This window comes from Podarcis muralis, chromosome 5 (genome assembly GCF_964188315.1).
Source record: "Podarcis muralis chromosome 5, rPodMur119.hap1.1, whole genome shotgun sequence".
NCBI classification, from domain to species: Eukaryota; Metazoa; Chordata; class Lepidosauria; order Squamata; family Lacertidae; genus Podarcis; species Podarcis muralis.
The window spans coordinates 99536435-99678782 of record NC_135659.1 but is presented as its reverse complement, the minus strand read 5'-3'; the positions used below and the strand labels follow the sequence as shown (position 1 = coordinate 99678782).

Genomic DNA, 142348 nt, shown 5'->3' with positions numbered 1-142348 from the left:
GTCACCGTGAGCTTCCCGTTTTGCAAAGACACTCCCGGAAGGTCGCTGATCCGGATCTTGACCACCAGGGGCAGGCTTGTTGGCAGCAGCCGGGACAGCTGTAAAAAATGGGACAGGGAGAATGATTCGCACTCAGGGCGCAGGGGCAAATCACTTCACATACACACACCAAAAGCGATATGCCCAATAGGGCATCCTTACCTGAGGTAGCACAGATTGAAGTGCAGACGTTGTCAGTGGGACGGCTCCACGGAGCTGGGGGAAAGCAAGATGGATGCAAAGAATTTTAAAAGGGGAATGTCTTCTAAATGCCACCCTAACCTTTTCCCCTTCAGCCTGACGTGGTGATTTCCTTCATGTTCATCCTCTCAGAACAAAGAAAGATGGGGAGAGGGGTTGTTCTCACTTTACAGGTGCAAAACTGAGGCTGAGAATTAATGGGTATATATGTTTGTGTCACGAAATTAAAAGACGCCTGCTTCTTGGGAGAAAAGCAATGACAAACCTAGACAGCATCTTAAAAAGCAGAGACATCACCTTGCCAACAAAGGTCCGTCTAGTTAAAGCTATGGTTTTCCCAGTAGTGATGTATGGAAGTGAGAGCTGGACCATAAAGAAGGCTGCCCGCCGAATAATTGATGCTTTTGAATTATGGTGCTGGGGGAGACTCTTGAGAGTCCCATGGACTGCCAGAAGATCAAACCTTCTAGGACCAATCAGACTGCTGCCTTTTGGATCCTATTCAACTCAGTACATAACAGGGCCTTCTTGGTGGTGGCGCCCTCCCACCAGATGTCAAAGAGAAGAACAACCACCAGACTTTTAGAAGACATCTGAAGGCAGCCCTGTTTAGTGAAGCTCTTAATGTTTGATGTATTACGGTATTTTAGTATTTTGTTGGGAGACGCCCAGAGTGGCTGGGGAAGCCCAGCCAGATGGGCGGGGTATAAATAAATTATTATTATTATTATTATTATTATTATTATTATTATTATTATTATCCTTTGCAGACTCTTCAAGGACTATCATTTCTGGGGCAGGCGACTCACCGCTTGGTCAGTGATGTCTACGTTGAGTTGCCCGTTCTTCATTACCAGCTGCAGCAAGGAGGAAATGAGGTCACCAGAGAGAAGCAACTGGGAAGTCTGGTCCCCAGCTGGAGGAAGGGAGGGCAGCTTGCTTGGGGGAAGCTTGATGGAGTTGCCTTCATTATCAAGCACTAAGACCTGGAAGAAACATAAAAGGAAAAATCAGAAGATCAGAGACATTTGGGTGTCCACAGTCCTGGACGTCTGTTAAGTATAATTCAGGCATAGGCAAACTCGGCCCTCCAGATGTTTTTGTTTTTTAAAAAAACTATTTTCAATGCAAAATTACAACAAAAATTACAAACATTGAATCCAAAATAAAACAGTACAAAGAAGAAAACAAAACAAAACAGAAAAAAGAACACAAAAACACAAAAAACAAAAACACACATCTACAAATAAAACCATATCATCATTCTAATCTAATCTAAACATAGATTACCTCTATCTTTATACTTTTTTACACAATTTTTCTCTTTCTTTAACCCTGCAAAGCATCATATCGGTATGTAATGAAAGAGGCTCGGCCCTCCAGATGTTTTGGGACTACAAATCCCATCAACCCTAGCTAAGAGGACCAGTGGTCAGGGATGATGGGAGTTGTAGTCCCAAAACATCTGGAGGGCCGAGTTTGCCTATGCCTGGAATTGTTTAATTGACACCGAAATGGGGAATGGCTTAATGTGAAGGCTTTCACATCAGGATTTTCCCTGGGGCTGAGCTGCTAGATGGGTTGATAACTAGCTGTTGTTATTCTCTGCTTCTCTCTCTCTCAGCCTAGCCTTCCTCACAGGGTTGTTGTTCTGAGACTCAAATGGGGAGGAGGAGAAGCATGTAGGCCACCTTGAGCGGCTTGGAGGAAGAGGTGGGATATAAAGGCAATTAATCGATCAATTGATCAATAAAGGTGCCTTACATTCAGATTCAGCACGATTTGTTGTTCATCGCTGAACCACGGCAGGCCAGCCAGGGTGTAATGTAGTTTTCCCAGCGTACCGAATGGGCAGATGCCTGTGGAGGAAATAAAAAAGAGTAAGGAGTAAGTAACCAAACAAACCCCTGTGTTGCAAAGAGAACGTCGGCAATGTCTAGGCAACACGATGACCATGTACATATGCAATAGACAATCTTTGTAGAATTCCTTCAAACCATAACAAGTACAAAATGAAATCTTTAGTTCCAAAGTCTCTGAAAATCTTTAAATGAAGCAAGGTACTAGACTTTGTAGAAAAGCAATGACAAACCTAGACATCATCTTAAAAAGCAGAGACATCACCTTGCCAACAAGTATAGTTAAAGCTCTGGTTTTCCCAGTAGTGATGTATGGAAATGAGAGCTGGACCATAAAGAAGGCTGATGCTTTTGAATTATGGTGCTGGAGGAGACTCTTGAGAGTCCCATGGACTGCAAGAAGATCAAAGCTCTCCATTCTTAAGGAAATCAGCCCTGAGTGCTCAAGGGAAGGACAGATCCTGAAGCTGAGGCTCCAATACTCTGGCCACCTCATGAGAAGAGAAGACTCCCTGGAAAAGACCCTGATGTTGGGAAAGATGGAGGGCACAAGGAGAAGGGGACAACAGAGGATGAGATGGTTGGATAGTGTTCTTGAAGCTACCAGCATGAGTTTGACCAAACTGGGGGAGGCAGTGGAAGGCAGGAGTGCCTATCGTGCTCTGGTCCAGGGGGTCACAAAGAGTCCAACACGACTAAACGACTAAACAACAACAACAACAACAACAACAACAAAACGAGGTGGGACTTTACACAACACATAGCTAAGCATTTCACTTGTGCTTTTAGACGGCTCAAACCCTTTCGCAAGCAATGTCTCAGCCAACAATGCAACAACCCTGTACATTAAGGGATCATCATCCTGTCTTGTTTTGTGCCTCATTTCTAAGCACAGGTCTTCGCTTTAAAGCTCTGCATCCAAGCGTTCGTTTTGTTTGTTTTTTTGCCATGGCACTTGCCCTGCGAAAACCTGCTTTATGGCGCTGAATAAGAGCAAACCCAAATTGCAGAAAACCCCAACTGCCGTTTGTTCCTGGGGGAAGCAGCAGTGGTGGTGGGGCGCTCTGACAGTTCAAAGTGGGGAGACAGCAAGTTGTGCAACATTATATATGCTAGTTGATGATCCAAAGGAGATGGGGAAGGTGGAAGTCATGGAAAACTTACTGTTGACGGTGCCAAGAAGGGTGTTCACAATATTCAGCACAAGATCTACAACCGGACACAGCTGCAAGAAAGGGAAAGGAGCAGGAGTGAAGCCACAGAACTGAATGGTCCCCACATCCTTTGTTGTGTTATCTGAAAAATAAATCTCCCTGTGCAGCCTGCCGGCCGCTTGCAAGAAAGAAATTCTCATCTGCTTAATCTGGTGGCATCCCAGAGATGCAATGGCAGACAAGGACAACAAGGGGTGAAGAGTCCTCTTTTACTTGCAGCAGCTATTGGTCATCCTGATTGCCAGAAGGGTAAAACTCTAACTCAGAGGTAGGGAACCTTTGGCCCTCCAGCTTCTACTGAACTACAGCTCCCATCAGCCCTAGAAATATGGGCAATGGTCGAGGATGATGGGAGTTGTGGTTCAGGAACAGCTGGAGAGCCAAAGGTTCCCCCTATTGGCAGTCTCCACTTCAAGTGTGGAGCCAGTGTGAGCCAGTGTGGTGTAGTGGTTAGAGAGTTGGACTAGGACCTAAGAGACCAGGGTTCGAATTCCTGCTCAACCATGAAGCTCACTGGGTGCGACCTTGGGCCAGTCACTGCCTCTCAGCCTAGCCTACCTCACAGGCTTGTTGGGATTCAACGAAGAAGAGGAGAACCCCGTGAGCCACCTTGAGCTTCTTGCAGAAGAAGGTGGGGCATAATTGCAATAATAAATAAACAAATAAAATTCCTAGGGTATCCTTTTGCCTTGTATCAGTATTTACAGCCGCCTTAACTATGTCTGTTGCTCCATCTCATCCTGTGCAGTCTACTCTGAATAGCAATGCCTCTCCTAAATTCAGCAAAACTATGATGCAAAGAAAGTGATCGACAACTGAGCTGGCAAATTCTCGGAAGACTCACCACTCCTGGGAGGACATTGCTCAGGAGGTTAGTCAAGACCCTGTCCAAGTTGAGCGGAAGGAACCTAAGGAAGAAAATAATTGGGGACCGTGAGTCCTTATGGTGTTTCAGTGTCTAGTCGCCACAGTGGCTGTGTTCCTCAGGACCTCTGGTCACTCACCCAGACAGGATCTGAATGTTACCCAGGTTGGTCTTGCAGTTTTCCACAACTAGGATGGGAGTGCCTGACTTGTCCTGGACCAGACGTGCGTTTGCTGTGATGTTCACTTCCACCAGAAGATTCAGCAGCCCACCCAAAAGCCTGGAAGACAGAGAAGAGGTGGAGATGAGATCGATCACCGAACCAGGTCCAGTTTCAAAATGTATTCTGCAGGTACTCAGATTGCAATGGCTTCTTTGTCAGGCATTGCTTGGGGCACAAATATCAAAAATGCCCTGCAGGTCCCACGACTCCTATCCTGGGTATGGTTTTGTTTCCCCCAGCATGTTTTGAAATCTATTATTTTGACAAAGATGGATAATGGAAGTTATCTCCCATTACACTGTGTAACTGCGGTCTCAGTTCTCCCAAGTATTGGTCTTTAAGTACCCGAAATGGCACCAGCCATGAATGCTTGGTGAACCCAAATACACAAATGGTTTAGAGAGAGAGATACAAAATGAAGCTAGGGGAGACCTGCTCCCAACAGCCCAATAAGAAGGAATGACTGTGCTCAGTGGCCATAGAATGATGACTGACAGCTGGGGGAAGGGTTGGGGAACTGAGGGAAGGGGGATGGAGTATCCTGGAAAGGGCATGGCTGGCTGGCTGGAACTACAATATTGTGTTGCAGATCCCTCTTGTACACTATCTGTGAGTACTGCACAGATGCTACTCTCTACAAATTTTACTTTTCACGTGGAAAAGGTTTCTCCCCTTGTGGAAATCAAGAAGCGACCTCTTGTGATTCCTACATTGCAGGAGGCAGGACTACATGACCCTGTGCGTCCCTCCTGATGCCACACGTCTATGAGTCTATGTCCCTGTGCACATGGGCACTTAAGTAGAATTGAAGTTGGATCCAGAGATATGTGTGTGCATAGATGTCTCATGGAATCGCTCGTAGATATAATGATCCACATTCAGTGATGGGGACCCAATCCACGAACGAGCAGGTACCGTACATTGGCTTATTCCATAGAAGTGAATGAGGGAGCTGCTTTGAGTGAAGGATCGCCACCTGTACATGGAAACCTATCCCCCAACCCAAGCAACCCAACCATGTATTTGAAGCAGGAGATTGTGTCCCAAATAAATCTTCAGGATACTTCAATGCTGTTTAAGGTTTTTTTTATAATCATCATCATCATCAAAGACTCTATCCTGAACTGGCTAGGATAAGAGAACACCTGGGAAATTCCTGATGAAATTAAAATCATCATACACTTTTGGAGGATGAATCAGAGGAGAAAATTCTTGGGACTTCTCAACAGGAACATGGAAGGCTGCCTTATGCAGAGTCATGACCATTGGTCCATTTAGCTCAGCTTTGCCTACACTGACTGGCAGTGGCTCTCCAGGGTTTCTCAGCCCAACCTGGAGATGCTGCTAGAGATTGAACTTGGATTCTTCTGCCTACATAGCAGGTGCTCAGCCACTGAGCCATCGCTCTCCCCGCTTGCTACGTCCCATGGAAGTCAACTCACGTATCTCCCTTGAGAGCAACTTTGGTATAGATGTTCAGTCCGACCCCAACGCCTTTCAAGAATTTCAGTGAGACTTTAGGAAGGACGACGTCCACCAACTTCAAGCTGGAAGGTGAAGGAGAGACAGTCAGGAGCAGAAGCTAAATCCACAAAGCAACATCTACATCTTGCCATAGGGAAGTGTTGAGTTCTGCCCCCTGTGTTTTTCTCAGTAAAAGAGCTAACTCACCCAAGGAGACCTTCACGTCCAAGGACACCACCGAGGAGACCTCCTTTGCCTCCCAGGGCACCGCCAACAATCCCAAGAGGTCCTCCGCCTTGGCCTCCAAGAACTCCTCCAGCCAAGCCTCCGACCAAGCCGAGAGGACCTCCTCCTTGGCCTCCAAGGGCACCACCAGCCAAGCCTCCTACCAAGCCGAGAGGACCTCCTCCTTGGCCTCCAAGGGCACCTCCAGCCAAGCCTCCGACCAAGCCGAGAGGACCTCCTCCTTGGCCTCCAAGGGCACCACCAGCCAAGCCTCCTACCAAGCCGAGAGGACCTCCTCCTTGGCCTCCAAGGGCACCTCCAGCCAAGCCTCCGACCAAGCCGAGAGGACCTCCTCCTTGGCCTCCAAGGGCACCTCCAGCCAAGCCTCCGACCAAGCCGAGAGGACCTCCTTGGCCTCCAAGGATCCCTCCTAGAAGGTCTCCACCAAGCACTTGCCCCAAGAGTCCCTGGAGCAGGTTGCCTTTGGCCAGCGTATCTGAGATGCCTGGAAGGAAGAGACAGCATTGAGCACAGGGGACAGAAGTCAAGGAAATAAAAGTCAGCGTTGACATTGTCCTCATCAGCTCTACGCAAGGACACAAAACAACTATCTCATTAGCATGCTTTTCCACCAGAGGTTGGGTGGACTGAACCTGGTTTATTAAGCCTGCCTCTTTCCACGTCCCAGGCAATAAACTGCCTGGATCCTTCGACTGTATGAGTCCAGGCAAGGACATTTCATAGAGTTGCAAGAGACCCTCAAGCGGACTTCTGCTTCAGCCCCCTGCAATGCAGGAGTCATAGCGAACAAATCCCTGACCCATGGCTACCCAGCCTCTGCTTAAAACCTCCAAAGAAACAGAGTCCATCACCTCCCAAGGGAGCCTGTTCCACTGTCTAACAGCTCTTACCATTAGAAAGTTCTTCCAGATGTTGACTCAGAATCTCCTTTCATATTGCAATTACCATTCACATACAGTGGTACCTCGGGTTACATACGCTTCAGGTTACAAATGCTGCTAACCCAGAAATAGTACCTCGGGTTAAGAACTTTGCTTCAGGATGAGAACAGAAATCGTGCTGCAGCAGTGTGGCAGCAGCAGGAGGCCCCATTAACTAAAGTGGTGCTTCAGGTTAAGAACAGCTTCAGGTTAAGAACGGACCTCCGGAACGAATTAAGTACTTAACCCGAGGTATCAGGAACTGACAATAGGGAGTGATTTCTGATTTTAATATTTGTATGGTTTTATGCACTGGTGTTGTAAACCACCCTGATTTTTTATTTATTTTTTTACTGAAGAAAGGTAAAGGGACCCCTGACCATTAGGTCCAGTCGTGGCGGACTCTGGGGTTGCGGCGCTCATCTCGCTTTATTGGCCGAGGGAGCCAGCGTACAGCTGACCAGCATGACTAAGCCGCTTCTGGCTCACCAGAGCAGCGCACGGAAACGCCATTTACCTTCCCGCCGGAGCGGTACCTATTGATCTACTTGCACTTTGAGGTGCTTTCAAACTGCTAGGTTGGCAGGAGCAGGGACCGAGCAACGGGAGCTCACCCCATTGCGGGGATTTGAACCGCCAACCTTCTGATCGGCAAGCCCTAGGCTCAGTGGTTTAACCCACAGCGCCACCCGCTTAGTGGTATATAAATATTTTAATTGCTGAATAAATAAACTGCTGGGAGGGGGCAATGCAATTGTCTGGATTGAGACGGCCCCCCTATTTTTAGAAATGGAGGCTGTGTAAACCTGAATGGCAGCCTGGGAAAGCGCACATCACATCCACTGTGCATGCGTTATCCTGTTCGCTTTTGATTTCTGCATGGCAGGGGGGTTGGACTAGATGGCCCTTGGTGTCCCTTCCAGCTCTACAATCCTATGAAACACCTGTGCAGATCTGAGGGTCTCAGTGGCTGTGCTGGCCCACGAGGGGACGAAGCCCGTAGCAGAGGCACACCTGGGCACACAAACGCCAAGACCACTGTACCCACTCCTGTTTTGAAGAGGAGGCTGCCAGTTCCTGCTTCTCTGCAAATGCTCATTCAAGAGTCGGGTGGTTCCCTTGGCCATTTCTCTGAATTTTCATATTTTAGAAAAATCAGAAAGTTCCAGAGCTCACCATTCTCCAGGACATCCTTATGCAGCCGGGCCATCGAAAGGACATCGTCAGTGAGAGCTTGGGTGGAGGGCAGGAGGCCGCAAAGGAGGAGAACAGTCCAAGCCTTTAGCATCTTGATCTGGTACCTGAGAAAATATTACCGGTTGTCAAAGGCGAAAGATTTATACGATCTGAAGAGAAACCAGAGTATTATGTGGTTTCTAGCGGTAATGGTTAAGTAAAGAAAAGAAAGGTTAAAAATGTAAATGAAAAATAAGGGTGAGGATTTGCTGAATTAATAATTGGAAATTGGTATACAGAAAGGGGAGGTATGAGGAAGTCGGGGAAGCAAGTTACAAGAAAATAAGGGATTGAAACTATACTTGTTATTGTTTGTTTGTTTTATTGTTCTGTTTTGTCGTTATATAATCTTTGAAATTTTAATAAAAATCTTTTTTTAAAAAAAAAAAAAGAGAAAATATTACCGGTTGTCAAAAGGAAGGAAGGAAGGAAGGAAGGAAGGAAGGAAGGAAGGAAGGAAGGAAGGAAGGAAGATTTGTCCGTGCATTTTTAAGAAAACCATTTTATGCATTGACTTGCTAAGTGCAGCCAATTATATCTTGTAATCTTTTTCTAAGCCCTGAAACCAGCTATTTCTAGAATTGAGAATATTTGAATTTAAAACCCTGGCCTGGGGGCTGTCCCCACACAAATTTATCATAGCTTCTAGCTGTTGTTGTTGTGTACAAACCTGCCTTATGCTGAGCCGGACCTTTGGGCCATCTTTGCTAGGGATGCCTAATTCTGACACACAGCACATCTCCATCCTCACCCCACTCCCGAGGTCTGCCCCAGTCCTGATGGCTGGAGACCCCAAGGGTTGAATCCTGCATGCAAAGCAGCCACAGGTATTCTGCTGCTCAGTTACAGCCTCTCGACTGGAGCAGGACTAATGGATCCAGTGTTTTCCCCATCGGAAAAGCTTTCCCCACAAAAGCCAAACTCTGTTTGGTTAACAATTCAACAACGTATTAAGCCCAACCTTCATGAAATGAATTTGACAGACCACCTTCCATAAATGTCTCCCAGAAGCGAGTCCCATTGAGTTAAACGAGACATATTCCATGTAAGAGTAAGGACTGACAAATCGGTCAGTTTAGGAGTCTCTCAGTTTCTCTCTTCTTCTTTTTCAGTCTTAAGTTGGCACATTCCTACATCATTTTGCCATTTTTTGAAGAAGAAGAAGAAGAAGAAGAAGAGTTTGGATTTGATATGCCGCCTTTCACTCCCTTGAAGGAGTCTCAAAGCGGCTAACATTCTCCTTTCCCTTCCTCCCCCACAACAAACACTCTGTGAGGTGAGTGGGGCTGAGAGACTTCAGAGAAGTGTGACTAGCCCAAGGTCACCCAGCAGCTGCATGTGGAGGAGCGGAGACGCGAACCCGGTTCACCAGATTACAAGACTACCGCTCTTAACCACTGCACCACACTGGCTCTCTTTTGCCCAAGAGACACATTTTTGCAAGCAATTTCCCTTGCCTTAATGCATTTTGTATGTTTTTCTTCACTAATATAGGTATCCTTCTGCACCCTGTTCCCTAATTTTTGCACTGTGTCGCAAAAGTGGCCATCTCTGTTTCAGTTCCCATATCATTTTGAGATGTGTGAATGGGTTGGGTTCGCATCCAAATGTGAACGGAACTGAACTGATCACAGCCTGAGATCACCAGCGCCTGCAAGATCCTTTCCGAGCTGTGAAATCAAACTCGGCGGTTACTTTGGGAGAAGCAAACCTTGGCGTCTCATCTCTTACCTTACTCAGCTTGAGGCGACCCAAGATGCTCCTCACCTGTTGCCGCCTGAGGAAGATGCTTCAGACCCATGGCGTGTGGTCCTTATATATCTAATATCTGTGTCAGGAATGAGGAAAACCGGCTTGTTTGTGGACAACTCATGATATTTGCTCGGGTGTAAAATAGCAAGTGGTTTGCGATTTATGTCCAATGCAAACATTTCCTTAGAAATCTGAAAAGCTGTGCAAATCGTTGAGCAATGTGTATTGAACATCTAAGGAGGTGTATTTGCTTCAACGTTAATCTGGGGTGCCAATTCCCGAGGGGCCAAGTCAATCATTCCTGCCTACCGAGGGGAGAGCCAGGATTGTGTGTTCCATGCTAGGCGTTGGTGAAGCAAGAGTTAGCATCAGACGTTGACCACAATACTTAAGGGATTATGGCCTTGTTTGCACCAGGGCTTATGCAGGATGGGGTCAAGCATTGATTTCATGCTTTCTGCGCAACAGCCCTCGGAGATCCATAATGCACCGTGGCCTTAAGCAAAAGGAATTATCAGTAGCTGCGAGCCAGGATGGCTATGCTCTGCCTCAACAGCTGGAGGCAGTAGCCCTTCCAAATGAGAGTTGCTGGAAACCGCAGGAGGGGAGAGCTACCTTGTGGTCGAATCCTGTTTGCGGGTTTCCGACAGGGATCTGGTTGACCACTGGGAAAACAGGAGGCTGCACTCCATGGGCTATTGCCCTGATCCAAATATACCATATTTTTCACTCCATAAGACACACTTTTTTCGTCCTAAAGTAAGGGGAAATGTCTGTGCATCTTATGGAGTGAATGCGTGGTCCCTGGAGCTGAATTGCCTAGGTGCAAAAAGCAGATCATGCTTTTTTTTCTTTTTTTTGAAAGAGGGAAGTGGGTGTTGAAACAAAGCCGCTGACTGCAAGCGATCGGAAGCGAGATAAGGGATGCTAGCAATAAAGGAGGCTGCCTGGGAGCGGGAAGGTAAAGACAGCAAACTTGCAAGGAGAGGAGACAAGAAGACTAAATCAATGAGGAGAGAAATTAGAAGAAAAGGAGGAGCAAAAAACTGCTCCAGCTAAGGAAAAGACACTAAGGCAAACAAGAAGGAAGGGAGTGTTGAAAGGAAGCAGCTGATCGGTGGGATCGGAAGCGAGATAAGGGATGCTAGCAATAAAGGAGGCTGCCTGGGAGGGGGGAAGTAAAAGCCCATGGATCCTCAGGATTTTTGCATTGGGTCACCCCAAATTCACCATCAGATCACATAGCATGTCCATGGCTACAGCCTTCCCCCAAAAAATCACACACCCCCACTGTTTTGTGGGGCCGCAATGGCACAAAAATGTGGTTACAAAGCACGGATCCACATGGATCCTCAGGATTTTTGCATTGGGCTACCCCAAACTCACCATCAGATCACATGTCTGTGGCCACAGCATGAACCACAAAAATCATACATCCACTGTTTCATTCAGAATATTATTTTTTCTTGTTTTCCTCCTCTAAAAACTAGGTGTGTCTTATGGTCAGGTGCGTCTTATGGTTTGCCAAACAACCTCGCTTGTCCAGGGAAAAAGAAATCGAGTGAAGTGAAAAATGACAAGTGAAGGAAGAAAGGGGCAACGGTGGAGGGGACAGGAACCCTCTATAGTACAGTGGACAGATTGAAATAATAATAAAAAATCACCATTTGCATTGTCATTCAAAAATGTGGAAACAAAACATGCCTCTCAATAAACCTGCTTTATTGCTTACACCTCTTAACCTTTTAAAGGGAGCTCTGCTCCTGCACCTTTGAGAGCAACCAGCCATGCAGAAACTAAGCAGAAGCTTTTCCTGGTGGGGAGATGAATCTGCAAGGCAGGGAGCAGCTTTGCCACTCTTTTTTCTGCATTCCAGGAAAATCAGGGCCAGTAAAAGGAGCAGGGGGCAACTCCAGAGGCAGGTCTGTTGGTGGAAGTTCCTCTGCTTGGAACAGGACTGGGCTCACTGAGCTACTGCAATTCTGTCTCTTTGCTGAGCCAAAGAAGGCTCTCAGAGCAACTGACAAAAATAAGTAATAAGGCAATCCCTGCCCTTGGGCAGACAACCTACATTTATGAATTTAGAAAACCAAGAAATGGAGAGAAACCAAAATCGTCAGGTTGGCCAACTCCGCCTCCTTCTCCTCCTGGCACACAGTTCCTTCCCCTTGGAGCTCTCGCTTTGCTTCCTCCCCTTTTGCCACGCAGCCTCATGCAGAAATGGGACATGGGTGGCACTGTGGGTTAACCACAGAGCCTAGGGCTTGCCAATCAGAAGGTCGGCAGTTCGAATCCCCACGACGGGGTGAGCTCCCATTGCTCAGTCCCTGCTCCTGCCAACCTAGCAGTTCGAAAGCACCTCAAAGTGCAAGTAGATAAATAGGTACCACTCCAGCGGGAAGGTAAACGGCGTTTCCGTGCGCTGCTCTGGTTCGCCAGAAGCAGCTTAGTCATGCTGGCCACATGACCCGGAAGCTGTACGCCGGCTCCCTCGGCCAATAAAGCGAGATGAGCGCCGCAACCCCAGAGTCGGCCACGACTGGACCTAATGCTCAGGGGTCCCTTTACCTTTACCTCATGCAGAAGGGCTGGCATTGGCCTTCTCTTGGGCAGCGCAGAGCCCTTGGGAACCTGCCTGGGTGCATCACTGACACATCCTCAGATAGAAATTTGGGGGCAGGTGGGTCGGTGCCCTGCTGGAAGTTTTGCATCTGCCAAGCAAACGACACAAACTAGGGAGCTGTTCTTTTCTTGCCCCGGGACAGTCTGAAGGCCTGTGGAATGATGGAATTGTAGAGTTGGAAGGGGGCTCTCCGAGGCTCATCTAGCCCATACCCCAGCAATCTTTTGCACAACATGGGACTTGAATCCACAAGATTAAGAGTCTCGTGCTCTTCCGACTGAACTATCCTGAGTTCTAACAGGGGGGCCTTTTTTAAAAGAAGTTATAGATACACACATACTGGATAGCTCAGTCAGTAGAGCACGAGACTCTTAAGGTTGTGGGTTCGAGTCCCATGTTGCGCAAAAGATTCCTGCACTGCAAGGGGTTGGACTAGATGATCCTCATGTTCCCTTCCAACTCTGCAATTCTATGGATATATATACATACATAGATGTTTCACATGTTTTTTCTCTAGTTTTTGTTTATAATAATAGGTAAAGATAGGAATATAATATATACCTATATACCTATAGTATAATAGGTAAAGATAGGAAGTTATTATTCTACTCCTTGCACAAAACTGGAAAGGGAAGTATATACCCACAAAGGATGACTGGATAAATAAACTAATTGAATTTATAGAATCGGCAAGATTAACTGCCGGAATAAGGTACTGATCAAACCAGAAAATAAAAATACAATGGAAATGGTTTGAAGATTATATGTCCAAGTACTGCTCAAAAACTAACATGTTGATATGTTTGGATCAATGTTTGTAAAGCTGGTTTAAAAAAAATAGTTAAAAGAGAAGAAATATAAATTTAGATAAAAATTGCAATGTGAAATATTATAATATAATATATAGGAGGGTGAGGGACAGTGGAGGGAAGTCACAAGGGTGTTTTAATGTCTGTGATTTAGGGTGGTAGGGTAATATGAAATTTGTTTTGTGTCTATGTGTTTGTTTGTTTGTTTGTTTGTTTGTTTGTTTGTTTGTAAATAAAATTTACAAACGTGGGGACACGGGTGGCGCTGTGGGTAAAACCTCAGCGCCTAGGGCTTGCCGATCGCATGGTCGGCGGTTCGAATCCCCACGGCGGGGTGAGCTCCCATCTTTCGGTCCCAGCTCCTGCCCACCTAGCAGTTCGAAAGCACCCCCGGGTGCAAGTAGATAAATGGGTACAGCTTTATAGCGGGAAGGTAAACGGCGTTTCCGTGTGCTGCGCTGGTGCCGGCTTGCCAGAGCAGCTTCATCACGCTGGCCACATGACCTGGAAGTGTCTCCGGACAGCGCCTGCCCCCGGCCTCTTAAGTGAGATGGGCACACAACCCTAGAGTCAGGCACGACTGGCCCGTACGGGCAGGGGTACCTTTACCTTTACCTTAAATAAAATTATCTAATAAAATATAAGATTAATTTAGGGTGGTAGGGTAATATGAAATTGGTTTCGTGTCTATGTGTTTGTTTGTTTGTTTGTTTGTTTGTTTGTTTGTTTGTTTGTAAAAAAAATCTAATAAAAAATTAGATTTTTTTTAAAAAAAAGATGTCTCACATGTTTACTGGAATTTCAGCAGCCGGCATTGCTTTGCATTTTTCATTTGAGATATGTGATTTTTAGATTGCATTTCTCTGTGGTTCGTCGCTCTGCACTCTGACGGGAGGAAGGGGATCAATCATTCATTCATTCAATCAATCCTTTCTCCGGCTCCCCTTTAGAATTACTCTTTCCCAATCCCTATACCCCGGAGATTGCAGGGCCTTGTTCTGCTTCTGATGGGCAGCAGGGCTGATACGCAAAAGCGTTGGCTTGTCCCCAACCGCTTTCTGGCTCAAAGGAACAGCTGATCTTCCGGGCAAACAAGCCTCGCCGCTGCTGCTGCCACAAGGTTCTGCTCAGGTGACAAGGAGCTTATTAAGGCGGCCATTGTCCCAGCTGAGACATTGCAAGCTCCATGAGTTTCGGTGCCAGAGGAGGAGGAGAGAGAGAGAGGCACACAATGGTTTGCTGACAAGGGCCGTATCATGTTATCGAGGCCTTTGATCCCCATCAGGATTGGAACCAGATCCACGTAAGAAGGGGGAGGCCACTGTCAGCGGTCCTGCAATAAAGGTCACCGGGTTGCTTACAAGCTCTGGCATGGCGTGTGTGATGATGGAGGCGATGACGCCTGGTTGCAAAAGCGGAATGTCCTGTCCCTCCCCGGCGGTGACCTTTCCAAGGTCTTCCTGGGAAGCAGCTCCTGTTTGGAAAAGCCGCTTTGAAGAGTCAGAGGCCTGGACAAAGGCTTCGCAAAGGGGGAACTCTGTGCGAAGGAGCTGGGCTGAAAAAGATCCACAGCACTGGGACCACATAACACTGGTCCTAAAGGATCTACATTGGCTCCCAGTACGACTGGACCTAATGGTCAGGGGTCCCTTTACCTTTACCTATGTTTCCGAGCACAATTCAAAGAGTTGGTGTTGATTTTTAAAACCCTAAATGGACTTGGCCCTGTATACCTGAAGGAGCATCTCCACCCCCATCATTCAGCCTGGACCCCCCCCCCGAGTCTTCTGCTGGTTCCCTCACTGTGAGAAGAGATGTTACAGGGCCTTCTTGGTGGTGTCACCCTCCCTGTGGAACACCCTCCCGTCAGATGTCAAGGAAATAAAGAACTACACAAGTTTTGGAAGGCACCTGAAGGCAGCCCTGTGTGGGGAGGTTTTTAATGTTTGATGTTTTCTTATGTTTTTATACGTGTTGGAAGCTGCCCAGAGAGGCGGGGGCAACCCAGACAGATGGGTGAGGTAGAAATAATAAAAATTATTGTTATTATTACGAACACTATGCTTAACTGTGGGACGTAGGTGGCACTGTGGATAAACCACAGAGCCTAGGACTTGCCGATCAGAAGGTCGGCGGTTCGAATCCCCACGACGGGGTGAGCTCCCGTTGCTCAGTCCCTGCTCCTGCCAACCTAGCAGTTCGAAAGCACGTCAAAGTGCAAGTAGATAAATAGGTACCGCTCCAGCGGGAAGGTAAAGGGCGTTTCTGTGCGCTGCTCTGGGTCGCCAGAAGCGGCTTAGTCACACTGGCCACGTGACCGGAAGCTGTACGCCGGCTCCCTCAGCCAATAAAGCGAGATGAGCACCGCAACCCCAGAGTCGGCCACGGCTGGACGTAATGGTCAGGGGTCTCTTTACCCTTTACCTTTTTATGCTTAACTGCAAAGGATAAGTTCATTTTCTCCTTACAGCCACTGGACTCATAATTGCACAGCCAAGGAACTCCGAATGATCCTTTGACACCCGAATAAACATATATATGGGACACTGTCCTGTCTGGGTGCCTTGCAAGAATGTAGGCGGCTTGTGAGGGGTGCAGGCAGGAAGCAGGACTTTGGTGACATCCAGTTTCCTTTTGTCATTTATGTTATTTCTGGTGGTGAAGCCCTTACTCTTCCCTCCAATGAGTGGAGGGGTCCTGTTGCACCTTGACGACCATAAATGAGCAATAACTGGAGAAAGAGCCAAGAGTCCATCTCTGCTCCCTTGAGCCTGGCCTTGTGCCCTAGAAGAGTTATTACTTGGTCTTTGTCTTTGCTTTATTATGTATTTTGTGTTCTCCTTTTGTATTTTTATGTTGTGAACAGCCCTGTGATCTTAGGATGAAGGGCGGTATACAACTTTTAAAAAAATAAATAATAATAAATATACAGGCGGGAAGGCTTAAGGGTGGTTCCTCTGGATTTTTCAGGCACTGCTTCCCTATATTCCCAAGGGCAAAAAACTTTTCAATGTCATATATATATATATATATATATATATATATATATATATATATATATAGTCTTTATTAATTTTCAAGAATACAGCTGCACAAATCAGTCAAAGAAAAGAAAGAACTGTGACAGTAACCGTAACTGTGCCTGGATGAGTTGCAGAAGTTGTCTCTCGCACGTTCCTCCTCTGAAAACGTAGTTGCGTGATTTTCAAAGAAGGCTTCTCCAGGACACAGAAGAAACGAGATAGTTCTCTGTGTTATGCTGTGAGAGCTTTCTGGCGAAACGTATGCAAAGACCTTTTCAGAGAGAGGAAGCCTTCAAGGGCACCAGCTAAGGGCCAGCTCAACAGCAGAATGGGAAGGAGCGGGGCAGATTTGGATCGCGGTCCTAGCTCACTGTCCACAGAAAGCCACCCAGGAGGTGGGTGTATGCTTCAATCTGTTTTCAGTTTATTGTTGATTTGATGTGGTGATAGAATAGAATATAATTTATTATTTATACCCCGCCCATCTGGCTGGGTTTCCCCAGCCACTCTGGGTGGCTTCCAACAAAGTATTAAAATACAGTGGTCTGTTAAACATTAAAAGCTTCCCTAAACAGGGCTGCCTTCAGATGTCTTCTAAAAGTCTGGTAGTTGTTCTTCTTTTTGACATCTGACGGGAGGGCGTTCCACAGGGCGGGTGCCACTACCGAGAAGGCCCTCTGCCTGCTTCCCTGTAACTTGGCTTCTCGCAGGGAGAGAACCACCAGAAGGCCCTCGGATCTGGACCTCAGCCCAGCGGCTGCATGTAGATGTTGAAAAGCATGGAGAAGAGGACAGAACCCTGAGGGCCCCCACAAGTGAGAGCCAGGGGGTCTGAACACTCATCCCCCCTCCACTTTCTGAACACGGCCCAGGAGGAAGGAGCGGAATCACTGTATAACAGTGTCCCCAGCTCCCAGACACTCTAGACGGTCCAGAAGGATGATATGGTTGATGGTGTCAAAAGCCGCTGAGAGAACTAGGAAACAGCTCTCACCTTTGTCCCTAGCCCACCAGAGATCATCGACCAGTGCGACCAAGGCAGTTTCAGTCCCATGATGAGGCCTGAATCCCGACTGGAAGGGATGCAAATGGTGTTGATTTTATGCATCGTTAAGCTTTGGAACTCCCTCCCCCAGTGATGGCTACAAATCTGGATGGCTTTAAAAGAGGATGAGACAAAGTTATGGAGGAGGAGAGGACAATTGATGGATACTAGCCAAGGTGGCTCTGCTCTGCTTCCACAGTTGGAGGCAGAAATGCTTCTGGATCCCAGTTCCTGGAAACCACAGTAGGGGAGAGTTGGTCTTGTGTTTGAATCCCATTTAGGGGTTCCCCACACTCATCTGGTTGGCCACTGTGAGAAGAGGATGCTGAACTAGATGGACCATTAACCTGATTCAGCAGATGTTCTTCTGATGTTTCTGAGTATGTTTCTCAGTACATTTCCAAGCACAATTCAAAGTGTTGGTGCTGACCTTGAAAGCCCTAAACGGCCTCGGTCCAGTATACCCGAAGGAGCGTCTCCACCCCCATTGTTCTGCCTGGACACCGAGGTCCAGCGCCGAGGGCCTTCTGGCGGTTCCCTCACTGTGAGAAGCTCAGTTACAGGGAACCAAGCAGAGGGCCTTCTCGGCAGTGGCACCCATCCTGTGGAATGCCCTCCCACCAGATGTCAAAGAGATAAACAACTACCAGACTTTTAGAAGACATTTGATGGCAGCCCTCTTTAGGGAAGCTTTTAATGTTTAACTGACTACTGTATTTTAATGCTTTGTTGGAAGCCGCCCAGAGTAGCTGCGGAAACCCAGCCAGATGGGCGGGGTATAAATAATAAACCATCATCATCATCATCATCATCATGTTCTTATGCTCTTGTTTTTTAACGTTCTTCTTTTCAAGACTACCTGATCCCTTATATACCATCCCAATAACTGAGACCTTTGGGTCTGTCTCTGTGGCACCCATGGCCCAGATGCATGTGTCGCAATTCTGCCATACATCCAGGTTTTCCTGGACATTACTGGGATTTCAAAGGCGGAATTGACATCTGGGTGGATTTCCGAAAGGTGGCGCTTTAACCTGGATCTTAGGCAAGTCAATCAATTGTGTGTGTTTTTGGTGTATCCTATAAAAAAAAATCAACAATTTTGGGGCATCCTGGTCCTTTACTTTTTGAAATATGTCTTGTAACTGCTAGAGGCCATCTGTTCAGTGTTGTGGACCAAAGCCTGTGGCTCTTGTTCCATCAGGCATTTTAAGGTAGTGTTTCAGTTTACGATACAGTTTTTTCACTTCGTTTCATGCATGATTTGTCTTTCTGTCCACAGCGTAGAAGTGTGAGGGATTAAGCAGTATATGAATGTCTTTTAAAAAATAAATAAGAGAGTAAAATCTCACAGGAAGCAGACAATAGTGAACCGCTGGAAAAGATTTGCCTGCTTCTGTCTGCAGAATTGCGTGGACACTGAGCCCAACTCATTGACACGACGTTCATGTTTCTGAACATCCACAGATTCCTGGCAGGCTTCTGGCCAAAGGAAAACAAAAGAAATGCAGGAGAGGAAACATGGGTTATTTTATTGAAGGAACCCGCAAAATATCATTCCAAGCCTCCGGACAGAGAGTTACAGCCTAGAGAACTGGGAATGGGGGGTGAGCGTTTATCAGGCAGGCGAGGAAGAAGAGTTCTCCAATCGCTGCCCACTCCAGATCGAATTGTCGAGTTGGAAGGGACCCATTCTAGGTGGATGTGCTGTTTTCGTTTTGGATCAAGTGGCTGGGTGAAAACCTCTTGGATGCAGGTGCAGGTTTCTAGCCTGTTTTTAAACAGACATGTTTTTAAACTTCTCCAAGTGCACCATGGTATCGTCCTCAACGTTGCTGTGGTCCACTTCAATGATCACGACACCCTGCAAAGGTGGTGGGGGAAAGCCATTAGTATTGCCATTTTTTTAAAAAAAACCACAAGGGCTCTGTGTGTCCTTTCAACCACAACTCAATCTGCCCCATGGCCTCAATCTGCCCCTCACCCAAAAAATCAGGCCAACCCACCCTGGACCAACTCAGATCCTCTCTGGATCTTGTCCTGAATTCGTTTGGGGGGGGGCACAGCTAATATCATACCTCCAACATTCCTCAGATGGAAATAGGAACATTTCTCACTCTCTGACCCTCCTTGTGTTAGGATATAGTTCCGTTCCACCTTAAGAGGAACAGGCATGACTGTTGTGTGTCACATGCCTATTTACTTCCAGCACAAGTCTGCTGGGAACTTTCGCTGTACAGTGGTGCCTCGCAAGACGAAATTAATTCGTTCCGCAAGTTTTTTCTTCTTGCGAGTTTTTCGTCTTGCGAAGCACGGTTTCCCATAGGAATGCATTGAAAATCAATTAATGCGTTCCTAGGGAAACCGCTTGCCAGGCTGGCGGTGCGGAGAAGGGCTTTTCTCCCCACCGCAAGCCTTCAGCACAGGTACGGGAACAGAGGGGAAGGCGCGCAGCGCTTTCCCTCTGTTCCCGGGGCTTGCGTGGGAGGAGGGTTTTTCCTCCCCACCGCCAACATTCAGAACAGCATTCTGAATGTTGGCGGTGGGAAGGAAAACCCTTCTCCCACCCCAAGTCTTCAGGACAGCCATCCGAAGGCTGGCGCGGGGAGAAGGTCTCTCCGCCCCCCCCCCACGCCAGGCTTCGGTGCATCCTTCAGAGGCTGCTGCCATAGTCACGCGTCACTTCTCCAGCTGGGAGAGGGTCGCGGGGCTATGGCTTCTTTAGCCCCGCGCGCGCTCTCCCGGCTGGAGAGGTGACGCTCGGCTATGGAGGCTCCTGCCATAGGCGCACGTCACCTGGGAGAGGGTCGCGGGGGGCTGCTTTAGCCCCGCGCGCGCTCTCCCGGCTGGAGAGGTGACGCTCGGCTATGGAGGCTCCTGCCATAGGCGCGCGTCACCTCTCCAGCCGGGAGAGGGTCGCGGCAGGCTGCTTTAGCTTCTTTAGCTTCGGAGCATCCTTCCGAAGCCTGGCGGCAGGAAGAGGTCTCTCCGCCCCGCTGCCAGGCTTCGGAGGAGGTCCGAGGACAGTGGGGAAGGCGAGCTGCGCTTCCCCGCTGTCCCGGAGATTTCCCTATGGGCTTTCGTCTTGCGAAGCAAGCCCATAGGGAAATTCGTTTTGCGAAGCGCCTCCAAAACGGAAAACCCTTTCGTCTAGCGGGTTTTCCGTCTTGCGAGGCGTTCGTCTTGCGGGGTACCACTGTATGTTGCTTTTGCTATTGCTGTTTGCTGGAGACGAAGGGAAGCAGACATGTTTTGCCTTTGTTCCTGAACTGTGCTGAATAAACGCCTGTCAATAACACGCACACATGTCTCTGTGCGCCACTTCTGTTGTGAGGATTTATTCACTCTGCTGATAAGAGCGTGCCGAATCTCTAAACGTATCTGAGGCTCGTGTCGCTGATTGATGCTGTACTAGGAACTGGAGATTGCCCGGCTGCCGGCCAGTGGCTGGAGCCAGCTGGGGGCCTGCCAAATGCCCCGTCTCCCCGGCAGTATCCCAAAACCTTGACCCTCTATTTTTTTGCCCCCCTCACCTCTGCAGAGTATTTTTATCAGAAAGGGGACACAAGTGCCACAACCATGACACCAACGAAACACAGCACACAAAGTTCAGGCTATTTCTAAGTGGTTGGAGTACAGGGGTCATGGAATCGTAGGACTGTTGAGTTGGAAGGGACCCTGGGGGTCATCTAGGCCAACCCCCTGCAATGCAGGGATCTCATAGCTCAAGCTAAAACCAGCCTGCTTGTTCATCAGACAACCACGCAGGAAGGAAAAGCCAACGCAAGGCTGGCAAGCGCATTGCCCCACACTGACCTCCACCATCTTGAATGCAGCATGATTATAGTCAGCCCCCATCAGGTTGGGCATTTTCATCTGGTTCTTTTCCAGGGCATCTGGAAAGTGCAAAGAAGAAAGTCGCGTTGGCTTTAGAGAGAGTGGCAGGAAGTCTTGCTCATAGCTGTCAACCGTCCCTTATTTGGCGGGAAACTCCCTTATCCCAGCGCTGTGTCCCGCTGCTGTCCCTTAGTGATGATGTCCCTTAAATTTCCCGGGTTTCAAAGGAAGCAGCTCCTCTCCCTCCCTCCCTGCCGGCCAGGGAGGAGGGAGGCTCCAACTGTGTTGCTTGGCTGCGTTGCTCACCCAATAAGGAGTCTGAGAACGACTGGGGGGTGGAGCTTGCATGCCTTGTGCCGATCAAATCGGCCGCCTTGCCTGGGGACTCGCCTTTGCTCAGCGCTTCCCAGCGGAGAGGTGACAGTGGTTTTCCTTGCTGCATCCCCTTTGCCGGGTTGCTGCGCTGTGGGAACCACCGCTTGAGGCTTCGTTTGGCTGCTGGCTGGGCTTTCTGCCTTTGGCTTGGAGGGGCTCAGAAGTTGAACATATCTGTGCTTGGAAAATCCCTTATTTTGGCTGCTGATCCCTTATTTTTAAGGTCTTACTTCTGAAGGCTGAAGTCATTGTACTGCCTCCTGCCTATGCAGCACCTTCAGGCGGAAAACCCAAGTTGCCATTTGTTCTGATTCAGAGTTAAAGAGCAGGTTTTTCTAGGGAGATTGGAGGGGCGAGGAGCACTCAGACACAGACTGGGGGAAACGTGGACCTGGGCCTGGAAAGCATGGAGCAAAACGTACGTAGGAATGAGCCCTTCCGGACATATCCAGAATACTGCAGTCAGAAGCAGCGTCTGGGTGGGAATCGAAAAAATGTCTGGGGAAATCCGTACGCATGGCAACCCATGTCAGCAGTGTAGTTTTTTGCGATTTCCCTCAAAAACAGGGGATTTGCCAACACAGCTCAACAACTTTGTGCAAAACTAAAAAAAGAAGAAGAAAAAAGATCTACAACTTTTCTGTCCAGATTTTCACTGTTTGAAATATGGCAACCAGCCTAAGCAAACATCACATCTGAAGGCAGCCCTGTTTTGGGAAGCTTTTAATATCTGAAGGACTGTTGTATTTTAATATTTTGTTGGAAGTCGCCCAGAGTTGCTGGAAACCCAGCCAGATGGGCGGGGTATAAATAAATAAATTATTATTTGTCAGAGCTGGCTCCGGGTCCCAGCTCACAGAGGACCAATGCTAGCCGGTAGTAATATACAAAAGTCTTTATTGAAGTACAGTTTCCATTTCCAAACCGGAGCGCCCCAGCTCTACGTCTTAGGGGCTAGACCGGCGAAGCTCCATCTGAGTCTCCACCCCCTGTACACCAACTTAAGGCTCTAATCTTACTCCACCTTTTCTGTCTCTCCTTTCTCCTCTGGGTCCTTCTGCCCCCCGGGGTCTCCTCCTTTCTGGACTCTTCTGACGCTGACGCTGACCCCCCTGACTCCTCCCCCTCCTTTCGGCGGGCTTTGGGACCTGGCTCCCTATCCGGGCTGCCAACTGCGCCGCCCTCCTGTACATTTGAACTTGGCGCGTGCGCCCAGCTTTCGACCTTCCTCTTGACCGTTTCCTCGCTCCCCGATGGAGGCGTGGACAATCCTGACTCATGTCCTCCCACTGGCGGTGAGCCGCCTGCTCCCGATACCTGGGACTCCTCCCCCCTACTGCGCTCTGGTGGGGAAGCTGGTCCTGATTTCCAACTGCTGCTCTCTGAGTCCCCTCTGGCCCCCTTTTCCTGGGGTGTCCCCCTCGGCACCCCCCTTGCTCTGACCATGGGAGCCCCTTTCTGTGAATCCTCCGATTCGCTGGAAAGACTCAGAGACCTCGGACCGCTGTCATCGCTAACATTTCCTTCGGATTCCTCCCCCTCGCTCTCTATTTCTTCCCTTTCCTATGCCTCTGCTCCTGAGCCCCTGACATTATTAATTATTATTATTATCATCATCTTACCATTCATCCCTGGGACGCAATTGCTGGCTATGGTATTCTGCATAAATTCCTTTAGTTGGTCTTCCTAAAACAAGAGGAAGAGGAAGTCTTCATTATGGGTGATACACAAACTGCATATGAAATCAGTGTTAGTCCTCCACACTCAAGTAAGGGGACGATAACAACAACTACAACTACAACAACAACAACAACAACAACAACAACAACAACAACAACAACAACAACAACAACATTTCTATCTATCCTGCCCTTTTCTTAAACCAGGAATCAAGATGGCTCACAGAAAATAAAACAACATGGATAAAATATGAAAACATATAAAGGCTCATTGTTGAAAAGCAATTAAACTCTAATAGAATTATTATTATTATTATTATTATTATTATTATTATTATTATTATTTGAGTATGCATTTTATTTCTTTGTTAACATTCTTATATTACATTGGTAAATGTTGTCATATTACATTACAGGACTTTCTATAATATAATTTCCAACATGTATACAAAAATTGTATAAAATTTTATATACCTAGAAAGAAAATGAAACAACAAAAAAGAAAAAACAAAGAGAAAAAACAAAAACAAATCCCCCCCAAAAAATATCATATACATACCAACACACTAGACTTCCTGTCTATCCTGTTGTATATTCCTTTTTTACAAACGAATGTACTCTTATTATTGTATATTACTTTACATTTTATCTAATACATTCCTATATCAATATGTGCTCTTTAGAATTAAAACAATATTTACAAAACCTACTCTATTGAAATACTGTTCTGAGTTTGGGGTGTTTCCATTGGTGAAGGAGCCAGGCAAGTTTCTTGGTGAGTTGATGGCCCCTAAGTATGGATCCCTAAGTATGGGACGCGGGTGGCACTGTGGGTTAAACCACAGAGCCTAGGGCTTGCTGATCAGAAGGTCGGTGGTTCGAATCCCCACAACGGGGTGAGCTCCCGTTGCTGGGTCCCTGCTCCTGCCAACCTAGCAGTTTGAAAGCACCTCAAAGTGCAAGTAGATAAATAGGTACACACAGGCAAGGCAGGTGTTCGGATCACTGATCAGGACGGAGCAAACGTTAGATGGCAAAAAGCTCCCAATGTGGGAATTCTCTAGAAAGCCTCTTGAGATGTTGAGGCACAACCTCCTGGGACCTGCCATCTTGAAGAATTCCTGTTCTGGCTGCATGCCATTGTATACCAGAGAATCTCTCACAGGGCTAAAGCCACTATTTCATGAAGAATTTCTATCTCAAGGAGGGTGTGGAGAAGAGCAGAGGTGGGGTGGTCTAGGCGATGTTTCTGAAAGGTCATATTTGATTCCAGGATCTGAAGTTCCCCACCATGCCTTAAATCCTTCAAGAGATGAGACAGCAATTCCGTGTGTCCTCTTGAGTAGCCCAAGACAACCTCACACTTACATTTATGTCGCCGACTGAGGGAGAAGTCACAGATATTGCTGTTGTCCTGCAAAACGAAAGAAAGGCAGCATGTGAGGACATGCCAGTGTCTCCATCGCTTCCTCCTTGGCTGCTTTCTTGTGCTTAGTGATATTTCATTATTTGTCATATTGAAGGTTTCCACTACTGCTTTCCTCCTCTCATCTCCCTTCAAATCCTTCCTCAATGCCCCGTACTTCTTCCACAAAAGGGCTGTAGATTCAAGACGGACAAAAGAAAGGCCCTCTCCCCTTCACACGATGCAGGGGAAGTTGCAGGGAGCTTGAGAGAGGAAGGAATTCATTTCCTTCCATTTTTGGAGAGGACCAACCTGATCCAATACAGTGGTGCCCCGCAAGATGAATGCCTTGCAAGACGAAAAACTCGCTAGACGAAAGGGTTTTCCGTTTTTTGAGTCGTTCTGCAAGACAAATTTCCCTATGGGCTTGCTTCGCAAGACGTTTCGTCTTGCGAGTTCTTGCGAGTTTGTTTCCTTTTTCTTAAAGCCGCTAAGCCGCTAATAGCCGCTAAGCCGCTAAGCCGCTAATAGCCGTGCTTCGCAAGACGAAAAAACCGCAAGACGAAGAGACTCGTGGAACGGATTAATTTCGTCTTGTGAGGCACCACTGTATTCCCAAACTAGCTTTCGGATTGGACTAGAACTCCCAGTCGGACAGCACACATTTTGCTTTGGGTTTTTGGTGTACAAGAAGTACATGTGAAAATACATGTAGAGTGGTACCTCTGGATGCGAACGGGATCCGTTACTTCTGGGTCGCCGTGGAGCGCAACCCGAAAATGCTTAACCCGAAGCTACTTCAACCCGAGGTATGACTGTACTTCATAAAAGATTCACCCATAAATTGTGTCACCCTAGTGAAGGCACCAAACAGAATTGAAAAGTGTCTATTTGGTGTAAAGGAGGCATGGCCAAACTTTGCCCTCCAGATGTTTTGGGACTACAACTCCCATCACCCCTAGCTAACAGGATCAGTGATGCTGGGAATTGTAGTCCCAAAACAGCCGGAGGGCCAAGTTTGGCCATGCCTGGTGTAAAGAGTATGTATCTTGTACTGTATACAGAAAATGCAAACGACAGGGTGCAATGGAACAGATCACTGATTGGATGCCAGCAAAACTGAAACAGGGTGGAAATACCTGCTCAGCTCATTCTGAGCTTAAATATGGATCTGGAAGGGATGCCTTGTGGGGGAAAAGCCCAGCCTCATGTATGCCACCCAAATGGGGGGGGCGGTCTTCATGAGTGTGAGAAGAAAATGCCATGAACTGTGCCCTCTCTGCTACTGAAAGGAAGCAGCAATTGTGATTCTAATGAGCAGATGAGCAGAATGACTAATCAAGGTTTTAAGTGCACATGTTCAGACCCGCCACTGAAATTTCACATAACAAGAAATGTGATAAAAGAAATGGAACAAATGAAACGAGAATGTTTAAGGGGTTTGAATGGGCCCAGGGTTGCTTCTTACATCCCTAGAAAAAACAATGTTTTAAACCTCATGTAAAAAAACAGCCATAGACTTGGAAAAGGCCCGCAGACCATCTTCTTCAACTGAGGATTTGTTGAAGGACGGGAAGAATACTCAGCTCAGTACCTGCCCGTTTCCGGTTGCAAGAAGACTTTCATGGTATCGTTGAGCTGCTCATAGCCAGCATCCCATTTGTGCTCCTGCAATGGAACAACAGAAGGAAGCCCAAGTGAGCACATTGCCCTCCAAAGTGACACAAGTCTGGAGCAGAGGGAGAAAATGACAAAGGCTCCACCCTTTGCAAATGTTTTAAAGGTGTGTGTGTGTGTGTGTGTGTGCGAGGGAGGGAGGGAGAAATGTCCAGCTGTTGATGTGCAAACTAGCAATGAGGCCAGAAATCCTAGTGACTTGTTTTTAACTTTATCAGCCAGTTTCTAAAATGTGGCACCAGGCGTCTGGAAAACCTGGGGTGAAATACCTGCTCAGTTCATTCAAATCCTGAATATGTTTTGGGGAGGGGGCAGGGGGGCTTGTGGGGGGAAAGCCCAGCAGGGGAGGCAGCGCAAGGAAAACATGTCAGGAACTGCTGGCCCCTGGGAGTGAGACATAAATTCTGCCTACCATGTCTATGGTGCAGACGGGTTTGTTGTCTGGGTCTGTTTTGACGTCTATTGTCGAATGGATTGCCATGACACTTTTGCCGTCTTCGATGCGAACCTTGGGTGTTTCTACAGATCTGATTTCCAACTTCACTTTCTTTGAGGGGTCCATATCTGGAAGCTGCAGGAAGTCAGAATGCAATTAAAAGCAGCAGTGTAAGGGAGGAGAGAACCAAAAGCTCTTGCAGGTATTCTTATTCCAAGTCTAGTCCTCCTCCTCCTTCTCCTCCTCTGTCGACTCAGGTATTGCCACCCATTCAATATTTCCCAAAGGACTTTTTAAAATATAGTCATACCTCGGGATATATGTGCTTCAAGTTAAGTATTTTCAGGTTGCGTTCTGCGGCGACCCAGAAGCAACGGAGTGCGTTACTTCCCGGTTTTGCCGCTCGCGCATGCGCAGACGGTCTAAATGATGTCACACGCATGTGCGGAAGCGGCGAAACGCGAGCCGCACACGTGCAGACGCGAGTTGCTTTCGCTTCAGGATGCGAACGGGGCTCCGGAACGGATCCCGTTTGCATCCGGAGGTACCACTGTAGTGGGGGATATCAAATGTTATCAAAGACCAAAGAAAAGGACAGGGTGTCATGATCTCAGCCCTGAACAACTTTCAACTGCCGCATTACATTTATATTTAAGATGCTGGTCATTCTTGAGCTAAGAAGGGCCAGTGTTCTGGCACTTTCTGTTTGGGGGGGGGAAATATTGAGCGCATTCTGAGAACATGCGCCACGTTTGTTCTTGGGAACCTATCATTAAGCTTGCATTGTCTGAAGATGCTTCTCTAAGGCTCTGATATGGTTTGCTTGGCTGCTGTCCCTGACCCCGGTTTCTGCAGACGTTATGTTCCGATTCCGGGAGGGAAGCGGTGGGGCAAGTGGAAGAGTTTCCAGGTTTTCCATAATGGGCTGGCCCCTGTGAAAACAGGATGCTGGACCAAATGGGCCATTGGACTGATCAGCAGATGCTCTTCTTATACTGAGTTCTTCGGATCATTTGTTAATTGGTAGAGAAGATGTGAGGCTTTCACAATGAATCTGCAGCAGAACGTCAAGGGAATAATTTTTTCACCCAATCATAGGAGCCAGTGCCTAGGGGTCATGGGGTATTCAGCCCCACTAAAATATTTGAGGGGTGGGTGGGTGGGTGTCAGTGTCAGAGCACTTTCCCCAACCCGCTTGTGAGAGTCCGTCAAATCAAATCAGTCGAATCAAAAATTTTAAAAGGAGCGGAAATGTTTTGATGAATATATGGCAAAATATTGCTCAAAAAAAGATACTGCCTAGATTAAAATGTGAAGTACTGGATGGAAGAAAAATTAGCAAGGAAAGATAATAAGAATATATAGATGATTTGAGAAGATTGTAGAATGCAAAGATTATTGTGAATTGTATTGGAGGAAATCAAGTGGGGACGGAGGGAAGTGAGAGGAAGGATAAAAGAATAATATGATGGGTTGAGAAAATATAAATGTAAATGTATGGGGGGATGGGGAGAAAATGGTGTTGGCTTTGGTACATCTGTATTGTAATGTAATATGTGAAAACCAAGAAAAAAGAAAAGGGAAAAAATATTTGAGGGGGCTGAGTCACCCCAAAGTTGATGGGCATGGCCACTCTAATGGTGTGTGAACACTACATCATGTGATTGATTGTGTGGGGTGGGGCTTACCTGCCCCCCTAATATTTTGGTCAGGTTGGCACCCCTGTTGTGGCTGCAAATCAAAGGGTTGTTTCACAGGGGTTTCTGCCCCCTCAGAATTCAACCTTCCTGAAGAACGACCAGATGCAGCCTTTCTTCCCCCAGATCTCTCAATGGCAGTTGTCAGGTGGTGGTGTGGTTGCTCGAGAGCAAACAGGCAAGACTCCAACCTGTCTTTTCCAGGCTTTATTATTAGCACAACCTATTTACAGTGAAGGGATGTGGGTGGCGCTGTGGGTTAAACCACAGAGCCTAGGACTTGCCGATCAGAAGGTCGGCGGTTCGAATCCCCGCGACGGGGTGAGCTCCCATTGCTCAGTCCCTGCTCCTGCCAACCTAGCAGTTCGGAAGCACGTCAAAGTGCAAGTAGATAAATAGGTACTGCTCAGGCGGGAAGGTAAATGGCATTTCCATGCGCTGCTCTGGTTCGCCAGAAGCGGCTTAGTCTTGCTGGCCACATGACCGGAAGCTGTACGCTGGCTCCCTCGGCCAGTAAAGCGAGATGAGCTCCGCAACCCCAGAGTCGGCCACAACTGGACCTAATGGTCAGGGGTCCCTTTACCTTTAACTATTTACAGTGAAGAGCGTCACAAGTTCATGTCTGGCTCAGTCGCTAGCAGAATCTGGGAGTGGGCGGTCCTTGTACCTCCCCCAGCATAACAGTCTTGTGACCCCCATCCTTCTCCTCCCCTCCTTGCGCCGAAACCTACTGCGCAGACTGGGCGCTGGCAAAGGGGTACTTCCCTCTTCTCCGGCTTGCTCAGCCTCAGTGCTGGGGCTCTCCGTAGCATCCCCTGGCCCCACCACCTCCTCTCCACTGGAGGTGGGTCTTTCCTCCTCGCCAGAGGAGGAGCTGCTTCGCAAGACCTTCAGAGGTTCCCCATAACACAACTGCCCTTCCCCCTCTCGCCTCTGACCTGATGGCAGTTCCCTGACAGAAGTGTTGCGATAAGCAGTGAGAACTCACCCCTGGTATCATTTCTTTCATCTTGCCCACTGTTAGATCAGAAATCTGCCAAAAGAGTGAGGAAAAACCACATGAATGGACAGCTTTAAACGCAGCAGTGGCTCCATCCAAAAGTAGGAACAGCTTGTTCCAAAGGCAGAGCCCAGGGGAGCAATGTGAAGAGATGCGACAAAAGCAGGGAATTCTGCTTTCAGTAGTGGTGGAGCCTAGGCTTGGTCAATGGAAATCATTATTTGCAAATGCAAGTGGAAATGTTTCTTTTTCAAAGGTACAAACTCATCATCCAATGGCAAATTCCGGAAAGCTTGCAAGCAGCCAGATGGCTCCAGTAACAAAAGGGAACCTAAAACCAGCAGTTCTAGTTGTGAACGCTTTCAAATGATCCACTCTTGCTTGCCTCAAAGTGCCACTCAGCAAATCTCCACCTACTTCCTACCTCTTGATATCCCTGATCTCTGGCTGTGTCTGAAGACTGAAGACCAGAAATATGAGAACCTACAAGAAACTGAAATTGACTCCCATCCCTAGGCGGGGCAGCGGCAAAGTCGGAACCAACAGAGCCAATTCCACTGGTACATCCATATAGCCTTGACCTCACCACTGGTGAGCTGCAGAAACGCCATATAGCCTTGACCTCACCAGGTGAGCTGCAGAAACGCCACTGTCAGGAGGATAGGAGGACCTCTGCTCTGACAGCAGCCACCACTGACGTTCTCCAGTCAGAATTAATGGTGCATCACCTTTAGAGGAAATTCTGTCACAGGCACAGAAGTGGACATGCCAACAGATTCAAGGAATCAAATATCTGCTCACTCACCGAGTCACTAGTAGCGTCGCAGTCCATGTCTTTCTTGAATAGTTCCAGCACAGTGTTCAGGATACCCGTTGGTATGATGACTTGAGTAATGCCATCAGGTCTTGCGGAAGAATCTTCAGAACCTGGTGCTTCACAGACATTTGGAATTTCATTTCCATCTCTGTCACGGACCACCGGCTAAAGGAGAAGGTAAGAATAATGGTTGCATCATTTGAAAACAACCCAAAAACATAATCCACATTTACATTCGATGGGACCTTGGCCACCTTCTTTTTTCTTTGTTCTTTTGGTCATTTCCAAGTATGTGGGTGAATTACATCCTCCTTGACAGGGCCTTCTCTGTGGCAGCCCCTGAGTTGTGGCATTCCCTCCCCACAGAGGTGGACCTGGCTCCTTCATTATCTAGTTTCCATTGCATGCTGAACATGAACCTCTTTGCCCTGGCCTTTGACACTTCAGATACATCTTTTCAGGAACCAAACTATTCTTACGGTGAAGGCTGGGTAAGAAATTTGGGGGGCCACCGAGAAGTGTGACTAGCCCAAGGTCACCCAGCAGCTGCATGGGGAGGAGCAAGGAAGTGAACCTGGTTCCCCAGATTACGAGTCTACCTCTCTTAACCACTACACCACGCTGGCTCTCATCATAAGGAATGGTGGAGGGGGTTGGGAATGTTTAGCCTGGAAAAGAGGAGACTGAGAGATGGTACGAGAGCCATCTTCAAATATCTATGGGGTTGTCCCATGGAAGATGGAGCAAGCTTGTTTTCTCCTGCTCTATGGGTAGCACTCATGTTACAAGGAAGGAGATTCTGACTGAAGTCAGGAAGAACTTTCTGACAGTGGAATGGTCTCCCTTGGAAGGTGATGGACTCTCCTTCCTTGGAGGTTTTTCAGCAGTGGTTGGATGGCCATCTGTCATGGATTCTTTAGCTGTTATTCCCACATTGCAGGCGGTTGGGCTGAATGACCCTCAGGGTCCCTTCCAACTCTATTATTATTATTATTAATAATAATAATAATAATAATAATAATAATAATAATAATTTATACCCCGCCCATCTGGCTGGGCTTCCCCAGCCACTCTGGGCGGCTTCCAACAAAATATTAAAATACATCAAACATTAAAAACTTCCCTAAAAAGGGCTGCCTTCAGATGTCTTCTAAAATTCTGGTAGCTGTTGTTCTCTTTGACATCTGGTGGGAGGGCGTTCCACAGGGCAGATGCTGCCACCAAGAAGGCCCTCTGCCTGGTTCCCTGTAACTTCACTTCTCACAGTGAGGGAACCACCAGAAGGCTCTTGGCGTTGGACCTCAGTGTCCGGGTACAACAATGGGGGTGGAGACGCTCTTTCAGATATACTGAACTCTACAATTCTATGACTCCACGGTTCCAAATAAAACTGGCTAACAAGATGTTGGACTAGACGGGCCTTTGGTATGATCCAGCAGGGCTTTTCACGTGTTCCTATAACCTTCTGCCTCTGCTTCACAGCTGAGCAGATCCCCTGCTTTTGTCAAAGTCAAGGGGTACAGGCTGCAGAATGGGAACACCTCTTGGTTCGCTCCTTTAAGAGCCTTCACTGGGCAATTTCAATTCATAGAAAGGGGGGAAGCTCTGAAAGATCATGAAAAGAGATACTAAGTGCAAGAAGATATAACTGGCACACAGCAGAGCTATCCACACTTACCTTGAACTTCATGTTCAAGGAGCCATCATATACTTCTGGCAGGCCGTCCATTGTATACTGCATTGTTCCCCGCTCACCAATAGGGCATTCCTCTGGGGAAATGACATGGAAAATGATTTGCAGCATCTGACAGGGCAAATAACCATGGGCGATGTAACTATTGCCTTCGCACCTTGCCTGAGGCTTCCCGGAAGCCTGTCCACTCTTGCAAAGCAATTCCTAAGTCCTTAAGCTACTGCCCTGGCAGAATAATGTCTTCCTCCACGAATAAATCTGACTCGGGGCTTATCTGCACTCACCTTTTGCCCTGCCCTTTCCAGGCACAGGTCCATGCTTGAAAGCTCCAAGTCCAAACATCATCATCATCATCATCACCCTGAGCTTTCCCTGCAAAAATCTGCTCTTTAGCGCTCAATTGGAGCAAACGTCTTTGGGTTTCCCTCAGATTGCTGTTTGCTCCGATTGAGTTTTAAAGAGCAGGTTTTCATGGGGAAAGCCCAGAGCAAAAACAAGGGTACGTGGACCCTGAGCTTTAAACCACAGGCTGTGCCTGGAAAGAACGGAGGAAAGGTAAGTGTCGTCTCCCTTGGGAGGTTGTGGAGGTTTTTAAGCAGGAGGTTGGAAGACCATGGATGCTATGGATGCTTTAGTTGAGATTCCTTCATTTTGCTGTATTTTTAATCTTTGTTGGAAGCTGCCCAGAGTGGCTGGGCAAACCCAGCCAGATGGGCAGGGTACAAATAATAAATTATTATTATTATTATTATTATTATTATTATTATTATTATTACTACTACTACTACAGGGGAGGGGGTTGACTGAATGACTCTTGGGGTCCCTTCCAACTCTGTCATAGATTCTATGATAAGCCAGAACAGGTTGCTAAGAAAGAAGGATGCCAGAGGCCGTAGCTTTGGTGCCTGAGCTCTTTTCCAAAGCTACGGCTCCGTCTGACTTTAGTCTGAGAAAAATGAACGTGCACATTCTCTGCCGAATGCCCACTTGCAAGATTCCCATTGCAATGCGCAGGATTTCCTTGGCAAGTAAGTCAAAGTGGAAAGAACTGCGGACAGGTTGAGGACCACTGTTTGTTTAAATCCATATTCCGATAACCACCTGGGTTATATATAGCGGAATGAACGGGGTCCTTCATTCATAAAGCTTGTGGTCATCTTGGTCCTAGTTCGCCACATACCTGGGGCACTGACCTGAACCGAGCCACCAGTTTTTAAGAGTTAAAAGGAGCAGTATAGAACAAACAGCCTTGGTCAACCTGGTGCCCTCCAGCATTTTGGACTACACTGGCTGGGAGCTGAAGACCAACACTCCCAGAGGGCACAGGTTGACCAAGGCTGGCGTAGAAGGTGCCAGCTGAGCTTACCAAATGCTTTCTTCATTTTCTCTTCTATGTGTAGAAGCACTTTGTCTGCTGCTGGACACATCTAGAAGGGAGAGAAACCCGAAGGGCATTGAAGCGGACTCGGCTGCTATTAACATGTTTTCATGTGAGCTGTGCACCAAGCATATTTCTGCACAGCCTCAACAGACCACCCCCGTAAGTTCTCTTTCAGGTCCATCAGACTCACCATGCCGGGGAGGACTTTAGTGAGGGTAGAATTAAGAAATTTGTTCACAATCTTCGGAAGCATGCTGTGGGGAGGTAAAGGGACTTCGTGAACACGAGGTGTTGGGAGATCTGAGCTGAGAACAAGAGCCATCGCTTCTTTCCTGACACCAAAACCTATGAATGCGGCTGCTTTTAATAAGAGTTGCCATTGATACACAGCCATCCTCATAGGTTTTGAGACCAGCAATGCCCAGGGAACTTCTGTTCACCAATGAATTGAAGTTTTTGGGGGGTCTTTTTCCTCCAGAGGGTATCTAACAGCTTGTCCACACTTCCACTTGTCCTGTGCCAACACCCCAACCCCAGTCTCCAGGGAAGCTACTTTTATCCCTGCTGGGGAGCAAATACAAATACCGTATTTTTCGCTCCATAAGGCGCACCGGACCATAGGGCACACCTAATTTTTTTGGGGGGGGGGGAATCAAGGGGGGGGGAATCTTTTGGATCCCGCTCGCTGTCTTGGCTTCGTTTTCAGCCACAGGGCTGGGGCGGGGGAAGCCCGAGCTTCCCCGACCCCAACACCCAGAACAGGCAGCTATCCGCAAGCCTTCCAAGTGCAGCGGGAACTCCTGCTGCGCTCGGAAGGCTTGCGGATAGCTGCCTGAAGCCCCCAGAGCGCAGCGGGAGTTTGCGCTGTGCTCGGAGGGCTTCAGGCGGCTATCCGCAAGCCTTCCGAGCGCAGCGGGAACTCCTGCTGCGCTCGGAAGGCTTGCGGATAGCTGCCTGAAGCCCCCAGAGCGCAGCGGGAGTTTGCGCTGTGCTCGGAGGGCTTCAGGCGGCTATCCGCAAGCCTTCTGAGCGCAGCGGGAACTCCTGCTGTGCTCGGAAGGCTTGCGGATAGCTGCCTGGAGCCCCCAGAGCGCAGCCTTTGAAGCCTCCGCAGAGCAGCGGGGTTCTGGCTTTGGGCTTAGCCGCGCAGCCTGCATTCCCTCTATAGGACGCACACACATTTCCCCCTAATTTTTGGAAGGGAAAAAGTGCGTCCTATAGAGCGAAAAATACGGTACCTCCTGCGAATCATGACTTGTTTTCTACCCTCTGGTTGAAAGCATGCTAAGGAGGTTCACATGGTGTCTTCATCGCATGTCTTTAAACACCAGGCAAAAACATCCCTCTTCTCACAGGCCTTTGGCTAATGAAACCATCTATGGCAGGAGTTGACAACCTAAGGCCCTTGGGCTTCCATGCACCGCACTAAACCAGCGTGGAGCAGAGCGGGGACCGCCTTTGGCGACGCTGGCCGGCTTCCCATTGGCTGCAGGAAGCTCAAATGTCTGGGGACCCTGTGTGATCGCCACAATGACGAACACAATTTCCTTCTCTGCCCCTTCTGATAGCAGTTGGCAGGGGGAGTCTGGGTCCTAAGACGGGGCAACTGGCAACACAGAGCAGCTTTGCCTGCTCAGGGAATGCCTTGCAGACCAATAGCGATGGGAAACCTTTCGACTGGATGCTGCCATCAAAAAACACAGGACGAAAACACCCCTATTCTGCGTACTCAGAGAATATGGACTGCAGAGAACTGGACTGCTGGCCAGAGCAGAACTCAAAGCTCTTCCTTGGAATCTTGCTGGGACTCACCTGCTGGGAAGGTTGGTTTTGCAGCTCATCAGATCCACCGCACAACTCTTTGCTTTCAACCTGAGTTCTTTATTCTCATCGTATTCCATGCAGCTGACTGTTGTCATTTTTGATTTCACCGTGATCTCCATGGTGCCACCAATGAAGCTGCACAAAATGAAATCTGGTTCTTAGGGACAGCAGTTCCTGACATACTTGGCCCTCCCTCACACTTCACAGGGACCAAACCGTTGTCTAAATTCAGAATCTACTGGCAGGGGTTATTGTTATGCAAATGAATGGGGGGGAAGGAAGCGCCATCACCTTCCCCCAAGGAAAAGGGTAGTCCGGTAGAGGACTCCGGGGGGGGGGGTTGCCTTGTCCGAAACCTAGGGAGGTAAGGGCCCCTGGCAAGCCCCCGAGCGGTGACACCCGTGGGATCCTAGTTGGCGTACTTCAACAGGACTCCCACGGCTTGTGGATAACCCTTCCCGGTCTCCATGCCGGGTAGTCGATAGGAGCCAATGCCTAAGGCCAATACCTTTCAATTCTGTAATCAATAAAGTGGCCTTCTTATGCCCATTAACCTTAAATAACGTGTCCAGTGTCTTCATTTCACTTGGGGAGGGGACTTGCCACGCAAGTGAGCCCATCAAACTCTGGGGGTCACCATGTTGGCCACCCCTGACCTAGTGCATCCTTGGGGTCACCTAAAGGACTGGGCTGCTGCTGTGTCTTTCTCCGAACCACCCTCTGAGATCTTGCCCTGTATTTGGAAGCAAGCTCTGGCTCACCTTTTCCCAGCAATTGTTATCTGAGTTACCACTGGCATCTTGATGTTCGCAGGTGCTTGCAAGTGTATTTCAATCTCTGGGGGCTTGATATCTGTAACTTTCAGCCTATGGGACAAAAGACACAATGCATTGAAGCAGAGAGTAAAATGAGGGCTTTCTGGGGGAAAGCGCTGGGACCCCCAAACAAAAACTGGGGTGGGGGTGGGGGGGAGGTTACCATATTATGCATTTTTGTGTTTTTTATAGTGTAAACCACCCTGGGATCCTCAGGTGGACAGCGCTATAGAAATTTAATAAATAAAATTAAATTTAAAAATGCAACTCATTGGGGACTAAATTAGGAGAAATATATCAGCTTCTCTTTATTTCTAGTCTTTATTTTCCACATCACTTATTTATTCTTTAAAAAGTCCTCGCAAAAAAAAAGCATCAGCACTGTGGGGGGGGAATTTCCTAATCTGCACAGGCTTCTATGCGCTTCTGCCAAATTTACATATTTTTGGCAAAGCAGTTTTTCCCTAATATACCGAATTTTTCGTTCTATAAGACGCACCAGACCACAAGACACACCTAGTTTTTGGAGGAGGAAAACAAGAAGAAAAAAATTCTGAATCTCAGAAGCCAGAACGAAAAGAGGGATCGCTGCGCAGTGAAAGCAGCAATCCCTCTTGCCGTTCTGGCTTCTGGGATAGCTGCGCAGCCTGCATTCGCCCCATAAGACGCACACACATTTCCCCTTACTTTTTAGGAGGGAAAAAGGGAGTCGCATTGTTGTATTTACCCCTCCCCAATAAAGTAGGCATTTTTACAGACCCTGTTACCCCAGTCAATACATTTTTAAATAAAATTCCTTCCCCATACCGACCCAAATGTTTGTGTGACAGGACAGCGCTTTCCAAATAATAATAATAATAATAAATTTTATTTATATCCCACCCTCCCCAGCCAAGACGGCTAACACCCGATATTAAAACCAATTGAAATACAACTTAAGAACAAGACTAAAATACAGCATTAAAACATTAAAACAGGTCATTGCAAGAGGCTGTCACTTATAGTTTTTGCATACAGGGACAGCATTCCGTGGGCCAAGTTAAAATATGTGTTGATCTTCTCAACTTCTTCCAGTACACTGGCATTAGTTCGCCTGTCTTCCCAAGTGATATGTATAATTTTTCTGAGACACCATTGATGGAATCTTTCAAGGAGTTGGAGATGGGGTTTATAAGTGATCCATGTTTCACAAGCATACAATAAGGTTGGTAGTACAATAGCTTTGTAAACAAGTATTTTGGTTTCCCTGCGAATGTCCCGGTCCTCAAACACTCTGCACTTCAAACAGGAGAAAGCCGCACTTTTACATATTTTTCATATTTTTTTATATCACTTGAGAAGACAGGCGAACTAATACCAGTATACTGGAAGAAGCAAAAATCACCAGTGTTGAAGCAATGATTCTTCAACATCAACTTCGTTGGACTGGTCGTGTTGTGTGGATGCCTGATGATCGTCTTCCAAAGCAAATACTCTATTCTGAACTTTAAAATGGAAAGTGTAATGCTGGTGGTCAACAAAGGAGGTTTAAAGACTCACTCAGGGCAAATCTTTTAAAATGTGGTATAAACACTGATAATGTGGTAACACTGGCCTGCGAGCGCTCCAGTTGGAGAACAGCTTTTACCAAAGGTGTCCTGGGCTTTGAAGACACTCGAACTCAGGACACAAGGGAGAAACATGCTAAGAGGAAGGCACGCTTGGCAAACCCTCACCGTGATAAACTCCCACCTGGAAACCAATATCCCCACTGTGGAAGGACGTGTGGATCCAGAACTGGCCTCCACAGTCACCTATGGACACACCATTAAGACCATATTCATGGAAGACAATCTTACGCAGCTGCAAGGGATCGCCAGAGAAGGTCTTCTCGACACATTTCTACTGGCGCCCTGGTATGCCAGGTCCACTTCCTGTTGGTACAGGCTGACATAGCACCCCCCCCCTCCCCAAAATGCCTCACCCTTTGATGCCTTTGATAGCTTTCGCGCCACCCTGGTTTTTGGCCGCAGCTTCTGCCAGTTCCTCCATAATGTTGCTGTCAGTCATGGATTTCTTGGCAGCTGAAAGAGATATGCCAGCCCGTGAATTAGACCAGCAGAGCCAGGTTGCCATAGCTCACTATGAGGCAGCCCACAGGTAAGGCCATTCCTCCATTACTATTAGAATTGTAGAACTGTGCAGTTGGAAGGGACACCAAGAGTCATCTAGTCTAACCCCCTGAAACGCAGGAATCACAACTAAAGAATCCTTGACAGATCACCATCCAGCCTCCGTTTAGCTTATTATTAGCAGGACATCCCCTCTCTAAATTTCCCCCCTTTAAAGAGTTAAGTCTAGTCAGGGTTCTTGTTTAACCAAGATTTTAAACCAGGCTTTGTAAAGCTTCCTTATACGGTTTGGGTACATGATGACTTCAGGGACATGGGTGGCTCTGTGGGTTAAACCACAGAGCCTAGGGCTTGCCGAGCAGAAGGTCGCCAGTTCGAATCCCCACGACGGGGGAGCTCCCCTTGCTGGGTCCCTGCTCCTGCGCACCTAGCAGTTCAAAAGCACGTCAAAGTGCAAGTAGATAAATAGCTACTGCTCCGGCGGGAAGGTAAACGAGGGCCTGGCGTGCTCTGGTCCAGGGGGTCACAAAGAGGCGGACATGACTAAACAACAGCAACAATGTGCCTGTCTGGTATGAAAATCTGATGTGTCTCTAAAGGACCACAAAAACAGAAAGATGTGTTTTATTCCCATTTAAATCATTTTAACTGAGTTGCATTGGAGGTGATTTTGGGGAGGTATATTTCCTTTTCTCTTGAAGCGTGGGGCTTGCAGGGGAAGCGGAAGCCAAAATCTGGTCAAGCCGGTCTAGTCTAACCAGGCAAGAAGGCTGAGTCAAGTCCAGGCAAAGGTGAAGGCAGATCTCCCTGAGCAGCTCCCGGTGGCTGAGCTTCAGAAGATGTTGTCTCAGCAAAGAGCTGAGTCCGTCTATCCCGTGGCTGGCCCTGCCTCCCTAGGGAGCTAGGTTTATGTTGCGTTTATGGTGTGTAAGGGAAGAACTGGTTCTCTGAGTCTGAGCAAGCTACATCCTCAGTTCAGGAGAAGCCTGTGAAAGGGGATAAGGGTCTTTCTCCCCCACCCAAAGTGGAACAGCCTGTTCCCTTCCTCATCCGCTTCTTTCTCAGGGTAGCGAAAGGGACTGGTTTGGGAGTCATGGCAGATCGACTGCTTCCCAGCAGAGACATATTTGTACATCCAACAAGTTTATGTTTAAGTTTATGTCACTTACCGACCATTATTGTATATTTATCAATTTTCACCATGGGCTGACGGCACTCGGAGGTTTCGTCAGAAAGGGCTGCCCGGCTGCAGAACAGCAGCAGCAGGCAGACCTGCGTTGCCTTGAGACAGAACCCCATGATGCGTCACCACCACGTACGGAAGAAGACGGCGAAGACGGGACCCGAGGACCTGAGGTGGAAGGAGCAAACGTGGATAAAACAAACCCACAACAACACGTTATTAGTTTGGCTTATGAATGAATTACGGTGGTTGAGATTTAGAACCCAAAATGAGGGACTTTGAGGGTGTACAAAACGTGAGTTCAAATGTGTCGCCAGAATTTCTTCATTCAATTAAATGTCTGAGTCACAAAAACATTAAGTCACCATTGCTGTATTTTCAACTTGTCTGCGGGGAGGAGCAAATGAGCTCTTACACAGCCGCAATTACTTTTGAGAAGATCTATGAATCAATCGGCTCCGCTTCCCCCCCCCCCAGTGGAAATTATTTATTTATTTAGAATATTTCTTAACTGCTTTATATTCACAAGAATCTCGAAGTGATTTGCAAAAAGATGGAAACCAGATGCAATGGGACAGAATTCTCAAAACGCTATAGAGAGTAGAGGTCCAGTCCCTGAATAAGATAGGAGTGGAATGTATGGGGGAAATGGTTTTTTATAAGTAAAGTTTAAGTTATAGTAATTTAATATGTTGAATAGAAAATAAGGTGTTAGTTAGCTGTAATGCTAGGAGATAAGGATTTGCTGGACAAATAATTTGAACTAGAAAACAAGAAGGGGAGGTATGAGGAAGTCAGGGAAATATGTTATTGAAAATAAGTTGTGAAATGTATGTGTTTTTAATATTTTTTCTTTTTACGTTTTTCTTTTTGTTTGTATAAAATGGAAAACTTTAATAAATATTTTATAAAAAAAAAAGATAGGAGTGGAATGCTTCACTGCAGTCCTAGATTCACTCTGTACAGGCCATATAAAGCAGAGCACACCTCTCTGTTCAGACTGAAAGACCTATCTACTACCGTTTTCTATTTCCCACCATATTTCATTTATTTGTTTAGCAAGGTTTATATATCACTTGATTGTTTAAAAAAAAACACTTCTGAGTGGTTTACAAAAATGTAAAATAAAACACTTAACTCTGTTGACTAGAAAGTTAGAACTAAGTATTTAAAGAATGATTTTTGCAACGTGGTTTTTATTCATTTTCATCTTTAAACTGTTTGACATGTTTGCACTGAGATATAGCTCTGTTTGCATTAGAGCACATGACATGCAACAATTTCATAAAAATAAAACAATGAACAGTCAAGAAGAAATTAAAACCAACCATGAGCTAAAAGCACATTAAGGCATCTCCGTGCCTCCGTGCCGAGATAGGCTTGCCTACACAAAAATATTTTAAGTGGGTGTCAAAAGGCACAAATTCCTTAAGTGCAGGTGCTGCCACGCTAAACTGAGCCCAGCTTCAGCTGGGGAGGGTGGGATATAAATAAAATTTTATTATTATTATTATCATCAAACTAAATTCTAATTTATGCAAGATTTTAGGGTTTGTCCAAATGACCTGCTTATCATGCATTTGCCATTCTTTGTTTGCCTAAGGCTTGCTTGGAGGTTAAACACAGTCCTGTCTTTACTGAACATTCATTCTGATTTATTTGGGGGCCAGTTATATGAGAATGAGCCTTCTTGGTTCGCTTGCACAAAGCTTCTGCGGAGGTCAGACTAGGTCTATACTTTATTTAGCATCTCTTCCGATTTGCTTGTGAGGCGATTCTAAGCCTTCCTGTAAATGGTTCACTATTTTCACACTTTTGTGCACATTTTCCACGTCACTTTCCTAGCCACGAAAGTGGATTTGTTGCAGCAGGGTGGGTGCTTCTGGGCTGTCGCTATTTTCAAGCCGGATTCAATCACATCCTGGCAAATTCAGGGCAATTCAAGCTGTTCTGGAGTTCTTGCAAAACAACCCTGCTTCTCCAAAAGATTGGACTCTTTTGCCAGAAGGAAAGTTACAGGGAAATGCAATTTCCTGGCGCATGCTTGCTTTTGATGCAGCATCACCTAATCTCCCTACAAGCAAATCAGAACGGATGTTCATTTTAAAAAAAAAGTTGTCTGAAAGTGACTGGTAGCAGAGCGCTTTATACTGCGCTAATCTTGCAAACCAAAATTTCTGATATGTGCTTGTTTCCCTCCTGCCAATTAACGACGGTTTGGAGGCTCTCTGAATTAGCTGCAAGCAAATAGTGACATACGAGCCATTTTGGATTTAGTAGTAATTACAGGCTTGTTTCATAATCGCACTCGATGAAAAGGACTTTTTGTGCAGAGAATGCAAAAACAGCAAAGTCTCCAGCCTCAAAGGCCGACTCCAGAACCTTTCTCTTTCTTGTAGATCTCCTACCATCAGAGGTTGTCTTGAGGCAACTGCATCGCTCACTTACCTGTCCGGCTGGACTGGAGATTCCTCAGGAGCAGACAGAGCTTCACCTGCTAATCTCCTCTTTGATGATAGGGAAGCGCCAGGTATTATATACTCACACCAGGAATGAAAGAACCAATTCAGAGCTTCGATAAGCGCTGGGATGTGCGAAGTGAGCGCACGGTGGCATCTTCCAAGGTAAATATTTTTACTGACATATTGGAAAATTTTGGAGAAGTCGCCGAGTGCCAGGGATCATATGACTCTCTGGGAGGCGCACAGAGGCAAGGCACTGGATCAGGCCACAGGAGCCCAACAGGTGACGCTAAAAAGAGCAGGAGGAGATGGATGGGAAACGGGGCTGTCCAGAGAGGAGGACGACACACACGTGCACCGTGCGACACGTGGCTCGCACTTTCTCACCAGGGGTTCACCAGCCCTGGCTCCTCTCCCCTGCTATGGTTTTATTGGTTTACTTATTATGGTTTCCCATCCCTGTCCCTCCTTGTAAGGGGGGTTTCATTTGACGGAGAAAGCAGCCAACACTTCCCCCCACTCCAGCCTGGTCCTATAAACTGTTCCACATTAAATAGATGCCACCTCCTTAACATTTAACGCGGCTGTTTCTCCAAGATCAGAGGCAGTAATGGTTCTGAACCCCGGTTGCTGAAAACTGGAGAAAAGGAGAGTGATCTTGTGCTCACTTTGTGCTCCTTATGTTCTCAAGGAGTACCGTTTCATTGTTTCAACCCTACCTGTCCTTCCTCCAAGGAACCTGGAGCAACGGATGTTGTGGTTCCAGTCCCAGGGGTCTCCTACCCAGTTCAGGGCTGGACAGTTTAACATTCATAACAGAACTGCATCATGTACCAGAGCCAGTGTGGTGTAGTGGTTAAGAGCAATGGACTCGTAATCTGGTGAACCGGGTTCGCGTCTCCCCTCCTCCACCTGCAGCTGCTGGGTGACCTTGGGCCAGTCACACTTCTCTGAAGTCTCTCAGCCCCACTCACCTCACAGAGTCTTTGTTGTGGGGGAGGAAGGGAAAGGAGATTGTTAGCCGCTTTGAGACTCCTTCGGGTAGTGATAAAGCGGGATATCAAATCCAAACTCTTCTTCTTCTTCTACCTCTAGAAACTGTATTCTCAACATGTGCGGTTCTGCGGCCCAGATAAAGGTTACACATTTGTATATATGCCAGCAATTAGGGTGGAATCTGCAGCCATGTTAAAAAACATTGTGAAAATGCTTTTTTTTAAAAAAAATAAAATAGTTTTGAAAAATGCATTGAATTTGCTGTAGCTCAGAGCTGCCACCTAGAGTCACAATTGCGTATTGCACTTGACAACACAGTCAAAACGTTTTATTTGCAGCTGTATAGCTACACTCCTGATCATAGAATCACAGAAGAGACCCAGATGGTCGTCTGGTCCAACCCCCTGCATTGCAGGAATCTCAACAAGCAGTTCCCCATCCAATTTGGAACCATGTCAGACCCTGTTTATCTTTGCAAATGTGCTTGCAGTTTTATTGCTGTACAACTTTATCCTTTGCTCTTCTTTCACTAGCTTGGTTTATTCTCCACTGCACTTCCAACTCCTCCCTCTCTCTCTCTCTCTCTCTCTCTCTCTCTCTCTCTCTCCCTGCCCTCCTTCTGCCTGTCCTCTGATAAAACATGCACTTTCCTACAAACTCCCAACGCATAATGTACCTGCTAGCCCCAAAGTCACCACGACGACTTTTTGCATTCTGCCTTGTCTAAGCACGACATGTGGCTTAAATTCCACCTTAGAAGATTTCCACCTTTATCTGATAGGGCTTTAAGATTTCACAATTAGCAGGGGTTTAAGAGAACTCTGTAGAACACTAAAGATGACTTTGTGGTATGTAATACAATCACTCCATATCCTTCTCTGCGAAGACACAAAGTCCCTGGGCACTGACACTCTGTGCAGTAAGGACGTCAAAAACATTTCAGCGTGATTTGGTGCCATCGTGAGATCCCCTTTCACCTCTTCCGGTCTCTGCAGATTTAAAAACAACCTCATTTGAGCTGTAAGTGTAAAAAGCTCTCTTTTTGCCTAATGTGAAGATTACGGAATAACTGCCTTCCCCACCTTCTTGACCAAAAGAGGAGGGAGTATTATTGGCTATATTTTATTATTCCACCACCACCACTGTTCCCCTGGATTTATTCTACGGATCGCAGAGCAGAGCATCGCCTGAGATTTGCGAGTGCGGCTTTCTCCCGATTGAAGTGTAGAGTGTTTTGAGGACCCGGACATTCGCAGGGAATCCAAAATGCTTGTTTACAAAGCTATTGTACTACCAGCCTTACTGTATGCTTGTGAAACATGGACCACTTATAAACGCCATCTCCAACTCCTCGAAAGAGTCCATCAACGGTGTATCTGAAAAATTGTACACATCACTTGGGAAGACAGGTGAACTAATATCAGTATACTGGAAGAAGCAAAGATCACCAGTGTTGAAGCAATGATTCTTCAACATCAACGTCGTTGGACTGGTCACGTTGTGCGGATGCCTGATGGTCGTCTTCCAAAGCAACTACTCTATTCCAAACTTAAAAAGGGAAAGTGTAATGCTAGTGGTCAACAAAAGAGGTTTAAAGATGCTAAGCTCGTGTGTGTGTCCCAACATGAAGCCGAAACATCATAGCCCCTTGCTATGGCCCACACTTTAAGCATCCTTGCAGAACCACTCAGATGCACATTCCTGCCTTCTTCCCTCACCCCTGAAATGTTTTGCTTTACTCCATGACAGAGGCCGCCCACGGTCCCGCCAGCATCGAGCAACAGCCACAATCCACAACAGGCACTGGCCACAGCCAACCCACACATGGAGCCACACAGCCCAAGGGCACAGACTCTGCAGCGTCCATCTTTTGCACCCATAACACGCCAGAGGTCTGCGTCTCGCACTGCCAAGTGCACATGAAGCTTCCGCATCTGTGCATGGAAGTGCATTGCAGTTCCTGTGGCACATCAGAGCCCATTGTTTCCGAGGTGCTTTTGAACTTGTGCACTATTGACGATAACATCACAGGCAGCGCGTGGTGCAACAGAGGCGATAGTGATCTCTGGTTCTTGGCGTGCTTTGCTTGTGTCATGGAAACCTGGCTGCAGCTGTTGGCTTTGTCTATGTACTCAGAGAGTAAGAACAGATAGTATGGTGAAGAAAGGAGATTCGCTCTGTGTAATCTGCAAGAAGCAGGAATCTGTAGGCCAGTACTGATGGGAGTTTATGGAGGTTGTTGGGGGGAGGTTGGGGGGGGACAAATTGGAGAAGAGGTCTAGCACACCTCCAGTCTTGAGAAAGCCAGGAGAGGGAGGCCATGCTCTGGTGTGGTTCCTCTACATTTGTCATTCTAAGAAAAATGAGAATCTGACCTCTCACTGTGTCACATCTCCCATGTTTTTTTGCATTGTTGCAGCAACAATAAGCCAGTTTTGAAAGTGGTTTAAATTTCCTGACATATTCTTTGAGCGGGTCTTTGCCTCTGCTTTGACAACTTCTCATGCGAAAAGAAAGGCGAGAAGAGAGAAAGGGCAGCAGAAGGAAAAGGGAAGGAACTGGAAGAGTTAGGGTAGCAAAGTCCAGTTTGCAAAGAGCAAATCGGTTAAGGCCTTGATTGTCTAAGACATTCAGAAAATCTTGCCTAATGGAGGTCTCAGGAGCGTCTCTCCTGGTTTGCACCACAGTGGTACCTTGGTTTTCGAATGCAATCCATTCCGGAAGACCGTTCGACTTCTGAAACGCTCAAAAACCAAAGCATTTACTTCCAGAAAACTCAATACGGAAGCTGCATGGCATGTTCAACTTCTGAAAAGTGTTTGAAAACATTTGACTTCTGAGACGTTTGAAAACTGAGGTACCACTGTATATTAATCTTGTTGTTGTTGTTGTTTAGTCGTTTAGTCGTGTCCGCCTCTTCGTCACCCCCTGGAGCAGAGCACGCCAGGCACTCCTGTCTTCCACTGCCTCCTGTAGTTTGGTCAAACTCATGTTGGCACCTTCGAGAACACTGTCCCACCATCTCATCCTCTGTTGTCCCCTTCTCCTTCTGCCCTCCATCTTTCCCAGCATCAGAGTCTTTTCCAGGGAGTCTTCTCTTCTCCTGAGGTGGCCAAAGTCTTGGAGCCTCAGCTTCAGGATCTGTCCTTCCAGGGAGCACTCAGGGCTGATTTCCTTCAGAATGGAGAGGTTTGATCTTCTTGCAGTCCATGGGACTCTCAAGAGTCTCCTCCAGCACCAGAATTCAAAATATATTAATAAGCTGCCTCAAATGACTGGAGAACCAGAGTAGAAACATCTTACTAGACAAGGTTTTGGATGTTGTCCTTGTCAAACCTGAAAACCATCCTTATAATTCCAAAACAGTATTGCTGGACGTCCACCAGCCAAAGGAATATGATTGAAGCAAATGCTCTGATTAGGTAGTGAAGCTCAGATAAGACTGAGACATTGTGAAGAAGAAGAAGAAGAAGAAGAAGAAGAAGAAGAAGAAGAAGAAGAAGAAGAAGAAGAAGAGGAGGAGGAGGAGGAGGAGTTGTTGTTTTGATTTGATATCCCACTTTATCACTACCCGAAGGAGTCTCAAAGCGGCTAACGTTCTCCTTTCCCTTCCTCCCCCACAACAAACACTCTGTGAGGTGTGTGGGGCTGAGAGACTTCAGAGAAGTGTGACTGGCCCAAGGTCACCCAGCAGCTGCATGTGGAGGAGCAGGGAATCGAACCCAGTTCACCAGATTACGAGTCTATCGCTCTTAACCACTACGCCACACTGGCTCTCAGTCTAGGTGGTTTCCTCAGCTGAATGGATGGGAGGCTGCCTGCTCTTGAGGGGGTTACATGACCTCGGAAGGAGTAGGTATCAGCTTGGATCCATTGCTAGGGCTTGAGGTTCGAGGGGCCTCGGTGGTCCTGAGTGCCTTCCATCAGTTTAGGCTGGTGGCCCAGCTATGCCCCTGTCTGAATAGCATACCGTCCAAGCATCCCGATTTTCCAGGGAAGCCATACCAGTTTCTGATTTGATCTTGGCATGTCCCAGCTTTCCGTTTTCCTCCCTTCCATGTCTCGGAGAACCATGAAAAGTCAGGGGTGCAAGAACAGAGTCTGGTTTATACAGAAAATAAAATCCCTGCACCAAATGAAGAACATGGTGAAACTAGCATGCAAAGCCCTTCCTCTACTTTGGAAGGGAAAGGTCACCAATCCATGTTAAATTCTTTAATTTCAATGCTTCAGCAGCCGGCAATGAATGAATTTTATTTTATTTCGGTCGCAGACCAATCAGTTCCAGTCCACATACAATATCAAGGAAGTCATAAAACATGATAGGGATACATTTTAATTTGCAATTAGATATAACAGGGACAAGGGACGCGGGTGGCGCTGTGGGTAAAAGCCTCAGCGCCTAGGGCTTGCCGATCGAAAGATCGGCGGTTCGAATCCCCACAGCGGGGTGCGCTCCTGTTGTTCGGTCCCAGCGCCTGCCAACCTAGCAGTTCGAAAGCACCCCCAGGTGCAAGTAGATAAATAGGGACCGCTTACTAGCGGGAAGGTAAACGGCATTTCCGTGTGCGGCTCTGGCTCGCCAGAGCAGCGATGTCACGCTGGCCACGTGACCCGGAAGTGTCTCCGGACAGCGCTGGCCCACGGCCTCTTGAGTGAGATGGGCGCACAACCCTAGAGTCTGGCAAGACTGGCCCGTACGGGCAGGGGTACCTTTACCTTTACCTTTATAACAGGGACAATACAGATATAGCAATAGGTAAAAATATATATAAATTAAAACTTAGTCACTAACATATAACCTAAAATCATCATTTAAGGCCTTAATCATTATGATAACACAGCTTGTTCCCTAAGTTTTATGGCAATCGCACAGAATTTGGCTACCCTTAACATGATCTCAGGATCCTTGTCCTCTACCAGGGATTTTAGACATCACAGTTCGGATTCATTTGGAGATTTTTGCACAGCAGGGGTAATAAATACCGAGCGTATATCCCCGTAGAAACGGCAGGGTAACAAGGCGTGAGAGACAGTTTCTACCTCCATCAAGCCGCAGGGGCAGACTCGTTCCGCGTATGGTTTACCCTCAAATCTGCCCTGCAATAAGGCAGGTGGCAGCACGTTGAATCTAGAAAAGGTAAATGACTGTCTGTATTTAGGTATTTGTAATTTTGACCAATAATTTGCTGGGGTAAATCCTCTCCCATTATCTTTTATTGCTGGGTGTTTATTCATCTCGCTCACGTGGCATCAGCTGGCCATTTCTGAGGAAATGCAGGGAATGTTGATTCCTTTATTGTAAAGGGAGCCTCGCACTTTCTACTCAGAAGTCCCACTGTATTCCATGGAGCTTACTCCCAGGTAACTGAGTAAAGATTGGGCAGTCTTACACTGCCATCCTAAGCATGTTTACTCAGATGTAAGTCCCACTGAGTTCAACAGGATTTACTCTCTGGTATGTTCCTGATCGCAGGGATGCGGGTGGCGCTGTGGTCTAAACCACTGAGCCTTGGGCTTGCCAATCAGAAGGTCGGCGGTTCGCATCCCCGCGACAGGGTGAGCTCCCGTTGCTCGGTCCCTGCTCCTGCCAACCTAGCAGTTTGAAAGCACGTCAAAGTACAAGTAGATAAATAGGTACTGCTCCGACGGGAAGGTAAACGGCGTTTCCGTGCGCTGCTCTGGTTTGCCAGAAGTGGCTTAGTCATGCTGGCCACATGACCCGGAAGCTGTCAAATGCCAGCTCCCTCGGCCAGTAAAGTGAGATGAGCGCCGCAACCCCAGAGTCGGCCATGACTGGACCTAATGGTCAGGGGTATCTTTACCTTTTATGTTCCTGGTCATTCTCACAGATTCTGTTGTTGTTGTTAAAGATAAGGATAAGCGCTGAAATCTTATTTCATTCTGGAAGGTGTTGCCTACAGTCCCGTTGCTCTCACATCCTTTCTTTACAACAATCCTGCGAGGTAAGTGAGGTGGCGACTGATGCAGATGTGGATGTTAGGTCTATGTGTGCAGCAAGATTGAATGTCCCCTTTTTCATCAGAGAAATGTTGGCGGGGATGGGATAGCGATAGCTTAGCTTCTGCTGCCTACGTTCATATACCTCTGAAGGTATAAGATTGCCTCTGAAGACAATCTGGAAGCCCCAGCTAGTGCAGAATTCAGCGGCCAAATTGCTCAGCAGGGCAAGACGAGGGTTTGAGCATCTTGCACTGATCCTGGCCTGATCCTGGTTTTGACCTTTTTTGAGGGGAGGTCAAAGTCGTTGAACTTTTTTTTTTCTTTTGCTAAATCGCGTAGAATTTTGAGCTATTTTTATGGAAAGTTGGCAAGCAACACTGGCTTGCTGTGCATCCGGATTTCCCCAGAAATTTTACTGAAAATTGATCTATCAATGGCCTTTTAAACTGAGGAGGGGGGGAGATTGCTTTCTTTTTTACTTTGTTAGGCATTTTTGTGTTGTATATTGCAAACTGCCCTGTGATCCTCAAACAAAGGGCAGGACAGAAATTAAATACATAATAATAAATATAGGTACACATTTAGTAAGGGACGCGGGTGGCGCTGTGGGTAAAAGCCTCAACGGCTAGGACTTGCCGATCAAAAGGTCGGCGGTTCGAATCCCCGCGGCGGGGTGCGCTCCCGTCGTTCGGTCCCAGCGCCTGCCAACCTAGCAGTTCGAAAGCACCCCCGGGTGCAAGTAGATAAATAGGGACCGCTTACTGGCGGGAAGGTAAACGGCGTTTCCGTGTGCTGCGCTGGCTCGCCAGATGCAGCTTTGTCACGCTGGCCACGTGACCCGGAAGTGTCTCCGGACAGCGCTGGCCCCTGGCCTCTTAAGTGAGATGGGCGCACAACCCCAGAGTCTGTCAAGACTGGCCCGTACGGGCAGGGGTACCTTTACCTTTACTTACACATTTAGTAGACCTGGTTTCAAAGATTATTGCTGGCATTTGAAGTCCATTCAAAATGAAGTGCATTTTCCATGGCATCAGCTTAATATTTTACTTAAATCTTCAGCCCACTAAGCGACACAATTGAAGGCATTGGAGAACAATGTAAATCACATTGTGTTACATATGGCCTACATCAAGGGACATTTAGATCCCCTGCAACCTCTTTACAATGGAGCCAGGAGGAGCTACCCGGCTGATGTTTATCACTGTATCAGTCCAGTTGTGGCCGCTATATAAAGCTCAGAGGAAATTGCTTTCTCCAGCCAGGGAAGGTCAGGAAGTTCAGGAGTGACCAGTCAGCACAAAGTTCTAGTTACAGGTAGGTAGCCGTGTTGGTCATACCAATAACAAACTTAGTTGGTCTCTAAGGTGCTACTGAAAGGAATTTTTTATATTTTGTTTCCAGTAAGGACAAAGGTAAGGAAAGTTGCAGGTAGAGGATTGACTTGGCCGATGAGTGGGGGGAATGGGGCAGAGGGTTGGTTGGAAAGCAACCTGGGCAGGTAAGCCTCTACTCTAGACATCAGCATTGATTGCAAGATGCTGCGATTTTGGTGCGAAGGCTTCAAAGGGGAGTGGGGTGGGAGTGTCACAGAATAGAACAAAAAGAATCATTTGAGTCCCATGCATGCATTGAACTGCATTGTGTCGTTTAGGGCCACTTCTTGGCACATTTCCTCCAGCCAATCAATGGGACCACAAACCTGGTAACTCAGCGGAGATTTGAGAGGTCTTTTCACTGACAGTTTTGTTTGCAATGAAGGTTGTGGGTTTTTGGAAGGATCAAACCAATGACATGAATACATGCAGAGAACTTTGCGTGCTAATAACCAAAGCGATAACAGTAGAGAAACAGGCAGGGCCCTTTCCTTGTAGAGACGTTTCACAGCAGAGTGTGGCCCTCGTATTCCCCCCAAAATGTGCACTTCAAGGTGAATGTGGAAATGGCAGCCTAAACAAAGGATTTGAGGAATGTTGGGGGAAGCTATTCGATCAAGCAGCTGTCAAAAGCGACTTTGTGGGGCTTTTCTTGCACATCCACACAAAGGAAAGAAATCGTGTGTGCAAAAAATGGGGCTTGTGCAGGAGATCTTCCTAATGAATGATGCTCCTGGACTCCATAAGACATTACCATGGACATGAAAAGGGTAAAAGAGTATTGGGAAATCTATAATGAATTGGGGGGGGGGGAATGTTTAAAAGTACTTTCCCAAAAAAAACCAGAGTCCTTTCTCTTGGGGATAATTCAGACGGAAATTCCCAGGTGTCAAAAAAGGTTGTTTATGTATGCTACAACTGCAGCAGGTGTTTTGTTAGCCCCCAAATGGAAAACAAGCGAGGTCCCAACCAAAGGAGAATGGCAACTTGAGTTGACAGAATATGCACAACTCGCAGACTTAACATATAGTATAAGAGAACAAGAAGAACATACGTTTAAAGAAGATTGGAAGACATTTATTGAATATATGGGAAATAATTGTGTACAGCTGAAAACACAGGCAGCATTAAGATAAATTCAACAGTGTAAATAAGTTTGATGGATGCAATAATGGAATACTGATTGCTATAGTTTTTGTAAAATATGCAGGGGTTTATGATATGTAAAGTGAACCATGGAAAGAGAAGGGAAGTCACTGATATCTTAAGGATGTAAAATGAGAATTTTAAATTGCAAAACAGAAAAATTAATTGTGTGTGTGTGTGTGTGTGTGTGTGTGTGTGTGTGTGTACCAATATTTTCCCCCGCTTGAGTGACAGGAGGCGTCCTTTTCAGATATTTAAAAGGGCTAAAAAGGATGTAAATGAGAAAAGCATCGTGTGAGTACACTCCTACTTTAACCTACTTGTTAGAATATGTATAGAGAATCACATGCGCGCACACTTACACACACAAAGGCGCACGTGTGGTGGGATCTCTCCATTGTATCAGGAATTCTGCAAAATCCTGTGGATCTCCCTGCTTACAAATCTGTGTATGGCCGATGAGCCCGGTCTTCGCACAAATCAAGTCTCCAGTGACTAGGAGAATGGGATTTATCAGCCCCAGAGATCTCTCTCAGGAGCTTTTTACCAGATTACTGCTTCCTTACACAGTAGGGGTGATGACCTGACCCAACTTTCCCAGCAGATCTCCTGGCTCGAAGATGTGGAGCTTCTTGGGGCTACTTGTCCTCTGCAGCCTGGTCAGCCCCTCGCAAGGAGGCCCAAAAGGATTTTCACATGGGATCGTGTCCATCGTCAATCCGGCCACTGCTCGCAAATGTAAGAACGCTTCGCGACTCGTGTTTGCACCGGTTAGTAAGGAGACAGGCGCGAGTAGCTCCCCTTTCTGCTTGCTCCGAATCACATCCGTTGAAAACTGGTACCACCTAAACTTGTGAAAGAACCTTTTTATTGATTTCCATGGATGTTTTCAGGAAGGAGGTGATTTCCTGCCCGTTGCCGACAACTGCTTACTTCTTTCCTTGGCACCACCAGGGTGCAAGGCATTTGACGGAGCGGCAGTCAGAAAGACTTAGGGGTTAAAGCCAAGAGCTTTGTTGGAGCTATGGAAAAGGGGCTTGGGAGAAGAAAAAGAGTCATGTTCTGGGAAGCATCTTTCAGGGATAAGTGTCAACCACAAGGGTGAAGCAGCAGAGACCTTCAAGGAAGCCCAAGGATGCTTCAGGGAGCTGTGTTTGGTTGAGCTGGAGAAATAGGAGTCCTGGAGGGGAGATAGTTTGAGTTATGAGAACAGAGGGGTTGGCATGGCGACGTTTTGAAGGTCAAGGTGGAGAAATTTGTGCTGGGTGTGGTAGTGGACAGGAAGGCAATCTGGGTATTTAAGGAAGGCCATCACAGTTGTTTTGAAGAGCAGGTTTGTGAACAGAGGAGACTGAGCTGAGCTGTGATGTTCAGGTGGGGGAGCCGTGAGTTGACCTTGGCTTACAGCACATCTTGCATCTTGCTATCACTGCTCTTCTTGACTGCTGCCAAAAGAGGCATCTACATGCTTTACAAGTGCAAAAGCCAATTTCGCAAACATTGCAATATAAAGCTCCCTAATTCAAATAGTAACCACAGAGCCTAGGACTTGCCGATCAGAAGGTCGGCGGTTCGAATCCCCGCGACGGGGTGAGCTCCCATTGCCTGGTCCCTGCTTCTGCCAACCTAGCAGTTCGAAAGCACGTCAAAGTGCAAGTAGATCAATAGGTACCACTCCAGTGGGAAGGTAAACGCATAGCTGTCAAGTGTCCCTTATTTGAAGGGACAGTCCCTTATTCCAGCGCCATGTCCCGCTGCTGTCCCTTATTGATAGATGTCCCTTAAATGTCCCTTAAATGATGTCCCTTAAATTTCAAAGAAAGCAGCTCCTCTCCCTCCCTCCCTGCCGGCCAGGGAGGAGGGAGGCTCCAACTGTGTTGCTTGGCTGTGTTGCTCACCCAATAAGAAGTCTAAGAACGACTGGGGGTGGAGCTTGCATGCCTTTGTGTGGCTAGTTAATGCAAGCTGAGGGGTTTTTTGAATGCTGGACGCCATTTTGTTGCACGTGCTGCTGCAAACTTTGCAGTGCTAAGCCAGGCCGGGGAGCCATCTTAAGTTGAGGCTGCATAGGCCTTGTGGTGCATGTGATTCAGATTCTATTCAGTTGAACCTCTGGTTACAAAGTTGGTTGGACAGTGTTTTCGAAGCTACCAGCATGAGTTTGACCAGACTGCAGGAGGACAGGAAGACTGGAGTGCCTGGAACAGGTGAGGCTGCAGGTCCCTTATTTTGGCTGCTGGTCCCTTATTTTCAAATCTGTAAGTTGACAGCTATGGGTAAACGGCGTTTCCGTGCGCTGCTCTGGTTTGCCAGAAGTGGCTTAGTCCTGCTGGCCACATGACCCGGAAGCTGTACGCTGGCTCCCTCGGCCAGTAAAGTGAGATGAGCGCCGCAACCCCAGTGTCGGCCACGACTGGACCTGACGGTCAGGGGTCCCTTTACCTTTACCTTTAATTCAAGTAGTATGCAATGAAACAAACCCACTAAAATATGCAGCAACAGAAACCCCATCTTTAAAAAAATAACAGCAGTTTTAAAAAGGTTGAGAAAGGTGTGTCATCACCTGCCTTTGGGAGCCCCAGAGTACTTTGGGTAAAACTTAGCCGTGTTAGAATTTCTACAACATTTTTGCAGCTGCCTTAGCATGTCGTCTGCCTAACCAGCTAAGGTTGCTATCCTAGATACATTTACTGTTGAGTAGACATGGATAGGAATGGGCTGCGAGACTGTGCCCTTTGTGTATCTTCTCCTCTGCTCCAAAGTTCACCACCACAATCCTTCCATCACGTCATCTGCAGGGCCCTGAGCCCTGGCAAAAAAGAAACAAGATTTCTTGGACCAGTTTCCAGCATAACATTTCCTGAAAGTCATTGCAATAAGGCTGAATGGCTCATTGAACATTTACTTTGATTTACCGGGGATGCGGGTGGCACTGTGGGTTAAACCACAGAGCCTAGGACTTGCTGATCAGAAGGTCGGCGGTTCGAATCCCCGCAACGGGGTGAGCTCCCATTGCTCAGTCCCTGCTCCTGCCAACTTAGCAGTTCGAAAGCACATCAAAGTGCAAGTAGATAAATAGGTACCGCTCTGGCGGGAAGGTAAATGGCGTTTCCGTGCGCTGCTCTGGTTTGCCAGAAGCGGCTTAGTCCTGCTGGCCACATGACCCGGAAGCTGTACGCCGGCTCCCTCAGCCAGTAAAGCGAGATGAGCGCCGCAACCCCAGAGTCGGTCACGACTGGACCTAATGGTCAGGGGTCCCTTTACCTTTTTACCTGAGAACACTGCTTTGCTGAGAGAAAACTGGTAGAGAAATACAATATAATGTATCTCAGTGTTCAGTAAACACTGAAAATGGTGTGTGTGTGTGTGTGTGTTTAATAGTTGCCGGAGGTGAAACTGCATAGTATGTAATAACAGACAACCCATGCCAAGCGAATAATTTTCCACCCACAATATCCTGTGCCGTGATCCTGTTCCTGTATGTTTCAGATGTCTCCTCCATCTTCCTTCGGCATGAGCTTCTCCAGAGCCACTTCTTGGCCATTCAGTTCCCAGATGTCCCTCACAAAGATAAGCACCCGGAAAACTGGATTAAGGAGTAAGTAAATGACGAGGCATTTGCAGCGCCATATTTCAGAGTGGAGGGGGAATCGAGGAAAAGAGCCGGACCCAAAGGAGGCCTTGTGATGGTTCCAAGAGGGCCTTTATCTCATTTTCTGGAACAGCAGGGAACATGCTGTGATAATTCAATGTAGTTCTTGGCTGGCTTTGTTCAGGGCTTGCCAGGAATACATCTGAATTTATTTATTCCTTTTAGCACCTGGCTGCTTAATCTCCTTTTTTGTTAGCCCAACCTCAAAGCCAGATGAGGTGCAAAGAGAACATGGCAGACATATAAAAACGAACTTTGATGCCCAAAGGAGCCAAGTCCCATCCTTCCCCCCCCCCCAAAAAAAAAAAAACCAAAGAAGACAACCTCCAAGATCAAGGTGGCCAGAGGTCAATGGGTGCAAGTGGTCACTTGGAACAAGGCAATTGATAGTATAGAATTTACCCCCAAGAGACCTCTCAGCTAAAGGGGCAAAGTGGACACGCCCCTCTTTAAGCTGCACCAATCTTTTGAGAAATGTGAATTGCAGGTGCTGGGAGAACCTGCCCACACCTGGGACCCTGCAAGGCATGGAGAAGGACTTAAAAACTCCCCCCCCCCCACTCACTGCCACCTTGGTTCTTCATTTTCTTCTCTGAAGGATACCAGCGTAATTTTCTGGTATTATTTTTACATTATAGTAAATCCTGTAAGAAGGCTTTAAACGACAGACATGGAAATTGCAGGCTGATGCGGAAATCTGGTGAAGTTAATTTAAGATTGGGGGGGGGGGAGAGAGAATTTGTGTGAATATAAAGTTGACCAATTCATGCATCCCTACCTCGTCATTTTGATGCTATAGGAGATGGAGAGAGGAGAAATCTGTCTCTAGATACGTTCTCCAGTTCATGCATGATTTTATAAATTTCTGTCATGTATCCTCCCTGGCAATCCTTCCCCTTTCCTTTAATCGCATGAGTTCAGTTGTGCCCAAGTGCAGCAAGGCTTGCATGCTCAATGTCAAACCTTTATTGGCATATCAACAAAATTCCAGCCCGTGCCACTCAAGGAGAAGACCTTAAGCGTTTTCAGCTGTTATGTTCACCATGGACCACTCAGAAGAGCATCATCTGCATCAGGCCAAAGGGACCGTCTAAGCCAGCATCCTGTTCTCACAGGGGCCAACCAGATGCCCATTGTGGGGAAACCTGCAAGCGGGATCCGAGCACAAGAACAACTCTCCCTTCCTGAGGTTTCCAGAAAGTGGTACTCAGAAGCAGTGCTGCCTCCGATTGTGGAGGTGGATCAGGGCCTTTCTGGCTAGGAGCCCCCAACAGGTCTCTCCTCCATGACTTTGTCTCAACCTCTTTTATAGCCATCCATGTTGGTGACAACCCCTGTCTCCTGTGGGAGGAAGTTCCATAGTTTTAGTTAAACAACAACCACCAAAGGACCACCTTCAGTGAGTTGTGGGTTGCCATTACATGGCCACCCAGAGAAGAGAATTGTTGTTGCCCTGTGACATGACAACGGACAGGCTGCCATGACCTCTGACCTGAGAGGTTGGCACGGAGCCTACCTGAAATAAAGGATCTCTTTTACCTCTTGTGTACACAAACGCTTCTCCCAAGTCCAGGCTCTTGTTGATCTCAGATATCTTAAAGGACAAGTGAGAGGTTGAAGTGAGCGTAAAAAGAACCATCTGGAGCTCTTCCCCCTGTTTCCGCCCTTGGGTGCAATTGAGCGATATTGCAACCCATGCCACGGAGAGGGTGTTTGCTCAGATTCAGTTTGCTCTTATGCTTTCTCAAAGGCGTCTGGTCAGTCACGGGGAGAGCACGATGCTGGACTGGATGAGCCATGGCCCTGATCCAGCCGATGTTCTTCTTATTTTCTTAAGTTCTTACCAGTTTGTGGGAGGGGGCGAATGGCAAAGCTACCACCATCACTGAATAATAATAATAATAATAATAATAATAATAATAATAATAATAATGGGCTACATGGGCTGAGCCTTCTATGGGAGCTGGATCCTAACATCTGAAGGGCTCCAGGTTCTTCACCATTGCTTGACCACCAGCTCCCAGCTGTAAAGTGGATTATCTCATGCTCTTGAATTTGAGTGAGCCCCCCGCATCGCCACCACCCCAGCATTAGTCGTCCCCCCCCCCAATATATAGCCAGCCATGGCCAACTGAACGCCCACTTCATTTCTCTCTGCTGCCTGATTTTCAATCTTCAGGTTGCATGTCGTGAGGGTCTTCACTCCATCGGTCAGTCTGGAGCTGTATGAAAAGGTAGATTCCTTAGTGTGCATCAAGACCAGATTTCATCTCAGCGGTAAATTGTGAGTTGCACCCCCTTCCCCCCTCCCCCCACATGCTTTCTGCCTATTTCATTGCTACTGGTTGCTTTTGGGGGGGTGGGTTGTTTGTTTTGCTTCCCAAGTTAAGGCGTTCCTCTGTGGATATTGTAGGAGAGGGTCTGGAAGGCACGATTTATCACTTGCAGGGTTGAACATTTTGTTCCCCTGTGGTTGTTGTTGTTGTTGTTGTTGTTGTTGTTGTTGTTTTAAAGTGTTCTGTCCAAGTGGCACTGCCAGTTCAGGTGGGGGTCCACAAGACTGTGACCTGGGAGCAAGCAGTCGTTAAGAAATGTGCCATCCAGCACCAGGTACAGAAAGCCATAGGACAAGCCCCACTGGTCAGACCAAAGGCCCATTGACCTTGACATCCTGGTTCCAACAGAAGCCTTTTCAGGATGCTTACGAACAGGGCAGGAAGGTGTTAGCTCCTTCCTGGTGTTTGTTCACAGCCACTGGCCTTCAGAGATCTGCTACTGAACCCATAAGTCTTAGCAAAACTGGTTAACACCACTGGGTGGCAATGACTTGCCGGAGCTCAGCCCTTGGACTATATATGCTTAGGTTCAGCATAAGGCAGCTGCCAGCTGATCATTTTAAGTAGGAGCATAGGAAACCGCCTTGTACCGTCAGGCCAGAGGTCTCTATATAGAGCAAGCTTTGGACACAAGCCATAGAACCCCAAATACTGATGCTCTCTGCTGGATTAAAAACACAGTGGTTTGGTCGGTGGTTAAGGAATGCAGTGGGGGAGGAATCTCACTGGGGTTCTGTTCAATGTCTCTTCATCTCCTAGCTTTTTCGGCAAACACTTTGAGCGGATTGACATCATCCTAGATGTGGACATCAAAGCGGAAGTCAGGTTTGACAGCTATTTTGCGGGCGGCTTCCACATCAGAATGCAAGTGTGCAAGAGTGAATTCGCAATCGCAAGGATCATCTGCCCTTCGCAGTAAGTGCTGACGCAATTCGCTCAACGTGCTCGTTCCTACAGTTTTGTGTGCATGCTGAGAGAGCTGCCAAAGTTGGTCCCGGAATCCTTTCAGGAAACCAGATCCCTTCCCAGCCGCAGCACACACTCAGCTTCACTGCCCAAAGGTGGTGTTGTGGGACTATCAAAGGATAACCATTCAAAGAAGTTTTGAGACATTCTTTATTTTGTTTCATTGCTTGCTGCTTGTCATCCCTGGGCTTCTTTAGGAGGAAGAGTAGGATAGAAATGTAAAATATAACAATACAGTACAGTAAAGTAAAGTACAGTACAGTACAGTACAATACTACAATATCAATAACAATACTGAAAGCATGTTTACATTCCAAGCAATGCAAAAATATCATTAGTGGCAGAAGAAGGAACTTTGCTTCCCCTGGCAGCATGACTAGAGATTAGGGCTGGGCAATATATTGATACAGTGGTACCTCTGGATGCGAACGGGCTGCAACCTGCGTCTGCGCGTGCGTGGGTCACGATTTGCTGCTTCTGCGCATGCGCATGACGTCATTTTGAGGGTCTGCGCATGCGCGCGCGGCAAAACCCGGAAGTAACGTGTTCCGTTACTTCCGGGTCACCTTGGAGTGCAACCTGAAGATGCTCAACCTGCAGCAAATTTAACCTGAAGTATGACTGTATATCAGGGGACGCGGGTGGCGCTGTGGGTTAAAGCCTCAGCGCCTAGGGCTTGCCAATCGAAAGGTCGGCGGTTCGAATCCCCGCGGCGGGGTGCGCTCCCACTGCTCGGTCCCAGCGCCTGCCAACCTAGCAGTTCGAAAGCACCCCCGGGTGCAAGTAGATAAATAGGGACCGCTTACTAGCAGGAAGGTAAACGGCGTTCCGTGTGCTGTGCTGGCTCGCCAGATGCAGCTTTGTCACGCTAGCCACGTGACCCGGAAGTGTCTCCGGACAGCGCTGGCCCCCGGCCTCTTGAGTGAGATGGGCGCACAACCCCAGAGTCTGTCAAGACTGGCCCGTAAGGGCAGGGGTACCTTTACCTTTACCTTTTATGACTGTATATAATCCCAAATCAGTTTGAAATCCACATTGTGATATCGGTTTCATAATTTTTGACCTGACAATATATCATGAATCATGGTGTGTATGTGTGTGTGCGTCCTACGTAAAAATCACAAGGGGGGGGGGGGACTGTGAACCAGCCAATGCTTCTCTCAATTCCTGCAGCCCTTGGTAACTCTGCTGGTCCAGGGTTAATTCTGCCTCATTCAGGGAGGCAATAAATCACAAGAGCAGGTGCCAGGAAAAATGGCAATGCGGGGGAAACACGCTGCAGCCCAACTTCTCCAGTTCTTGGAAGTGTCTTACTTCCAAGATAAGCTTTGCCCTCACCAAGAATGTGGGCTTCAGAATAAGCTTATAACAAGCTGCTGCCGTCCCAGACCCTTCCCTTCCCTCTTTTCTTACTTGCTTTTCCCTGCAGCTTGTTGGTGAATAAAGTGAGGCCCACTGTAACGACCATCCTTGCAGCATCATTCCACAAGACGGTGAGTTGCAGCTCCATGGATCTGGTGTGTGTCAGCCATGAAAGAGGGTTAAATAAGTCTTGGGGATATCATAATACATATATTTGCAGATTACCAAGGTAGACAAGATGCCCCTACAATGATGTCTTCGGGTACTTTTTAAATAAAAATAAAAATGGGGGGGGGGGCTCAATCAATTTTCCAGCTGGCATCCTGTATCAGCCATTGTTTGCTCCGTTGGAGAAACCACAACTTGTGTATAACTGGATTGTTGTTGTTGTTTAGTCATTTAGTCGTGTCCGACTCTTCGTGACCCCATGGACCAGAGCACGCCAGGCACTCCTTTCTTCCACTGCCTCCCGCAGTTTAGTCAAACTCATGCTGGTAGCTTCAAGAAAACTGTCCCACCATCTCGTCCTCTGTCATCCCCTTCTCCTTGTGCCCTCCATCTTTCCCCACATCAGGGTCTTTTCCAGGGAGTCTTCTCTTCTCAGGAAGTGGCCAAAGTCTTGGAGCCTCGGCTTCAGGACCTGTCCTTCCAGTGAGCACTCAGGGCTGATTTCCTTCAGAATGGAGAGGTTTGATCTTCTTGCAGTCCATGGGACTCTCAAGAGTCTCCTCCAGGGGTTGAGGATCACTCCATGGGAACTGTGGCACAGGTCCAAACTCGCCATAAGGCATAAGCGCAAAGCCTAAATTCCAAGTTAAAATGGCCAGAGAGGGAGAACAGAACCATGGACAGAGCAATAGTGGGGTCCAGTGATCGCTGCAAAGAGCATGAATTCTTACTCTTGGAGATGTTTTGAAGACAACCCAGAAGCAAACAAGCTCAAGGGAGGGAAACCAAGGCTTCTCCTTTGTCTTAAATCCCTTGCCTTTCATTTCAGGTGTGCACAGCGGTGGAAGTGGTCATCAACGTCTCAGGGGTCGATTTTCTACACACTGCCAATGGTGAGTTACTTTGACTAGCTGCCAAAGCGTCTCTCTCCTTCGTTCTCCTTTCCAACTTCTTGAATGCTTGTTCCTCTTTCTTCTAGAAAAGGAGCCACATAAGGCTCCTGGGCCTCAGTGCTTATGGGCAGCATAAACTTTCGTTGTCAGCAGCATCAGTGCTTTATAAATGCATTGGTTAAATGCATACATTCAGCTACAAGGCCGTGGTAGATAAATAGGCATAAAAGAAACACGGATAACATCACAAACTGCTCCCGGTGGGTGTCAAGAGGCAACACCAGTTCCTGACCTGCCCGCATATACTGTATTCTTTGCATGAGAGCAGAGAGGTCGTTCTTTCACCTTAGTTTATTAATAGGGTGAAAAAGTTTCCCAAGAGCATAAAAACACAGGTTCCTATTGTTAGTCTTAACATTTGGTTTATTAGACCAATATTCAGTGGTTAAAGTAGAGTTTGCAGTACCCTGGTTCTTATGCTTTGTAAACCACTTAGAAGCTTATTTTGGAATTAAGAAATACAGTGGTGCCTTGCAAGACGAAATTAATCCGTTCCGCGAGTCTCTTCGTCTTGCGGTTTTTTCGTCTTGCGAAGCACGGCTATTAACGGCTTAGCTGCTTAGCGGCTATTAGCGGCTTAGCAGCTATTAACGGCTTAGCGGCTTAGCAGCTATTAACAGCTTAGCGGCTTAGCGGCTATTAACGGCTTAGCGGCTATTAGCAGCTTAGCGGCTATTAACGGCTTAGCGGCTTAGCGGCTTTAAGAAAAAGGAAACAAACTCGCAAGAACTCGCAAGACGTTTCGTCTTGCAAAGCAAGCCCATAGGGAAATTCGTCTTGCGGAACGACTCAAAAAACGGAAAACCCTTTCGTCTAGCGAGTTTTTCGTCTTGCGAGGCATTCGTCTTGCGGGGCACCACTGTAACTCATTATTGTCATTGCTGTTAGTTTAGTTTGTTAAATTTCACCATCGATGCCCACTTAAAAAATCCCCAAAGCAATTTCTTATTGTTAATAATAATCTGTTACAGCCAGCTGGGTCATCCAAAAGCGAACCTTCCTGGCTAAATGTGGGCACGCAAGGACTTAACAGAGTTTCCCCTGTTTGTTACATCCAGTGATTATTCTTCATTCAACCCTACTCAGCAACAGCTGTAACTGGGGGTCAACAAAAAGAGATGTTTTGCCACTCCTTTCGAGTGGTCCGGGTGTCCCCAGATAGAACGCACTGAAAATTATTATTATTATTATTATTATTATTTATTATTATTATTATTATTATTATTATTATTATTATTATTATTATTAATACACCGCCTATCTGGCTGGGTTTCCCCAGCCACTCTGGGCGGCTTCCAACAAAGTATTAAAATACAGTGGTCTGTCAAACATTAAAAGCTTCCCTAAACAGGGCTGCCTTCAGATGTCTTCTAAAAGTCTGGTAGTTGTTCTTCTCTTTGACATCTGGTGGGAAGGCGTTCCACAGGGTGGGTGCCACCACCGGGAAGGCCCTCTGCCTGATTCCCTGTAGCCTCACTTCTTGCAGTGAGGGAACCACCAGAAGGCCCTCGGTGCTGGACCTCAGTGTCCGGACTGGACGATGTGGGGGTGGAGACGCTCCTTCAGGTCTACTGGGCCGAGGCCGTTTAGGGCTTTAAAGGTCAGCACCAATACTTTGAATTGTGCTGGGAAACGTACTGGGAGCCAATGTAGGTCTTTCAAGACAGGTGTTATGTGGTCTCAGCAACCGCTCCCAGTCACCAGTCTAGCTGCTGCATTCTGGATTAGTTGTAGTTTCCGGGTCACCTTCAAAGGTAGCCTCACATAGAGCGCTATGATTCTTTCCTTATCTTCACTCCCTGTGCCGTGCACTAAATGCATCCCTTGTGCCAGGCAAATGAAGCGTGGTCTGTACGTGATATTGAAAATCAAGCCTTTATCAGGAGAAACTGGCCACTCTCCAGGCACCCGGCTTGATCTCCTGGTGACCTCCCCGTCTGCATTCCCGAGCAGGATACAGGCTAGGTCACGATCGGCGATCCTCCTCAAGCATGAGGAGAACACACCACTCTTCCCTGCCCTCCCCAGGCAGGGGAAAGAGATAGACAGAAATGTATTTACATGCCTTTATTTCTGTCTTTGCAGCATTACAGAAAAACACGTCCAACAGCAGAGAGACACAAACTCCACCTCCTGTACTTCCTGTACAGCTCATATTACACTCTGAGCTAAATCCGGTGCTCAGCACTGTGAATAGACTGTCCCTCTGTTTCCCACAGAACAGTCCCAACATTCCCATTATGTTTTGATTTTATGCTAGCAGCTGCTCGCAGCCGCATTGCTTCTATATCGTAACACGTGATGCCCGCGTTTAACAGGAAATGGCTCCTACAAGATGTAGAGCCATAACTTCGTTCTGAAGCCCGGCTATCAGCTGCTAGGATACTGTAGACCGCATAGGGTACTGCTGGCAAAGGACGTTCACATCTGAAATGTGCATTTGTGAGAGTGTAACGCCATCACTGTGTTTTATTCCTTGCAGTGTTTTTCTCCGTGGGGACAGTGGCTACCATGCAATATCAGCTCGCCAGCCTGCCATTGATAACATCAAACTATGTCGCGCTGGAATTCAACGTAAGGAGCGTGTGTGACTGCAAAGCCCCCCTGCCCAGGGTCTTTCTCCCCCTGAAGGGAAGCTGAGCTCCATACAAAACGTACACAGAGGAGATCCGCCTTCCACTCAGAATTAACCTAGGGAATATTCACAGCCACGGGATGTTGCACTGGCTGCTTGCAAAAAAAGGGGGGGTCTCTTTAAAGGATTCACGGAACCGGTTTGGTTGGCGGCTGTTAGCCGTGGCAGCCAAAAATGGCCAGTTTCAACTCACCAATCCCACTAGCCTGTGCTAGGACTTCTGCTAGCCCACCAGGGCTTCCTTCCTCACCTGCACCCTTCCCCCACCCCCAATTGATGTGGGGTGTTGGGACAACCCCCAGAACATCACATGGAGGGAGGAGAGGTATTTTTGCGCTCTTAGATTCTTAGGCGGGTATATTCAGCATGTCAAGAAACTGCTGAGATCCAACTCCTAGATACAGTGGCACCTCGGGTTAAGAACTTAATTCGTACTGGAGGTCTGTTCTTAACCTGAAACTGTTCATAACCTGAAGCACCACTTTAGCTAATAGGGCCTCCTGCTGCCGCTGCGCCGCCGGAGCACGATTTCTGTTCTCATCCTGAAGCAAAGTTCTTAACCCGAGGTAATATTTCTGGGTTAGCAGAGTCTGTAACCTGAAGTGTCTGCAACCCGAGGTACCACTGTACCAGGATTCCAAGACTGTGGTCTGGAGAGTGATAAAGGTAAAGGGACCCCTGATCATTAGGTCCAGTCATGGCCGACTATGGGGTTGTGGCGCTCATCTCGCTTTATTGGCCGAGGGAGCCAGCGTACAGCTTCTGGGTCATGCGGCCAGCAGGACTAAGCCGCTTCTGGCGAACCAGAGCAGCGCACAGAAATGCCGTTTATCTTCCCGCCAGAGCGGTACCTATTTATCTACTTGCACTTTGAGGTACTTTTGAACTGCTAGGTTGGCAGGAGCAGGGACCGAGCAACGGAAGCTCACCCCGTCGCGGGGATTCGAACCGCTGACCTTCTGATTGGCAAGCCCTAGGCTCTGTGGTTTAACCCACAGCGCCACCCGATAAAGTGATAAAGGCTACCATTATTTTGAGTAACAGCGCTGTGCTTTTTCGCTCTTTCTCCAACCACTTTCCAGATGATCATCCGAACTGGGGGACGATACATTACCCTTCCTGTCGGAGCAGGTTCTGTCTCCCTCCCTGTCTTGCATCACCATGGTTTCTGCTTAGGGATGTCTCAGGCCAGCCTGGACGCCATCCTCATGGTTCTGATCCAGATCCGCGTGCAAGAGTTCATTTCCACCCCGGAAGTGGTGAGTGGCGGCACGTCAGGGTTGCAAATTTCTCTGCTTGGCTCATCAAAATTTGCAGGTGGAGGCAGAAGAGGGCAGAGACTGAGTCATGTGACCCCAGCACCCAGCTAGCCTTTCGCCTTTGGGTGCAGAAGAGGACGCTTAGCTTTTCTTTATTTTTCTAATCATTTTTATTTGATTTTACAAATACAAAATTATAACAGTCCAAACCTATTTCCATAGATGATAGATAGATAGATAGATAGATAGATAGATAGATAGATAGATAGATAGATGATAGATAGATAGATAGATGATAGATAGATAGATAGATAGATAGATAGATAGATAGATAGATGATAGAGATAGATAGATGATAGATGATAGATAGATAGATAGATAGATAGATAGATAGATAGATAGATAGATGATAGATAGATAGATAGATAGATAGATAGATAGATGATAGATAGATGATAGATAGATAGATAGATAGATAGATAGATAGATAGATGATAGATAGATAATTTATTACAGTCAGAGACCAGCTTATAAAACACACTGGAGGGTACATTCTCAGAAAGAAAACAAACAGTTGAAACAATGTACAAAAATAAATTTACAATTTATATATGTGATAAGCATATACTGTAGACACTTAAAACTTTAAGATATTCCATATATAGAGATTACTCTGAATCTCGCGACTTCCCCCCATTTCCTCCGTGGGTCTTATTATCAACATTTACAACTGCATATTATTCCATAATCTATATTCTAAATCAATCCATATAATCCATGGTATTTGTTACATTACAAGGGAGATTAAAATTCTGCTGATGTTTCCATCTGCTTGCAGTGGTCTCTTAAATAACTGACAAATTTTCCCCATTCTTTTTTAAAGTTATAATAATAAATAATAAACCTTTATTGTCACTACACCACCTGTGTGCAGTGAAATTAAATGAGCCCCCCTACCCCCTATCCCCTCCACTTAGTCTTGTTCGCGCTCTGTGTGCATGTCAGAATTCAACAGCACCACTATTTTATTTTATTTTTAAGTTTTTGTCCTCTTGGTTCCTGAGTTTTCCAGTCAGTTTTGCCATTTCGGTGTAGTCCATCAGCGTAACTTGACATTCCTCTCTGGTAGCAACTTTGCCTCCTTTTCATCTCTGGGCTATTAGCATCCGAACAGCTGTTGTCCCATACATAAAAAGTCTTTTCTGAACTTTTGGGATATCGGTACCTAAAATTCCTAACAAAAAAGCTTCTGTTTTTTTAAACAAAGGTTATTTTAAACATTTTTAGTAGAGGACGCTTATCTGTCCTGTTGCCAATGTTTATGCACATTTCAATTGACAGTGCAGTAGCTTTTTTAAAGAAAGATTTCATTTATTTATTCACTAAATTTATATCCCTCCCTTCCACCAAAGGAACCCAGGAAGGCAAACATGCCGATGCTACAACATTATAGTTAAAACATCTCAACACAGTTAAACGCTTTCCGCCATCGGATGGCTGGGAATAAAAGAATGAGAGGCCTCGTGTCACTCTTCATCGCAGAAAGCAAAATGGATTCAGATGTTCCTTCTGCTATGTCCTTAGGGAAGGGCGTTCTGACACCGTCGGAGCACCCCATGAACTACCTTGCATGCTGGAGGGTCAAAGTGAGAGGGTCTTTGCTGTGCAACAACGACCCACTTAATTTAAATGAAGCTATAATAATAATAATAATAATAATAATAATAATAATAATAATAATAATAATAATTTATTTATACCCCGCCCATCTGGCTGGGTCTCCCCAGCCCCCCGGGCGGCTTCCAACAAAGTATTAAAATACAGTGGTCTGTTAAACATTAAAAGCTTCCCTAAACAGGGCTGCCTTCAGGTGTCTTCTAAAAGTCTGGTAGTTGTTCTTCTCTTTGACATCTGGTGGGAGGGCGTTCCACAGGGCGGGTGCCACTACTGAGAAGGCCCTCTGCCTGGTTCCCTGTAACTTTGCTTCTCGCAGTGAGGGAACTGCCAGAAGGCCCTTGGAGTTGGACCTCAGTGTCCAGGCAGAATGATGAAGGTGGAGATGCTCCTTCAGGTATACTGGACCAAGGCCGTTTAGGGCTTTAAAGGTCAGCACCAACACTTTGAATTGTGATTGGAAATGTACTGGGAGCCAGTGTAGGTCTTCAAGACTGGTGTTATGTGGTCCTGGCGGCCGCTCCCAGTCACCAGTCTAGCTGCCGCATTCTGGATTAGTTGTAGTTTCTGGGTCACCTTCAAAGGTAGCCCCACGTAGAGCGCATTGCAGTAGTCCAAGCGGGAGATAACCAGAGCATGCACCACTCTGGCGAGGCAGTCCGCAGGCAGATAGGGTCTCAGCCTGCGTACCAGATGGAGCTGGTAAACAGCTGCCCTGGACACACAATTGACCTGCGCCTCCATGGACAGCTGTAAGTCCAAAATGACTCCCAGGTTGCACACCTGGTCCTTCAGGGGCACAGTTACCCCATTCAGGACCAGAGAGACCTCCACACCTGTCCCCCCAAAACAGTACTTCTGTCTTTTAAAAAGATATGCCATTTTCAACACAACGCCATTTTGTGCCAACAGTTCTCCGCTGCCAGTGAGCTGACGACCGCCATTGCGTCTCTTCTGTCACATCAAAAGGTGAGCGGGTGTTTGCTTTTAAGAAGTGTGTGCCTTGTTTTATCTCCAAAAGCCATACTGCAGATAAGGATAACGATAAAAACCACCGAAGGAAAAACAGAAAAAGCAAGGTTGCAGCAAATCACCCTTAGCAGGCAAAATCCAACAAAAACATTTATTTAGGAAACTGCAGAGGTGTTCATAAAGGGCATAGCAGTCTTGTCGCAAGCAGCAGGGGCGGGGGTAGAAAATGTGCAAAAAGCCCCCAGCAAAAAAGTATCAAAGGCTTGCTGAAGCAGACAAGTATTTGGCCGGGCATCTAAAAAGGGAAAGCATTGCTGCAGGCAGCTGTGGTTGGTGCAGTGTGAGACTGGCAGGCGGAAGGCAAGGAGGCCACCAGTAGGGGGAGCCAGAGCCACAGACAAGCAGAGCCAATGCCCCCATCTTCCTTTTCCCAGCTGAGTTCTGCTGAGGCTAAGGAAGAGCAGGAAACTGACCAACAGTTGCATCCCCTAGACCAGGCATAGGCAAACTCTCCAGCCCTCCAGATGTTTGTGACTACAATTCCCATCATCCCTGACCACTGGTCCTATTAGCTAGGGATGATGGGAATTGTAGTCCCAAACAGAGGGCTGGAGTTTGCCTCTGCCTGCCCTAGACCAGGGTTTCCCAAACTTGGGTCTCCAGCTGTTTTGGGACTACAACTCCCATCATCCCTAGCTAGCAGGACCAGTGGTCAGGGATGATGGGAACTGTAGTCCAAAGCACCTGGAAACCCAAGCTTGGGAAACCCTGGCCTAGACTGGTTATAAGTTAAGGGGGCAGGCAAGTGGGGGCAGGCTGATGTTTGTGGGGCAGTGCCCTGTTGGCCTTCATGAACCAGCCTCCACCGGCTGCAGGTCTGAGGGACCTTGGGGAAAGATCCTGCCCCACTGACTCGCCAGAAGCACATGCCCACGTACAGGCATCTTTTATTTTCGTCTGTTTCTCCAATTTGTCCATCGCTTTTTCTTGCCCAGCAAAGCAACTTACAGCAGTGGCGTAGCGTGGGGGGTGCAGGGGGGGCGGCCACACCGGGCGCAACATCTGGGGGTTAGGGTTAGGGGGCGCAAATCCATGGGTTAGGGGGTGCAAATCCACGGGTTAGGGGTGCAAATTACTTGCCTTGCCCCGGGTTCTGACAACCCACGCTACGCCACTGACTTACAGATAATAAGTCCCGCACAGATACGTTAAAATCAGGAGAGAGAAACGCGTCAAAAATATCCTTTGTGCCCCACACTTTTCACAGTGCCCCAAGTGCCCTCTGAAGGCGCCGCTGAAAATCACCATCTCTTTGGTCGGGATCCGGAGGATCATCCTGGAGCCCAAGAGAGCCGTGATTGAGCTTTCCGTCGAGATTGCCTTGTTGGCGAAAGGTCCGTCCGGGTCCCTCGTTGGGCTCTTTGTCATGAAGGCCGTAAGTGTTGGAATCGAGAGTTTTCTGCGTGGTTTGGCTTTCAAGTCCAGGGAATGGCAGGGAGGGAGGACTTTTCCAGTCTCCCCACCATCTGAGACGTTGTTTCCCCCCCTTGTCTGATTGCAGAACTTAAAACTGAGCGTCCACGCCTCTGTTTTCGGCGGCAGACTGTTCTTCACTACAAAACTGGCCAGGTATCTAACCTCAATGTTGCCTCACGATCGCTTAGTCTCGGGGAGTCGAAGCAGAGCAGGGGTGGACTTCTTTGCAACTTGTGGGATGTTATAGTGAAGGGGCCATTAGACTATTGTTCTCTATATGATCCCAAAAACTGTCTAAGGCGAGGTTTTTCCAAAGGGGGGAGGTTTTCCACCAGCCAGAAGAACAAGGCTTTTTCTTGCTTAAATGTTACGGTGCAAATGGGCCTCTCGTTGAAATGTCTAGCTTAGGCAATAAAGATAAGAGCAAGTTTGAATGGGCCCCAGTCGGGAGGAGGGTAACGCAGGAGACAAAGCCCCATCTTATTGCTATCAGCATAAATCACATGTTTTACAAGTTATCTCCCGCTTGGACTGCTGCAATGCGCTCTACGTGGGGCTACCTTTGAAGGTGACTCGGAAACTACAACTAATCCAGAACGCGGCAGCTAGACTGGTGACTGGGAGCGGCCGCCGAGACCACATAACACCGGTCTTGAAAGACCTACATTGGCTCCCAGTACGTTTCCGAGCACAATTCAAAGTGCTGGCGTTGACCTTTAAAGCCCTAAACGGCCTCGGTCCTGTATACCGGAAGGAGCGTCTCCACCCCCATCGTTCTGCCTGGACACTGAGGTCCAGCGCCGAGGGCCTTCTGGCGGTTCCCTCATTGCGAGAAGCAAAGCTACAGGGAACCAGGCAGAGGGCCTTCTCGGTAGTGGCGCCCGCCCTGTGGAACGTCCTCCCATCAGATGTCAAAGCGATAAATAACTACCTGACATTCAGAAGACATCTTAAGGCAGCCCTGTTCAGGGAAGTTTTTAATCTGTGATATTTTACTGTATCTTTGGTTTCTATGAAAGCTGCCCAGAGTGGCTGGGGAAACCCAGCCAGATGGGCGGGGTACAAATAATAAATTATTATTATTATTATTATTATTATTATTATTATTATTATTATTATTATTATTTACATTTGAACACGTGTTGAGGCTCATGGCGTAGAGAGGCTGGTGCAGGAAGGAAAAGGGGGGGCAAGCCCATGTAAGGACATAGGAAGTTGCCATAACTTTCGGCTTACAAGAAATCAGGTGGCTTACAGGAGATCAGGTGGTATTCTATTCTGCAAATCTATATAAAGGGGGCGCACCCTGACTACTGTGTGCAGGTTGCGTACTGATCACCCTGTACCTTTGTTTTGCATATGCACTTCAAATAAAAATCCTGTTAATAACCTGCAAGGACGTTTTGCCGCTTTGTGTGAATCTGTGCTTCAGGGACCCAATAGCAGATATGTGTGGTCCTTCAATAGAGCAGACTTCCCCAACCTGGTGCCCTCCAGATCTTTTGTCCTATAGCTCCCGTCGGCTGCAGTCAGGCCCTGCTGCTGTGCGGTTGAGCTTGGAGTGAAAGAAACCCAACAATCTTGTCCAGACCAGAAAGCAAGCCTGACCTGGAACCAGAAGACTTTATAAGTCTCAAGGGATATCACCTCACTTACTCTGGTCTATTGGGATAAAGAGCCTTCCTAATAATAATAATAATAATAATAATAATAATAATAATAATAATAATTTATTATTTATACCCCGCCCATCTGGCTGGGCTTCCCCAGCCACTCTGGGCGGCTTCCAAAAGAATATTAAAATACAAAACCTATTAAACATTAAAAGCTTCCCTAAACAGGGCTGCCTTCAGATGTCTTCTAAAAGTCTGGTAGTTGTTGTTCTCTTTGACATCTGGTGGGAGGGCGTTCCACAGGGCGGGAGCCACTGCCAAGAAGGCCCTCTGCCTGGTTCCCTGTAACTTGGCTTCTCGCGGCGAGGGAACCGCCCGAAGGCCCTCGGAGCTGGACCTCAGTGTCCAGGCAGAACGATGGGGCTGGAGATGCTCCTTCAGGTCTACTGGGCCAAGGCCGTTTAGGGCTCTAAAGGTCAGCACCAACACTTTGAATTGTGCTCGGAAACGTCCTGGGAGCCAGTGTAGGTCTTTCAAGTCTGGTGTTATGTGGTCTTGGCGGCCGCTCCCAGTCACCAGTCTAGCTGCCGCGTTCTGGATTAGTTGCCTGTGTGGCTGGGCGTCCAGCAGTTTCCTATTTTGGCCAGTCCTGGGAGGCAGCATGATGTGAATTGTCACGTCTGTCCTTTCTTTTGGGATGTAACTGGCTCACTTGGGTCCTCCATGATGTCTCTCTTGACCCTTATGTACAACTTCTTCTTTCCACAGTCTTGAGCTGCTCCTGGTTTCTTCCCAAGTTGGACCTGTTAACGTAAGCTCTTTTCCATTTAGTGATTGACCGAATTGATTTGACGCCTTGATTGCACCTTCCATAGGGACAAGAATTGGGTACAGTATTAAAGTAGAAGAAATAGAGACACAGCTAGCTAGACAGAGAGACAGAGAGACAGAACAATCTGACACGCAAACATTTGCTTAAATAGGGGACCCCCTAGAACAGGCATAGGCAAACTCGGCCCTCCAGATGTTTTTTGGGACTACAACTCCCATCATCCCTGTCCACTGGTCCTGTTAGCTAGGGATGATGGGAGTTGTAGTCCCAAAGCACCTGGAGGGCCGAGTTTGCCTATGCCTGTTCTAGAAGCTTCATCTTGGCCATGGGAAGCCAGGCAAATCAGAGAGGTGGAGCAGTGTTTGTGGAAGGGAGATGAAGTTTGGCTCCAGAGAGCTTCAGGGGGGTAGGGGCAGGTCTCTGACTCAGGAGAGGGGGCCAGTGATTTGTAGGGAAGTGTACCAGCCAGGAGACAAGAGTCGGAGGCAGGGGAAGCTTCAGAGCCAGAAGGTGGGGCACAGGATGGGTCAGAAGAGGAGGAGGAAGCAGGTCAGGCAAGTGAAGGGCCAGGTTCTTCCCCTCCCTCTCCTGCACCACAGTATCCCAGTACCAGGAGGGGACTGAAGAGGGAGGAGCAGAGGCAGTTTCCATGCAGGTATAGTCTCTGGCTGCATGCACACAGTCCTTTGGGGGGGGAGGTACATAAACTGGTGGAGGGGGAGTGGTCTACTGTTGCTGCAAATGCCCCGAGAGTGCAAACCTGGGAATAGCTGCCTAAATGCTAAAGTGGTGTGGGTGGGTATTCGGAGCCAAAGAAGCGACTGCTAAGCTGCGGATGGAAAGGATCCTGACTCTGAATGAATTCCACTGGAGGACCCTTTTTTGCTGCCATGCAATTGACACAATATTCTCTAGATCGTATTTCCTGGAGAGATGTTGGTTATGGAGGCATTGCAAACCACTCGAGACTTAAATCCTCCATGGGGATCTATCAACTCATCTCACAAGAAGCAGTTGTTGAGGAGGTCATTTGCACTGACAGAAAGCAAACAGCCCCAGCCCATGCACCCTCTTGAGCCGGATCCAGTGTGAATCCGCCTTGTGATGGCACATACATCCTCTGCCAGTTTGATTCCTAGATCACTGCCTCCGCTGTTCTGTCTTACAGGTCTCTGTCCTCGTGAAGTTGATGAAGTTGCTTATAGCAGAAACATTTGTGCCAAAAGTCAACGGTAAGGCAGCTCAAATTCCATCTCTGACACACCCTCTATACATGAAAAGCCCTCTCACACTTTGACTTTCCAGGGAAAACCCACTCCTTAGCTCTAAATCAGAGCAAACGGCAATCTGGAGAAAATTCAAATAGCTGTTTGCTCCGATGGAGCACGAAAGAGCAGTTTTCCTCAGAGAAAGCAGCAGGACGAGATGAAGTACGGATAAGCTCTAATACCAATCTCAACCTTCCCATGTTCATGGAGCCACAACTGCAACACCGGTGCATAAGAGCGTTTAGATTCTCCATTTTTGTTTTTTTTTATATATAAACTTTTATTAGTTTTTTTAACATACCATTTTCAACAGTAATTAAACATATTTTTACATCTTATTCATTTTTTTTTACTTCCATCAGTCCTGTCTGAAAATTTTCCAATGTAATCTCTTAGTATACATTTCTTATTTTCCCTGTTACATTTCAAACTCAGAAACCAATATCTCTATTCTTTATCTACTTTGTAGCACTTCATATATTCCTCCTTACAAAACTTCTTGTAGTCCTACTAGCGTAATTTGTTGGTTACAATTGCTTTTCAAATACAGTGGTGCCTCGCAAGACGAAATTAATCCGTTCCGCGAGTCTCTTCGTCTTGCGGTTTTTTCGTCTTGCGAAGCACGGCTATTAGCGGCTTAGCGGCTATTAACGGCTTAGCGGCTTAGCGGCTTTAAGAAAAAGGAAACAAACTCACAAGAACTCGCAAGACGTTTCGTCTTGCGAAGCAAGCCCATAGGGAAATTTGTCTTGCGGAACGACTCAAAAAATGGAAAACTCTTTCGTCTAGCGAGTTTTCGTCTTGCGAGGCATTCGTCTTGCGGGGCACCACTGTAGTTCATATACTTCTTCCAATCTTCTGTAAATCTCTGGTCCTGCAGGTTTCGAATCCTTCCTGTCATTTTATCTAATTCTGCATAGTCCATTATTTTCATCTGCCGTTCTTCTTTCGTCAGAATTTCTTCTTGTTTCCATTTCTGGGCTAACAATACTCTTGCCGCAGTTGTTGCCTATAAAAACAATTTAACATCTTGCCTATTAATGTCCTGACCTATAATACCAAGTAAAAATGCTTCTGGTTTTTAAAAAAACGTATCCTCCATTTTTGTTGGTGCGTTTCTTTGTATGTGGATTTGGATGGTGCCTTGTACGCCTCCTTTCGGCAACTCCTGCAGCCCAACTGATGCCAAAGGTCTTGTTCTGCTTCCCTTTAGACCACATCAGTGAGGGTGAGAGGGCGGTCTTGTTGTGTGAGCATCCCAGGACCTCCGGGGACACTGCCCAGGCTTGTGCCCCGGTGTGCTGGGCTCAGGGGTAACCCGAGTAACGTGGTCCAGGTCCGGTCCCGAATCCAAGGGTTCCACAAGGAGTCAGTTAAACAGGGCCAAGCCAGGACACGAGGCAGGAAACCAGGCGAGGTCAGGCACAGGATCACAGGCAGGTTCAGGCAAGCAGCAATGTTGCTCCCGCAACCTGGGGCAGGGTCCAGCAGCCTTTTATCTCTGTCAGGGCGGTCCTGATCCCCCAGTGACTCACCTCCCTGCCTCATCCGAAGGCGAGCACTCCTCCTGCGAGTACTCAGGTCTCTCCTTCTCTCAGACCTGAGTCTCTGCAGCTCGGGAGACATCGATGGGTTACTAGACCCAGAGGCCACCTCAGCCTCTCCTGACCCAACTGGTAGTGGAGCAGCTGTAAGTGATGGCTCAGCTGGAGGCAACGAGGTCATCCCCGCATCTGGAGCCAGGGCAGCTCAGGCCCCTGACTCGGCCCAGCTGGTGCTTGTTGCAGGGGAACCTGTGTGGACTGGGGCTCTTCAGGATCAGGCCCCAGACTTGGTTCAGATGATGCCTGAGGCAAAGGATCCGGTGCGGACTGAGACTCCTCTGGGTCTGAGTCCGAGCCAGAGTCCCAGGCCATCACACTCGGGGAGGTCACTTCAGTGTTGCTAATGCCGCGGTTTGACTTGCCTAGGCCAATGAAAAGTTTTGGGAATGCTGGTCTAGACTATGGCTCAGACATGACCAAAAGAAAATGCTCCTCTCTGCTCTTCTTTGCTATTGTGCTTATTCTGGTTGCTTTTTTCAGAGTGCCTGGACGTCGGGATCCCTCTGCCTCCAGTGCTGCACATTCGCTGGAATTATCCAGCGATTCACTTTACGCAGGTAAGTCTGCCACTGGTACCTTCCCTCCAGCCTCGCATCCAAATGTGACTGGACTCTCTGCTCCATGTTCTCCCCATTAGCAAATCCCACACGTAAGATGCTTTTCCATACTGGACCAGCCAGATAATCTGCTTTCCAAGAGAAATATTCCTTATATATTACTTCCCTAGCAGACCCTGTTCTCTACAGCGTAGCCCTGATTCAGCTCTAGCTGTGGTAAACTATGAGTAAGAACTAGTGGCTCTGGATGGAGATGCATATCCCATAATAATAGCATAAGATGGAGGTTAACAGATTGAGGTTGAATCCTGACAAGACAGAAGTACAGTGGACACTCGGGTTACGAACGTGATCCGTTCGGGAAGCACGTTCGCAACCTGCAGTGTTCGCAATCCGCAGTGCCACGTCTGCACATGTGCAGGTCGCGATTTGGCACTTCTGTGCATGCCCAAAGCGTGTTTTAGCACTTCTGCGCATGCGCAAGTGCCGAAACCTTGAAGTAACCCATTCCAGTACTTCTGGGTTTGGTGCGGTGTGGAACCCAAAATCGCGCAACCCGAAGCATCTGTAACCCGAGGTATGACTGTACTGTTTTGGGGGGACAGGGGGCGGGCTGGTGTGGGGGACTCCCTGGTCCTGAATAGGGTAACTGTGCCTCTGAAGGACCAGGTGCGCAGCCTGGGAGTCATTTTGGACTCATAGCTGTCCATGGAGGCGCAGGTCAATTCTGTGTCCAGGGCAGCTGTCTACCAGCTCCATCTGGTATGCAGGCTGAGACCCTACCTGCCCGCAGACTGTCTCGCCAGAGAGGTGCATGCTCTGGTTATCTCCCGCTTAGACTACTGCAATGCACTCTATGTGGGGCTGCCTTTGAAGGTGACCCGGAAACTACAACTAATCCAGAATGTGGCAGCTAGACTGGTGACTGGGAGTGGCTGCCGAGACCACATAACACCGGTCCTGAAAGACCAACATTGGCTCCCAGTACGTTTCCATACGAGTCCAGCAGCCTGTTCTCACAGCAGTCTACCCCACAGCGGCCAAGCCAGCAGGATCCAAGCAAAAGCGCACTCTCCCCTGCTGCGATTCCCAGAAATTCCCAGCAGGAGGACTTTAAATAAAATTACAAACTGATGTGGATAGCTGATTGGGGAAAATGAAAAATGGAGAGGAATTGAAATGGATAGATTCTTCTATCCCTAGTTTCCATGGGCTGGAATGCAGAGAGAAGACATGAAGACTCCTAGATCTTCTGCTCTTCACTGCTTAGGACTTCCTCCAGCACTCAGATTCTTCCTAAATTATGTAGGCCTGTCCTAATACGATCCCCACCATTTATTTATGGAAGTTGTTGTTGTTTAGTCGCTTAGTCGTGTCCAACTCTTTGTGACCCCCTGGACCAGAGCATGCCAGGCACTCCTGTCTTCCACTGCCTCCCACAGTTTGGTCAAGCGCATGCTGGTAGCTTCAACAACACTGACCCACCATCTCGTCCCCTTCTCCTTGTGCCCTCCATCTTTCCCAGCATCAGGGTCTTTTCCAGGGAGTCTTCTCTTCTCATGAGGTGGCCAAAGTATTGGAGCCTCAGCTTCAGGATCTGTTCTTCCAATGAACACTCAGGGCTGATTTCCTTCAGAATGGAGAGGTTTGATCTTCTTGCAGTCCATGGGACTCTCAAGAGTCTTCTCCAGCACCATAATTCAAAAGCATCCATTCTTCGGCGATCAGCCTTCTTTATGGTCCAGCTCTCACTTCCATACATCACTACTGGGAAAACCATAGCTTTAACTATAAGGACCTTTGTTGGCAAGGTGATGTCTCTGCATTTTAGGATGCAGGTTTGTCATTGCTTTTCTCCCAAGAGAAAATTCTTTTCTCCCAGATGTCACCGTCTGTTATTTATGGGAGACAATGAGCTAAACTTTTCGCTTTTCCAACATCTGCAGGGGATGCTGGCACTGTGTGTGTGAGATGGCCAAGGGGACCTCGCATCTGAAGACATTCCACCTGGTTTCGGCTGCGGCAGGAAGGCAAGAGGGATATCTTAGCAAGAAAGAAGAACCTATACCTATCTTATCCTTTATTTTCCTAACTGTGAACCGCCCTGAGACCCCCGGGTATAGGGCAGTATATAAATTATAATAATAATAATAATAATAAAAACAACAATAACATTTTGCACTTTGTTTCCTGCCTGGGGTCAAGTTGAGGGTGATTTGCACAAATGCTAGATGCTAGTAGCAGGACACTCTCAAATAGGAGGCAGGAGTCTTTGCATAGTCTGTAGGTGGTTAGGCCTCGGGTGTTTTCCATTAACGGAAAAGATGGATACAAAAAATAATATTAGAAAGGTAAGAGTGGACTCTTAAGTTTGGCATTGCAAACCCATGCTGAATTTTAGCATGTGTCTGGGTCTGAATGTGCTTCAGTGTGCTTCAGAGAGCCAGCGTGGTGTAGTGGTTCAGAGCGGTAGTCTCGTAATCTGTTGTAATGGTTCTAGGGGGTTGCTCGTGCGTAAGTTGTCGCCACTCCTAGCTAGGTTACCTGGGTGAACCCTTTCTGTCTGGACAGCCTCTCACCCGTGACTGTCTCAATCGCTGGCAGAATCAGTCAGTGGGCGTTTCTTGAACTTCTTCCAGCAAATAAGTTCTTTGACGCCTAGTCTCCTCCTACTCTCCCTGCGCAGAAGTTTTCTGCGCAGGGAGGGTGTGGGCAGCGGAGGACCCGTGCTCTCCCCGCTGGTCTCCGGCGAGGAGTCCTGGAGCCCCCTCGCCGATCCCCCCATCTGCCCCCCTTCTCCACTGGTGCTACGCTGATTTCCTTCCCCATCAGATGGGCTGCCTCTCTCCCTACTGGGACCCTCTCCGGCATCCCTCTGGAGCCTTCCCTCCGCCTCTGGCTCCGATGGCAGTTCCCTGGCATCTGGTGAACCGGGTTCGCTTCCCCGCTCCTCCACATGCAGCTGCTGGGTGGCCTTGGGCCAGTCACACTTCTTTGAAGTCTCTCAGCCCCACTCACCTCACAGAGGGAGGAGATTGTTAGTCGCTTTGAGACTCCTTAGGGTAGTGATAAAGCAGGATATCAAATCCAAACTCATCTTCTCTGTGTTAGGCTGCGGGTCCAATGCAAAGGAGCAGCAGCATAAAACACAGAAGACCAGGTAGCTTTCACCAGACTGCAGGTGAAAGATCTCACATCTTAGAGCTCTCCTATGGAAACAGAGCATCTCCCTAGGCACAGAAAGCTAGCAGGTTGAAATGAAGAGTTCAGCATAGGCTTCTCCTTGGCATGCTACATTTCTGTGTGCAGGGAGGGAGGCACAATTTTTTTTGGGGGGGGGGGTGGCATTCAAACATGCAAGCCTCCACCTGAGGTATGACCTTCACCACTCAACTCTATGAATCAGAGGAATCGCACCAGAGGGAGAAAACAATAGTTTGAAATGCACAGTTTTCAAATGACCTTATTCAAAGGCACTTGTTAAACTTCATGCCCTTCTCCATTGTCTCCCGAGATAGACAGGTGTCAACTAAGGTTTGCTGTCCCACAGTCACTGGTACAATTTAGGTGCTTTTTAAGCTTTGAGCGCTGGATTGTGGGTGATATTCTACGCTCACGGTGTCTCTCTTCACAATAAAACTTCTTCGCTTTCCTCAACAGCCAGAGGGTGTTTCTGTTTTGTGATGCTGCCAGTGATCCTTGCGACTGCTTTGGCTCCTTTGGCCGCAACCAGAAACAGCCGCTGCATTTGGTATTTCAGGGCTGATATCCATAAGACATCAACGCAACGACTGCTGTGGGCCCCTGCGGAGAGTTACTCTCCCGGCTATGGGCTCCAGGGGGGTATTAAACCATAAGCGCCCTTCACTATTACGTGACTAATGTCGTCATTTACACAGCAACTCTTTGCATCACTGTCTGGCGCAAGGGCTGCTGTAAGCAAAGACGAAGGGGAAAGATGTTGGGATTAGAGTGGAAGGAGACCCAGGGGAGGAGACGGTTGTGAGCCCCCTAAAACACCTGGAAAATAAAAATGCCACCGTGTGCTTTTTAAAAGTAAGGAGGGAGCAGCATGTGGAGGGAGCCAGCTGCACATGGAGCGCGGGGTGCTATAATCCAACTTGTGAATCAGGCATGGCCAAGATCCACTCAAGGGTTCCTCTTGAGCACCCTCTGCAAAGGAGCCAGACGTGGCCCTCTCGTGTTTTAACTCTGGGCCTTATACATCTCCCACCAGGAAAACTAGGGACTGGGGGAACCCCTAAAATAGATATGGGGTGTATGGGAAGAGGAAGTCCCACTGTGCAGGCGAAAGCCCTTGTGCTGTAACTGGAAAACTTCATTGGCTAAAACCCTGCAGTTTTTTGTGATTTTTGTTGATTTTTGTTGGTTGTCAACTTTTTGGAAAATCCTAATAAAATATTATTTAAAAAAATAAAATAAAACCCTGCAGAGCATGATGGTTGGCTATTTCATTCTGAAAACGGCTGCAACACCCCAACCAATTGAGATCAGAAAGAGTATTTTAATGAGGCAAAATGATGGACACGATCCAGTTGCATTTCAGCACTTGCAAATCCCATTGATTTCCTCAGGAAAAGTTAAGAATCCACTGAAATCATCACACTTTGCTTTGGCTCGATTGCTGCCCATAGTATTTATTTCACTCAACAACATTTACAGGAAAAGAATTGAGAAAGCAGAACACCTAATGAATGCATGAACCCGTGCGTTACTGGGAAGTAAGTTTCCTTTAAATTGGCAGGCCTTATTTCTGAGTTCCAGATTGCACCCCTGTTCATTGCCTGCTGCCAAACCACCAGGTGTGTTTCCTCTGTGTCATGCAGCAAAGAAAGGTAGACTCTCCTTCATTCAAAAGCGAAAGGATTTGCAGGTGCAAAGAGCAGAGATAAATGTGCCTTGCAGAGGAGGACTCTGTGCTCTTCTTTTCAGCTCAGGGCTGGTAGTCAAGGTCACAGTTGACCTGAGCATAACCCTGTAAGTTAAAAGGCAAGAAGAGAGTCAATACATGCTGCCAGAGGGATCTTGGGTAGAGGAACAATATGGAAAGGTGTTCAAATTATCCTACACAGAAGCAGTTTATTTCTGGGTCTCAGGAGACTGGGTGCAAGATGGCACTCAGGAGCCAACGCAGTGCCCCTTCAGATGGCGTTGCACTCCAAATCCCATCGGCCCAACCAGCATGGCCAAGGGGCAGCAATGATGGGAGTCGTATGTGGTCCAACAACATTTGGCTCCCAGTACGTTTCCGAGCACAATTCAAAGTGTTGGTGCTGACCTTTAAAGCCCTAAATGGCCTCGGTCCTGTATACCTGAAGGAGCGTCTCCACCCCCATCGTTCTGCCCAGACAGGAGGGGGGACAGGAAGCGGGCGGGTGTGGAGGACTCCCTGGTCCTGAATGGGGTAACTGTGCCCCTGAAGGACCAGGTGCGTAGCCTGGGAGTCATTTTGGACTCACAGCTGTCCATGGAGGCGCAGGTCAATTCTGTGTCCAGGGCGGCTGTTTATCAGCTCCATCTGGTATGCAGGATGAGACCCTCCCTGCCAACAAACTGTCTCGCCAGAGTGGTGCATGCTCTGGTTATCTCCTGCTTGGACCACTGCAATGCGCTCTGCGTGGGGCTACCTTTGAAGGTGACCTGGAAACTGCAATTACGTAATCCAGAATGTGGCAGCTAGACTGGTGACTGGGAGCGGCCGCCAAGACCACATAACACAGATCCTGAGAGATCTGCATTGGCTCCCAGTACATTTCCAAGCACAATTCAAAGTGTTGGTGCTGACCTTTAAAGCCCTAAACGGCCTTGGTCCAGTATACCTGAAGGAGCGTCTCCACCCCCATCGTTCTGCCTGGACACTGAGGTCCAGCTCTGAGGGCCTTCTGGCGGTTCCCTCATTGCGAGAAGCAAAGCTACAGGGAACCAGGCAGAGGGCCTTCTCGGTGGTGGCACCCGCCCTGTGGAATGCCCTCCCAGCAGATGTGAAGGAAACAAGCAGCTATCTTATTTTTAAAAGACATCTGAAGGCAGCCCTGTTTAGGGACGTTTTTGATATTTAATGCTGTATTGTATTTAACACTCAATTGGGAGCTGCCCAGAGAGGCTGGGGAAACTCAGCCAGATGGGTGGGGTATAAATAATAAATAATTATTATTATTATTGCTACTACTATGGACAGGCTCCCATGTTTTCCAAAGGTGGGTCAATCTGACCTCAGTTATGCTCAGTGTTTAAGGAGAAGATCTTGAGCATCTTCAGCTGTTGTGTTCATCATGGACCACTCAGAAGAACATCAGCTGCACCAGGCCAATGGGCCCAGCATCTAGTCCCACATCCTGTTCTCACAGTGGCCAACCAGATGCCCATTGTGGGGAAACCCTCAGGCAGGTGATTTGGGAATGTCTTAGCTAAATAAGTGGGGCTGAAGAAAAGGACGGAGGCAGCGCAGCCCAAGGAGTCTCACCTCATGAATCTCGATCTCAGGCTCGATGTACTGGACGTTGTTGAGCTTGGGAAGAGAGATCCCCACTCTCAGAGCAGCTGCAAAGGGAAAACGACAACACGGTCAACACCCCCAACTTGATGGGGCAACTGTGGGGCATGGCCCCATGTTCTTCACACAGCCCCCCTCCCTCTCGGTGCTGAGCTCCTAGGACCTCAGTGGAGCGGCTGTTGAAGCGATTCGCCTGCATTACCGTTGACGTGAGCCAGGAAAGCATCCTGAAATTCAGAGAGGACCACACGTCTCAAATGGGAGATCTGTCAGGGAGAGAAAAGGCAATGGGTTGGTCCCAGATCTGGACATGAGTGAGCACAGAGGAGCAAAGGAAGCTCCCTTGTGCAGAGTCAGACCACCGGTCTTCCTAGCACAATTTCATCTGCTCTGACTGACAGCAACTAGGGATGGGGAAGAAATTTGATTGACGAAGCACCGAAAGCCTATTCTATCCAATTCACACATTCAGAAACAATAGGCAGACCGAAACACAGGACTAGGCTTTGAAATCCGCACTCGCCTGAATTTTGCAATGCAGTTCTCAAAGCAACCAACGTTTACAAGAATGCATGTGGTGAAGGGGGAGTGTGCATGAAAATGAAGACATAAGAGTCAAAAAATACATTGCATGTGGGGAAATTGCTTGCAAAAAATGCCTCTTCGGTCAAAACTGCATATAAAAATGTGTTTATTAGACAAAATTTGCACTAAGATGCTAGAGAAGTTTCACTTTATGAAACATCACAAATTGCTGCAAAATGTGGAGAACTGAATTTAAGAATGGAAGAAAGAGAAACCGTAGCAGCCGAAATGGACAGATTCTTCCATGTCTTGCAGCGACTCCCCAGGGTTGTAGACTCAGGGCTCCTTCACAGCCCTACCAGCAGATGCTGTCATTCAGCAGATGCTGTTGTCCAGCCCAAACACTGAGGTCCAGCGCAGCGGGCCTTCTGGTGGTTCCCTCCCTGCGAGAAGCGAGGTTCAGGGGAGCAGGCAGAGGGCCTTCTCGGTAGTGGCACCCGCCCTGCGGAACGCCCTCCTTTCAGATGTCAAGGAAATAAACAACTATCTTACTTTTAAAAGACATCTGAAGGCAGCCCTGTTTAGGGACGTTTTTAATGTTTAATGCTGTATTGCGTTTTTAATATTCGGTTGGTAGCTGCCCAGAGTGGCTGGGGAAACCCAGCCAGATGGGCGGGGTATAAATTATTATTATTATTATTATTATTATTATTATTATTATGCTGCCAGGAAGTGAACCTGTGACTTCTTGCAAGCAAAACGGGTGTGCCACCCACTGCCCAGTGGTCCTTCCCCCATAAGCAAGGGAGGTTTGGGCCACCTGACCCCCGGATACACGTGCGCACAGAGTAAGAATGAAAAAACCGTCTGCAGAGAGGCTACAATTCATTACTGGTGAAACGACACAGAGGATCAACGTACAGTAGGAGAGGCCAAAAGTTAGTGATGACTCTAAGGGTCAGACCTGGGGCTTTTACACAACTTTTACACATCTGGAATCCCACCAGATGTCAAAGAGAACAACAACTACCAGACTTTTAGGATACATCTGAAGGCAGCCCTGTTTAGGGAAGCTTTTAATGTTTGGTGCATTACTGTATTTTAATATTTTGTTGAAAGCCGGCCAGAGAAAATTTTGCTGACCCCTGCTGTAGAACCTCAGAGGTTGCGTCAGGGACCCTGCGGTGTGGGAGCTGAGCACCCACAACAATTTTTTTGTGGGTGCTCAGGCACCCAGAGCCCACTAGAGTCTTGGGATGCTACAGAAGACGTGGCCTAAACAGGCTCAGAACAGCTATGGGACCCACTTGGGAGCACAACATGGGCGTAAAATACACAGCAAACCACCACCACCCCAGCTAAATCCCCCCCAAGCAAAAATCCTGGCTACGTCCATGGAGCGCAGCAAGGAAGGCAAAAGGCAGATGGCGTACCTCTGTTATCTCCACGCTGGATGACTCCACCTCCAGACCGACATCTCTGCAAGACAAAGCAGAACGACATGAGCCATGATGGCATCAGCTGCACCACTGAACTGGACACTCATGTCCATCAGGTCCCTGAGGAAAGGACGGGGACTGGAGTGTCCCTTTCCTCCTTCGACACAATGGAAGCAGAAAACAGTTGGCCCTCATCAGGCAGGGTGGGGGGTGAGGCAGGAAGTAAAATGGTAAGGAAAGTAAAATGTCTGGCTGAACTCACCCATGGATGGCGACTGTCAGATGCAGACTTGTAATGGTGACATCCAGCTTGACAGCTAAGGTCAGGTCCTGCAAACAGAAGACCGGGAAGGGATCGTTTTCATGAGAGAAAGCTACAAAGGCTCTATCCTTCGTTTGTTTGTTTGTTTCCTTGTTTGTTTATAATACTTTTATGTTGTGAACCATGCTATGATCTTCAAATGAAGGGTGGTATTCAAATTTTAATAGTAATAGCAATAGTAATACAGTGGTGCCTCGCAAGATGAAATTAATCCGTTCCGCGAGTCTCTTCGTCTAGCGGTTTTTTCGTCTTGCGAAGCAACCCTATTAGCGGCTTAGTGGATTAGAACTATTAGCGGTTTAGCGGCTTAGCGGCTATTAAAGGCTTAGCGGCTAAAAGGCTATTAGCGGCTTAGCAGCTATTAAAGGCTTAGTGACTTAGCAGCTAAAAGGCTATTAGCGGCTTAGCGGCTTAGAAAAGGGGGGGGAGCGGAAAAAATCGCAAGACTCGCAAGACGTTTCCGTCTTGCGAAGCAAGCCCATAGGGGAAATTGTCTTGCGAAGCGCATCGAAAAACGGAAAACCCTTTCGTCTAGTGGGTTTTTCGTCTTGCGAGGCATTCGTCTTGCGGGGCACCACTGTAGTAATATACAGTGGTGGGACGCGGGTGGCGCTGTGGGTTAAACCACAGAGCCTAGGACTTGCCGATCAGAAGGTCGGCGGTTCGAATCCCCGCGACGGGGTGAGCTCCCGTTACTCGGTCCCTGCTCCTGTCAACCTAGCAGTTCAAAAGCACATCAAAGTGCAAGCAGATAAATAGGTACCGCTCTGGCGGGAAGGTGAACGGCGTTTCCGTGCGCTGCTCTGGTTCTCCAGAAGCGGCTTAGTCATGCTGGCCACATGACCCAGAAGCTGTCTGCGGACAAACACCGGCACCCTCGGCCAATAAAGCAAGATGAGCGCCGCAACCCCAGAGTCGTCCGTGACTGGACCTAATGGTCAGGGGTCCCTTTACCTTTACCTTAATATACATTGGTACCTAAGGATGCGAACGGGATCCATTCTGGAGCCCTGTTTGCATCCTGAAGTGAATGCAACCCACGACTGCGCATCTGTGCTTGTGTGGGTCGCATTTTGCTGCTTCCGCACATGCGCATGACATCATTTTGACCGTCTGCACATGCACGAGTGGCAAAACCCAGAAGTAACGCATTCCGTTACTTCCAGGACGCCGCGGAGCTCAACCCGAAAGCGCTCAACCTGAAGCAACTTCAACCCGAGGTATGACTGTACAGTCGTACCTTGGTTTTTGAACAGAATGCGTTCAGGGAGTCTGTTCGACTTCCGAAATCAAGGTGCGGCTTCTGATTGGCTTCCGATTGCGCAGGCGCACTGGAAACAATAGCGGAAGCCGCATCGGACGTTCGGCTTCCAAAAAAAGTTCAAAAACCGGAACACTCACTTCCGGGTTTCGAAAGTTCGGGAGCCAAAACGTACGAGTACCAAGGCGTTCCACAACCAAGGCACAACTGTAGTAATAATAGGAGCTGCCTCCTGTGATTGTGTTGCTTGTCACACACACCCCACACCCTCTTCCTTTTACACCTCACCCAACCTGCCGCACACACACACCCCACCTGTGCAGCTTGCTTCAGCTCCCTGACCCACCCACAGCTCGCCCAACCCATTGCCCACTGAGAGCAGAAATCCTATATTTTAAAATCCTACCTGGGTAGGCACACTCAGTCTCCTGAGTGTCGATGGACAAGTGCAAATATTTATAAACCACTTGACAATTGAAAGCTGCCAAATAGGCAGATAGTAAGATAAAATACAGACTGTAAATAAAAATTGCAGACTTGGTAAACTAAAAGAAATAGCCTCGTTTCTACAATAGTACAATTAATTTTCCCTAAAATGACCAGGTCAGACTTCAAGAGGAGACTTCTGCTTAGATGCATCACTTGCTTGATTTGCAAGAGGACAATGCATAAAATATCAATGTGCTACACACTTGTCTTATTTGAGCTGGCAACTCATTCCAGAGGGCTGGAGCTGCAACACTAAAAGCCCAGGTTCTAGTACATACTAAGCACATCCCTAGGTCACATGGTGCTCTCAGCAGTGCCTTCATCTGAGGAACATAGCTGCGGCGCAGGGATATATGAGGTGAGATAGAATCATAGAATCATAGAATCATAGAGTTGGAATAGACCACAAGGGCCATCGAGTCCAACCCCCTGCCAAGCAGGAAACACCATCAGAGCACTCCTGACATATGGTTGTCAAGCCTCTGCTTAAAGACCTCCAAAGAAGGAGACTCCACCACACTCTTTGGCAGCAAATTCCACTGTCGAACAGCTCTTACTGTCAGGAAGTTCTTCCTAATGTTTAGGTGGAATCTTCTTTCTTGTAGTTTGGATCCATTGCTCCGTGTCCGCTTCTCTGGAGCAGCAGAAAACAACCTTTCTCCCGCCTGTATATGACATCCTTTTATATATTTGAACATGGCTATCATATCACCCCTTAACCTCCTCTTCTCCAGGCTAAACATGCCCAGCTCCCTTAGCCGTTCATCATAAGGCATCGTTTCCAGGCCTTTGACCATTTTGGTTGCCCTCCTCTGGACACGTTCCAGTTTGTCCGTGTCCTTCTTGAACTGTGGTGCCCAGAACTGGACACAGTACTCCAGGTGAGGTCTGACCAGAGCAGAATACAGTGGCACTATTACTTCCCTTGATCTAGATGCTATACTCCTATTGATGCAGCCCAGAGATGGTCCCTTAGGAGATCCATATGGATGCACAACCATTGTAGATCGCGGTTCACACACAGGTGTGCATTTGCAGTGCGAGACTCGTCCCAGCTGCATTCAGATGGAGCCCAGCACAACGGCTGTTGTCCAGCAAGAGCTTCAACATCCAACCTTCGTGGCGAGCGAGCCGTCATGTCCCTGAGAGCTGCAAGTCACCAAGGCAGGAGAACAAGGAAACGAAGGCTAGGTGCTTTTACTTACCACGCCCAGGGTGAAGAGCGCCTGCGACTGTTGGAAAGATCCGGATTCAGCCACGCCCACCTGGATGGCGGGACTGAGGCGCAGGATCGCTGCGCCCTCATGGAAGCTGATGATGGGGAGCTTGCTGACCACCACGTTGAGCATCAAGGCAACAGCCTGGGGGTAACGCTTTGAGATCTATAGTGGGAATGGAAGGAGGGGGGTGTTATTTGCATTGTTGCGGCCCATCGCACACCTGAAGCTGCCTTATGCAGAATTAGGCCCCTTTAGCCCTGGCAGAGACGCTCTACCCAATGACGTAGTGGGGGGGACCACAAGGGGCGGTTGCTCTGGGCACAAAATTGTTAGGGGCGCAAAATGTCAACACCCGGCGCTGCCTCAATACAGCTGCACGCTTCCGTCGCTGGGATCCGTTGAAAATGGCTTCTCCATGCAAACCAGGAAGCGACCTCTCCAGACAATGGAACAACTCTTCTTTTCTTATCTCTGCAGCTGCAATCCCCTGGGTGACGCAGATGCCATTAGGCAGTTGCATGCCCATGTGTACCCCATCCCTGGCATAGCTGTCAATGTTTCCCTTTTTAAAGGGAAATTCCTTTACTCTGAATAGGATCCCTCGCAAGAAAAGGGAAAAGTTGACAGCTATGGTCCACGGGTGGCGCTGTGGGTTAAACCACAGAGCCTAGGACTTGCCAATCAGAAGGTCGGCAGTTCGAATCCCTCGACGGGGTGATCCCTCGACGGGGTGAACTCCCGTTGCTCAGTCCCTGCTCCTGCCAACCTGGCAGTTCAAAAGCACGTCAAAGTGCAAGTAGATAAATAGGTACCACTCCGGCGGGAAGGTAAATGGTGGGAAGGTAAACGGCGTTTCCGTGCGCTGCTCTGGTTTGCCAGAAGTGGCTTAGTCATGCTGGCCACATGACCCGGAAGCTGTACGACGGCTCCCTCGGCCAATAAAGCGAGATAAGCACCGCAACCCCAGAGTCGGCCACGACTGGACCTAACTGTCAGGGGTCCCTTTACCTTTACCTTAAAATACCTCAATCAAATAAAGGGTTCGCCAGGCCTGCATTGGTTCCTGGACATTACTTACCGAGGGGATGGCCTGCTCCAGCATGGAGGTGGTGAGGTGGCTCTGAAAAGAAGCAAAGAATTCTCAGTCTCGGGTCTTAGGAACAGCTTGGGTCTCTCCTCTGTCCCCCTGCTCTGAGAGTCTAGGGCATTCCAGGTTTGTCTGTTTCCAGAAGTCTGTCCCATTTCTGCATTATCTGCAAACACTTTTTTTTCTTTTAGAATAGTATGTGTGTGTGTGTGTGTGTGTGTGTATACACACACACACACACACACACACACACAAACACATGCAAGTTTAAACTTGCATGTGTGTGTGTGTGTATTTAATTCCTTCTTAAAAATTGTTTCCCTATGTGTTTAGCAGTTTCTATTTTATCTGTAAGCCACTTCGAGTCCTTGACAGGGAAAAAGGAGGGATTTAAATAAACATAATCAACAACAACAACAAAAGCAACTGCTTTGATAGATTTTTGTAAATCACACAGCTGTAGGCAAATATTTTTTTTATGAATAAAGGATATTTAAATAATTAAATTATTGCTGTGACTTCTTCTCATTGGTGATTCCATTGTTTTATATTTTCCATAAACCACTTTGAGTGTGAGTGTGTGTGTGTGTATTGCAATCAAGCAGGGTATAAATGTTGGGAAATAAATAAACAGGTTTGGGCTCGGCTCGGATTAGGGTGGTATTCACTACGCACAAATCACACTCCCTCTACTGACCGACTGGCCTCCGATTTGGAGGTTCAGGGTTCCCGATTGCTCCAGGCTGGCGAAAAGGCTGGCAAAGAGATGCTCCGAGAGGCCCATGTTCACCATGGAGTCGTCGGAAACCGTCTCTGGGGGTGGCAGAGAGAACGGGGGCAGAGGGCCGGCGGTTTCGAAGTCGACTGGCTTCCCCATCAGCGCAATGACAGCCTGCGGAGATTTGGAAAGAGACAGAGAGAATTAAGTGCCATCTCCCTTCCTGCGTTTTCCAACGACTGGTATGCAGAAGCATTTCCTGCCTCTACAAACACTCTCCATATCTCCTCAAAATCATCTCTCCTGCATATTCCCCGTCTTACCTTAATGGCCCACGCTAATTTATCGTTAATAGCTGTATCCCACACCTCCTTGTACCATTCTTCCATTTTATATTCCCCTTGCCCCTTCCACTTCCTGGCTATCATAGTTCATCCAGCTGTCAATAGATTTGTGAGCAAGTTCTCCATAGCCTGTGAACCTTCTACCCCGTCGTAAATTGATAATAATGCTACATCTGGACTTTTGGTCATCATTTTCCAGGTTATCCTGCAAGACAAACCGAGGATCCGTCAATATTGTTTCCATCCATCTTCTACGACCTGATCCCCTCCAGTCATTTTGGACTATGAGTCCAGCTGGCTACATCAGATATGTCTTGTGGTCCAAAAAACCTGTTGGGCACCAGGTTGGGGAAGGCGGGTCTACAATGCCCTTCCTCGCTCCTACAAGACTTCCTCGCTCCTACCTGGAGATCTTCCTGGGACCTTCTACATGCAGGGCAGCTGTCCTGCTCCTGAGCTATATGGCACATCAGTGTTCATGCGAGGTCTGGTTCCCAGGCTAAGTGGGAGCCCCGCAGGCTTGGGGTGGGGTGTAGGGAACCTACGTTTAAATCCAAATCGATGTAATCTTCGGTGATCTCAGGATCTTCCATCATGGCGTACTGGAGGCTTGACATGGGGTTGATGGAATTCAGGCCTGCAGGGGGCGAAATGATGGTAGAAAGAGGACATTGGGTTACACTGAGGGCTCTGCGCGCAGTTTTAACTCTGCAGTTACATCATCATTCATAAATCAATCGTCGTAATGAAGTGCCTTCCAATTCAAGTACTGTACAAGGTGCCCTGCCCTTCTGGCCTGGACCCTGTCCACTACCTCTGGGGGGTGATTCAAGGGAAGGACTGCTCTTTATCAAGGGAATAATAATAATAATAATAATAATAATAATAATAATAATAATAATAATAATAATAATAATAATTTATTTATACCCCGCCCTCCCGGCCAGAGCCGGGCTCAGGACAGCTAACACCAATAAAATAAAATCACAGTAAAAACATACTAGAGGGAAAGAGAGGGAGAAGGGGGGGACCCAATTTAAAATACAGGTTAAAATGCAATTTTAGAATCCAGCATTGCAGCGGGCTGGACTAGATGACCCAACTCCAAAGTCCTATGATTCTGTGAAGACACTAAGAACTGCCACGGGCATCAGCTGCAACTTTTAAGAACTTCTGCATGAATTTGCTTTTTCCTCCTCCTCTCACCTTCCTCTTTCCTTGTGTGTTGTGCCTTTTTAGAGCTTGATGTCAGGGACCGAGGACTTAGTACTAGCTTTTATAAGCCAATCTGAGGGCCTTTTTATATAGAGAGCAGGGTATAATATGTTGTGAGTAAGAAGAGTAAGACTTAAAAGTACACCGCTATGGAGAAATGACCTAAACGCTTTAGACTGAAGCCTATCCTGTGGGTGTGAGCTTAATCTGTAATAGAAAAGTTTGTTTTGATGCCGTATGGATGGCTGCATACAAGACCTAACATCTGTACATGCATTCGTCTTGGGAGACAACACTTTGTGTTTGGCAAATGTTTTTACAATTTTCAATAAAGTTGTGGTTTTTTTAACGGTGGGGAGAATCCCTGCCTACAAGCTTGCACTCTCTAACTGGGTAAATAAGAAAGGATGCAAAATAATTTGTTATCGAACTATAATCATACAGCCACGGATCAATGGGCTGACCCTGCACACTGAAGCATCACATTTTTGTGTTGATAACAAATTAGGTTCTACTCTGCCTTGCAGTGGTCTTTGCTATCTCAGAAGCCTCAGAATGGAGGACTGAAGTTGAACCTTCTATAGGGGATGCATGAGATCTACCCAATGGGGCTGTGTTGGTATCCTGAACATGGAGAAGCTCTGCCCTTAACCCAGATCTGTTGGCTTGCTGTTGAAACTGCCTATGAGAACCCACACAAAACCCAAGATCTCACAAGAGAACCAGTATGGACCTGTTCAAAGCCAGTAGGCCAACAGAGAGCCAGTCAGGGAATGAACCTTGCAGCTGTTTTCTCAGCAAAATATCTCTGATACACCCAAAAGAAAAGGAACCCTCAAGGCTCCAGAACATTCACCAGGAACACACATAAATACACATGCCACTGCAATTCTCTGAAATATATTCCCAGCTGGCTCAGCTCCAGGAGACCTTGTTGCAGGAAGGTGGCTCTTGTAATCTTCTGTTGACTGAGCAGGTGCTGGTCAATATTGACCTTCCTGCTTACACGGCCCTTAAAGCATATTTAATTTTCCCATTAAGAGGGATCAAAAAAGGACAGAGGGGCTCAGGAGAAACCGACACTGGGCTCAGGAGCGGAGCAAAGAGGAAGTTGCTCCTCCAACAGGTAAACTGAGCTCTACCTTCCATCAACAAGGTCTCCACACATATCGGGTGGGTTGGTTTTCTGCCCAATCCCTTTGCAAGCAAGTTATGTAAAAGACTCAGGCTGTTCCCCCTTTCTTCACCTTTCCTCTCATCGTTGGCATTTTCGGATGCCATCATGAGAAATTCTAAAGAGCTTATTGGATCAGCCATCGGCCCATCTAGTCCAGCATCCTGTTCTCACAGCAGCTGAACAGGATTTGAGCATCCTCCCCTCCTGTGGCTTCTAGCCCCTTGATTTCAGAAGCATTGCTACCTCCAGCTGTGGAGTAAGGCCATCCTTCCTAGTAGCCATCAATAGCCCTCCCCTCCTACATGAATTTGCCCAATCCTCATTTAAAGCCATCTAGGCTGGTGGCCTGGGACGCAGGTGGCACTGTGGGTTAAACCACAGAGCCTCTTGGGCTTGCCGATCAGAAGGTCAGCGGTTCAAACCCCCATGACAGGGTGAGATCCCGTTGCTGGGTCCCAGCTCCTGCCAACCTAGCAGTTCAAAAGCACGCTAAAAAGTGCAAGTAGATAAATAGGTACCGCTCTGGCGGGAAGGTAAACGGCATTTCCATGTGCTGCTCTGGTTCGCCAGAAGCGGCTTAGTCATGCTGGCCACATGACCCGGAAGCTGTACGCCGGCTCCCTCGGCTAGTAAAGCGAGATGAGCGCCGCAACCCCAGAGTCGGCCACGACTGGACCTAATGGTCAGGGGTCCCTTTACCTTTACTTAGGCTGGTGGCCCTTACCATGGAAGGGAGTTCTATAGTTTAACTATGTGCTGAATAATAATAATAATAATAATAATAATAATAATAATAATAATAATAAATTTTATTTATACCCCGCCCTCCCCAGCCAAGAACGGGCTCAGGGCGGCTAACACCAGATATAAAACAATTGATTGAAATACAACTTTAAAAACAAGATTGAAATACAACATTAAAATGCAGCCTCATTTCAGCAGAAACTCAAAAACTTTTGGGGGGATGAAAACGTCAAGTCTTCACCAAAGCTAACTACCCAGACTGGTCCTACATGGGCCAGAAAAAAGACAGGGAAGTCCCCAAATAGGAGTTCCATCACAGAAGGAAAAAGGAAAGAGGGGGAGGGGATCAAGTTGATTCCAAGCCAAAAGCCAGGTGGAACAACTCTGTCTTTCAGGCCCTGAGGAAAGAAATCAGATCCTGCAGGGCCCTGGTCTCATGAGACAGAGCGTTCCACCAGGACGGGGCCAGTGTTGAAAAGGCCCTGGCTCTGGTTGAGGCTAATCTGACTTCCTTAGGGCCTGGGACCTCTAGGGTGCTGCTATTTATGGACCTTAAGGTCCTCTGCAGGGCATACCGGGAGAGGCGGTCCCGTAGGCATAAGGGTCCTAAGACGTGAAGAAGTCCTTTCTCTGGTGCATTTTGTAATGGCCCTTGCATTCACACTTGTCAATTTAAATGCATTGAAATGCATTACATGGCTGTTTCACCATCAGGAGGTGGCGCACTTCTTAATTTATTATTATTGTTGTTGTTGTTGTTGATGATGATGATGATGATGTTATCGAAAATAATAGAATATTTTTTACTCTGCATTTCCACAATGTGTGGTGCACAGATAGCCCTCGATTCTGCTATGAGTTATGGGTTGGGCGGGCAGAGGAACCCAGAAGCTCCTCCCTTCATGTGGCAACTTACCAACCAAAGTGCCCAGCCTGGCATTCAGTCCCAGGACCACGCTGGAGAGGCTCAGGCACATCTGTGTGAAAGGGAAAGTGAGGGGTGGGGAAAGAGGGTCAGTGAGTCAGCTGCAAGGGGTTAGCTCTTTGTCTCGTCACGCGAGAGTTTCATCAACAGGTCACTATCAGGTGGGCCACCCTACCTTGTGGCAATGTGTTTGAAGATGGCTCTCATATCTGCTCTCAGTCTCCTCTTTTCCAGGCTAAACATACCCAACTCCCTCAACCGTTAGTCATCAGGCTTGGTTTCCAGACCCTTGGTCACCCTCCTCTGTACACCCTCCAGCTTGTCTGTATCCTTCTTAAATTGTGGGAGCTAGAGGGGGTCATAAGGCCACTGACTCGCTTTCCCCCAACCCTTCTACATCTTTGATTGCTTTACCCTTCCTTCCTTCCATCCATGTCTTGTTGTCCTTAGGGAGAGGGAGGGGAGGGAGGAAAAGAGGCAAGTCAAAAGTAAGGCTACCAGATTTTATTTATTTTTTAACGAATCCGGGGACACTTTAATTAATTACTACACGTTCGGGACATTGATGCTGCAGTGATGGCAGTGCCAGAGGGGTGGCCACCGCCTTGACCTCAACCTCCACGTTTCCCCTTCCACCGAGGCTTCTATCTCCTTTCTCCATGAGCCTGGGCAGCCCCTGAGTTGTTGGTTGTTCAGTGGTGCTTGTGGTTTTGATGGGGAAGCGGTGGGTCAGGCATGGAAGGTGGAGAAGGAGGGCAGAGAGTGGTGGCAGCGGCGAGGCTCAGGTAGCGTAATGCCTCCCTTCCCATCGGAGCAGCCCGAATCTCATTCCTACTTGTGTGCAAGCAGGAGGGGGTGGGGATCCCTCAGCTGGGAAGGGAGGCTCCCCATTGCCTAACTGAGAGATCCCGGCCCCCTCCTGCTTGCATGCAAGCTCTGATAGGCAGCATGAAGCCTCCCTCCACAGCTTAGTTGCTGGGGTCAGGGAAGGTGGAGGCAGCCCAGAAACTGCGTCTTAGAGCCCCAGCACCACCATCATATGGGGACTTCCGAGCAGCTCCTGAAGCCAGCCAGAGCCAACTGCTTTGGGCTGCTGAGACTGCCGCTGCTGCGTTTCCCAGGGACATTAGATGAAATCCGGGGACATTCCGGGGAGGGAATTTGTCCGGGGACTTATTCACAAATCCAGGGACTGTACCCGGGAAACGGGGACGTCTGGTAACCTTAGTCAAAGGCGTCCTGCCACTCACATCCCAACGCACTTTGTCGACAGCAACACTGCAGAACCCAAGACACTCGGTTGCTTGAGATGACTGCCTCATATTGCCTCATGATCAGGTCCAGAGCAAAGACCTTTTGTGTGTGTGTGTGTGTGTGTGTGTGTGTGTGTGTGTGTGTGTGTGTGTGCTAAAATGGACAGGAATGAGCAAAGCAGTTTACCTTGTCAACCAAAACAGCACGGATGTGGTTCTGAAGGGGTTTCAGGAAGCCCAGCAAACTGGAGAACAGGACGCAGAGAAGAAGCATCAGAAAGAGCAAGTGTTCAAGCACTTTCCATTTTTCTCTTGCATACAACTTTCATATGCATATTTTTTTCCCATTAGAAGAGAACCAAGGGGTGATCATCCACAATAAAAAGTTAAAGGGACCCCTGACCATTAGGTCCAGTCGTGGCCGACTCTGGGGTTATGGCGCTCATCTCGCTTTATTGGCTGAGGGAGCCGGTGTACAGCTTCCGGGTCATGTGGCCAGCAGGACTAAGTCGCTTCTGGCGAACCAGAGCAGCACACGGAAACACCGTTTACCTTCCCGCCGGAGCGGTACCTATTTATCTACTTGCACTTTGACGTGCTTTCGAACTGCTAGGTTGGCAGGAGCAGGGACCGAGCAACGGGAGCTCACCCCGTCGTCGCGGGGATTCAAACCGCCGACCTTCTGATCGGCAAGTCCTAGGCTCTGTGGTTTAACCCACAGCGCCACCCGCGTCCCATACAATCCACAATAGAGGGGGACCAAACACCATCCCCACAAATGACCTTTAAGGAGATAGAATCCTTGGCAGGAGGGTGACATTTTCCACACCCCACTTTTTCCTAGCGACCTCTAGTCTTTTTTTCCACCATCCTCATCTCCTCTGCAAATCTATGGACAGAGATTTCTCTCCCAGGGAGAAGAGGTTGCATCCCAAAAAAATTGTGGGGTGGGGTGGAGGGAGACTGCCGAGGACCCATCTTCTTGCCACCTTGAGTTCCATGATGGAAGACAAGTGGGACATAGCAGGGGGGCTTAGATAAAAACGTTCTTCAGATTACATAAAAATGTTCTTCAGATGTTCTTCAGGTGATGAGAGTTCGCTAGCAGGAGATGAATCTAGCAATAGACCCAGGCTGCTCAACAAAACTCTCTTTTTCAGGGTAGGAGAACGAAATCTAGCTAAGGTGAAACTTCACCCCCCCCCCCCCTTGCAGGAAAGCACAAGTCTAGCCCAACCTGCGCACAGGTATCCGCTACTCACTTGCTTCCTCCCAGGAGGATGTCCACGTCTCCCAGAAGGGACTTGCAGGCCGTGACGCTCAGGATGGGGAATCCATGGGGGCTTCTCATGACACGGACATCGAGCAGGATGGAGGAGCCCACCCTCAGCTCCACTGGAGCAATCAAGCTGCACCGAGGGGAAAGGGGGAAAGTCAGTTGAGGGCGCTGGGTGCCCAGGGAGCTCACATCTCTCAGTTCGCCCCAAGACTGATGAGTGCACAGCTTGCTGCTTTCATGGGAGCTGACTTAACCCGCCCACAGTTCTGTAGCTAAATTGAAAATGCTCCTCCAAAACCTCCTACACAATTGAATTTTTCAACCTCTTATTAAATGTCAAGTTGGCAAACATGGAGCTTTCATAGTCCAAAGTTTACTATCAAAGTTTACTCAACATAAAGTCTTGTTTTGCATCACTTGCACCTAAAACTCTGGAAAGAAAGAAAGAAAGAAAGAAAGAAAGAAAGAAAGAAAGAAAGAAAGAAAGAAAGAAAGATCAAGAAAGTAATAGGAGAGAGAAGGAGAGACAGAGAACCCCCATCGTTCTGCCCAGACACTGAGGTCCAGCTCCGAGGGCCTTCTGGCGGTTCCCTCACTGCAGGAAGTGAGGTTACAGGGAACCAGGCAGAGGGCCTTCTCGGTAGTGGCTCCCACCCTGTGGAACGCCCTCCCACCAGATGTGAAGGAAATAAACAACTATCTGACTTTTAGAAGACATATGAAAGCATCCCTGTTCAGGGAAGTTTTTAATGTTTGATCTTTTATCCTGTTTTTAAAATTCTGTTGGGAGCCACCCAGAGTGGCTGGGGAAACCCAGCCAGATGAGTGGGGTATAAATAATATAATATTCGTATTTGTATCTGTATCCGTATCCGTATTCGTATTCAATAGTGGAAGAGAGCAGATCTCCCAGAGAGTGTCTATGTTTCAATTTGCAGCCATATTCTGATGGGCTGAAGCTTGCAAACTGCATGCGGTCTTCTGAATACTTTTCAAAAAGTACCGGTATTTAAAGGCCCTCTCACCCACCTTCCAGATTACCTTCCTCGTGGCCCTGAGGCCCCTGCCCTGACACCTAGGTCTGATAGCGACTGCTAGTATCCTAAGTTAACCACCCCTTAGAACTCCGAACCGGAAGCAGGTGACTCACACGCTGCCTCGGATGTGCAGCTGGGCACTGAGGGACAGCTGGACGCCAGTCCTTGGGATCAGCTTCACAGAGAGATGAGGGAGCTGAGCATTCAAAACTCGGATTCTGCAAAAGGAGGGGGGAAATAAATAACCATCAAAACTCGAATGCAGTGGTTCCCAAACTTTTTCGGGCCACCACCTCCTTGGGTTCCAGAAACCCCTGCGAGAGACATCACTCACCCCACGACCTTCAGAAGTGATCCGATAATGGTTCGTGGGCTCATGAAATTCGGGATCTGAATGACCATGAGACCTCGCAGCAAGGATGGCTTCCCTTGCTGGCAGACTGTGGAGATATTAAGAGAAGGGGCACTTTTTTTATATAATTCTTATTAGATTTTCTGTTTTGCAATTTTAAATACTCATTTAAACATCCTTACAATATCAATAACTTCCATTCTTCTCTTTCCATGGTTCATTTTACATATCATAAATCCCTGCATATTTTACAAAAACTATACCAATCAGTATTCCATTATTGCATCCATCAAAACTTATTTACACCGTTGAGTTTATCTTAATGCTGCCTGTGTTTTCAAGTGTACACAATTTCCCCCTATATATTCAATAAACATTTCCCAATCTTCTCTAAACGTTATGTTCTTCTTGTTCTCTTATTCTATATGTTAAGTCTGCAAGCTGCCCAAATTCCACCAGCTTAAGTGGCAATTCTTCTTTGGTTGGGACCTCGCTTGTTTTCCGTTCCATATCTGGGATTTGTCCACCAAAAAATGTGTCCTGCTGGAATTTTTCAAAATGGGTTGAAAATGTCTGGGGAAATCCAGGTACAGTATATGGCATTCGGAAGTGGCCGAATTTCCCAAAAAAAAGAGTTCAACAACTTTTGTGTCCGGATTTTCACTTTTTGAAATATGGCAGCCCTAATTAATGGGCATGCGCAACTTAGCTCCAAAATAATAACAATAATAATAAATTTTTATTTATACCCCGCCCTTCCCAGCTCAAAAACCGGGCTCAGGGCGGCTAACAAAAAAATTGAAACACTTTAAAACACTTAATTATAAAAGCAGCATAAAATACAGTATAAAAACATGAATAACAATAAAATTCAAAAATCAGTTAGATAATCCCCAGGGCTAGCTGGCTGAATTGGTCCTACTTGGGCCAGCGAGGAGGCCAGGGGAGAATTAGCTGTGGGGTCTCAGAGTGGGTGATCTTCATAAAAAGGGAGGGGGAGGGAAGGAAAATAAAAGATCAGGCTGAATTCTAATTAAAGGCCAGCTCTGCCTTACAGGCCCGACGGAAGGAAGTTAAATCCTGCAGGGCCCTGGTCTCATGGGACAGAGCATTCCACCAGGTCGGAGCCATCACTGAGAAGGCCCTGGCCCTGGTGTGGATTATTGCATTTATATCTCACCTTTTCCTCCCGGGAGCTCAAAGTGGCAGACGTGGTTCTCCTCCCCGTCCTCATTTAATCCTCACAACCACCTTGTGAGGTAGGCCAGGCTGAGAGGCAGTGTCTGCCCCCCCCCCCGACCACCCAGGGAGCGGCATGGCCCAGTGGGGATTTGAACCCTGGTGTCTCCCAGGCAGGTGCACCAACTCCTTGGGTATGGAGAAGTCTCTGCCCCCCCCCCCTCAATATCTGCTGGCAGGGGGTGGAAGAGGCTGAGTGGAGAGCAGTTTGTTCGCTGACTCCTCCTGAGCATGAGAGAGGAAGTTGCCACGCTGGGCTCTAGGCTTGGCCCCCTCCCACCAATGTGATGTGATGTGCGTTGTGTGCATGATATATCACATGTGTGATGCATGTTGCATGCATGACATTGCATGTGCCCCACATGCCAGCCCCAGCTCCCAATCGTGGGTGCAAGGCAACGCCTCTGCTCCCAGGTCCTAGTCCAGCCACTACACTACACGGGCTTTCACACATTGCTTTCAACAGGTCTACTCTGAATAATAATAATAATAATAATAATAATAATAATAATAATAATAAATTTTTATTTATACCCCGCCCTTCCCGGTTCAAAAACCGGGGTCAGGGCGGCTAACAACAAATTTAAAACACTTAATTGATGCAACAAAAACCAGCATAAAATACAGTATAAAGCATGAATAACAATAAATTCAGAATTCAAAAATCAATTTGGGGGGAAATCCATTCAGAAGAGGTTCTGAATAGACTGCATAGCACCACAGAGCACCGAAGGACCTGCAAGCGTCCAGGAACGTGAGTCAGCTGGGCTGTGTCATTCGTGCTAATTCTTGTATGAATACAAAAGTTCACTAATGTTGAGTCCAGGTCTTGAAGAGATGGAAGGTGCTGTGTAGAGGGCACTCACCATACTCAAGGGCTTCTTGGTTGACCCTCACTACAGTCCCTGGGGTGGACCCTTGCGAGGGGACAAGGAGGCAAAGGAGGACACTCAGGACGCAAAGCTTCAACATCTTCTGCTTTGTGGTGCAGCCGCTGGGCAACCTAGGGGGGAAGGAAGAGGCACGAGAGAAAGGACAATGGTCAAAACCCAAAGGATCTTGCAGCTTCTGTAGGCCAGCAACAGAAGGTCCATGGGAGCAAATAGTGCGTTCAACCTGCTACAACCTGAAATGCCTACTCACTCACAAGGTAAAAAGGTAAAATACCCCTCTGTCCACTATATCTGAAGGAGCGTCTCCACCCCCATCATTCTGCCCGGACACTGAGGTCCAGCACCGAGGGCCTTCTGGCGGTTCCCTCCCTCCCTGCGAGAAGCGAGGTTACAGGGAACCAGGCAGAGGGCCTTCTCGGTGGTGGCACCCGCCCTGTGGAATGTCAAGGTGTCAAAGATGTCAAAGAGAACAAAAACTACCAGACTTTTAGAAGACATCTCAAGGCAGCCCTGTTTAGGGAAGCTTTTAATGTTTAATAGGTTATTGTATTTTAATATTCTGTTGGAAGCTGCCCAGAGTGGCTGGGGAAACCCAGACAGATGGGCGGGGTTTAAATAAATTATTATTATTATTATTATTATTATTATTATTATTATTATTATTGGACAGTAAAGTCCAGTCAAAGGCGACTCTGGGGTTGCAGCGCTCATCTCACTTTCAGGCCGGGGGAGCCTGTGTTTGTCCACAGACAGCTTTCCGGGTCAGGTGGCCAGCATGACTCAACTGCTTCTGGTGCAACGGGACACCATGACTGAAACCAGAACACACAGAAACCCGTTTACCTTCCTGCCAGAGTGGTGCCTATTTATCTACTTGCACTGGTGTGCTTTCAAACTGCTAAGCTGGCAGGAGCTGGGACAGAGCAACAGGAGTTCACCCCGTCGCGGGGATTCGAACCGCCGACCTTCCGATCGGCAAGCCCAAGAGGCTCCGTGGTTGAGACCACAGCAGGACTAGTAACATTCTGCGCATGCCCACCTATGCAGCCGGGGCATTCTTGCTGCATGACATAAGAAGAAGAAGAAGAAGAAGAAGAAGAAGAAGAAGAAGAAGAAGAAGAAGAAGAAGAAGAAGAAGTGAGAGCTGGAAGTGAGAGCTGGACCATAAAAAAGGTTGATAACTGAAGAATTGATGCTTTTGAATTCTGGTGCTGGAGGAGACTCTTGAGAGTCCCATGGACTGCAAGAAGATCAAACCTCTCCATTCTGAAGGAAATCAGCCCTGAGTGCTCACTGGAAGGACAGATCGTGAAGCTGAGACTCCAAGACTTTGGCCACCTCATGAGAAGAGAAAAGACCCTGGAAAAGACCCTGATGTTGGGAAAGATGGAGGGCACAAGGAGAAGGGGACAACAGAGGATGAGATGGTTGGACAGTGTTCTTGAAGCTACCAGCATGAGTTTGACCAAACTGGGGGAGGCAGTGGAAGACAGGAGGGCCTGGCGTGCTCTGGTCCATGGGGGCACGAAGAGTCGGACATGACTAAACAACTAAACAACAACAAACAATAATAATAATATAGAGCAGAGGCTGGAGAGCCATCGGTCATGGATGCTGCAGTTACAACCTGCGTTGAGCCACAAGATTCTCTTCCAGCTCTCTGATGCTGTGATTTTTTGGCTTTTAATGTGCAATGGAAAAGGTGGTATATCTTTGGCTGCAGGTGGCAAACTCTCCTTCCTTGCAGGTTTCTAAAGAGAGGTTGGATGGTTGTCTTTCAGGGGTACTTGAACTCGCCAGCCCACCCAGAGACTCAGATCTTACCTTACTGCTTTGGGAAGGTGGGAGATCCCAGAGACACTGGCTGGACCACTTCTGCTGCCTCCCTTGCTTCTGTGGGCGAAGGAGACTTGGCTTTTATTTGGCTACCAGGTGTGGGCAAAAAGCTGAAGGTCAGGAGACATGTCAAGCTTCGGTTTGCCGAGGGCGTGAAACGTTTACTTGTGGGAAAATGGGGAGCCTGCTTTCTGCACAAAAGCCACAATGTATATTTGGGATGCAACCAATCAATCTATCCATCCATCACTCTCAAAGAAGCACCGTGCCTGGTCAAACGGGGAGAGGATTAGCAGGTCTCAGAGCTTCTGAGATGACGAGGCATCTGGGATTCAGACCCCACCAAGTCAAACTTTAGGATCCAGCAGGAACTGCTAGCCCTTTATGACACATTTTTTTTCCTTTGCAAAGGACGAAAGCCATTTCATTTGTATTGTTTGTCCGAGGGGGGTCTATCTGGATGAATTCTTGGGGTCCAGTACCCGGTGTGAGTTAAAATCTAATGGCGGATTCTACTGCTGAAGAAGTTTCTTTGGAAGACAATGACCTCCGCTGTCCACTCAAGGGTCCTGATCCGAAGAAGCTGTGTTGCAGGAGCTGCAATGAAGGGATGGGTAGCGGCACCTCCCACCAGATGTCAAAGAGAAAAACAACTACCAGACTTTTAGAAGACATCTGAAGGCAGCCCTGTTTAGGGAAGCTTTTAATGTTTGATGGATTACTGTATTTTAATATTCTGTTGGAAGCCGCCCAGAGTGGCTGGGGAAACCCAGCCAGATGGGCGGGGTATAAATAATAATTATTATTATTATTGTTGTTGTTGTTGTTGTTAGTCCCTCCAGGCTCATGGGTGGGCCTTTCCTCCTTCCCCCCAACTCACCTGGCTGCTAGGTAGAAGAAGGACACCCACAGTTTTGGGCTGTGAGTTGAGCTGGAGAAACAGAGACCGGCTTGCTCTGTGCTGGAACCAAAGCTGTGACTGATGGAGAAGAAATATCTCCTGGGGTGTAGATGCTGTGAGCACCCCCCATCCTGTACTCAAGTTGTAAAGGTAAAAGGACCCCTGACCATTAGGTCCAGTCGTGGCCGACTCTGAGGTTGCGGCGCTCATCTCGCTTTATTGGCCGAGGTAGCCAGTGTACAGCTTCCGGGTCATGTGGCCAGCAGGACTAAGCCGCTTCTGGCGAACCAGAGCAGCGCACGGAAACGCCGTTTACCTTCCCGCCGGAGCGGTACCTATTTATCTACTTGCACTTTGAGGTGCTTTCGAACTGCTAGGTTGGCAGGAGCAGGGACTGAGCAACAGGAGCTCACCCCATCGCAGGGATTCGAACTGCCGACCTTCTGATCGCCAAGTCCTAGGCTCTGTGGTTTAACCCACAGCGCCACTCACGTCCATGCTCAAGTTGTATAAATGTGTAAATAAAACCATATATGTTAAAAACTCCAGAGTCTCTGCTGACCTTCATCCCAAGGAAACCAAACTCTGGGTAAGGACCTGGAATTCCCAGAGCCTCTCATTGCTTTGAGAATGGGGTGGCACATAACTGTATTATCTCAATAATCCTCACATCATTTCATTGGCTCCTGTCCTAGGTGCCTTTCCTCCAAGGACCTCCAAGGGGGCATGCATAGTCCTCCCCCACTGCCCCAATTTTATCCTCACAGCAGCCTTTTGAGGTAGGTTAGTCTGTGGATTTGAACCTGGGCCTCTCCAGCCCAGCACTCTAACCACTAGGCGACACAGTCTCTCCCTCCCTAGCGAGGTAGGCCATTGTTAGCAAAGCCACCCTGCAAATGGAGGCAGAAAGAGAAGGGTTTGCACTGAGTGAGTCCAAGAGAGGCAGTTCCGGGTTCAAAGCTCAGCCTTTCAACCATTCCACAGCAACCATAGGCTTTAAGTTTGCCTTCTAGCTAATCTTCTAAGCCATGGGTAGGCAAACTGAGGCCCAGGGGCCGGATCCAGCCCAATCGCCTTCTCAATCCGGCCCACGGACAGTCCGGGAATCAGCGTGTTTTTACACGAGTAGAATGTGTCCTTTTATTTAAAATGCATCTCTGGGTTATTTGTGGGGCATAGGAATTCGTTCATTTTATTTTATTTTTTTTCAAAATATAGTCCGGCCCCCCACAAGGTCTGAGGGACTGGCCCCCTGCTGAAAAAGTTTGCTGACCCCCGTCTAAGCTGTTAGGGAATCATCTTGGTTTGGCTGCCACAGACAAATGTGACTTCCCCCTCTGGGGCAGGTTTCCTAAAATTCAGTTCATCGCCCAAATAACTTTTGCAAAGGAGAGGAGGTCTGTGTGCACTGCTTACGACATGCCTGGATATGGGATTTACCGTAATCTCCTGGCTCTTTTGTTTGTTGAGACAGCACCAGAAGTGGGGGCAGGGTGTGTGTGTTAATGGCTCTTTTTGAAACGCCCCAGTGAAAGTTGCAAGAAGAGGACATCTCTGAGTCAACACTCATTCTCCTGAGTTCCTAAGCCATTTAGGCATCCCTTTGTTATGAACTAGCAGGTTTATTTGCTTTCAGAGTCCTTTCCCATCTTTCAGCATCCTGATCCTGGACTTGCTAAAGAGATCTTGACGTTGCAAAAGGGCTGCCTTCTCTGCCACTTAGGAGCAAACCACAAAGCTTTCACCTTTGGGTTCACCTGCCCATCACACTGGAGAGCATCACTTAAGGCAGGGGTCCCCAAACTAAGGCCTGCACACCAGATAAGGCCCAAGGGACTTGTTTATCCGGCCCACAGCGGCTGCTGCTGCCCACTCTTACCAGCGCTGCACTGCGCAGCTGCCCACCTCCGGGTCGGAGGAGCACCGGAAATAGCTTGTGTGCATGCGCAAGTGTTATTTTTGGTGCACATCCGGGTCAGAGGAGGCCCATGTACATGTACACAAGCTATTTCCGGTGCTCTTCCGACCCCGAAGTGCGCCGGAAATAGCGTGTGGGCACGCGTATGGGCACGCGCTCCCCAGCCCTCCGGCCCGCTGCACAATCAGCGCTGGAGACACCGGCCCGAGGCACGGTAAGTTTGCTGACCCCTGACTTAAGGTTCAGCACTTAGGCAGGAATAACCAGCTGCACAAATACAAGATGGGTGACACCTGGTTTGCCAGTAGCACATGTGAATCATAGAATCATAGAGTTGGAATAGACCACAAGGGCCATCGAGTCCAACCCCCTGCCAAGCAGGAAACACCATCAGAGCACTCCTGACATATGGCTGTCAAGCCTCTGCTTAAAGACCTCCAAAGAAGGAGACTCCACCACACTCCTTGGCAGCAAATTCCACTGTCGAACAGCTCTTACTGTCAGGAAGTTCTTCCTAATGTTTAGGTGGAATCTTCTTTCTTGTAGTTTGGATCCATTGCTCCGTGTCCGCTTCTCTGGAGCAGCAGAAAACAACCTTTCTCCCTCCTCTATGTGACATCCTTTTATATATTTGAACATGGCTATCATATCACCCCTTAACCTCCTCTTCTCCAGGCTAAACATGCCCAGCTCCCTTAGCCGTTCCTCATAAGGCATCGTTTCCAGGCCTTTGACCATTTTGGTGAAAAGGGTAAGCAGACCACAAAACAAAACAAAAATGAATGGAAGTCCAGGCTGCATTGACAGAAGTCTAGTGTTTCAATCAAATGAAGTAATAGTCCTACTCTATTCTGCCTTGGTCAGACCCCACCTGGAGCCCTGTGTCCAGTTCCGGCACCACATTTTAAGAAGGATGTTGACAAGCTGCAAGGTGTGCAGAGCAGGGCAACCAAGATGGTCAAGGGTCTGGAAAAGCTACTTCCGCCCTTCGGAGGAGGTGGAGTTGCAGGCTTCACGGCCCCACCACGCGTGCGGTGGCTGGAACCCAGCCCCCACGCAATTGGGGGATCCGCGTCACCTCCTGGCCAGCCAAGCCGAAGCCTGGGGAGGTGAGGGCCTAAGCCACACACACCCCCATCGGTGACCCCGGGGGAGTTCCTAGTTGATGTGCATCAGCAGGACTCCCCCTACTGGTGGTTAACCCTTCCCAGACTTCAAGTGGACAGGCTGAAGCCAAATATAGTCGGTTAGGATCAATGCCTAAGCCAATAGCGCTCATCACCTGTAACCAATAAAGTTGTGGCCTTATTTAGCCCATTAACCTTAATAATTGTGTCATGTGTCATTATTTCCACTGGGGCGGACGGGAACTCGCCACGCAAACAAGCTTTAGGAGGACAGTTGATGGAACTGGGTATGTTTAGCCTGGATAACAGGAGATTGAGAGGAAATATGATAGCCATCTTCATGGTTGTCATGTGGAAGGTAGAGCAAACTTCTTTTCTTCTGCTCTGGAAGGCAGGACCCGAACCAATGGCTTCAAGTTCCAAGAAAGGAGATCCCCACTAAACATCAGGAAGAACTTTCAACAGAAGGTGGTGGACTTTGAGTTTTTAAAGCAGAGGTTGGCTGGCCATCTGTCATGGATGCTTCAGTTGAGATCCCTGCATTGCAGGGGGTGGGACTAAGTGATCCTTGGTGTTTCTTCCAGTATCTGCTGGATCAGACCAGCATCCTGTTGTCACAGTGTTGTCACAGATGCCTGCAGGAATCTGGCAAGCGGGACCTGAGGATGACATATGCAAAACTGCAGTCCAACATGCAGTGGTACCTTGGGTTAAGTACTTAATTCGTTCCGGACTTCCGGGTTGGCGCCATCGCCGAATGGCGGACTCCCTCCGAGCTCCGGAGGGAGCCTGCTCGGCAGGGGCTGGGTCCTACCGCGCCGGCGACGTGGGGACCCTTAAAAACCACGGGCACGGAGCCCGTGGACATGGGTGACTCGGCTGGTACCGTTAGCGCCCTCCCGACTCGTGAAGGAGCCTTTTTAAAGGCTATGGATCGGGTGCCGGGCAGTGGCGTGGTGCTTTGAGTCCTCTGCTTTGCCTGCCGAGCGAAGCCGCATGCCATCCGGCGGAGAGCGCTGACTTCTTCCATTGAAAATTCGGACTTTTAACAACAACCCGTGAGTAATTTGGAAACCGGGTTTAAAAGGAGAAAAAAATGAATCTTTTTTCGGATTTGGCACAAGCGGGGGGGGGGATCCAAAAAGGAAGTCAGTCCCCCTCCCTACTGTAAACATTTTAAAACAAGGACTGGGTAACCAAGGTCTAGAAAGAAGCGTCTGACAAAAATTAAGAATTCCACAATGGAAAACTATAAGAACTGTGCTGGAGGAGAAGAGTGGAGGGAGAAGGAAAATGTAACCCCCCCTGGGAACCGGGGCGATTTGTGAGAGAGCCTGGTGAAAAGAGACGGAGACTTTGACAGCTGTCAAAGTAGCTGTCAAAGTCGGAAAATTTAAAGAGGACTATGCTATGAGGACTTTGCTAGTTAATTTCGTTACAATGTGCTACGATTTGGATACAAAATGTCGAAAACATGGAACAACATTCGGACTTTTGGATCAGAGGAAACAAAGTTACCACAATCCCCCTAGAGGGGTTTCGGGACATTACAAAGATGGTCGTAAGTGGAAAAATACTCTTGGAATTGTACAGGACTTGTTATCTCCTGGGAAAGCTGCAAAACTGAAATAGTATTTTGTCTACAGGGGTGTTTATATTAAAGGAGACAATAGAATTTTCTATTGAAGAAAGGAAGGGACTGAACGTAAGTTTTTGTTCCTGAATAACAACAACCCCTGTAGAGCTACTGAATTTCTGAATTAGAACGTTTTAGCAGCGGAACAAGACAAGAAATTGGATTACAACATGGAAAGAACAATGGGGGGAGCCTTAAAGACCAAGGAAACTAAAGGCCCTTAGGGGCCGTTTTTGGATTGGAGATTTGAAGTTAAATACCATAAAAATAACTTTAAAAAAAAAAACTGGCAAGGAACTGGGGGAAAATCTGATTATGGATCTAAGATTTCCAGGCAGACAACAGATAGATTGATGGACATGGGGAATTTAAACCGGGGAAGGGGGGGGAGATTTAGAATCCAAAGACTGTGTAACTATTTGCTGAATTTTTCTTTTTATATACTTGTTATCTTTTATATCTTTATATAGTTTTTATACTTTGTTGGGGCGTCTTTATTTAAAAAAAAGGGAATTCGTGGAAGGAAAATGGGGTGGACCTTGGGGAGAGAATCTTTGATTTTTATTTAAGGTAATGATGATGACTGTATAAATTTAAATTTGAACATTGGGTTAAACAAATTAAATTTTAAATTGGGAGTGAGAGCTTGTAGAACCAATGTTATGAAAGGGGAATATGGTAGGGAGGGGGGTGGGGGGAGTCCCAGAAAGTGGGTAATGAAAGTAAGGTTTCAAATGTATTTTATTTTTGTTTTATTTTTACTTTCTGTATTTTGGAAATTTCAATAAATATGATAAAAAAAAAAGTACTTAATTCGTTCCGGAGGTCTGTTCTTAACCTGAAACTGTTCTCAACCTGAAGCACCACTTTAGCTAATGGGGCCTCCTGCTGCTGCTGCACCGCTGGAGCACGATTTCTGTTCTCATCCTGAAGCAAAGTTCTTAACCCAAGGTAATATTTCTGGGTTAGAGGTGTCTGTAACCGAAAGCGTCTGTAACCGGAAGCGTATGTAACCCAAGGTACCACTGTATCGGTCTTCCCACTGACTTGCAGGTACTGGGAGTGAGTGGGGCAAAGAGGCAAGATGTTGGATCCTAGAGCAATAGGCAAGTAGGATCCTAGAATGCAACAACTGATTGACCTGCAGGAAAAGACCAATCAGGCTCCAGGAGGGAAGCAGAATCAGCCAATCAAAAAGGACTCAATGTGTAAATAATGTATATAAAAGCCTGAGGTTTGAGGAGCAATTCAATCACTGTTTTACAAGCTACAATAAAGAACATGAAATCACTACAGGACTCCGAGTATATTTCACAAGAGGTGGATAATGTCTTACACATTGCTGTATTTCCATAGCTGTCAACATTTCCCTTTTTTTAAGGGAAATTCCCTTATTCCAAATAGGATTCCTCGCAAGAAAAGGGAAAAGTTGACAGCTATGTATATTTCTGCCACACCAATTTGGCTGTGTCGATGGAGCCCTCAGAAGAACCTCCCCCTTGTGTTCTGCTTCTGCAATTCAAAACTAACATCAATGACCTGGTAAGATGGGATGGGCAGCCCTCCCATGCTTTATCAAGCATAAAGCTCTTAGAAAACCACAGCGACTTACGAAGAGGGCGTGAGCATGGCAGAAAGGGCACAGGCTCCTCAAAGTTCAACAAAAAGTGTTTACCCAAAAGCTAAGCCAGGGCTTTGCTCTCTTTCCTCTCCATTGGCAAATCCTTGGCTGACGTGTCCTTAGCGCTACTTGCTGACATCCCTGGAGGTCTGGGGCTATGTTGCACTGGCTCCCAGTGGAGTATTGGGCCAGGTTCAAGGTGCTGGTCCTTTAAAGCCCTTTGTGGCTTAGGGCCCTCGTATCTATGGGACCGTCTCTCCTGGTCTGCCCTGCAGAGGACCTTAAGGTCCATGAATAATCATAGTTTAGAGGTCCCAGGCCCTATCCTCCACCAGGGCCAGGGCCTTCTCAGTGATGGCTCTGACCTGGTGGAATGCTCTGTCCCAGGAGACCAGGGCCCTGCAGGATTTAACCTCCTTCCGTTGGCCCTTTAAGACAGAGCTATTCCGCCTGGCCTTTAATTTGAATTCAGCCTGATCTTTTATTTCCCTTCCTTCACCCAGTCTGAGACCCCACAGCTAATTCTCCCCTGGTCTCCTCGCTGGCCCAAGTAGGACCAATTCAGCCAGCTAGCCCTGGGGATTATCTAACTGATTTTTGAATTTTATTGTTATTTACGTTTTTATACTGCCTTTTATGCTGCTTTTATATTTAATTGTTTATTATTATTATTATTATTATTATTATTATTATTAGCCACAATGGTGAAGTTCTCAGTCAGAGGCAGCAATGCTTTTGAATGCTGGTTCCTGGAAACTGCAGGAGAGGAGAGCTGCTCTTGCACTCAAATCCTGCTTGCAGGTTTCCCATTATGGACATCTGGTCGGCCCCTGTAAGAATGGGAGGCTGAACTAGATGGGCCATTGGCCTGAACCAGCAGATGCTCTTCTTATGAAGTGTTCTCGGCAGCCAAATTTTTTTAAAAATGGTGGGGTGTTGTGCTGTGGAATCTGTTGTTCCACAAAGTGGTGAGTGTGTCCCACAGACTTGAAAGATCCTAATCTGTTTTGACCAGAATAAGGTTCTCACACTGTGGTCTGTGAACTGCATGAACTGAATTTTCCAGTGGAGTCTCCATGATAAGGTTGCAGAACAATCAAGGATTTTGTTGTTGTTTAGTCGTTTAGTCGTGTCCGGCTCTTCGTGACCCCACGGACCAGAGCACGCCAGGCACCTCTGTCCTCCACTACCTCCCGCAGTTTGGTCAAACACATGCTGGTAACCTCAAAAACACTATCCAACCATCTCATCCTCTGTCGCCCCCTTCTCCTTGTGCATCAGTGTCTTCTCCAGGGAGTCTTCTCTTCTCATGAGGTGGCCAAAGTACTGGAGCCTCAGCTTCACGATCTGTCCTTCCAGTGAGCACTCAGGGCTGATTTCCTTAAGAATGGATGCATTTGATCTTCTTGCAGTCCATGGGACTCTCAAGAGTCTCCTCCAGCACCAGAATTCAAAAGCATCCATTCTTCGGCGATCAGCCTTCTTTATGGTCCAGCTCTCACTTCAATACATCACTACTGGGAAAACCATGGCTTTAACTATATGGACCTTTGTCGGCAAGGTGATGTCTCTGCTTTTTAAGATGCTGTCTAGGTTTGTCATTGCTTTTCTCCCAAGGAGCAGTCGTCTTTTAATTTATTGACTGCTGTCACCATCTGCAGTGATCATGGAGCCCAAGAAAGTAAAATCTCTCACTGCCTCCATTTCTTCCCCTTCTATTTGCCAGGAGGTGATGGTATAATCTGTAGATTATTATTATTATTATTATTATTATTATTATTATTATTATTATTATTAAAAACAAAAAAAAATCCTTCCAGTAGCACCTTAAAGACCAACTAAGTTAGTTCTTGGTATGAGTTGGTATTATTATTATTATTTTATTTGGTATTATTATTATTATTTTATTTATTTAATGTATATACCGCCCTATACCCAGAGGTCTCAGGGCAGTTCACCTGATCACACACTGCATTCCTTTCTTTCTTTTCTCACAGGGATAAAGGCCACTTCTTAAACAAAAAGCAAGGCTGGATTATCAAACAGGCTGACTGTGGGCCCTGCAGTGATATTCTCCTCTTGGAATTGGCAAACAACTTTTGGGGAGAGACCGACGCCCTCCTAGATGTGAAAACTGCTATCCGGACCTTGAAATGCCTTTTCTGAAGAAGGTTTCCCCGTTCTGCTGCAGTTTGCCTTCCACCAAAATGTACATTATTTGTATTGCTGCCCACTGCGGCAAAATTATGTGAAATACGTTGGTGTCAGAGACTGCCTCCAGGTCCCAGGTCACAGAAGACCAACGCTAGCCAGCAGAACTGTACAAAGTCTTTATTGAAGTTTAGTTCCCATTTTCAAACCCTAGCGTGCGTCTCTACGTCTAGACCCTAGACCAGCGAAGCCTCGTCTGAGTCTCCGCCCCCTGTACACCAGTTTAAGACTCTAGCCTTACTCCACCTTCTACGTTTCTCCTTCCTCCTCTGGGTCCTACTACCCCCCTGGGTGCCTTCCTTCCTGGACGCCTCGGAAGCGGACCCTTCGGACTCCTCCCCCTCTCTTCGGCGGGCTTTGGGACCCGGCTCCCTCTCCGGGCTGCTCACTGCGCCCCCCTCTTGTACATTTGAACTTGGCGCGCGCGCGCTGCCCCTGACCTTCCTTTTGACCGTTTCCTCGCTCTCTGATGCAGGCGTGGCTAACCCTGACTCATGTCCTTCCGCTGACGGAAAGCTGCCTGCTGCCGATGTTTGGGACTCCTCCCCCTTACTGCTCTCCGGTGGGGAAGCTGGTCCCGATTTCCAGCTGCTGCTCTCTGAGTCCCCTCTGGCCCCTCCTTCCTGGGGTGTTCCCTCTGGCAACCCCCTAGCTCTGACCACGGGAGCCCCTTTCTGTGAATCCTCTGATTCGCTGGAGAGACTTAGAGACCTCGGATGGCTATCATCGCTGACCTCTCCCTCGGATTCCTCTCCCTCGGTCTCTAATTCCTCCCTTTCCTGTCCCTCTGCTCCTGAACCCCTGACAGTTGGTGTTACGTTATGCAAAGGAAACATACTGCAAATAAGAGAGGGACATTATTAATTGTGAAGGTGGTGGGCGTTTTTAAGCAGAGGTTAGATAGCCATCTCTCAGGGAAGCTTTAGCTGTGATTATTGTATTGCATGAATCACAGGGGTCCAGGATTCAAAGATACAGGTTTCTGTGTGTGTCTGTGTGAACAAATGAGCACAACCAGCAATTCACACACCCAACACACACACACCATCCCTCTGTGGATGCTGTCTAAACATAAACCTTCAGAAGCTTTGTCTCTCTCTTTTTTTAAAAAAAAACACCATAATTTTTCAACAATGCATTTATTCACCTAGACAGCATCTAAAAAAGCAGACACATCACCTTGCCAACACCTTGCCGTATAGTTAAAGCTATGATTTTCCCAGTAGTGATTTATGGAAGTGAGAGCTGGACCATAAAGAAGGCTGATCGCCGAAGAATGGATGCTTTTGAATTATCGTAGTACTGGAGGAGGCTCTTGAGAGTCCCATGGACTGCAAGACGATCCAACCTATCCATTCTGAAGGAAATCAGCCCTGAGTGCTCACTGGAAGGACAGATCGTGAAGCTGAGGCTCCAAGACTTTGGCCACCTCAGGAGAAGAGAAGACTCCCTGGAAAACACCCTGATGTTGGGAAAGATGGAGGGCACAAGGAGAAGGGGACCACAGAGGATGAGATGGTTGGATAATGTTCATGAAGCTACCAGCATGAGTTTGACCAAACTGCGGGAGGCAGTGGAAGACAGAAGTGCCTGGCATGCTCTGGTCCAGGGGGTCACGAAGAGTCGGACACGACTAAACGACTAAACAACAACAACATTTATTCACACCTTATTAATAACAATACATTAAACGTCGACTTCCCTTCCACGGTTTGCTCCAAATAACAATTACTGCTGCACATTATAATCCAACTGTACATTATTTTTCTCATCTTAGTCTCAATATTACTTTTGCAGCTGATTTTGCTCTAAACCTGCTAACAATTTAACCTGTTCTACGTATGGTCTGCAGACATTCTCCAGTTCTCCTTAAATGCTGTTACATCTTGATCTCTTTTTCTCCCCTTGGCCTGGCTGACTGGCAGGTTGATTTATGTCCGGCGGTTCTAAGTTGGCTATTTACTCAGCGCTCCCTCTGATCACTTGGAAAAACCTGCCAGACCAGATCTTGACGTCTCTCTTCCTGCTCCTCTGTCTTCTCCCAGCTTTTCAATTTGACAAAACGGCTTGGCTGAGGAGGCGATTGGAAATCACTAAAGGAAATGATCTGCAAGGGAATGAAATAGGAACTGGCGGAGGTGGGCTCCCATGGAAGGGGGATTTCAGGCACACAAAGTCAAAATGCAGGTGAGGGTATATCATTTCCCAAAAAAATGTAATTACTTTACAATCCCACCACATATGATAAAATGTCCCCACCTTTTCCTTACACTTCCAACATATATTTGAACTAGTTTTGTACATTTTCCCTTACTGCACTGGTGTCATATACCATCTGTACATCATCTTCATATCATTCTCCGTCAACAGGGAACAGTCTGTAAATTTCAAATCAGTTTTCCATAATTTTTCCCAATCTTCCATCATAATGTTGTGAGTTGAAGAAAATGTTCCATCTAACATTTGTTAAAAAAACCTGAAGCATTTTTGTTAGGGATTGTAGGGAAAGACCTGCCAAAAAAGTTGAAAAACATCTTCATGTATGCGACAACAGCTGCGAGAGTCCTAATAGCACAAGGATGGAAGACTGAAGAAATTCCTACTAAAGAATAGTGGCAAGAAAAACTGATGGACTATGCAGAACTGGCAAAACTGACACATAAGCTACGGGACAAGGATAACTGTGATTTCAAAGACGAATGGGAACCCTTTACAAAATATTTGAAGACGCAACAAAGTGAATTGAACTCCTTGGCAGGTTTTGAATAAACATTCACAAACTTTTTATTGACATACCCCTAAACATTATGTGAATCTAAGTTTGGCCTCATTGAGGGGCAGCATTTCAATATGAGTAGGAAAATGAGAGTACCCCTAAACATTTTTTTAGGGGGGGGGAAAGTACTGATAATAATAATAATTTATTACTTATACCCCCACCCATCTGGCTGGGCCTCCCCAGCCACTCTGAGCGGTTTCCAGCAGAATATTAAAAACGGAATATTAAAACGAGTCCCCTGTCTCATTTCCCCCAAATTTGTCCATTTGACTTGGGAGCAGGAAATATCCAAAATATGCAGCTGAAATATACTCAGAGTCGCAAAGTGATTTCATGCTCTTTATTCAGCTCATAGTGGTGAGGAGGAATGAATGAATGTCCCCTCAGTATCTGCTTTATATACATTATTTACACAATGGGCTGCACATGATTGGCTAATTCCGGAATTCTACTGTAAGCCAATCAGGTTGTGGATTCACTTCTATCTGGAGCATGATTGGGTAGTTCCTGCCAACCAATCATACTGCTGCATTGCTCTAGGACCAATCAGACTGCTGCATTCTGAAGCCTATTGTTCTAGGACCAATCAGACTGCTGCCTTTTGGATCCTATTGTTCTAGGACCAATCAGACTGCTGCAGTTTGGATCCTATTCAACTCAGTACATAACACCCCTCCCCTCTAAGTTCCAGTCCTGCCCGGGAGGTCGCATTCATAGTCCTTGAGGTACGCCGGCGGCCTACGTGTGCGTTGCGGCCTAGGGTGTTCCCTGGTCTGGGGTTCAGGTTCTGGCCCGTGTTCCGAGGATGCTGGCTGTGATGGGGCTGTTTGGTCTGGCGCAACCGGCTCGCTCAGTCGTGGTTCTGGTTCCGGTGTCCTTTCGGCCTCACAGGTCCTCTCTGTATTGACTGATTCTGCCTCTCCTGCTGGCCCCTCGTGCTCTATGGGCCTCACTGCCCCTCTGTTCCCTTGGGACTCCTCTGCCCTTTCCTCCTCCTGGTTTTCTCCCGGGAATCGTCGCCGTATCTGGTCGCAGTGGCGGCGCCAGCATTGCCCCCCATCCGTTAGCACCTCATACGACACGGGGCCAGTGACCCTGGTGACTGTGGCGGGTACCCATGCTGGGCCTGCCCAAAAATTCTTTGCGTACACTGGGTCCTGAGCCTCGAAGGTCCGGGGGTTCTTGCCTTCCCCCACCACTACCTCATCCTGAGCTCTATCGGGGTGAAGGCGGTCCAATCTGATTGCAAGGCGCCGACCCATTAGTAGTTCAGCGGGGCTCCGGCCAGTCGTTGAGCTGGGGGTGCTGTGCTGTGCTAGAAGGAATGTGGCAAGGCGGTACTCCCAATCCCCTTGCGTCATGCGGCGAAGGGTGTCCTTGGTGGTCCGCACCATGCGTTCTGCTTGGCCATTGGTGGCAGGGTGGAATGGCGCTGAACGGATGTGGCGGATGGCGTTCTGCGCTGTGAAGGTTTGGAATTCTCCTGACGTGAATGCAGTCCCGTTGTCTGAGACGAGAGTGTCAGGGAGCCCGTGGGTTGCAAACAGCCTGCGTAGTACCCGGATGGCTGCGGACGTAGAAGTGGACGGTACCAGTGCGACTTCCAGCCATTTGGTGTAGGAGTCCACCACTATGAAGAATGTTTTCCCTTGAAAGGGGCCAGCGAAGTCCACATGCAGGCGTGACCATGGTGCTCGGGCGGACTCCCAGGACTGGACTGGGGCCCTTGGGGGATCTGGGCGGGATTCTTGGCAGGCCTGGCAGTGTTTGACCCAGGCCTCTATCTCTCCGTCGATCCCCGGCCACCACACATAACTCCTGGCAAGGGCCTTCATTCTTACTACCCCTGGGTGTGTCTCGTGTAGGGCTGTGAGGACCCTTTTGCGGAGGGGCTGGGGAACAACCACCCTGCTTCCCCATAACAGGCACCCCTTGTGGGCCGACAGTTCATGTTTGCGGGTTGTGTAGCCGGCGAATTCTGGCCCGGGGCTGCTGCTGGGCCATCCCCTCCACACCCAGTCCAGGACCCGGGAGATGACCCTATCTTTCTTGGAATGGTGTGCAACTTCTTGTGCCTGAATGGGGCGGTCGGGAAGCAGCTCCAGGCTCATAACCTCTTGTGCAGGTGCTGGGTCGGGGCCTGTTTCCGGTAGTGGTAGCCTGCTGAGGGCGTCCGCATGGCCCATCGCCTTCCCCGGACGGTGAATCAGTGCATACTGGTAGCTGGCAAGGAAAATTGACCACCTGAGGACGCGAGGAGACAGCACTTGGGGGGTCTGCTTTTCAGGGGCAAACAAGCCAAGCAACGGCTTGTGGTCAGTCACCACGGTGAAGGGCCGCCCGTACAAGAAATCATGGAATTTTTTTACTCCCTTCACAATTGCCAGACCCTCCTTGTCGATTTGCGAGTAGTTCCGCTCGGTTGCGTTGAGTGTCTGGGAAAAGTATGCCACTGGTACCTCTCTTCCATCCGGGAGTTGGTGTCCCAGGACAGCGCCAATTCCATAGGGCGAGGCGTCGCATGCTAGCACCACCGGCAGCCTCTCGTCGAAGTGTGCCAAGACCGAGTTTGAGACAAGCAAGTCCTTGACTGCCTGGAATGCGGCCTCCTGGCGCTGGCCCCACACCCAAGGGGCCCGCTTGTCCAGGAGTCTGTGTAGGGGCTCCGCTACCGCCGCCTTGTGGGGAAGGAAGGAATGGTAAAAGTTCAATAGTCCCAAGAAGGCCTGAAGTTCAGTCTTGTTCTTGGGCGCTGGGGCATCACAAATGGCCCGTACCTTGTCCCCAGTTGGGTGGACCCCTTCTGCGTCCACCATAAATCCCAGAAAGTCCACCTGAGGCACTCCTAGTAGACATTTTTTCCCGCTTCACCTTGAGACCCGCCGTCTGGAAACGGTGCAGAACGGTGCGGAGGCGGTCCTCAAACTCCTCTGGTGTGGGCCCAGCAATCAACACATCATCGAAGAAGGGGGTGACGCCAGGGATCCCTTTAAGTAGAGAGTCCATCAGATTCTGGAATATGCCTGGTGCCACACTGACACCGAATTGCAGCCGCTTTACCCTGAATGCTCCTCTGTGCGTCACAATCGTCTGTGCCTCTGCTGTGGCCTCATCTACTGGCAGCTGTTGATATGCTTGGGCCAAGTCCAGCTTGCCAAAAAATTTCGACCCAGCCAGGGTGGCAAGAACATGGCTGACCACTGGCACTGGGTATGCATGGGCCGTGAGGGCCTTGTTTATGGTACATTTGTAGTCTGCGCAGATGCGGACCGAACCATTAGGCTTGACGGGTGTGACGATTGGGGTTTCCCAGGGGGCATTAGGCACTGGCTCCAGCACTCCTTGCTCCACGAGCCGGTCCAATTCCTCGTCTATACGGGGTTTCAGGGCGAATGGGACCCGGCGGGCCTTGAGCCTGACCGGTCGTACTGCGGGGTCAAGCTGTAGAGCAATGGGGGGGCCGTATACTGTCCCAATTTCCCATCGAAAACCCCCGGAAATTCCTTGCATATGGCGTCCACGTCCACTTGTAAGCTAGTGTTGTTCACCCCGGTGACGGCTAGCCCCAGTGGTCCAAACCATGCCAATCCCAGTAAGCTAATGTAGGGGCCCTTGACCACCAGCAAGTCCAGTTGCCGCGTCCGCCCTCGGTATTGCACCCTGAAGGTCCCCACCCCCATTGTGGGGACCTTACGTTTCTGGAAGTCCCGGAGGGTGAATGGGGCCGGCCTGAGTTTGGGACCCCCAGTAGGACACAGTTTCCTTAAGGTCTTTGCCGAGATTATGGATAGAGTTGAACCCGTGTCAAGCTCCATGCGGCATGGGGCCCCCTCTATCTGTACCTCTACATAAATTTTCTCTACGTTGGGGTGGGGCAACTGGTATACCTGGAAGTCCCTGAGCTCTGTCGAGTTGCCTTGGTGCGTTGGGGCCTGGGACCTGGGGCTCTTGGACTGGTCATCTGATGCCTGGCGTCGGGTGGGCCGAGCCCGACACACCCGGGCGATGTGCCCCGATTTTCTGCACTGCCTGCACTCTGCGTTGCGGAAACGGCAGGTCCTCCTCTCGTGACTTTCTCCACAGCTTGCGCAGTTCCCTCCTTCTCGTCGAGGCCGCTGTGGTGTGTGGGCTGCTCTAGTGCGCTGCTGTACTCGGTGCACCTCCTCCCTGTTGGATCCTGAGTCGTCGGTGATGTCTTCGTGGTGGACCCTCAGTTGGGACGGCTGGCTCGGCCGTGCCTCTTGCGTGGACCTCTCGGCAGCTTCCGTTGCCAGGGCCTCCTCCAGAGCGACCTGGAACGTTAGGTCCTTCTTAGCGTAGAGGCGTCGTTGAAGCTTCTCATCCTTCAGGCCACCGACGAGGCGGTCACGAAGCATGTTCTCCAGCTCTGAGAAGTTGCAGAACCGGGCGGCTTGGCGGAGAGAGGTCACAAACCCAGTTATGGTGTCCCCAGGGGCTTGCCGCTTTGCGTAGAAGGCATTTCGACGAGCCACCACTGAGGGCTGTGGCGAAAAGTGCCCCTTCAGCTGTTCCATTATTGTTTTGTATGGAACAGTAGCAACGTCTTCAGGCGCAAGGAGAGCCCGGGCGATTTCAAACGTCTCCTCTCCGCAGACGCTGAAGAATATCGCCCTCTTCTTGGCGTCTTCTTCGTCGGTGACCCCTTTGGCTTCTAGGAGGAAGGTGAAACGGGAGGCGTACGCTTCCCAGTCTCCAGATGCTGGGTTGAATGGCGAGAAGCTGTTGTCGGTTGCCATTCTGAGTTCCTTGTGTCCCGGAGCTGAAGCCTGGATACACGGTGCGAGGCAGCGGTGCGGCAGGTGGCGGTGCTGCGGTGCTGTGTGTGGCAGTCAGCTCAGCGGGATCCCACCTTCGTCGCCAGTGAAATATACTCAGAGTCGCAAAGTGATTTCATGCTCTTTATTCAGCTCATAGTGGTGAGGAGGAATGAATGAATGTCCCCTCAGTATCTGCTTTATATACATTATTTACACAATGGGCTGCACATGATTGGCTAATTCCGGAATTCTACTGTAAGCCAATCAGGTTGTGGATTCACTTCTATCTGGAGCATGATTGGGTAGTTCCTGCCAACCAATCATACTGCTGCATTGCTCTAGGACCAATCAGACTGCTGCATTCTGAAGCCTATTGTTCTAGGACCAATCAGACTGCTGCCTTTTGGATCCTATTGTTCTAGGACCAATCAGACTGCTGCAGTTTGGATCCTATTCAACTCAGTACATAACAGCAGCGGATCTGGGATGGCAGAGAGAGACCTTCGGAAAAGATATTTGCCATTTCCTCCAATGGCAAAGGGTGGCGCTTTCTTTGTCATTTGTCGAAAACATAAGAAGAGCAGGCGGGCAAGAAGGGAAGAAATTGCACAGCCTCTGCTTATTAAGAATATCCCCGAACCAAATCCCATTACTTTGAGGCAAAGGCTAACAAATCTGTTTGCAAAGGGAGACAGCTCCTGATGGAGGCGGCTGAGCCCATAAACCATCTCCAGCGCCACCTCCGTGAGTTCAGTCCCTTAGAACTGATTGCTTCTGACAGGGAGCCACAGGTGTTGCTGGAATTGCATCAGCCACGGGAGCGTCAAAGCCTGAGAGGGAAGGCGACAGGCCGAAGAAGCACTCGAGGGCGGAAATGAGACACACTAGATTCTGTGAAGCAATCTCAGCTACTAAAACAGCCCACTCTGAGCAAGGAAGAAGAAGAAGTGGGAAGGTTTCTGTGCTCTCCGTTTAATTCCAAAAAGTTCTACTCATTTTTTTAAAAAAGCCTAAATAGTTACAGAAACTGAGGACCAGCTCACTGCTGAGTACAGCATCCGCCTCGTATCGTAATTGTTCAAATGCCCATGGACCCAACAGCCATACACATGTGTGTGTATAATAGAAATCTGTGTATACCAGACCCTCCAAGTGTCCCTATTTTTCAGGGACATCTCTGATGTAGAGAAGCTGTCCCAGTTTCTGATCTGATCCCAGATTGTCCCACTTTTACTTTGTTGTTGTTTAGTCGTTTAGTCGCGTCTGCCTCTTTGTGACCCCCTGGACCAGAGCACGCAAGGCACTCCTGTCTTCCACTGCCTCCCACAGTTTGGTCAAACTCATGCTGGTAGCTTCGAGAACACTGTCCAACCATCTCGTCCTCTGTCATCCCCTTCTCTTTGCGCTCTCTATCTTTCCCAACATCAGGGTCTTTTCCAGGGAGTCTTCTCTTCTCATGAGGTGGCCAAAGTATTGGAGGCTCAGCTTCAGGATCTGTCCTTCCAGTGAGCACTCAGGGCTGATTTCCTTCAGAATGGAGAGGTTTGATCTTCTTGCAGTCCATGGGACTCTCCAGAGTCTCCTCCAGCACCATAATTCAAAAGCATCCATTCTTCGGCAATCAGCCTTCTTTATGGTCCAGCTCTCACTTCCATACATCACTACTGGGAAAACCATGGCTTGAACTATACGGACCTTTGTTGGCAAGGTGACGTCTCTGCTTTTTCAGATGCTGTCTAGGTTTGTCATCGCTTTTCTCCCAAGAAGCAGGTGTCTTTTAATTTCGTGACTGCTGTCACCATCTGCAGTGATCATGGAGCCCAAGAAAGTAAAATCTCTCACTGCCTACATTTCTTCCCCTTCTATTTGCCAGGAGGTGATGGGACCAGTGGCCATGATCTTCGTTTTTTTGATGTTGAGCTTCAGACCATATTTTGCGCTCTCCTCTTTCACCCTCATTAAAAGGTTCGTTAATTCCTCCTGCTGCCATCAAGGTTGTGTCATCTGCACCTTTCCTTAGGATGTCCTAATTTTCATTGGAGAAACATTGGAGGGTATGGAGTTATTCAACTTCCCAGACCTCTGTAGGCAATTCTGAATAGGGAAGGGTTTTTCTGATGTTTAATGTTTTATCATATTTTTATATAAGTTGGTAGCTGGCTGGGGCAACCCAGTCAGATGTTTGGGGTACAAACTTGTGTAATGGGACGTCCCTATTTCGTCAGAGAAATGATGGAGGGTTTTGGGATGCCCATTTGTGTATACCAAACAATATAATGTGTCAGGAGAAATTTGCACTCAAATATTGATGAATGTTCGTGAAGACTTTGTAAAAAAAAACTGATATAGAAACATGGAGAACTGGGTTTAAGATTGTGAAAATGAGAACCTGAGGAAAAAAACCCAAATTGACAGATTCTTCCACTCCTGTTCAGGAGGACTCCAGGTTTCTCAAGAGAAGTGAGAAGGTGCAGAAGCTGCAATTAATTGCTTTAGAGAGAGAAAGGGATGAGCTGACCCAGTTCATTGTAGTCTAAAAATGTATTTTTAACCTTCTGTTGGAAGCCGCCCAGAGTGGCTGGGGAAACCCAGCCAGATGGGTGGGATAGAAATAATAAATTTATTTTTATTATCATTATCATCATCATCAGAAGTCATTCCCATGGGGGGGGGGAGCCCCAACACACCCAACACATTGCTTTCCTCACTTTTCAAATGCAGTAGCCGCCTGTTCAGCCTAAACTGAGCTGAAGTACAGGAAATTAAGTCGGTTTGGAAGCAGGCTTGCTTGCTTGCATTGGTTTAAACTAGGGTTTGGGGGGGGCACTTTCTGAGCTAACTGAGTTGCAAGCTCAGCTAGAAACAATCTTTGCCTTGTCTTTTAGTGCTCCCCAGTGGCTGCAAGCATGAGTGCAGCTATTTTGGGAAAATCTGAAGCAGCCGTTTTTCTCTGGGTTTCTCCTGCTGACGGTCACAGCTCAATGAAGACACTTATTCTGGGATGCAGGAGATGCAGGTCACCTGGGTGGAGGAACCCAAGTGCAGAATTGCTATGAATAGAATAGTTAACTACAGGACATAGGATTCATAGCATGTGACAGGAGTGAGCCTGCGGTAAATTACGCAGAGCGAGTTAGAGTTAAATCTTTATTAGCAAAAGCGGGATCTGCATAGGAGCGTCAGGCCTAATGAGCACAGCAACTCATCTCCCGCAGGTCTTGCCCCCCAAGAAGCGGTTGCTGAGACTGAAGGTCCCTGCCTCCCCACAGCTGTCTAAGTCCCCTCCTCTCCAGGGTTTCCCCCAATCAATCTGAGACTGTGCCTGCGTGAAGCTAATTTCTCCTCCACCCTCTTCATGCCTCTCCTGGTACTGGAAGACCAGTGCTAAGGGGAGCTCATCACAGCAGGAGGAAAAGACACCTTTGCTTCTTCACCAGCCTGACCCATCTCTGTCTCTTGGCCTCCCTCCCACTTCAGCTTCTGCCTCTGAGTCTGGACCTCTCTCTGCCACAGAATCTCCCCGCTCACTAAGCCCTGTTGCCTCTTCACCTTCTGGCACCTCCTCCTCCCAGTCTTCTCCCTCTTCTCCCTCTTCTCTCTCTGACCACTCATAGTTGTCCCACCACCAATCCCCAGGCTCTGAACCATCTTCCCCTGGGGGTTTCCCAGCTGGTTCCTCCCACCATTCCTCTGCACCCACCCAATCAATGGCAGGATGATGTTGTGGTTGTTTAGTCGTTTAGTCGTGTCCGCCTCTTTGTGACCCCCTGGACCAGAGCACGCCAGGCACTCCTGTCTTCCACTGCCTCCCGCAGTTTGGTCAAACTCATGCTGGTAGCATTTTCATGCACTCCACCCCCGCATGGAAGCTGTAGCCCTTTGCCTCCCCGGGTCTTTCTTCTTTGGCGATGCCTCGTAGCCGAGGAAGATTGTCTTCCATAAACACGGTTTGAACAGTGAGCCCGTAAGTCACTGTGGAGGCCAGTTCTGGACCCACACCTCCTTCCACAGTGGAACATGCTGCTTTCCTAGATCTGGTGATAGATGTTGCTGGAATCTTTGAGGGCTCAGGGCATTTTCCCTTGTTGTGGGAAAGAGAGGCGCTCGACCGACCCCCACCTGTTCCCCTGCCAAGGAAAGGAAGTTGCACATCACCTACTCGATCAGTTGGTCTACTTTGACTTCACGTACTCCGAAGAGCAGCTGCCGATGCTCAGCCCCAAAGGTACCACCGTCAGCCAGATGATAGCGCAAAATGTGACATGCACTGTGGCCAGTAGCACCCTAAGCAGAGAGGAGAGAAAGGTCAGCTGCTATCCATCCTTGATTCGAGAGGCGAGGCCGAAACGAGGGCTGGGTGGTCAAGGCCCGACAGGTGCTGATGCAGCACTATGGCCTCCAACACCACCCCAGACAAGGAACGGCTCAGTGGCCAGGCGTGCGCTCTGAACACAAATGGTCCCAGGTTCAAATCTTGGCATCTTCAGATAAGACTGGAGAGCCACTGCCAGTAATGGAGCAGAATCAGATTTAGGGCATTGCCGGTGGTTCCTCCACGCAGGGTGCCTAGGCAAGGGGGCACAGAATTGTGCAGATCTAGAATGGAGAAAATCCATTTGGGGCTTGCACAGGGCGCCATGTTGGAGGAATCAAATGGGATTTAGCTGCCCCAGCGTCCCTGGCATCCCTTCACACACACACACACCCCCGCCACTCCCGTGATGGGTGAATCATTGCAAAAGACAGCAGTTTACAAGAAAGGAATAAGGAAGTGAAGTTATCTTGAGAGGGAGACTAATCTTGAAATTCGCTTATAAATCATGTTCCCCAGTGGAGGAACCGGTGGGGTGGAATTCTTGTGATCTTCCTTGCTAGTAAAAATTTTATAATCTTGCTCTGGGAATGCTCATATATCCTGCAACAATATTACAAAAGATTACCTCCCCCACCCCCTTTAAAATTTAAGGGCCAATATTTGCAGCCTATTAAAGTGCTCAAGGAAATGGAATCTATAAAATATAGCCACTAATTTTTTAATAATAAAAATGTTATTGAAAAATATGAACTGAGATTTGATTGATACATTGCAGCATCAGAGTGGAATAGAGGTTGTTAAATAAGTTAAATACCTAGGAATCTGGTTAACATCAAAAAATATAAATTTATTTAAAGACAATTACACACCGGTATGGAATGGTACTAAAAGTGACTTAGAAGTGTGGGGAAGAATGAAACTATCCTTAATGGGTAGGATTTCAGTTATTAAAATGTGTGTGCTACTGAAAATGTTTTTTTTATTTCAATCAATCCCAATAATTAACGGAGTTGGTATCTTTAGAGAGTGGCAAAAAGCAATTTCAAGATTGATCTGGCAAGGGAAGAAGCCAAGAATTACCGGTAAATTTAAACTGTTAACAGATATAAAAGAAAGAGGAGGCTTCTCCCTACCACATTTGAACTTGTATTATGAAGCATCATGCCTTTGTTGGTTAAGGGACTGGATATTATTGGAGAATACAGATCTTTTAGATCTAGAAGGATTTGACAACAGATTAGGATGGCACGCATATCTATGGTATGGCAAAGTAAAAGTTCATAAAGGATTTGGAAACCACATATTTTGAAAGTCATTGTATGAGGTGTGGGATAGATATAAAAATCTATTAGAACGTAAGACACCATGGTGGCTCTCACCGCTTGAGGCAATGAATGTAAAAAAGAGAAATATGAGTAAAACCTATGAACAATTAGTAATAGAGAGGGAGAACCAATGGAAGCTAAAGCCACATGAAGATGTAAAATGTATGGTGAATGATTGGTTGCATTATCGTCAAGTCAATGAAATGTTTAAAGAATAAAAATGGATTCAGCTACACAAAATCAAGATATGAATTGGAGTTATTAAATAACAGAGTTAAAATATTATCTAAAATGTATAAATAACTGTTGGAATGGCATTTGAAAGATGAGGAAGTTAAATCAGTTATGATTCATTGGGCCAAAGATATTGGTCATAATATACAAATAGAGGATTGGGAAAAATTATGGAAAGAGGGAATAAAATTTACTGCTTGCAGTGCATTGAAAGAAAACATTATGAAAATGATGTACAGGTGGTATATAACACCAGTGAAGTTAGCTAAAATGTACAAAAGTGATAACAAATGTTGAAAATGTAAAGAAAAGGCGGGTACTTTTTACCTTATGTGGGGGGAATGTGAAAGTGAAGGACATCTGGGAAATGATTTATAATGAATTGAAAAAAATGTTGAAATATACATTTGTTTAAAAAACCAGAAGCCCTTCTGTTGGGTATTGTGGGTACAGAAATTCATATGAATGATAAAAAATTGTTTTTATATGCGATAACTGCAGCAAGGATATTGTTAGCCCAAAGATGGAAGCAAGAAGAAATGCCGAAAAAAGATGAGTGGCAAGAGAAATTGATGAACTAGGCTAAGATGGCGATATTCACCGGGAAAATTCGGGACCAGCAGCACCAGACTTTCCTAAAGGAATGGAAGAAGTTTTCGACATATTTGGAAAGCAACTGTAACCAATTGACATCGCTTGTAGGCTTAAAAGAGGTTTTATAAGGAGTAATATAGAAATTATTGTGAAAAGAATTAAGAATAGGTATTAAGATTTGAATTTATAGCAATAACTGTAGTAACAAAATGTATAATTAGAAAGGATTTTAGAAAACCATCAGTTGAGGTTAAAGGAAGTCTTAGGCTGTGATAGCCAAAAAATTTGAAATGCTGATTAAAAAGATGATATGTGGGAAAATATGTGGGGAAACCAATAAAAAAATTAATATATTTTAAAAACGAGAAACACTGGACAAGAAGGTCAGAAACTGTAAAATGAGGGCAGGGTCATAACTATGGTATGGTCTGCTCAAACAATCTATAAAACACACACAAAATTTTTCTCTTCCGTTTAATTTGCATGCAAAAGCCAGGAAAATGTCATTAGAAACACTCATCTAGACAAAGATGAGAAATGTCAAACTTTTTTTATTCCCTTCTCTTCTGCTCATTATATATATATATATATATATATATATATATATATAAATATATATATATATACACACACACACACACACACACACACACATATTCAAAGATATACAAAAATACAAACCCACAGCAAAGTATCTTTTTCTAATATACGGAATTAAAACAGTAGGCAAAAACCAAATAGCACCAATCAGCCAATTGGACAAAATTCTTACCAGGCCCCTGCCCCAACGGCAGACGACCCCATGATAGGCATAGCAAGGTCAACACACAAGACCTAAAATTAGGGAGGATGACCCGGTGCGGGCAGCGAAAGAGAAAGCACGAAAAATAAAGCTTAAGAAACCTCTGTTCCCTCCCCAAAGATGGTGTCCTCTCCCGGCTGCGCCACCTGCACCTTGCTGATCTCGTCAGCCATTGCGAACCGCCACCTCACGCGACTCGCTCGCCCCGCGTTCCGTATCCCGGCTCCACCTCCTCCGGTTCCATCCAACCCTTTTCCAAAATATTCTGTGGGTTTTTTTAATATAGATTTTTATTGATTTTTTAACATATCAGTTCCAACAGTCATACCACATACCTTCTCATCTTATACAATATTTTTTAGACTTCCATCAACACCTCGGATGATTTTCCATTCTTTATCACTTATTGTGCATTTCTTAGTTTCTATACTACATTTAATTGTCCTTAACTAATGATTCTCTTCATAGTCTTAATTAATTTTATAATGAATGATTTTAGAGTGTTGTTTGTGCTGTACTTTTGTACTGTTTTATTGTTGTTAGCCGCCCTGAGCCCGGCTTCGGCTGGGGAGGGCGGGATATAAATAAAAATTATTATTATTGTTATTATTATTATTATTATTATTATTATTATATTTCAAATAATCCACCCTATGAAACCTCTTGCAGTCCTACTAGCGTAATCTGCTCATCACAATTACTTTTCAAATAGTTCATATATTTACTCCAGTCTTCTAAGAATCTCTGATCCCGCAGGTTTCGAATCCTTCCTGTTAATTTATCTAATTCTGCGTAGTCCATCAACTTCATCCTCCATTCTTCTATCGTCGGCAGTTCTTCTTGCATCCATTTTTGTGCCAATAATATTCTTGCTGCTGTCGCTGCATATAAAAACAACTTACAATCCTGTCTATCAATATCACCCCCTTTTCCAAAATATTCTGAAGCATGCGGGGTCTTGGTCTTGGTCACAGCAGTGGCGTTGGAGTGGGTGGGCACCAACCATTTCTGCCCATGCCTTGATTATTAACATTATTATTTGTTATTTCGATGCTTTGCTTTTCCCCCTGACAGAGACTCAAGGCGGCTTACACATGAAACAGAGCCAGCTAAAAACATAGGGGGGGGGAACAGCGGTGGAGCAAGCCAATCGGGTTCTGGGGCAGCGCGTGTGCCCTGTGCCCAGTGGCCAGTCGCCCGCGGGGCGGTGTGAGCCAGGGCAGGATGCTGGGGGGGAGGCAGCGGGCGGACCAGGAGAGACGCATGGCTCGGACGTGCTGCAGGCCCTGCAGTGAGTGCTACCTGGCATTTTGTCACCCCCCTCAGTGGTGACACCCGGGGCATATCACCCCCCCTTCCTCCGCCCCTGGTGGGGAAACCCAAACATTAAAAAACACCTAAACATCAATAGAATTAAAACTATATATAAACACAAGAGGTCTGTAAATACACAATATGTAATTAGGGATGGGTGAATCTTTCTGACTTTTCAGTCTTGAGATTAGCTGTACACATTTCCATGTGATCTTTTTTTTAAGTCCTCGTGAAAATACATCAAACTTTTAGTGTCAGTTTCTCCCACTGTGCAAATTTCCCACTCATATATTTTTTGCATGTAGTTTTTACTACTGCATGCATTTTTATGCACCATTTGCCCTGGTATATTTGTTTTTGTGCGCATCCCTGGGCTGGCAAACAGCCCTGCAACAGTCAGGAAAGTGCCAGTTCCAAAGGCTGGCTCCAGCATTTCTGTTTGCACATTGTCTTGGAAAGCGCGGATTCTATAGGTTTGCCTTTAACTAAGGAATAAATGGAAGCTCTTCCCTGCCTCTGTTCGTCCTGCTTGCAGCGCTTGGTGATGCCACCTCAAAGTTAAACTGCTGCTGATTCTTATCTAGAACAAATGGCGTCAAACTGGAAGCTGAAAAAATAACGTATTTTCAGGCTTAATGGATAGAAATGTATTTTGCAGATAGCAGCCAAACAACCTGTAGAACTTGGGGGAGGAAACTTGTTAAAAAAAAACCCTGACTTTCTTTCCTTCCTTCCTTCCTTCCTTCCTTCCTTCCTTCCTTCCTTCCTTCCTCCCCTAAGCTCACCAAAGACAGCACACTCAACAAGCATTGAGTTCAGAGCCCATGGTGTGCACCAGCCAGGCTGCTCTTGGTCTGAATGGCCTGTTCATAGCTAAGGAGCACATTCAACCTTTTCTCACAGTCTGAAGTGGCTTGGCTCTTTGCAGCGCAACCCCTCTCTCCGAGCTATTCTTTTGGCCACGCCTTCCTAATTTTAGGCTCCACTGGCCCTGCCTTGCTGGTCTATATAATGCACACCTTTTGCCACCTGAGGAACGGCTGTCCAAGGCAGCCACCAACCACCCAGCCCAGATCAACCAGCAACAGAAGGTAAGGAGACTGGGAGGAGGGGTGGTTCGAGATGAAGTGGTGGGGTAGACTTGGAAGGGGGTCTTTTTTAAAGAAATATTATTTTAAATTAATTTCTCAACATATCATTTTCAACAGTAATTAAACATACTTTCATTTCAAATTGTGAGCTAGAGACGTGCTGCTTTAATGAAGGAGGCCAGACAAAGCCCTTTGACGCATTTTGGTTGTCTCTCTTTCTCCAGGTTGCTGCAGAAGCCGCCATGGCCCAGACTGTTCTTCTGAGTGTCGCCCTTCTGAGTGTCGTCCTCTCCTTCCATGGCGCCTTGGGCATCAGTGGCTGCAGAGTCACTCAAACCGGGCTGGAAAACTGTAAGTGAAGCTGCCCTTACTGCAGATGTGCCACTTAAAATCCCCAAGCCAACCATTTATTTATTTTGCAGAAAACCCCCAGGTAGCTCAACGCTTGGTGTGTTTCTCGGATGCAACAACCACCCATACGAACAGGTTCCAGACACGGTTCCTTGCCCTGCCTCCCCTCCCTCAGAGAACCAGGGGAACTGTAGTTTCGCGAGGGCGCAAAGAGTTCTTGGGCCTTCACCTTTCCTAGGATTCCTTCCTTGTGCACCACCAGCTACGACCTTTAAGACATTCTGGAGCTGTGTGGCATCTATAGGGTTGTGGCTGGCATCTGTCTGTCTTCAGAGACATTGGAGTGTGCCTCCGGGGGTGAAGTCCAACTGCTGCACTAACAGCACCAAAGCGACCTCTGGGGCACAAGCCTGGGCAGTGCGTTTGGAGGTCCTGGGATGCCCAGAGGACAAAACCTCCCTCTCAGCCCCACTGATGTGGTCCAGAGGAAAGCGGAGCAATGTGCTGGTGGAGCCTTTTCTTCTCCCAAAGATTCCCTGCAAGGCAGTGGAGGTTTCGGATGAGCGTTTCCTTCTCCTAGATGGGTTCCCTTCCCAGGCGGGCAAGGTTCAGCCAGACGTTCCAACTTCCAGGTGCCTGCTGAAAACTTTTGCAATTATTCCATCAGGCTTGAGCAGGCAATTAAGAACGGCATTTTTCTGTAAGAGCTAGCTGACCTCTGATTATAATTTTTTTATACAGCTTTATATGCAGGTGAAACTCGGAAAATTAGAATATCGTGGAAAAGTTCATTTATTTCAGCAATTCAACTTAAAAGGTGAAACTAATGTATGAGATAAACTCATGACATGCAACGTGAGATATGTCAAGCCTTTATTTGTTATAATTGTGATGATCATGGTGTACAGCTGATGAAAACCCCAAATAAACAATCTCAAAAAATTAGAATATTAAATGAAATCAGCAAAACAAGGATTGCAAATAGCTGTATGCCGCAGCAAATAAAGGCTTGACATATCTCGCTTTGCATGTCATGAGTCTACCTCATATATTAGTTTCACCTTTTCAGCTGAATTACTGAAATAAATGAACTTTTCTCACGGCCACGACTTTCCCAATGCTGAAGGTGGAAGACTGCTGGCTTGCACCAACCCTGGCTTGTTCCAGGGCATTGAAGAACCCTTGCCTCTTTCTTCTCCAATAATCTCCTCTTTGTGTTGTCCTTACAGATTGCCTTTCCACAAAAGATTACTGGGTGCAATCAATGCAAGGTCCTATCCAACAGCTCCCTGTCCCCCCCCTTCCTGGTCTGGTTGGGTGAGTAACGATTTTCCTGCCGGGAAGTCATTAGTTTAGATGCTTTTATGGGAGACAAGCTCCCCTCTCCAAGTTGCTCCGGGTTCTTGTTTCTCTTGGAATCCTGGAAGCCAAGACCCAAGTTTGGGGCAAGCGCTCTTTGGTGAGAAGACGCTCCAGCAGAGATGTAGCATGGCAAAACACGCAGCAAAGAGAAGTGTAGAAATCTAGGCTGTGAAACCTTTCAAATGTGTCCTTCTGGTGAGTCGCACAATGTCCCCTTTTAAAAGCTTTCCCCAAGCTATCCCACTTCCCTAGCACAGAGAGAGGCCACGTGTCCGGTAAGTCATAAAGTGCTTTACTTACAAACTGTCCAAAGGTCAGGTTCATGTGCTTTTCCATACAGCAGTCAGAAAAGATGCACAGGCAGTTTAAAATGTTGCTTAGTTATAAAAGGTAGAAGTAGAGGAGAGAAAAGCTAGTTTCAGACTCCATTCTTCCTGAAACAAAAGAGGCTGGTTAAAGCCATGCGACTGGAGCAAACAGCTCAGACTTCCTCACATGCTGTCATCCACACGCTTCGTCTAAATCAGTGGTCCCCCTACCTTTGGGGGCTACTGCCCCTTTGGTTCCATAAACCCATCCCCAATGCCCCTTGCCTTACCCTCTAGAAAGCCTTATTCCAGAAGGATGCTTTGGTCGATGGTATCAAAAGCCGCTGAGAGATCCAGCAGAACCAGGAAACAGCTCTCACCTTTGTCCCTAGCCCGCAGGAGATCATCAACCAGTGCAACCAAGGCAGTTTCAGTCCCATGAAGAGGCCTGAATCCCGACTGGAAGGGATCCAAATGGTCCGCTTCTTCCAGGCATGCCTGGAGTTGTTCAGCAACCACCAGCTCAGTCACCTTGCCCAAGAATGGAAGATTTGAGACTGGGCGATAGTTGGCCATCGTGGCCGCATCTAAAGATGGTTTTTTAAGAAGCGGTTTAATAACCGTCTCATTCAGCGGGTCTGGGAAGGCTCCCTCACAGAGGAAAGCATTCACCACCCCACAAAGACCATTGCCCAGTCCTTCCTGGCTAGCTTTTCTAAGCCAGGATGGGCAAGGATCAAGGAAACAGGTGGTTGGTTTCACTCATCCAAGCAGCCTGTCCACATCCTCGAAGGTAACAGATTGGAATTGATCCCACACAACTTGACTAGACAGGACTCTAGCACTCTCCTGCCCCGGCCCTGCTCCCATGGTGGAGTCTACCTCTTCCCAAATCTGAGCGACTTTATCTGCAAAAAACTTTACAAAATCAATGCAGGAGTTCATGTGGCCCGTATCTCTTAATGAATTGCTTCAAAGGTGCATATATCTGCATGGGGGTAAAAAACCCAAGACCCCAATACTTGGGCAGTCTCCTTCCTTTTTTGCTTTTGCTTTTTGATGGTCACACGCAGTCGCATAGTAGTAAATGCTGACACGCCGGAGCTTGCGATGACCACAGCCGGAGGATCCCTTGTCCAGCATGGAAATGGCTGGCAAAGGGTTGTGTCGCAAGGAGTGTGTTTTCCTTGGGTCGTGGAAACTTCGGCTGGCGCTGCTCAGCCCCCTCCTAACAGCTCCTTTTCCTTTTCTGCAGCTGCCGATTCGATGTCCTGACATTTAAGAGTGTGAGCGTGGTTTTCAGGCCGCCCTATGGAGTGGACGTGGTTGTGTGCCTCGTGGTCCAGATCAAGTGCTCTTTGCTGTGAGTAAGATGCATCCCGGGTCGCTGGGCAGATTTGGGAGACCCTTCGTTGCCGAGAGTTGCAAAGACAAAACCGCAAAAGCCTTTGCGCCCGCTCTGCCCGGCTGCTCGCACACGGCAGGACTCTCCCCTTGGCCGTGACCTCTGTGGTTTGAGGACAGGGGGGTGCTGATCTCTTGGCACCCCCTTCCCGTCCAAAAAAGCTCTAGCTGTTCCCTTGGCGTCTCCTGGGCATAAGGGGCCAGTCTGTTCTGGCTGGGTGGGAAAGGGAACCTCAGAGGTGAAAAGGGGCTGTTCAACAAAGGCAGACCTGGCCTTTGGTCAGTAGGCAAGTGAAGGAACATCTCTACACGCCAAGATGAAATATGCAGGAGAATGAGTGAAAGGAACACATGGCCTGACTCATGACATCCTCTGTCTTGCATTTAAGAGCGCTAAAGACGGGAGGGTGGCTCTCCAGATGATTTGTCATTCCACATCATCCCCTGACAGCATGGCTAAGGGCGCATAGGAACATCGGGAGCTGCTTTTTGCCTGGTCATCTAACTGCATGCTGTCTACGCTCTGGGTGGACCTTCATAATATGGCCATCGTTCTCTTCTTTCTCTTTCTCTTAAGGCCTTTCTTTTCGTTCTTTCTTTCTGCCTTTGTTCCTTCCCCCCGATTAAGTAGCTGTTTTAATTCCGCATATTATAAAAATATACTTTGCTGTGGGTTTGTATTTTTGTATATCTTTTGTATCTCTAGCTATATCTCTCTATCATCTATCTATCTATCTATCTATATCTATCATCATCTATCTATCTTTCTATCTATCTATCTAGGAAATATTGAGCAGAAGAGAAGGGAATAAAAAAATGTTTGATGTTTCTCATCTTTGTCTAGAGGAGCATTTCTACTGACATTTTCCTGCCTTTTGCATGCAAATTAAACCGAAGAGTAAAATTAGTGGCTATATTTTACAGATTCCATTTCCTTGAGCACTTTAATAGGCTGCAAATATTGGCCCTTAAATTTTAAGGGGGGGGGGGAGGAAGGTAATCTTTTGTAATATTGTTGCAGGATATATGAGCATTCCCAGGGCAAGATTATAAAAATTTTAGAAGCAAGGAAGAATTCCACCCCACCGGTTGGGAGCATGATTTATAAGCAAATTTCAAGATTAGTCCCCCTCTCAAGATAACTTCACTTCCTTATTCCTTTCTTGTAAACTGCTGTCTTTTGCAATGATTCACCCATTGTGTTAGTGGGGGGAGGTGAAGGGATGCCAGGACGCTGGGGTAGCTAAATCCCATTTGATTCATTTGATTCCTCCAATATGGCGCCCTGTGCAAGCCCCAAATTTGGCTGCCCCAAATGTATCTTCTCCATCACAGATCTGCACAATTCTGTGCCCCCTTGGCTGGGCACCCTGCGTGGAGGAACCACCAGCAACGCCCTAAATCTGATTCTGCTCCATTACTGGCAGAAGTTCTCCAGTCTTATCTGAAGATGCCAAGATTTGAACCTGGGACCATTTGTGTTCAGAGCGCACGCCTGGCCACTGAGCCGTGCCTCGTCTGGGGTGGTGTTGGCGGCCATAGTGCCCTCGTTTCGGCCTCGCCTCTCGAATCAGGGATGGATAGTAGCTGACCTTCCTCTCCTCTCTGCTTAGGCTGCTACCGGCCGCAGTGCGCGTCGCATTTTGTGCTACCACCCGGCTGGTGCTGGTACCTTTGGGGCTGAGCGTCGGCAGCTGCTCTTCGGAGTACGTGGAAATCAGTGTAGACCCACTGATCAAGTAGGTGATGTGCAACTTCCTTTCCTTGGTGGGGGGACAGGACAGGTGGGGGACGGTCGAGCACCTCTCTTTCCCACAACAAGGGGAAATGCCCTGAGCCGTCAAAGGTGTGTGAGATTCCAACCAAGTCTATCACCATATCTAGGAAAGCAGCTTGTTCAGGGGCCACTGTGGAAGGAGGTGTGGGTCCAGAACTGGCCTCCACAGTCACTTACGGACTCACTGTTCAAACCATGTTTATGGAAGACAATCTTCCTCGGCTACGAGGCATTGCCCAAGAAGAAAGACCCGGGGAGGCAAAGGGCTACAGCTTCCATGCAGGGGTGGAGTGCATGAAACTGCTGCCCAGGTGGGGTGTGCAAGGCGCCCCCCCCAGGGGAGTGCTGCGGAGGGAACCCATTGCAAGCAATGGGGCAGGGGCTCACTCCCGCTCCCCAGTCCTGGAGAGGGCGCAGCAGCATTGCAACCCAACCCTAACCCACTTTCTGCCAGAGCTGCTGGGCCGGCCGTGAGGAAGCAGGATCTGAACTTCACCCTCCATGCTCTCCAGCACCCCCTGCTGGCAGGGCACAAGGGGGATCTCTGCTGGGGGGCTGGTTCAATTGCAATTATGGGAAGCGATGCATAAATGAAATGAACGATAAAAACAGAATATGAAGAAAGGAAAGAGGAGCAGGATTCCAAAGAACCTCTCTGCTAACTTAATTCCTGCTTCTTCTTCTTTTGTAGTTTGCAGCTGCCAGTAGTGGCGCAAATCCTGGCCCCTGTGCTGGATCCTGTGGTAGGTCTCACAGAGCATTTTATCTCCCCTCTGCTAGCAGCCCCGCATCAACAAAGCAGTTCCAAAAAACAGGAAGCAAAGTCAGTTGATCGGAGGCCTCTGCCTCTGCAATGCTCTCTTCAGGCGAATCTGGTGTCTCTTGTGCATCTATGCTTTATTGTTGTTGTTTAGTCGTGTCTGACTCACAGTGACCCCCTGGACCAGAGCACACCAGGAACTCCTGTCTTCCACTGCCTCCCACAGTTTGGTCAAACTCATGCTGGTAGCTTTGAGAACACTGTCCCACCATCTCGTCCTCTGTCGTCCCCTTCTCCTTGTGCCCTCCATCTTTCCCAACATCAGGGTCTTTTCCAGGGAGTCCTCCCTTCTCATGCGGTGGCCAAAGTCTTGGAGCCTCAGCTTCAGGATCTGTCCTTCCAGTGAGCACTCAGGACTGATTTCCTTCAGAATGGATAGGTTTGATCTTCTTGCAGTCCATGGGGCTCTCAAGAGTCTCCTCCAGCACCATAATTCAAAAGCATCAATTCTTTGGCGATCAGCCTTCCTTATGGTCCAGCTCTCACTTCCATACATCACTACTGGGAAAACCAGAGCTTTAACTATACGGACCTTTGTCGGCAAGGTGATGTCTCTGCTTTATAAGATGCTGTCTAGGTTTGTCATTGCATACTATCTGCATGCTATCCTTTGCTTTTCCCTGTAGGACTAATTGCAGTTGTTAACAGTCGTCCACAGGTTCACCATACCCATTGAGTCAATCACCCATCTCCTACTACCCTCATGAGAAAAACCCCACCCCACCCTCCCAGTATATATAAGGGTCTGGTGATTTCTATTTCATGTGACTAATAGGTGGCCATGACCTTTCCAGACCTGGTAAAAGCATGCACACGAAATCTTATTCCCAGAACAAACTTAGTTGGTCTCTAAGGTGCTACTGGAGAATTTTTAAATTTATTTTGAAAAAGTTCACTCACATTTCAGTTCACAATTTGATCCCGGAAAGACAGGCTTTAGCTAGTAGTTACATCAGAATCTGTGAGTTCATCTCACATGGAGATTGAACTCATGTGCTGCTGGCTGAGAGCCAGCAGACAGCAAAATTACATTAAGAGAACAAAATGACCGCCGAAGAGCAGCATTGCAGTAAGACATCAGCAAGCAAGAGAGCAGGTGAATGTGTGTGAGAGAGAAAGCTTAAGATGGCTGCGTGACTCGGCTCTTTTATGGAGTCAGCCAGGGCTGTGCCCATCTCCCAGGTCACATGCAGAGGGAGGACACTCCAGACCAGTGGAAGAGGAAGTTTGACTGGCTGGACGGTCATCCCCTGTAGGTCCACTCTAGCAATACAGGTAATGTTGTACTTGACTGCTCCAGTGGATCACATCCCACAAAAAAGTCCCCAAAAAGAGTGGGGCATGAAGGGACCTGCTTAATCTCAAGTGGCAGGGAGTTCCAAGTCTCTGACCACTGGACCTTCTCTTTTTCTGCAGGTTTGTGGCCAAGCCCAGAAGATAATCACACAGCTGAACATTGGCTTTGGCCTCCAACTTCGTAAGCGCTAATGGGGTGCACCGCTGGTTTACTTAAAAGACTCACGAGTCGCTTTGATATTTTAAGAAAATCGCAAAGTAGTACGCAAAAGAATAGAATGTCTAAACAGGCACAATAAGATGATATTTAGCCAGAAAACTCTGCGCCTTCACATTAACCCAGTGATGGCCAGAGTTGGCCACTGCAGAAACCAATAACGCAGCTGAACTCTGCTCTGAAAATGAACGCAAATGGGTTTTGGCCAACGCAGAGGACACAAATGGCATTAGGAATGAGGTCACCTGGGAGGAGGCTAAAGCTGATGGTCTGAGGGTCAAAAATGAAGTCTAGCGTTAAATAGGTCTTTGGTTCCCAGTCCTGGGATTCTCCTTTTTTTGTTTTTGAAGTAAAGGTTTTGAGAGAAAAAGGTTTCATTTGGATTTTGGGGGGTGGGGTGAAAGTCCCTATTCTTCAGAACTCCCTGCCTATCAATGCCTTGGCTGGTACTTTTTTCAACACCCACTAAAGCCATTTTTCGCTAGGCAAGCCTACTATGCATTTGCTTTTTCAAACTGTTGATTTTTTGCTTATATTTTTACAGGCTTTTTTAAAAAATGCATTGTTTTTAAAGCTATTGTTAATGGATATTGCACACCATTCTATGTAAATGGTTAAGAGTTTTTTTCCATTAAAGCAAAGCGTTATATCGTTCTTGCAAAATAAATAACAGAATATGACCCCTGCCCTGCCCACATTCCACATGTAAAACAATAGGATCCCATTCACAACCAGAGGTGCCACTGTATTAGATATTTGTTAAATGGTACAAGTCATAAAATGAATGGGTATTGGGGAAATTAAGGTGAAACTAAGGGATGCAGTTAGTCTTAATGTAAAAGAGTTGTGAGAATCTGAGAATCAAAATGTAATTTAACGTATTTAAAATTTCGAGGGCATACGTTGCCAATTTACAGGAGGCTCATTTAATGGAACAGGATAAATCTTTATGAATGAAAGATTGGGGGGGTAACAGGTATACCTCACGGATACTTTGACGAATGCTAAAGGTGTGGCCACTTGGTTCAAAAAGCATTTTTCTCATGTACTTCTAGCCCAGAGGTTGGTACCGCCTCTCGCCCCCCCCCCCTTTAGTCTCAGTGCTGTCCCTTGCAGAACTCAGCAGGGGGCAAGATGGAGACCAGACCGGGTTGCCTCTGCCTGACATTGGCTCTCTGGCGCCACCTACTGCCTGCCTCCCTGCCTCCTGCCCCATCAGTCCCAAGAGCTGCCAGGCATCCCGGCTTGGGCTACTGTTCTGCTGTGCTTTGTGGTCCAGTTTTGGAAAACTCCCATTCTTTCTCCCCCAGAGCCAACGCCGTTCTTCACAGGCTGCCAGTACATCTGCACAAGGCCCTATCCGCCTCAACTCAACTCTGCCTACCTGGATGTCCCTTTTGTGGTGAGTGGCTTCATCTTCTAGGAGGCTTGTTCCAGGCTCAGAGGGGGTCAGTCTGAATGATGGGCGCAGGGAGGGAGGGCTAGAATTAGGGCCGGGCGATATTTCAAGATTGTGATATATCACCAGCGAAACATTGCTATATACTGATAAATCACTATGCCTGAAATAAGGATCAAGCTATGTACAGGTATACGCGGGTGGCGCTGTGGGTTAAACCACAGAGCCTAGGACTTGCCGATCAGAAGGTTGGCGGTTCGAATCACCACGGCGGGGTGAGCTCCCGTTGCTCAGTCTGGGGTTGCGGCGCTCATCTCGCTTTATTGGCCGAGGGAGCTGGCGTAAAGCTTCCGGGTCATGTGGCCAGCAGGACTAAGCCGCTTCTGGCGAACCAGAGCAGTGCATGGAAACGCCGTTTACCTTCCCCTCCGGAGCGGTACCTATTTATCTACTTGCACTTTGATGTGCTTTTGAACTGCTAGGTTGGCAGGAGCAGGGACCGAGCAACAGGAGCTCACCCCGTCACGGGGATTTGAACCGCCGACCTTCTGATCAGCAAGCTTGCAAGGAGAGACTCCCTTGATTAGACGCTGGCTGGTGAAGGAACTGACCCATAGCTGTCAACTTTTCCCTTTTCTTGCGAGGAATCCTATTTGGAATAAGGGAATTTCCCTTTAAAAAAGGGAAACGTTGATAGCTATGGACTGACCAGTCCACCAGGGCACTGCAACACCTGCCCTATCCCGGGTACCAGCAACCCACGCTATGCTCCTGCCCCAAGGATCATTTAGTTCAACCGGCTGCAGCGCAAGAATCTCAGCTTGCTGCTCTCTGGGCTGGCAGTTCCTTTAGCAGTTGGCGCTCTGACCTTCCCACCTGCTTTCTGAAAGGCCGCTGGACCTGCCTTGGGTCGTTTTCCAGCCAGTGACTTTCCTCTTGCCTCCAGATCTTATGTTCGGGCGCAGGCTGACTCACGGTGACTGTGGTGGTCCTGTGGGTTACCCAAGAGGCGAGGTCCAAGTCCGGTCCATGGTCAGAGGTGCAACGTGGAGACAGTCCATAGTAGCTGAAGCTGGGTGCAGGGCAGGGAGTCGGGTGAAGTCAGGAACAGGCATGGAAGCCGGGAGCCAGGGTGGGTCAGGAGCTCAGGCAGGAAAGCAGGACAGGATTCAGGCAGGAACTAGCAACCAACAATGTTGCTCCTGCAACTTGGGACTGGGGCTGGCCGGCTTTTATCTGTCCTGAGGCATAGGGCGGCCCTGATCCGCTGGTGACTCACCTCTCCTGGCCTGGAGGCGAGCACTCCTCCTCCAGGAACCCAGTTCCCTCCGCCTCTCTGCCCTGAGCCTCTGCAGCTCAGGAGAGGCTAGAGGGTTACCGGACCCAGAGGCAACCTCACCTTCTTCTGACGGGGCTGAGAGTGGAACAATGGGTCCTCCATCACCTCAGGAGCCAGAGCAGACTCAGCTGACGCCTGCACCTGAGGATCCAGCACAGGTGAGGACCCTTCAGGCTCATGCTCCAGCCCTGGCTCAGCTGGTTCTGGAGGTGGGGAATCCAGTGCAGGCTGGGATCCCTCAGGTTCAGCCTTTGAGTCCGAATCCCAGGCCATCACAGCGACTGCAGTTGGGTCCCACTAATTTCCCCCCTCTTGTTCTCCTTGCAGCCTCAAATGTCCTGTGGAGGAGCTGTGGTTCCCTGGCCCAACTATCCCATCTACTACCCGCCAGCCACCCTCGTTCCTGACGGACACTTCTGTTATTTTTTCAACGAAGCTGACATGGGCAACATCTTTTCAACTTTGAGGGCAAGAGATTTGTTCAGCCTTGAGCTCACCCAGGTGAGTTCTGCACAATGCGGGCCCTTTCCCTGGGCAATTGACAACAAGCTGGAGGCAGTGGGCGCCGATTTTTTTGGGGAGCCCACTGCCCCCTTGATTCCACAAGATCACCCCCAGTGCCCCCTAACTTTACCCTGTTAAAAAAGCATCATTCAGAGCAGCAGTTTGCACAACCTGCCAAGGAAGAGAATAACACAATAAAATCCAAACCAGTAACAGTTAATTGCACATTTATCCACAATCCAATTTATTTGTTCGTTTAGCTTAATTAATGCAGCCGAGGTCATCAGCTTGATCCAGGGTTACCAGTTTTTCAGAGTCTGGAAGTCATTGACCCCTCCAGTGCCCTTTTGCCCCTTTGCCTCTTAGTGCCCCCCCCCCCCCAAGATGATTCCACCACCTTTAGGAAGCACTGAGTCAGAGGGTCAACACCAGAAATATTTTTGCCCCGCTCAGTGAAATATGAAGCCTGTGCAAAGATGGCAGCTTGATCTGATTCAGCTGAAGCCCTGGGATCCCGAGCTCCAGGGACCAGTTTGTTTATCTGGGCAGGTACCGTAATTCTCTGCTTCATACTGCTTAAAGTAAGGATAGTAGGAAAGGCTATATTGATTAAGTATTATAATTCCTTCCTCTCAATACAGCAGGAAGTTACTTTGCAGATTTGTTTGAATCTCTTTAGTTAAACAATCCAATTTGGCTTGCTCAGAGGGATAATTCCTGGTGTCGCCTTTTATCCTTCTTAAACTAATAAAGACACGAGAGTCTTTCCTTAAAAGTAGCAAGAAGTTTACTAGAGTCAGGTACGTAGCCTTGTTGGTCTGATGCAGTCGAAATAAATTTTTTAAATCTCCAGTAGCACCTTAGATACCAGCTAAGTTTGTTCTGGGTATAAGCTTTTGTCTGCATGCACGCTTCTTCTAAGCTTTGGTCTGCATGCACACTTCTTCAGGTACACTGAAACAGAAGTCACCAGACCCTTATATAGAGTGGGAGGGTGGGGTTTTTCTCAGGAGGGTAGTAGGAGATGGGTGATTGACTCAATTGACTCAATTTGACTTCTCCAAAGGATTACTTCCCACACAAACACTCTCCGCTTTTCACATCTGGATCGCAAAGCAGATGTGTGTGTTTTTAGAAAAATGGGGAAATCTACAGAAAGGAACAACTACAATTAAAAGCCCCCATTTTAAAAACCCCAGAACAATTAGCCAAGATCTCCTTAGGGCAGTAGTACACTTGCCATTGATAACGTTTAAAATGTGTTATTAAAATGTGACACCAGAGAGCCACCGACAATGGGAAACTGCCATTCAGCGTTCTAAACGTTATTAAAAAATAACGTTCTGTAAGATCAATGTAGATCCAGCCCCTGCCATAAATATAAGGGTAGTATCCGGTGCTATTTGCAACAGGACATCTGTTTCGTCTTCTCTCTGTGGCTTCACACAACCTCAAGCCTCAGTTTAAGTATCCAGGGAGACATCCTTTCAGACAGCGTGTCTCCTCCCCCCCCCCCCAATTTTTTTTATTGATTTTCCAAATTTATAACAAACATAAACAAAAAATAAAAAATACATATAAAAAAACCAAACAAACATACAAACATTCATCCTAACTATTATACTCCCACTTTTATTACCATTGTTAGTTGACCTCTTCCAATCCCTCTAGCTGATTTTCCATATATTTCATTATAGCAGTTTTCCAATACTAGTTTCCAATAAGATTAACTTAATCAATTAACATCTTTCTTTCTTATCATATTCACTTCTATCCATAGTGTCATACAGTTAAAAACATTTAACTCCCAAGCCAATTTGGTACTCACAAATATTACTACTCATATTATCTTAGAATATTTTACTAAATAATCCTTAAATTTCTTTTAATTTAAGTAATCTCCTGGTTGACTCTTTGAACAGAGCTCAGCAAGGGGGGGCGGGGGGGGGGAACCATGGCAGAACATTATAATCAAGATGTATTTTCTTTCCACAGTCGACTGTGACCACCACTTTAATAAAGAGCCACATCCCTGAGGTACGTGATCCTCCTTGGCTGTGAGATGGGTGTGTCAGGTGATGGGGAGATTTTCAGAGATTTGTTCATGGGCCGGCAGGGTGGCGAAATGGCTTCTTGGCTCCCCTGCGTGTGAGCGACGGACAGAACATTTTGGGAGCGATACCGACCACTTTGGAAACACCCCTCAACAAGTTCCGGACAACGATACCCTTTTCCTCTCCCCAGGAGAAGCTCTGGAAACCAGCCTTGCAAGTTTGCAGCTTGGTTCAGCTGATGCTGCGCAGCAGGAACCGATTGGCTAGTGCCTGTGTTGTCGCCAGCACATCTCTCCGCTCTGTCCATGGAGCAGTTTTGCAGCTGTTTTCAGGGGCTTCAATGGGGACAGGAAGGACTGCCAGCTGAATCAGGATTTGCTGGTGTGTCACACAAACTGTGAAGCCAGCTCCGACTGAAAGTGAAGAATCCTCGGGGCTGGCTTTTTCAAAAGCATTTTATTGTTTTCTCACGTAAGAGAAACACAATTTAAAATACAATAAACAGCAGCAGCTTATAGCTGGAATCGCTGCTTAGAACAAGTTTATGATGCACGTTGAAATCTCTCCAGATGTATCTGTGGGTCTGGGGAGGTTGTCTCGGTTGATTGTCCCATCTCATATGGTGAGATATTGCCTCTGGCCTCCCTGAGCTGGCAGGTCAGTTTCTCGACCAGAGCAACACGGCCACACCTGAGCATGCCACAAATCTTATCGACAGGCCTGCTGCAGAAAACCAATGTTTAGCAATTTCTAAACAAAAACGCCAGCATCTCCTGGTGAGATAAGTTGATTTCATAGAATTATAGAGCGGTGGAGCTGGAAGGGACACCCAGGGTCATTGTATATTATTGAAATTGTATATTATGTCCTACATCTTGTGCCCATTTAATCAGTACTGATTTTACTTCTTCATCTTTGGTCTCCCATTCCAAAAGGCTATTATATGCCTTTTAAAAATAATTTTGTGTTTTCTTCTATCACTTCCTTTTGGAAGTTGGAAGCCGAATATGAGAAGCCTTTTTTGTTATCTTCCTTAAATATATCCTGTAATTGTCTATGATGTAACCAGCTTTGAAGATGTTCTTTTATTTCATCATATTCTTTCAGTTTTAACTTCCCCTCTTGTTCCACCAACAGTTCTCTCTATGTTGGCCACTCTCCTTTTCTACCCAATATTTTAAGTGATAGTGCTTCGATAGGTGATAGCCACCATGGCGCTTTGGGTTCTAATAAACCTTTGTATTTCTCCCATACTTTAAACAGTGATCTTCTTATTAAATGATTGTGGAATCCTTTATGCACTTTTGCTTTTCCATACCAGAGGTAGGCATGCCATCCAAATCTATTATCATGTCCAGGAATCTCAGCTTAAAGCCTCCCTGACAGATGGCCACCCAACCTCTGCCTGGAAACCTGCAAAGATCCACCAGATCCCAAGAGAGTCTGTTCCACTGTCCAACAGCTCTTCCTGTCAGAAAGCGCTTCCTGGGGTTTAGCGGGAAAATTAGAGCAAATTATATAGCCAAGGTAGCCACCAACTGTAAAGGAGATGAATTTATTTGACCCTATCTACATCAAGCTATATTCTATCTTTATCACCAAACTCCAAATATAATTGCACATTGTATTAATTAACATTATTTTTAATATATTAGTGGCCATGTGACAATCTTAGCTTACAAATTTTATTGTTTAATGTCTTAATTTGTATAGTAAGGTACTTTTATAGTTCTGTTTAGAGTAGGTAATGTCTTGATAATATAAATGTTTTAAGTATCAATTCAGTAGATTTTCTTTTAATTGTTGAATGATTCTGTGTACATTGCGGCAGCCTTTGGCTATGTGCAATACAACTGACTGACTGACTGACAGCTCCTTAAATACCAAATTGGTCTTCCCTCTAAAAGATAAATTCCATAACACCTTACGTTAAAAACCTGACAGTACCAAATGACCGAAGGTTATTCACCAAAGCCAGACTAAACGTCTTTCCTTCTGTGGTGTTGGATGGCAGGTTGAGAGGAGCTCCCTACCAGGACAGACTTTGCTCGTGTGCTCAAGACATCGATTCCATAAAACATATTTTGTTGCACTGTGCAAAATATGAGCAAGCCAGGGCTGAACTGATATTACCCTTGCTGGTACCTTTCCCGGGAAAATCAGAGGCTCACTATGTCAGGTTCCTATTGGAAGACCGGACAAATGCTAGAACATTAGCAGTGGCAAAGTTTTTGTCGGTGGTTGCAAGAACCAAGGATCCCTATCTTTAAGTTGGAACAAAATGC

General features: G+C 47.6%; 4 protein-coding genes and 1 long non-coding RNA gene across 5 annotated transcripts in view; 2 read left to right on the top strand and 3 right to left on the bottom strand.

Annotated features, from left to right (window-relative positions):
- The window catches only part of LOC144327886 (BPI fold-containing family B member 3-like), a 13116-nt gene extending 7449 nt beyond the window's left edge, over nt 1-5667 (bottom strand). The window contains exons 1-8 of the mRNA XM_077929524.1: nt 5582-5667; nt 4318-4458; nt 4158-4221; nt 3264-3324; nt 2005-2099; nt 1050-1226; nt 202-255; nt 1-98 (exon numbers count right to left, since the gene is read on the bottom strand). The exon at nt 1-98 is cut by the window's left edge and continues 70 nt beyond it. Coding sequence (XP_077785650.1) covers nt 1-98; nt 202-255; nt 1050-1226; nt 2005-2099; nt 3264-3324; nt 4158-4221; nt 4318-4458; nt 5582-5667 — 776 coding nt within the window. The remainder of the gene's footprint in view (nt 99-201; nt 256-1049; nt 1227-2004; nt 2100-3263; nt 3325-4157; nt 4222-4317; nt 4459-5581) is intronic.
- A 47680-nt stretch (nt 5668-53347) lies between these two features.
- On the top strand, nt 53348-76894 carry LOC114599854 (BPI fold-containing family B member 4-like). Its single transcript, XM_028735638.2, has 15 exons — nt 53348-53597; nt 54880-54988; nt 57222-57326; nt 58138-58293; nt 59774-59837; nt 60704-60767; nt 63310-63401; nt 64545-64721; nt 67308-67364; nt 68635-68802; nt 68929-68996; nt 71225-71267; nt 72457-72520; nt 74641-74717; nt 76664-76894. Exons 1-15 carry the CDS (start codon nt 53546-53548, stop codon nt 76685-76687), a joined length of 1320 nt encoding a protein of 439 aa, XP_028591471.2. The 5' UTR covers nt 53348-53545; the 3' UTR covers nt 76688-76894.
- A 2465-nt stretch (nt 76895-79359) lies between these two features.
- On the bottom strand, nt 79360-83267 carry LOC144327699 (uncharacterized). The gene is made up of 4 exons (XR_013392779.1): nt 83190-83267; nt 81434-81497; nt 81202-81278; nt 79360-79713 (listed from the first exon to the last, which is right to left on the bottom strand). It is a non-coding gene; the product is annotated as an uncharacterized LOC144327699 (long non-coding RNA).
- Nucleotides 83268-83453: 186 nt separating this feature from the next.
- BPIFB2 (BPI fold containing family B member 2) lies at nt 83454-101985 on the bottom strand. Its single transcript, XM_077929523.1, has 13 exons — nt 101980-101985; nt 100575-100675; nt 98724-98860; nt 96601-96706; nt 96380-96484; nt 95213-95359; nt 94138-94195; nt 92689-92749; nt 89182-89273; nt 88272-88466; nt 87566-87607; nt 86473-86649; nt 83454-83525 (listed from the first exon to the last, which is right to left on the bottom strand). The coding sequence occupies exons 1-13, from the start codon at nt 101983-101985 to the stop codon at nt 83454-83456; spliced, it is 1299 nt and encodes a 432-aa protein (XP_077785649.1).
- Nucleotides 101986-126934: 24949 nt separating this feature from the next.
- The window catches only part of LOC114599852 (uncharacterized), a 21715-nt gene continuing 6301 nt past the window's right edge, over nt 126935-142348 (top strand). The window contains exons 1-10 of the mRNA XM_077929472.1: nt 126935-127232; nt 127457-127583; nt 128813-128900; nt 130509-130616; nt 132271-132396; nt 133126-133177; nt 134671-134731; nt 136078-136169; nt 137833-138006; nt 140005-140046. Coding sequence (XP_077785598.1) covers nt 127475-127583; nt 128813-128900; nt 130509-130616; nt 132271-132396; nt 133126-133177; nt 134671-134731; nt 136078-136169; nt 137833-138006; nt 140005-140046 — 852 coding nt within the window. The 5' untranslated portion in view covers nt 126935-127232; nt 127457-127474. The remainder of the gene's footprint in view (nt 127233-127456; nt 127584-128812; nt 128901-130508; nt 130617-132270; nt 132397-133125; nt 133178-134670; nt 134732-136077; nt 136170-137832; nt 138007-140004; nt 140047-142348) is intronic.

Bases quoted from the DNA above. Each gene is read 5' to 3' on its own strand.
- LOC114599854 (XM_028735638.2), top strand. From the start codon at position 53,546: ATGAGTTTGACCAGACTGCAGGAGGACAGGAAGACTGGAGTGCCTGGA. The intron at 68,803-68,928 runs GTAAGTGTTGGA...GTCTGATTGCAG, and splicing joins GGCTCTTTGTCATGAAGGCC to AACTTAAAACTGAGCGTCCA. The intron at 74,718-76,663 runs GTAAGTCTGCCA...CAACATCTGCAG, and splicing joins CAGCGATTCACTTTACGCAG to GGGATGCTGGCACTGTGTGT.
- BPIFB2 (XM_077929523.1), bottom strand. The intron at 98,861-100,574 runs GTAAGATCTGAG...CTTCCCCCCTAG, and splicing joins CACCTTCCCAAAGCAGTAAG to GTTGCCCAGCGGCTGCACCA. The intron at 88,467-89,181 runs GTAGGTTCCCTA...AAATCTCCGCAG, and splicing joins ACATCGATTTGGATTTAAAC to GCTGTCATTGCGCTGATGGG.